The sequence below is a fragment of the Oncorhynchus masou genome, chromosome 16, assembly GCF_036934945.1.
Source record: "Oncorhynchus masou masou isolate Uvic2021 chromosome 16, UVic_Omas_1.1, whole genome shotgun sequence".
NCBI lineage: Eukaryota > Metazoa > Chordata > Actinopteri > Salmoniformes > Salmonidae > Oncorhynchus > Oncorhynchus masou.
The window spans coordinates 41423897-41548896 of record NC_088227.1 but is presented as its reverse complement, the minus strand read 5'-3'; the positions used below and the strand labels follow the sequence as shown (position 1 = coordinate 41548896).

The window sequence follows — 125000 nt, the reverse complement described above, 5'->3', positions numbered from 1 at the left end:
CCTCCCCTCTCTCTGTCTCTAATACAGTCATCTCCTCCCCTCTCCTCTCTCTCTAATACTGTCATCTCCTCCCCCCTCCCTCTCTCTCCAATACAGTCATCTCCTCCCCTCTCTCTAATACTGTCATCTCCTCCCCTCTCTTTCTGTCTCTCATACTGTCATCTCCTCCCCTCTCTTTCTCCCTAACACTCAGACTTGGGAGGAGAATGCTGGGAGAACAACACGTGTAGTGCAGTAGTGTATGCAGGCAGGTTTTAGTCGCAGGCCAGCACAAGCACGCATCTGATTTAGCTTATCAAGTAATCAATTAAAACCTTAATTAGTTGAATCAGGTGGTCCAGTATTGGGCTGGTTTGGTAGAAAAACCTAGCGCACGCTGCAGGCTGTTCAGAAATCATAAATGAGGAACGCTGTGTAATTACACAGACAAGACAACGACTCCATGAGATATAATCCTTCCATCTACTCCTCCAGTCTTTCATGTTCTAATGTGACTCCGGAGAAGACAATCAGACAGTAATCACGGTCAGGCTAATGATGATGGAGTCATTAAGTCTGCTTCCTAATCATAGAACAAATGAATTGTATTTTTAATAAATCAGCCAGCTGAGGAGAAAACTATCACGACAGTGACAAGAAAATACAAAACTCTGCCTGAAGTCAACTGAAACTCAACCACACTGCAGAAACAGGCATTAAGAAGCCATAAAATGATGGATGTGATTTAGAAGGTAATTAGGGTGGGTATGAAAAAATTGTGCAGAAACAACCAGGCCATTCCCAACAAATGCCCCAATTACATGTCAAATCACTACAAGTGCTATTTGATTCGCCAGATACTCTACACAACCATGTTCTGATAATACCAAGCACGAAGAGGGACTGATCAAACCGCCAATGGATGAGAGAGTGAGAGAGAGAGAGAGTTTTTGTTTACCTTACTTGCTTTGGCAATGTTAACACATGTTTCCCATGCCAATAAATCCCCTTGAATTGAATTGAATTGAGAGAGAGAGAGAGAGAGAGAGAGAGAGAGAGAGAGAGAGAGAGAGAGAGAGAGAGAGAGAGAGAGAGAGAGAGAGAGAGAGAGAGAGAGAGAGAGAGAGAGAGAGAGAGAGAGAGAGAGAGAGAGAGAGAGAGAGAGAGAGAGAGAGAGAGAGAGAGAGAGAGAGAGAGAGAGAGAGAGAGAGAGAGAGAGAGAGAGAGAGAGAAAAATTCAATACCGGTCCCTTACAGGGTTAATTCCGAGTGGTTAAAGGGTTAAGTGTAGGTATTAATTCCAAGTGGTTAGGGCTATGGTTTGGGGAAGGCTTATTAAAACAAAACAAAACTGTCACCCTTTGGGAAATGTGGCCTGTTTTCATCAGGTCAGAGGCATTTCTAGGACAGTGAGATATTTCACACACATTCCCAGGATGAAGGCAGATCTTGGCTGTCCTTGTTCAATAGGGCCATTAGACGTCTTTCAGCGATGTTCCTATCCGCAGATTTGTTGTTAAATATACAAGCAGACACATTTGTTTCCAGTCTCTGAAAGACTATGTTGGGCGCTGCTTCATGCTCTGGCTCACATTCCTCCCCCAAGGCTTTTTATGAAGAAGGAGCTGGACACTAACAACAATCTTTCGGGCGAAACAGAAAAGAACTGACCAGATGCAATGGCTTCAAGTGATTCCTCTCATCAACACGAATTTTGACGATGGAAGCATCTATTAGCTACATGATGACATTCAACATGTTTCAACCGGAATATATAGCGGAGAGAGTTTTCAAACAAAAGAGTTGGATTTAGCTCAAGCTAGAAGCTCAGCTCCTGCCCACACAAGCACCGAGAGAGTAGATTACAAATATGGTCCCTAGCTAAGTCAATTATTTTGTCCTGCAAGCCACCTAGCTAACCTTTTAGTGCAGCTACTGAAACCCATATGGTGTATTACTGACTAACAAACTACTGTGTTACAGTGTGGGGGGATGTAACTAGGTAGCTCGGTAAACAAGTATTTGACTGTGGGGAGGGGGGGGGGGGTAAAGCAGGTGTGAAAAGTCTTAGGAAGGTAGTTCTTACACTGTATGAATTGTTGAGTATGGGAGATTGAGGGAAAATGTCACCAACACATTTACTGTCTAAGCACAACCCTGCACAACCTCCCCCCAAAATGTCTTCATCTTAAAGTACTGTCTTTAAGCCTCCCCCAGCCCACTGACTTTGACAGATCTTGTCAATAGCAGCCCTTGGCTGGGGAATGTTGTAGACATGGTCTTTATATTGTGATTTGAGAATTTGCAGAGAGAAGAATGTTGTGTCATTGCTGTTGTAGCCTTGATGTTATACATTTCAGTGTCCCTGGCTGGTTTCTGTCCCACAATCTTGTAGTGCTTCATAACCACAAGGTGTGTCTGCTCGCTCACGCTTGTGAACATGACCCCACTTTGGAGTACTTTTCAGTGGGGCAATATGGAATGACACCAGAGTTTTACCAAAATAAAAGGTAAAAAAAAGAGAAGAGGGGTAGGGGTAGACTAAATTGATTACATGGTCTGGAAGGTTCTCTGTGGTCCCTCAGGCTACCTCTAACCACCTGTAACCTCATAACACAAACCATGCAAACACAATTCATCTTTATACCATGCGTACTGTAAAAATGGAGCTATCTTAGCCGTCAGATTGTAAATATTTTTTGGCCAACTTACCATCACCTAGTGCAGAGCTAAGGGGTTGTAAGTAGATTCTGTACCACCTACAACAAAACACATCACAATACACCACTTAACCTCCCCACTAATTGTATTGATCTTTATTAGACTGGCAAGCTAAGCATACCTAATGTGGACATTTCAATATAGTCAGCATATTTTTTTTGAAAACTAGTGTCACTAAATTGGAAGCAAGATTGCAATCCAGCTGAGACTGGCTGGTTAACTAACTAACCAACCATAGGTGATTTATATACAATTATCATTGCTACCAACACACAAACAGAGAGTGAGTTAGCTATATCGACACTTCTATTTTTAGTGCTTTCCAGACAAGGGTGGAATAGATGGCTACCAAGTTGAGATACCAAGTAAGAGCAATATTAGCTAGCTTACATTTGCTAACGTCAGTCAAATATAGAACGAACAGACAAACATGTTTACTCTGCTGAAGGTAGCTACCAGTCTAGCAGTGACTGCCATGGCATAAGCTAAATTGATTGACCGTGTGTATATACCAAAAGATAGTGATATGATTTAGTTGCTGTCTTTCAGATTTCAATACAGAACTGTAACGTTAGCTTGCTCTACCTCTAATTCGGAATTTTCCATTTTTTTTGTTGTGAAAGTAAAGAAATTGATGGTAACAAATCACTTGAACTTCTTGTAGGTAGAACGGTGAAAGGTAAGACGTGTTTATAATTAGCACAGCCAGGCACATAACACCACACGGGCATAATGACAAACATTAGTGAAAAACAAACATTTTCAAAACAATCTTGACTACAGAATTTAGGAGATTACTGTGTATTGGTCGCGATTATTTGTTTGTGGGTACGCCTCCTGTAACTAGCGGGCAGTATCGCTATGACTACCGGACAAATACACAGGAAGTAGAAACTTTCTGATTCTACCAGTGAAATGAAAATGTGATAGTTCTAGCTTGTGGTTCGGAAAATTGTGATTTTTTTTTTATGATTAAAAAATGTCATGTTAGTAATGACTATATTTCATGGCAGAGCCAGGGTGAAAATTCCCTTTTTAGGAACATCAAGTACTCTCCCTGCTTGCTAGAGAATTATGAACTGCCGTGGTGCAGTGGTCTGATACAGTGCTCTGGCTCTGAGCCTTGTGAGTTTGAGCCCAGTGCTGTGCTACTGTTTGTTTGTTTTTGGTTAATGGATGAAGGCATACATTAACGTCCTCGGGACCATTTCACCCGTCCAGGAAATCGACAGCTCTTTCTTGTGACCAGCCTGGAGAAACAACTAGGCCTAATACTAAAGGAAAAACTGAGAGGTGGAGGAGGTGGAGGAGGAGGTGGAGGTGGAGGTGGAGGAGGTGGAGGTGGAGGTGGTGGAGGAGGTGGAGGAGGTGGAGGAGGAGGAGGAGGAGGAGGAGGAGGTGGAGGAGGTGGTGGAGGTGGAGGAGGAGGAGGTGGAGGAGGAGGTGGAGGAGGAGGAAGAGGTGTCCCAACCCAAACTGTAAACTGGACGGGGCTGTATCGTTAGAATGAATGGCTGGGTAAGCTGTCTGGTACTACGTCTGTGTGGGTGGGGGGGGGTCGCTGTCTGGTACTACGTCTGTGTGTGTGGGTGGGGGGGTGGGGGGTGTGGCTGTGTGGGTGGGGTGGTCGCTGTCTGGTACTACGTCTGTGTGTGGGGGGTCGCTGTCTGGTACTACGTCTGTGTGGGGGGTCGCTGTCTGGTACTACGTCTGTGTGGGTGGGGGGGTCGCTGTCTGGTACTACGTCTGTGTGGGTGGGGGGTCGCTGTCTGGTACTACGTCTGTGTGGGGGGGGGTCGCTGTCTGGTACTATGTCTGTGTGGGGGGGGGGGGGGTCGCTGTCTGGTACTATGTCTGTGTGGGGGGGGGTCGCTGTCTGAGATTAGGTCTCATTAAACCAAATTGACATGGTTTAGAATGAGTTGGACCGCAGAGTGAAGGAAATGCAGCCAACAAGTGCTCAGCATATGTGGAAACTCCTTCAAGACTGTTGGAAAAGCATTCCTCATGAAGCTGGTTGAGAGAATGCCAAGAGTGTGCAAAGCTGTCATCAAGGCAAAGGGTGGCTACATTGAAGACTCTAAAATCTAAAATATACTTAGATTTTTTTTAAACACTTTTTTGGTTACTACATGACTCCATATTTGTTATTTCATAGTTTTGATGTCTTCACTATTATTCTACAATATAGAAATAAAGAAACACCCTTTGAATGAGTAGGTGTGTCCAAACGTTTCACTGGTACTGTAAGCTATACAGGTAGAGCCACATACACAGACAATCATCTGCACTGTTGACATTTTTGCTCTGAATACCATCCGTTGTTTTATAGGCAGATGGGCAGAGAGTTAAGCCCAGTTCAGATACATAAGATCTGTCATTGGCGGCACCAATACAGGCTGTGAGTTTGAGATTCAACAGGTTTTTTAATGAGACTGATCCAGTTAGCTAATCGGAGAACAGTGTGCTGTTCTGTGTTCAGCCAAGCAGCTAGCTAGCTAGCCAAGCAAAGAGCTAGTTAGCTTTTTTTCTGCACTTTCCATGTCATTTTCTATTTCTCCTCCTCTCTTTCCATGTCATTTTCTATTTCTCCTCCTCTCTTTCCATGTCATTTTCTATTTCTCCTCCTCTCTTTCCATGTCATTTTCTGTTTCTCCTTTTCTCTTTCCATCTCATCATCTTCTCTTGAATGGCTTCGTTGAATTTCATCGACTTGCGCGTCAGAGGCTGCATCACAAACGGCACCCTACCACCTATAATAGTGCGCCACGTTTGACCAGTTGCCCTATATAGGGAATAGGGTGCTTTTTGGGAAACTGACAGAAACTATTCGCTGGACTTGGAGCAGAAATGTTTACTAGACAGATAAATCTGAACACATAGAAAAAAGAAGAAGATATGGAGTGAAAAGAGCCGATGTTTTGATAGAGGTTTGTGTGTCTACAGAAGACAGGTTGATCCCAGTGTTTGTGTGTCCACAGAACACAGGTTGATCCCAGTGTTTGTGTGTCCACAGAAGACAGGTTGATCCCAGTGTTTGTGTGTCCACAGAACACAGGTTGATCCCAGTGTTTGTGTGTCCACAGAAGACAGGTTGATCCCAGTGTTTGTGTGTCATCCTGCCTGCACGTATCTGTGTGCGTATTTGCTTTAGCCTTTTTGTGTGTGTGTGTGTGTGTGTGTGTGTGTGTGTGTGTGTGTGTGTGTGTGTGTGTGTGTGTGTGTGTAGAGAGAGAGAGGAGAACTCATTAACACAGCAGTACACTGTGCATTAAAACATCATGATGTGGTAATTGAACACAAAACAACAACGTACTTTTAATGTTATTTTCCAACAAAGTTCACACTCGCAGAAATCAACCCTGCATGCTAATTGTTTGTATTCTGGGCTGGGTTTCCTATTAACTTCCTCATGTTCAAGTTTGTTCTTGTCTCTAATTCTCTCCGTCCCTTGTAGCATCAACAGAAAATTCACAGCCATAATGAGCCGTGTTGATGTTAGTTGCTTTACTGTTCATTACCAAGCAGGTTCATTCATATTGCTGAGGGGTTGCATGTTCAGCCAGGTCGCTCAAGATCCACTTCCAAAGGTGACGTTCGTCAAGGTCCTCAGGACATCGAGATGCCTTCAAAACCAGCTGCTCGAGGCAAGTGGCGCTATTACCATCAAGTAGGCTTGGGTTTTACTAGGGCGTTGTGGGGGGGGTGGATTTGCGTAAGCCGCGACCTTTGGATCTGAGGGTCGCATGTTCAATCCCCAATGCAAGGAATTTTTATTTTTATTTTTTTAACCCTATCCTAAAACTTAACCCTTAATTAACTTTAAATCAATGTCTAAACATAACAAATTTTACGTTCACACACAAACGCTACATTCTGCAGTGAATCTGTGAGAGCTTGTTGGAATGTTGGTGAGAGCTTGTTGGAATGTTGGCTTATTAAATGCAGTGTTTATAGATATTTTCCCACAAAGACTGCTTGGGCTAAATCCGAGACTATAGTCTCTATAGTGGCATGACTGCTACCTGCTGACTTCTACATGCTGACTGCTACCTGCTGACTGTTGACTTGCTGCTGACTGTTCATGTTTTAATGCACAGTGTACTGCTGTGTTAATGAGTCAACAGTCAGCAGGTAGAGGTCAGCAGGGAGAAGTCAACAGTCAGTCTACCTGCTGACCTCTACCTGCTGACTGCTATATGCTGACTGCTATATGCTGACTGCCACATGATGACTGCTACCTGCTGATTGTTGACTACTACCTGCTACCTGCTAACTGCTGACTGTTGACTACTACCTGCTACCTGCTGACTGTTGACTTCTGCCTGCTGACTGCTATATGCTGACTGCTATATGCTGACTGCCATATGATGACTGCTACCTGCTGACTGTTGACTACAACCTGCTACCTGCTGACTGTTGACTACTACCTGCTACCTGCTGACTGTTGACTACTACCTGCTACCTGCTGACTGCTACCTGCTGACTACTACATGCTGACTACTACCTACTGACTACTACATACTGACTACTACCTACTGACTACTACCTACTGACTGCTACCTGCTGACTGCTACCTGCTGACTACCACCTGCGGACTACTACCTACTGACTGCTACCTACTGACTGCTACCTACTGACTGCTACCTACTGACTGCTACCTACTGACTGCTACCTGCTGACTGCTACCTGCTGACTGCTGCCTGCTGACTACTACCTACTGACTACTACCTGCTGAATACTACCTACTGACTACTACCTACTGACTACTACCTACTGACTACTATCTACTGACTGCTACCTGCTGACTACTACATGCTGACTACTACCTACTGACTACTACCTACTGACTACTACCTACTGACTACTATCTACTGACTGCTACCTACTGACTGCTACATGCTGACTACTACCTGCGGACTACTACCTACTGACTACTACCTACTGACTGCTACCTACTGACTGCTACCTGCTGACTACTACCTGCTGACTACTACCTACTGACTACTACCTGCTGACTACTACCTGCTGACTACTACCTACTGACTACTACCTGGTGACTACTACCTGCGGACTACTATCTGCTGATTACTACCTGCTGACTGTTGACTACTACCTGCTGACTACTACCTACTGACTACTACCTACTGACTGCTACCTGCTGACTACTACCTACTGACTACTACCTACTGACTGCTACCTGCTGACTGCTACCTGCTGACTATTACCTGCTGACTACTACCTGCTGACTACTACCTACTAACTACTACCTGCTGACTACTACCTGCTGACTGCTACCTGCTGACTGTTGACTTGCTGCTGACTGGTCATGTTTTACTGCACAGTGTACTGCTGTGTTAATGAGTCAACAGGCAGCAGGTAGAGGTCAGCAGGGAGAAGTCAACAGTCAGGCTGACTGCTATATGCTGACTGCCACATGATGACTGCTACCTGCTGATTGTTGACTACTACCTGCTGACTGCTGACTGTTGACTTCTGCCTGCTGACTGCTATATGCTGACTTCTATATGCTGACTGCTATATGCTGACTGCCATATGATGACTGCTACCTGCTGACTGTTGACTACAACCTGCTACCTGCTGACTGTTGACTACTACCTGCTACCTGCTGACTGTTGACTACTACCTGCTACCTGCTGACTGCTACCTGCTGACTACTACATGCTGACTACTACCTACTGACTACTACCTACTGACTACTACCTACTGACTACTACCTACTGACTACTACCTGCGGACTACTACCTGCGGACTACTACCTACTGACTACTACCTACAGACTGCTACCTACTGACTGCTACCTACTGACTGCTACCTGCTGACTGCTACCTGCTGAATACTACCTGCTGAATGCTACCTACTGACTACTACCTACTGACTACTACCTACTGACTACTACCTACTGACTACTATCTACTGACTGCTACCTACTGACTGCTACCTGCTGACTACTACCTGTGGACTACTACCTACTGACTACTACCTACTGACTGCTACCTGCTGACTATAACCTGCTGACTACTACCTGCTGACTACTACCTGCTGACTACTACCTGGTGACTACTACCTGCGGACTACTACCTACTGACTACTAACTACTGACTACTACCTGCTGACTACTACCTGCTGACTACTACCTGCTGACTACTACCTGCTGACTACTACCTACTGACTACTACCTGCTGACTACTACCTGCTGACTGTTGACTACTACCTGCTGAGTACTACCTACTGACTACTACCTACTGACTACTACCTACTGACTGCTACCTACTGACTGCTACCTGCTGACTGCTACCTGCTGACTACTACCTGCTGACTACTACCTGCTGACTACTACCTGCTGACTACTACCTACTGACTACTACCTGCTGACTACTACCTGCTGACTGTTGACTACTACCTGCTGACTACTACCTACTGACTACTACCTACTGACTACTACCTACTGACTACTACCTACTGACTGCTAACTGCTGACTACTACCTGCGGACTACTACCTACTGACTACTACCTACTGACTGCTACCTACTGACTGCTACCTGCTGACTACTACCTGCGGACTACTACCTACTGACTACTACCTACTGACTGTTACCTGCTGACTGCTACCTGCTGACTACTACCTGCTGACTACTACCTGCTGACTACTACCTACTGACTACTACCTGCTGACTGTTGACTACTACCTACTGACTACTACCTGCTGACTGCTACCTGCTGACTACTACCTGCTGACTGTTGACTACTACCTACTGACTACTACCTGCTGACTACTACCTGCTGACTGTTGACTACTACCTACTGACTACTACCTGCTGACTACTACCTGCTGACTGCTACCTGCTGACTACTACCTGCTGACTGTTGACTACTACCTGCTGACTACTACCTGCTGACTACTACCTGCTGACTACTACCTGCTGACTGCTACCCGCTGACTGCTACCTGCTGACTGTTGACTACTACCTACTGACTACTACCTGCTGACTACTACCTGCTGACTGCTACCTGCTGACTACTACCTGCTGACTGTTGACTACTACCTGCTGACTACTACCTGCTGACTACTACCTGCTGACTGCTACCCGCTGACTGCTACCCGCTGACTGATACCTGCTGACTACTACCTGCTGACTACTACCTGCGGACTACTACCTACTGACTACTACCTACTGACTGCTACCTGCTGACTACTACCTGCTGACTACTACCTGCTGACTAATACCTACTGACTACTGCCTGCTGACTACTACCTGCTGACTACTACCTAATGACTGCTACCTACTACCTGCTGACTGCTACCTGCTGACTACTACCTGCTGACTACTACCTGCTGCCTGCTGACTACTACCTGCTGACTCAGTCCAAAGGAGAATGCATGCATCTACTATCTCATCATAGTGTTTTCTTCCCTATTCACTGTGTGTGTGTGTGTGTGTGTGTGTGTGTGTGTGCATTCATTTTGCTCTGTTATCCCTCAATTGATAAATACATCTTTACAGAGGTGTTTGAGGGCCTCCCTCCTCCCTCCCTCCTTCCTCCCTCCTTCCTCCTTCCTCCCTCCCTCCCCTAGGGGAAAATTGTCTCTTTCAGGTATTTCTCTCTCCTCCCTCCCTCCCTGAAATCCTGTGTGTCAAAAATGGGATAAAAGCGGAGGATATAAAGAAAGCAGGAAAGCCTTAGTGTTACCGTGCTAAGCAAACCCTCTCAGAAAGCATGAAAGCCTTAGTGTTACCGTGCTAAGCAAACCCTCTCAGAAAGCAGGAAAGCCTTAGTGTTACCGTGCTAAGCAAACCCTCTCAGAAAGCAGGAAAGCCTTAGTGTTACCGTGCTAAGAAAACCCTCTCAGAAAGCATGAAAGCCTTAGTGTTACCGTGCTAAGCAAACCCTCTCAGAAAGCAGGAAAGCCTTAGTGTAACCGTGCTAAGCAAACCCTCTCAGAAAGCATGAAAGCCTTAGTGTTACCGTGCTAAGCAAACCCTCTCAGAAAGCATGAAAGCCTTAGTGTTACCGTGCTAAGCAAACCCTCTCAGAAAGCAGGAAAGCCTTAGTGTTACCGTGCTAAGCAAACCCTCTCAGAAAGCAGGAAAGCCTTAGTGTTACCGTGCTAAGCAAACCCTCTCAGAAAGCATGAAAGCCTTAGTGTTACCGTGCTAAGCAAACCCTCTCAGAAAGCATGAAAGCCTTAGTGTTACCGTGCTAAGCAAACCCTCTCAGAAAGCAGGAAAGCCTTAGTGTTACCGTGCTAAGCAAACCCTCTCAGAAAGCAGGAAAGCCTTAGTGTTACCGTGCTAAGCAAACCCTCTCAGAAAGCATGAAAGCCTTAGTGTTACCGTGCTAAGCAAACCCTCTCAGAAAGCATGAAAGCCTTAGTGTTACCGTGCTAAGCAAACCCTCTCAGAAAGCATGAAAGCCTTAGTGTTACCGTGCTAAGCAAACCCTCTCAGAAAGCAGGAAAGCCTTAGTGTTACCGTGCTAAGCAAACCCTCTCAGAAAGCATGAAAGCCTTAGTGTTACCGTGCTAAGCAAACCCTCTCAGAAAGCATGAAAGCCTTAGTGTTACCGTGCTAAGCAAACCCTCTCAGAAAGCAGGAAAGCCTTAGTGTTACCGTGCTAAGCAAACCCTCTCAGAAAGCATGAAAGCCTTAGTGTTACCGTGCTAAGCAAACCCTCTCAGAAAGCATGAAAGCCTTAGTGTTACCGTGCTAAGCAAACCCTCTCAGAAAGCATGAAAGCCTTAGTGTTACCGTGCTAAGCAAACCCTCTCAGAAAGCATGAAAGCCTTAGTGTTACCGTGCTAAGCAAACCCTCTCAGAAAGCATGAAAGCCTTAGTGTTACCGTGCTAAGCAAACCCTCTCAGAAAGCATGAAAGCCTTAGTGTTACCGTGCTAAGCAAACCCTCTCAGAAAGCATGAAAGCCTTAGTGTTACCGTGCTAAGCAAACCCTCTCAGAAAGCATGAAAGCCTTAGTGTTACCGTGCTAAGCAAACCCTCTCAGAAAGCATGAAAGCCTTAGTGTTACCGTGCTAAGCAAACCCTCTCAGAAAGCAGGAAAGCCTTAGTGTTACCGTGCTAAGCAAACCCTCTCAGAAAGCAGGAAAGCCTTAGTGTTACCGTGCTAAGAAAACCCTCTCAGAAAGCATGAAAGCCTTAGTGTTACCGTGCTAAGCAAACCCTCTCAGAAAGCAGGAAAGCCTTAGTGTTACCGTGCTAAGCAAACCCTCTCAGAAAGCATGAAAGCCTTAGTGTTACCGTGCTAAGCAAACCCTCTCAGAAAGCATGAAAGCCTTAGTGTTACCGTGCTAAGCAAACCCTCTCAGAAAGCATGAAAGCCTTAGTGTTACCGTGCTAAGAAAACCCTCTCAGAAAGCATGAAAGCCTTAGTGTTACCGTGCTAAGCAAACCCTCTCAGAAAGCAGGAAAGCCTTAGTGTTACCGTGCTAAGAAAACCCTCTCAGAAAGCATGAAAGCCTTAGTGTTACCGTGCTAAGAAAACCCTCTCAGAAAGCATGAAAGCCTTAGTGTTACCGTGCTAAGCAAACCCTATCAGAAAGCAGGAAAGCCTTAGTGTTACCGTGCTAAGCAAACCCTCTCAGAAAGCAGGAAAGCCTTAGTGTTACCGTGCTAAGCAAACCCTATCAGAAAGCATGAAAGCCTTAGTGTTACCGTGCTAAGCAAACCCTCTCAGAAAGCATGAAAGCCTTAGTGTTACCGTGCTAAGCAAACCCTCTCAGAAAGCATGAAAGCCTTAGTGTTACCGTGCTAAGAAAACCCTCTCAGAAAGCATGAAAGCCTTAGTGTTACCGTGCTAAGCAAACCCTCTCAGAAAGCATGAAAGCCTTAGTGTTACCGTGCTAAGCAAACCCTCTCAGAAAGCATGAAAGCCTTAGTGTTACCGTGCTAAGCAAACCCTATCAGAAAGCAGGAAAGCCTTAGTGTTACCGTGCTAAGCAAACCCTCTCAGAAAGCAGGAAAGCCTTAGTGTTACCGTGCTAAGCAAACCCTATCAGGCCGAGGAGATGCAGGGCGATGGGCGTAGCGGAGAGACTAGTTCCTTTTGGATTCCTTTAGACTCGCCCCTGTGCCGTGTAGCCTCCCAGTAGAGACATGGGATACGTTCCAAATGGCATCCTGTTCCCTACATAGTGCACTACTTTTGACTAGAGTCCTATTGGGCCTGATCAAAAGTAGGGCACTATTAATGGAATAGGGTGCCATTTGGGATGCCCTGGATAGAGAGGAAGGGTTTTACAATAATACCCAGCATGCTGTCTGTTAAAGGCTAAAGGCTGGGGTCACAGGGTAGGTTAAGATCACGAGAAGCCCATGACTGCAGTGTGCAGTTTGGTACCGGGCTCAATGTGGGCGGAGTCAAACGTCGGGGGCCGGGCTCAATGTGGGCGGAGTCAAACGTTGGGGGCCGGGCTCAATTACGGCGGAGTCAAACGTCGGGGGCCGGGCTCAATGTGGGTGGAGTCAAACGTTGGGGGCCGGGCTCAATGTGGGCGGAGTACAACACGTTTAACCCAAACCCTTCCCGTCTCCTTCAAGGTCACCCAAGTTGAGGTAAAAGTCGAAGGTATCAACGTCAATGAAAGAGAATCTTAATCGAACCTAGCCTACATGGATAAAAATACAAACCATGGAAATAAGTGAGACTGTCATTATGCATAATGTACTTTGTAATATTCATGTTATACCATTGCAGTGGTATATTTTTACATGACAAACTACAGCACCGATGTTAGCATATCATGTGAGTTAGTTAATTGCTCACAATGAGGGAATCTTATTTGGACAAATTTGCCTGCTTGAGCAGTAAGCCTGAGTTTACATGTACAGTTATGTAATCGATTTCGTCATAGATTTTTCTGTGTTTCTTCAATGTATGCCTTGTTGTATTTGGCTGTCTCTAAATGTGTATCGTTGATGCCATTCCCTTAGTTACACACAGCGAGTCTACACAGCCTACACATAGTATATATAATAATGACAACATACATGGCAAGTCAAGAAAAGTCATTGTAACTTGTCCACACTGCAAACTGAAGTTAAATGAGATACACTTAGTGGTGAGGTGTGACTGTGATTTGTAAGTGGGTGGGGTAGTGAGGTATGTCTGTGATTTGTAAGTGGGTGGGTGGGGTAGTGAGGTATGTCTGTGATTTGTAAGTGGGTGGGTGGGTGGGTTGGGTAGTGAGGTATGTCCGTGATTTGTAAGTGGGTGGGTGGGGTAGTGAGGTATGTCCGTGATTTGTAAGTGGGTGGGTGGGGTAGTGAGGTATGTCTGTGATTTGTAAGTGGGTGGGTGAGATATGTCTGACTTGTAAATGGGTGGGGTAGTGAGGTATGTCCGTGATTTGTAAGTTGGTGGGTGGGTGGGGTAGTGAGGTATGTCCGTGATTTGTAAGTTGGTGGGTGGGTGGGGTAGTGAGGTATGACTGTGATTTGTAAGTTGGTGGGTGGGTGGGGTAGTGAGGTATGTCTGTGATTTGTAAGTTGGTGGGTGGGTGGGGTAGTGAGGTATGTCTGTGATTTGTAAGTGGGTGGGTGAGGTATGTCTGTGATTTGTAAGTGGGTGGGTGGGGTAGTGAGGTATGTCTGTGATTTGTAAGTGGGTGGGTGGGGTAGTGAGGTATGTCTGTGATTTGTAAGTGGGTGGGTGGGGTAGTGAGGTATGTCTGTGATTTGTAAGTGGGTGGGTGGGGTATGTCTGTGACTTGTAAGTGGGTCGGCTGGTACTCTCTGGGATGCATGCTAATGGATTCAGGATCAATAGACCAATAAATGACCTTCTCTCTCGTCCTGAACAAGGTAATTATGTACACTTCCTTGTGGAAGCCAGGCAGTGCAAGCACCAAATCACAGGCTCACAAAGCACTTAGCCAAACATAACCATCTTTTGTATTTGTGTTCAAGGTTGGCTTTGTTTTTGAAAATATTCTGGATTCACTGAGGTCACAAAATACACAATATTCATAGTTGTCTAACAACAGAAATCTGCATACAAAACCACAGAGAAAGAAAAACATTTTTTCAAGATTGAAGAAAAGAAAAGTCATTTTTCTTCTGTAGTTTTTATTTACATTACATCCCAGAACATTTTTATACTATCAATATGTACATTATCTTCTCACACAAGACATACAGAAAGTAGGGAGTATCCCAAACATGAAGTCAATTCTAAATAAAATTTGGTTGTATTTTGTTTCCAGAATATCACAATACCTAGAGAAGCACCCCCCCACCCCCCCCCCCGCTATTGAAGAATGCTCAGAAACATCCTGTTAAATCGCCATAGTTACGCTCATAGAAACCATACATTTATCAGATTGAGCATTGTTACATAGATGTAAAGCATCAGCCTATCAGGTTTAAAGTTGGGAGAAACGACAGCATCAACATTAATGTCAAACCGTATTGAACAGAACAATACCAGGTTCTCTACAGAGCCCGATAAAACACATACTTTGAAAGACAACGCTACAGAACAGAACACAAAGCATTCATCAGCTGTATCAGAAAGAAATATCAATTTCTCTCAAAAAGGTAAACAAACAAACAAAAATACGGTGTGTATATATATATATATATATATATATATATATATATATATATATATATATATATATATATATATATATATATATAAAAATTAGGCCAGTCTCAGGAGGAGATGATTGTCCTAATATGAACAATGTGGCAAACACATAAAAACACAGAACACCAACTCTCAGAATTAGTTTACAGTGTTAGTCATCAGCATAACATATTCAAGCACCAACATGTTATAACGGTGATGGGAATCCAACAGACGAAGAGTCACATGTCTTAATCCATAGCTCTGGTGGGGTCAACTGGTGGGGTCAACTGGTGGGGTCAACTGGTGGGGTCAACTGGTGGGGTCAACTGGTGTGGTCAAACGGTTGTCACGGGGACACACTGTAAAAGGGGTCACGGGTGGATGATAAGGCCGGGTGGATCCTCTAACAGGAACAGGAAGTAACCAGGTCTAAACAACAAGGGGGGTTCAGTTAATTGGGTAGTGAATTTGCTAATGGCCAAGAACACTATCAAATCAATTAAGCCATAATGTGCTGTTATCTGGGTCTGCCTTCCACCTTCTGCCTGCTTCTAGTGTCTGTCTAATGTGTGCCTGTCTAGTGTCTGTCTAATGTGTGTGTGTGTGTGTGTGTGTGTGTGTGTGTGTGTGTGTGTGTGTGTGTGTGTGTGTGTGTGTGTGTGTGTGTGTGTGTGTGTGTGCATGGCCTCAGTGTCTAGCCTAGTGAAGAAGTCTCTCTGTTTGTCTTTTGATAATGGTCAGACAAAATGAGCTTGGTGGTCCCAATTGGTGGTCCCAATGTCCATAGCAGTTGGAAAACAAGATGGCCGCTAACTGCTGCTGTTAAAATAACTGCCACTGCCTACAGCTGCTATTGAATGAGTTTTAATGGTAGCCATTATAGCAAAACAACTTCCCAACCATTTCCCTCAGGAGCCAAGTCGACATGGTTCATCTTCATTAGTGGACGGTGCTGAAATTGTCTTTCCTGTTTATATCTCCAAGGGTTGCATTCCAAGTAGAACCCATTCCCTACATAGTGTACCACTTTCGATCAGGGCCCATAGAGAATAGGGTGCAATTTGGGACAAATCCCAAATGATTTTTTTTATCTGAGAGCTACTGACAGGCAAATGCAGTTTTTTTTCACATCATTACACTCGACTGTAAAAACCCGCAACTGGAAAACAGGCCAGATTTGAAATGTATTGGGTTGTAGGTTGTTGGATACTATGTTGGGCTCTGCTCTAGTATAGAGAGATGCTGATTCTCTCTTACAGAGAAAACCATTATAGGGAGATAATTGTGAACGATAAATGTCAGTTATGACTAGTGAGTGAGTGAGTGAGAGAGTGAGAGAGAGTGTGAGTGAGTGAGCGAGTGAGTGAGTGAGTGAGAGAGAGAGAGAGAGAGAGTGTGAGTGAGTGAGTGAGTGAGTGAGAGAGAGAGAGTGTGTGAGTGAGTGAGTGAGAGAGTGAGAGAGTGTGAGTGAGTGAGTGAGTGAGAGAGAGAGAGAGAGAGAGAGTGAGTGAGAGTGTGAGTGAGTGAGTGAGTGAGTGAGAGAGTGAGAGAGAGAGTGTGAGTGAGAGAGAGTGTGAGTGAGTGAGTGAGTGAGTGAGTGAGTGAGTGAGTGAGAGAGAGAGAGAGTGTGTGTGAGTGAGAGAGAGAGTGTGAGTGAGTGAGTGAGTGAGTGAGTGAGTGAGTGAGTGAGTGAGTGAGAGAGAGAGTGTGTGAGTGAGAGAGTGTGTGAGTGAGTGAGTGAGTGAGTGAGTGTGTGAGTGAGTGAGTGAGTGAGTGAGTGAGTGAGTGAGTGAGTGAGAGTGAGTGAGTGAGTGAGTGAGTGAGTGAGTGAGAGAGTGAGTGAGTGTGTGAGTGTGTGAGTGAGAGAGAGAGAGTGTGAGTGAGAGAGAGTGTGTGTGAGTGAGAGAGAGAGTGTGTGTGAGTGAGTGAGTGAGTAAGTGAGAGTGTGAGTGAGTGAGTGAGAGAGAGAGAGAGAGAGAGTGTGAGTGAGTGAGTGAGAGAGTGAGAGAGAGTGTGAGTGAGTGAGTGAGTGAGAGAGAGAGTGAGTGAGTGTGTGAGTGTGTGAGTGAGAGAGAGAGAGTGTGAGTGAGAGAGAGTGTGTGTGAGTGAGAGAGAGAGTGTGTGTGAGTGAGTGAGTGAGTAAGTGAGAGTGTGAGTGAGTGAGTGAGAGAGAGAGAGAGAGAGAGTGTGAGTGAGTGAGTGAGAGAGTGAGAGAGAGTGTGAGTGAGTGAGTGAGTGAGAGAGAGAGTGTGAGTGAGTGAGTGAGTGAGTGAGTGAGTGAGTGAGTGAGTGAGTGAGAGAGTGTGAGTGAGTGAGAGAGAGAGTGTGAGTGAGTGAGTGAGAGAGAGAGTGAGAGAGAGAGAGTGTGAGTGAGAGAGAGAGTGTGAGTGAGTGAGTGAGTGAGAGAGAGAGTGTGAGTGAGTGAGTGAGTGAGTGAGAGAGAGTGAGAGAGAGAGAGAGTGTGTGTGAGTGAGTGAGTGAGAGAGTGAGAGAGAGTGTGAGTGAGTGAGTGAGTGAGTGAGTGAGAGAGAGTGTGAGTGAGTGAGTGAGAGAGAGAGTGTGAGTGAGTGAGTGAGTGAGAGAGAGAGTGTGAGTGAGAGAGAGAGAGTGTGAGTGAGTGAGTGAGTGAGAGAGTGTGAGTGAGTGAGTGAGAGAGAGAGTGTGAGTGAGTGAGTGAGTGAGTGTGAGTGAGTGAGTGAGTGAGAGTGAGAGAGTGAGTGTGTGAGTGTGTGAGTGAGTGAGTGAGAGTGAGAGAGTGTGAGTGAGTGAGTGAGAGTGAGTGAGTGAGAGAGAGTGTGAGTGAGTGAGTGAGTGAGTGAGAGAGTGAGAGAGTGAGTGAGAGAGTGAGAGAGAGAGTGTGAGTGTGTGAGTGTGTGAGTGAGTGAGTGAGTGAGAGTGAGAGAGAGAGCTGTAAGTGTAGAGAGTTGAGTTACAATGCTTCAGTGCCCACACTCTACCTGGGTCCGGGGAATGTATAGTATTGAATAGTTGTCTGTGTTGTACCACAACACTGAGTCAGACCACAGGGACACTACGAAGTTGAGTTTACGACTGCGTCTCAAACGGCACCCTATTCCTTTTGTATCGCACTACATTTACCGGAGCCCTATGTGCCCTGGTCAAAAGTAATGCACTACATAGGGAATACTTGGGACGCAGCCTACACTGGCCCTAGAGCAGAGGACAGTTTTAGAGAACAAAAACTGGATGATAAAGTCTTGAAGTTACATCAGGTAAATAGCTATAGGACTGATGGGGATATTATATGTATATACATGTTTAAAAGTTTGGAGTCTGTTAGAAATGTCCTTGATTCCATGTAAACATACATGAAATGGGTTGCAAAATGAATAGGAAATATAGTCAAGAAGGTCAACAAGTTTATAAATAATGATTACTTTGCTTTCGTCAAAGAATCCTCCATTTGCAGCGATTACAGCCTTGCAGACCTTTGGCATTGTAGTTGTCAATTTGTTGAGGTAATCTGAAGCGATTTCACCCCATGCTTCCTGAAGCTCCTCCCACCCGTTAGATTGGCTTGATGGGCACTTCTTACGTACCATACGGTCAGGCTCCTCCCACAACAGTCAATAGGGTTGAGATCCTGTGACTCTGCTGGCCACTCCTTTATAGACAGAATACCAGCTGACTGCTTCCTCCCTAAATAGTTATTGCATAGTTTGGAGCTGTGCTTTGTGTCATTGTCTTGTTGTAGGGGGAAATTGGCTCCAATTAAATGCAGTGAAAAGGGTATGCATGATGATGCAAAATGAAGTGATAGCATTCCTACTTCAAATTCTCCTTTACCCTGTATAAATCTCCCACTTTACCACCAGCAAAGCAGCCCCAGACAACCACAATATCTCCACCACGATGGCGTCAAGCCCTCCTTCAGCATCTTTTCATTTTTTCTGCGTCTCACAAATGTTCTTCTTTGTGATCCGAACACCTCAAACTTAGATTTGTCTGTCCATAATACTTTTTTCCAATCTTCCTCTGTCCGTCATCTGTGTTCTTTTGCCGATCTTAATATTTTATTTTTATTGGCCAGTCTGAGATATGGCTTTTTCTTTGCAACGCTGCCTAGAAGGCCAGCATCCGTAAGTCGCCTCCTCACTGACTGGGGTTTGCGGGTACTATTTAATGAAGCTGCCCGTTGAGGACTTGTGAAGCATCTGTTTTCAAACTGGAGACTCTAATGTACTTGTCCTCTTGCTCAGTTGTGCACCGGGGCCTCCCACACCTCTTTCTATTCTGGTTAGAGCCAGTTTGGGCTCTTCTGTGTAGGGAGTAGAACACAGCGTTGTACGAGATCTTCAGTTTCTTGGCAAGTTCTCGCATTGAATAGCCTTCATTTCTCAGAACAAGAATAGACTGATGAGTTTCAGAAGAAAGTTCTTTGTTTCTAGCCATTTTGAGCCTGTAATCAGACCCACAAATGCTGATGCTCCAGATACTCAACTAGTCTAAAGAAGGCCAGTTTTATTGCTTCTTTAATCAGAACAACAGTTTTCAGGTGTGCTAACATAATTGAAAAGTGTTTTATAATGATCAATTTGACTTTTAAAATTATGAACTTGGATTAGCTAACACAACGTGCCATTGGAACATAGGAGTGATGGTTGCTGATAATGGGCCTCCGTACGCCTATGTAGATATTCCATTAAAAAATCTGCCGTTTCCAACTGCAATAGTAATTTACAACATTAACATTGTCTACACTATATTTCTGATCAATTTGACGTTATTTTAATGGACAAAAATGTGATTTTCTTTCAAAAACAAGGACATTTCTAAGTGACCCAAACTTTTTTAAACTGTAGTGTATATAGTATCAAACAAAGGTTTGGAAACACATACTCATTCAAGGGTTTTTTCTTTATTTTTACTATTTTCTACATTGTAGAACAATAGTGAAGACATCAACACTATTAAATAACACATATGGAATCATGTAGTAACCAAAGCAGTGTTAAACAAATCAAAATATATTTTATATTTGAGATTCTTCAAGGTAGCCTTGATGACAGCTTTGCTCACTCTTGGCATTCTCTCAACCAGCTTCATGAGGTTGTCACCTGGAATGGTTTTCCAAAAGTCTTGAAGGAGTGCCCACATATTCTGACCACTTTTAGGCTGATTTTCCTTCACTATGCAGTCCAACACAGTGCCTTCGGAAAGTATTCAGACCCCTTGACTTTTTCCACATTTTGTTACGTTACCTTGTTCTAAAATGGATTAAATAAAATAAAACATCCTCATCAATCTACACACAATACCCTATAACAACAAAGTGAAAACAGGTTTTTAAACATTTTTGCAATTTTATAAAACATTCAAACAGAAATACCTTAGTTACATAAGTATTCAGACCCTTTGCTTTGAGACACGAAATTGAGCTCAGATGCATCCTGTTTCCATTGATCATCCTTGAGATGTTTCTACAACTTGGAGTCCACCTGTGGTAAATTAAATTGATTGGACATGATTTGGAAAGGCACACACCTGTCTATATGAGGTCCCACAGTTGACAGTGCATGTCAGAGCAAAAACCAAGCCATAAGGTTAAATGAATTGTCCGTAGAGCTCAGAGACAGGATTGTGTCGTGGCACAGATCTGGGGAAGGGTACCAAAACAATTCTGCAACATTGAAGGTCCCCAAGAACACAGTGGCTTCCATCATTCATAAATGGAAGATGTTTGGAACCACCAAGACTCGTCCTAGAGCTGGCCGTCTGGCCAACCTGAGCAGTCAGGGGAGATGGGCCCTGGTCAGAGAGGTGACCAAGAACCTCATGGTCACTCTGAGAGAGCTCAAGAGTTCCTCTGTGAAGATGGGAAAACCTTCTAGGTGGACAACCATATTTGCAGCACTCCACCATTCAGGTCTTTGCGGTAGAGTGGCCAGATGGAAGCTACTCCTCAGTAAAAGGCACATGACAGCCTGCTTGGAGTTTGCCAAAAATGCACCTAAAGACTCTCAGACCATGAGAAACAAGATTATCAGGTCTGATAACACCAAGATTGAACTCTTTGGCGTGAATGCCAAATGTCATATCTGGAGGAAACCTGGCACCATCCCTACGGTGAAGCATGGCGGTGGCAGAATCATGCTGTGGGGATGTTTTTCAGGGACTGGGAGACTAGTCAGGATCGAGGCAAAGATGAACAGAGCAAAGAACAGAGAGATCCATGATGAAAACATTTTCCAGAGCTCTCAGTACCTCAGACTGGGGTGAAGGTTCACCTTCTAACAGGACAACGACTTTAAGCACACAGCCAAGACAACGTAGGAGTGGCTTCGGGACAAGTCTCTGAATGTCCTTGAGTGGCCCAGCCAGAGCCCGGAATTAAACCTGATCGAACATTGTTGGATTTGACCTGAAAATAGCTGTGCAGCAATGTTCCTCATCCAACCTGACAGAGCTTGAGAGGATCTGCAGAGAAGAATGGGAGAAACTCCTCAAATACAGGTGTGTCAAGCTTGTAGCATCATACCCAAGAAGACTTGAGGCTGTAAACGCTGCCAAAAGTGCTTCAACAAAGTACTGAGTAAAGGGTCTGAATACTTATGTAAATGTAATATTTCAGTTTTTTTATTTCTTTATAAATTCGCAAACATTTCAAAAACATTTTGTTTGCTTTGTCATTGTGGGGTATTGTGTGCAGATTGATGCATTTAAAAAATATATCAATTTTAGAATAAGGCTGTAACCTAAAAAAATGTGGCAAAAGTCAAGGGGTCTGAATACTTTCTGAAGTATTCTGTATATTATAGAGATGGTTAAAAAGTGTCTCTCTTGCCAAAACACCTTCTATATTTGAGAAACGTTGAGAATATGCCAAGAGTGTGTAAAGCTGTCATCAAGGCAAAAGGTGGCTACTTTGAAGAATCTCAAATATAAAATAACACTTTTTTTTGTTTCTACATGATTCCATATGAGTTAGTTCATAGTTATGATGTCTTCACTATTATTCTACAATATGGAAAATAGTCCAATGAAGAAAAACCCTGGAATGAGTAGGTGTGTCCAAAATTTGAATTGATACTGTATATATTTTTGTTCATTCGGCATTTTTTTTTTTACAATTTATGTAAAAGCCCCATTCTTTCTTATTTCTTTCTGAGCGAAAAAGACTTTAAGAGGAACTGAAATGGATGTACTGTAACACTGTAACACTGGAAACATCAAAAGAAATACAATCTTCTGTCTACTACTAAGTATCTAGTGCTTTGTTCGAGGACTGTTCGGCCAAGCCAGTAGATCTGAATACACCTTCAGGCAGGGTTTAGTGAAGGTACCTTAGAAAGCATGAAGGGGAACACTAGCTTGGATGTATGGAGGGAAGGCAGAATCCTAACGGACCAAAACAAGACATTATTAGATAGATCTTATGGGCGTTTCTCTTTAATGCCGCTTTTGGGAGGCGAAACAACTTGAGCATTGTACATCTCTCCCAAGTCAGGTTCACCTGCAGAGAGCAGGAAATGAGCTTTTTCTCTCCTTTTGAATTCATATTATTCAATTTCTGCCAACACAGTTTGTTCAGTTAGAAACACACACACAATATTGATGTTATTAATTAAAGCTAGAATTGTGAGATCTGTCAATGTTTGACAGCTTTGCTTTCTTGTTGTCTTTTCAACAAACAGTAATTAACAGTTCTCAGTTTGTTGACAATAGTCCAGATAGTCCCCTTTATGAAGATGAAAACATGCCTTTGGGACAGAAATGTTTGATCGCACTTTAACGTTCTGAAAGTCAGAAAGGAATAAGGACCTGTTACACAACTACCCCATCAGTGGGAAGAGATCTCTCTCTCTCTCTCTCTCTCTCTCTCTCTCTCTCCTTCACTCTCTCTCTCCTTCACTCTCTCTCTCTCTCTCTCTCTCTCTCTCTCTCTCTCTCTCTCTCATCAAAGGATCTCAGACGAGGGTCTTCATGTTGACGGAGAACCACCCAGCGTTAGGCCTTTGACCCAGGCCAAATGAAGAAGCATTTGATGGTATATTAAAAACAAGTGATAGTCAGTCAGTAGCAGGGAATCCAAATAGACAACAAGTTCAGATGACACTGAGAACTCAAGGTTTTTAGTGTTTCAGCTTGTATTTTCATTGAGTCCTCCAGACACTGGGGCCCCGCGAAGTTCCTCAATTCCCTAAAGTCTCAGTAATTGGCATCCATGTTTTTCCATGTCTGTCCCCCCCCCCCCCCCATGTCTGTCTCTGTTTCTGTAATGGGTTGTAGAATGTTGGAGGAACACAGCAGAGTTCAAACACCCTACAGGGGGGTGAAGACAACGGAGCAGAACAGCGGAAGGGCAGAACTTTATTCTCCTCAACTTTTCCCAGAGAAATATGTTTGTTTTCAGTCTGTACTGGTTTCGCCATGCTCTCCTCCTCCTCCTCCTCCCTTCCGGCCTTGCCCTTCTCAGTCTGTTCATCTAATCGTTGCTGACGGGGACCACCCGTAGGGAAGCTAAAGGGGGAGGATAGACAGATTTATGGATGACAGAGGAACATGCCCCAAAAACTGTTTCCATTGTCAGGAGCTCTGTTATGTCCCGAAGAGGGGCAGTTTTAACATGGCATTAGCCGTGTTTATTGAGAGAGGTGGTCCATCCATCCTTCCTTTCCTCTTCTGTGATTCCTCTGGTTGTCCAGGAGAAGAACGGAGGGATGGAGGGAGAAGGAGGAATATGTCCCCAAAACGTTTCCATGCCAATGGCAGTGTTCCATTCCAGGAAGAGACAGTGCCTAGCTGTCCTGCTTTTCCCTGGTGGTCCGGTCCGGGAGGTCAGGCGCTGCTATATGTGTCCAGGCTTGGAGAGGTAGGCGATGAGGGCCACCACCACCCCAACGTAGACCCCTGTCCCGATGGTGATGGAAAGGGCCGCTAGGAACAGTGCCCTCCTGGACGCGATGCTCGCCAGCGGGAAGTCACCCTTCGTCACCGCCTTACTGGTCTGGAAGAAGGAAACAGAGGAGAGAGACAGGAGTGAGATATCACCTTGGAAACACAATAGAACTGGGGAAAAGCTCATCATGGATTGTGGGTTTGAAAAATGGCAGTTAGGAGTCTTGTCATTTGGTGTAAGACGTGAAAATGGTAGTTAGGACTAAACAAGTCTTGGGACATAACATTTTAAAACTGGCAATTAGGAGTAGTCAAGCCTTGTGCGATACAGGTAAGTGCCAAAATAAAGGAAACACTTGAGTCAATGAAGGCTACAACGTATATTGAAAGCAGGTGCTTTCACACAGCTGTGGTTCCTGAGCAATTCCTAAGCAATTAACACCCCATTATGCTCAGCATAAAAATGTATAAAAAAGCTTGCCCATTAATTTGGCTATAGGATGACAATGGCCCACCTCTGCAAGGCACGAGCGGTCACTGAATGATCTGATGAGCACGGAAACGATATAAACCATATGCCATGGCCGTCTCAGTTACCAGATCTCTACCCAATTGAACACTTCTAAGAGATTCTGGATTGGCGCCTGAGACAGTGTTTTCCATCAACGTAGAATGTTAGACTGACAGAACACATAGAATGTTAGAACGGTAGACTGACAGAACACATAGAATGTTAGAACGGTAGACTGACAGAACACGTAGAATGTTAGAATGTTAGACTGTCAGAACACATAGAATGTTAGACTGTCAGAACACATAGAATGTTAGAATGTTAGACTGTCAGAACACATAGAATGTTAGAATGTTAGACTGTCAGAACACATAGAATGTTAGAATGTTAGACTGTCAGAACATGTAGAATGTTAGACTAACAGAACACATAGAATGTTAGAACGGTAGACTGACAGAACACATAGAATGTTAGAATGTTAGACTGACAGAACACATAGAATGTTAGAACGGTAGACTGACAGAACACATAGAATGTTAGAATGTTAGACTGTCAGAACACATAGAATGTTAGACTGACAGAACACATAGAATGTTCAAATGTTAGACTGACAGAACACATAGAATGTTAGACTGACAGAACACATAGAATGTTAGAATGTTAGACTGTCAGAACACATAGAATGTTAGAATGTTAGACTGTCAGAACACATAGAATGTTAGAATGTTAGACTGTCAGAACACATAGAATGTTAGAAGGGTAGACTGACAGAACACATAGAATGTTAGACTGACAGAACACATAGAATGTTGGACTGTCAGAACACATAGAATGTTAGACTAACAGAACACATAGAATGTTAGAATGTTAGACTGACAGAACACATACAATGTTAGAATGTTAGACTGACAGAACACATAGAATGTTAGAATGTTAGACTGTCAGAACACATAGAATGTTAGACTAGCAGAACACATAGAATGTTAGAAGGGTAGACTGACAGAACACATAGAATGTTAGACTAACAGAACACATAGAATGTTAGAACGGTAGACTGTCAGAACACAGAATGTTAGAATGTTAGACTGACAGAACACATAGAATGTTAGAACGGTAGACTGTCAGAACACAGAATGTTAGACTGACAGAACACATAGAATGTTAGAATGGTAGACTGTCAGAACACATAGAATGTTAGAATGTTAGACTGACAGAACACATAGAATGTTAGACTGTCAGAACACATAGAATGTTAGAATGTTAGACTGTCAGAACACATAGAATGTTAGAATGTTAGACTGTCAGAACACATAGAATGTCAGAATGGTAGACTGACAGAACACATAGAATGTTAGACTGACAGAACACATAGAATGTTAGAATGTTAGACTGTCAGACCACATAGAATGTTAGACTAACATAACACATAGAATGTTAGAATGTTAGACTGACAGAACACATAGAATGTTAGAATGTTAGACTGACAGAACACATAGAATGTTAGAATGTTAGACTGACAGAACACATAGAATGTTAGAAGGGTAGACTGACAGAACACATAGAATGTTAGACTAACAGAACACATAGAATGTTAGAACGGTAGACTGTCAGAACACAGAATGTTAGAATGTTAGACTGACAGAACACATAGAATGTTAGAACGGTAGACTGTCAGAACACAGAATGTTAGACTAACAGAACACATAGAATGTTAGAATGTTAGACTGACAGAACACATAGAATGTTAGAACGGTAGACTGACAGAACACATAGAATGTTAGAAGGGTAGACTGACAGAACACATAGAATGTTAGAATGTTAGACTGTCAGAACACATAGAATGTTAGAATGTTAGAATGTTAGACTGACAGAACACATAGAATGTTAGACTGTCAGAACACATAGAATGTTAGAATGTTAGACTGTCAGAACACATAGAATGTTAGACTGTCAGAACACAGAATGTTAGAATGGTAGACTGACAGAACACATAGAATGTTAGACTGACAGAACACATAGAATGTTAGAATGTTAGACTGTCAGAACACATAGAATGTTAGACTAACATAACACATAGAATGTTAGAATGTTAGACTGACAGAACACATAGAATGTTAGAATGTTAGACTGTAGAACATGTAGAATGTTAGACTAACAGAACACATAGAATGTTAGAACGGTAGACTGTCAGAACACAGAATGTTAGAATGTTAGACTGACAGAACACATAGAATGTTAGAACGGTAGACTAACAGAACACATAGAACGTTAGAACGTTAGACTGTCAGAACACATCGACCGTTAGAACGTTAGACTGTCAGAACACATAGAATGTTAGACTGTCAGAACACAGAATGTTAGAATGTTAGACTGTCAGAACACATAGAATGTTAGACTGTTAGAATGTTAGACTGTCAGAACACAGAACGGTAGACTGACAGAACACATCGAATGTTAGACTGACAGAACACATCGAATGTTAGACTGACAGAACACATAGAATGTTAGAACGGTAGACTGACAGAACACATAGAATGTTAGACTGACAGAACACATAGAATGTTAGACTGACAGAACACATAGAATGTTAGAACGGTAGACTGACAGAACACATAGAATGTTAGAATGTTAGATTGTCAGTGTTGCTTCCCTCCTATTGTGTTCCAGACACTTGTAGAATCTATGCCAAGGCATAGAAATAACCTAACGGTTCTTTAAAATAAAATACCCATGTTAGTTAGAATTCCCTTCCAGAACAGTTAGAATTCCCTTCCTGAACAGTTAGAATTCCCTTCCTGAACAGTTAGAATTCCCTTCCTGAACAGTTAGAATTCCCTTCCAGAACAGTTAGAATTCCCTTCCAGAACAGTTAGAATTCCCTTCCTGAACAGTTAGAATTCCCTTCCTGAACAGTTAGAATTCACTTCCTGAAAGCTGAAAATAAATGTTGTATCTTCACTTCCATCAGTGGAATTAGTTGGCTGTCTAAAGTTGAACTTTTCATTTGTGTTTTAGAACCATACTTTTGAGTTGTTTTTTTTAGTTGATTTTGTATGCCACGACTCTTATATTCTTCTATTAGCTTCGTTGGGTGTAGTGCTTACTGACCAATACAAGTGGAGTTTGGTCTTCTGGCTCTCAACACATTTGATGTATGAAAAAAAAGCAGTCAACGAATAATGTGCTAGCCCTGATAATGCAGTTGGTGAATAATGTGTTAGCCCTGATAATGCAGTCAGAGAATAATGTGTTAGCCCTGATAATGCAGTCAGTGAATAATGTGTTTGCCCTGATAATGCAGTCAGCTAATCATGTGTTAGCCCTGATAATGCAGTCAGCGAATCATGTGTTAGCCCTGACGATGCAGTCAGCAAATCATGTGTTAGCCATGATAATGCAGTCAGTGAATAATGTGTTAGCCCCGATAATGCAGTCATCGAATAATGTGTTAGCCCTGATAATGCAGTCATCGAATAATGTGTAGCCCCGATAATGCAGTCAGCAAATAATGTGTCAGCCCTGATAATGCATTTGGCGAATAATGTGTTAGCCCCGATAATGCAGTCAGCGAATAATGGTTATCCCTTATAATGCAGTTGCGAATAATGTGTTAGCCCTTATAATGCAGTTAGCAAATAATGTGTTAGCCCTGATAATGCAGTCATCGAATAATGTGTAGCCCCGATAATGCAGTCAGCGAATAATGTGTCAGCCCTGATAATGCAGTCGGTGAATAATGTGTTAGCCCCGATAATGCAGTCGGCGAATAATGTGTTAGCCCTGAGAACGCAGTCAGCGAATAATGTGTTAGCCCTGACAATGCAGTCAGCGAATAATGTGTTAGCCCTGATAATGCAGTTAGCGAATAATGTGTTAGCCCTTATGATGCAGTTAGCGAATAATGTGTTAGCCCTGATAATGCAGTCAGTGAATAATGTGTTAGCCCTGATAATGCAGTCAGCAAATAATGTGTCAGCCCCGATAATGCATTCAACAAATAATGTGTTAGCCCTGATAATGCAGTCGGCGAATAATGTGTTAGCCCTGATAATGCAGTCAGCGAATAATGTGTTAGCCCTGATAATGCAGTCGGCGAATAATGTGTTAGCCTTGATAATGCAGTCAGTGAATAATGTGTAAGGATGGAAACAATGAATTATCACGCTGGAGAACTAAAGCCTGTCAGCCTGTTGATTTATTATGAGGTAACATGAGGTCATTAGATCATGGCCCCAGATGTGATGCTACTGAAGCTCATGGTTATATCTTCCTATAAACCCTGGCATAGAAAGTGAAAGTTGTGGGCAAATGATTTTGCTGAGGAAAAAAAAACTGGGTCATAAAAAATCTGCGGTCAATTTTGGCCAAATTCTGTCCTGTCAATCTCAAACCCCAGGGTGTAGTGACACCGCAACACTGCAATGCAGTGCCTTAGACCGCTGTGCCAATCGGGAGGCGAAACTGATGAATTTTGATAGGGATTGACGCACCGGTGCGACCAATAGACTCTAGGGGTTTTTAGACAGAGTTTTAATGTGACAGCAGATATCTTTATTTGGTCTACATACACACACACACACACACACACACGCAAACACAAACACACACACAGACACACACAAACGCACACAGACAGACAGGGGACTGATCAATGTTGAAGGGCAGTGGACCCACACAATAAAGGCCCTAATTGAATTTCTTTAATGAAGCCGTTTCTTAAACAGCATGTAAATGATTAATCAATCCGTAGCTCGGCTTCAGATTCATAATTATGTTGTAGCGTGAGGCTGGTCTCCCTGTGGACAGACTTAAAATGCTGAGTGTCAGGCTTAGAGGGACGTAGTGAATGGGCGGAGTGTGTGTGTGTGTGTGTGTGTGTGTGTGTGTGTGTGTGTGTGTGTGTGTATGACAGTGTGAGTTATGTGTATGCATACCTGTGTATGGCATTACCTGTATGTGTACATTGTTGTGTAACAGTGTGTGTACATTGTGTGTGTACACTGTGTATTACAGTGTGTGTACTGTACATTGTGTATTAGAGTGTGTGTACATTGTGTGTAACATTGTGTATTTTGTCTAGTACAGTGTGTGTGACTAGTGAACAAGAGTACCTCTATAAGTAACTACAATGTTCAAATTTTTCCCTGAATCCTTTTGAGAAGTAAACTGCTGAAGAGAGAGAGATAGAAACAGACAGACAGACAGACAGACAGACAGACAGACAGACAGACAGACAGACAGACAGACAGACAGACAGACAGAGACAGACATCACTGCATTGATTAAATAACCATCATTTTTTTTGATTATGACTCATGAGTTTATTTAGACTCAGAATTTATTATAATTCAGAGTTTATTAGCAAGATAAACTCTTTGGGTATCTTATTTGCATTATCAATGAATAAATTGCAGTCTATAAACTCAGAAGCTGCACAGTTTGGAGGTTGTGCTTTTCTAAATCTGAAGGCCGCATTTATCAAAATATATATATTCCAACAAAGCATCGAGGTCTATAAGAAGGGATCATCTCAGACTCGGATACTCTAGTCACTGAATTATCAGTCTCTATATGTGTGTATAGAGCAGTGAGGGGATGGTGATTCAAACAGTAGAATAAACTTTAAAGTTACTAAAGTTAAATAGTCTCTCTCTCCAACACCTCTCCATCTCTCTTTCTGTCTCTCTCTCTCTCTCCCTTCACTGTAGGGACAAGTAATTCATACCGTAGATCTAAAGTTTTGGATTAAGGAGTCTGAAGTTTTTACACAAGTTGTAGCTTGCTTGACGCCGGGCTGATTGTGGAAATATTGGCATGGATGTTGCTCTCTTAGGGCTACTAGTCACAGAAACATAATAGTTAGGGCTACTAGTCACAGATACATAATAGTTAGGGCTACTAGTCACAGAAACATAACACTTAGGGCTACTAGTCACAGAAACATAATAGTTAGGGCTACTAGTCACAGATACATAATACTTAGGGCTACTAGTCACAGATACATAATAGTTAGGGCTACTAGTCACAGAAACATAACACTTAGGGCTACTAGTCACAGAAACATAATAGTTAGGGCTACTAGTCACAGATACATAATACTTAGGGCTACTAGTCACAGATACATAATAGTTAGGGCTACTAGTCACAGATACATACTAACTAAGGCTACTAGTCACAGATACATAATAGTTAGGGCTACTAGTCACAGAAACATAACACTTAGGGCTACTAGTCACAGAAACATAATAGTTAGGGCTACTAGTCACAGATACATAATACTTAGGGCTACTAGTCACAGATACATAATAGTTAGGGCTACTAGTCACAGATACATACTAACTAAGGCTACTAGTCACAGATACATAATAACTAAGGCTACTAGTCACAGATACATAATAGTTAGGGCTACTAGTCACAGATACATAATAGTTAGGGCTACTAGTCACAGATACATAATAGTTAGGGCTACTAGTCACAGATACATACTAACTAAGGCTACTAGTCACAGATACATAATAACTAAGGCTACTAGTCACAGATACATAATAGTTAGGGCTACTAGTCACAGATACATAATAGTTAGTGCTACTAGTCACAGATACATAATAACTAAGGCTACTAGTCACAGATACATAATACTTAGGGCTACTAGTCACAGAAACATAATAGTTAGGGCTACTAGTCACAGATACATAATAGTTAGGGCTACTAGTCACAGAAACATAATACTTAGGGCTACTAGTCACAGATACATAATACTTAGGGCTACTAGTCACAGAAACATAATAGTTAGGGCTACTAGTCACAGATACATAATAGTTAGGGCTACTAGTCACAGATACATAATAGTTAGGGCTACTAGTCACAGATACATAATACTTAGGGCTACTAGTCACAGAAACATAATAGTTAGGGCTACTAGTCACAGATACATAATAGTTAGGGCTACTAGTCACAGATACATAATAGTTAGGGCTACTAGTCACATATACATAATAGTTAGGGCTACTAGTCACAGATACATAATAGTTAGGGCTACTAGTCACAGATACATAATAGTTAGGGCTACTAGTCACAGATACATAATAGTTAGGGCTACTAGTCACAGATACATAATAGTTAGGGCTACTAGTCACAGATACATAATAGTTAGGGCTACTAGTCACAGAAACATAATACTTTTGAGAAGTAAACTGCGAGAGAGAGAGAGAGACAAAGACAGAGAGAGAGACAAAGAGAGAGAGAGATTTCAATGCATCACTGCGTTGTCTGTCGTACAATATTTTGTAGCCAATTTGACATTTCCTCAGGACATTGTTTTCACTGAGGAAATGTACGAGTCTGCTGTTAATGATCATGCAGAGGATTTTCCCAAGGTTGCTGTTGACGCATATCCCACGGTAGTTATTGGGGTCAAATATGTCTCCACTTTTGTGGATTGAGGTGATAAGTCCTTGGTTCCAAATATTGGGGAAGATGCCAGAGCTAAGGATGATGTTAAAGAGTTTTAGTATAGCCAATTGGAATTTGTTGTCTGTATATTTGACCTTTTCATTGAGGATACCATCAACACCACAGGCCTTTTTGGGTTGGAGTGTTTTTATTTTGTCCTGTAGTTCATTCAAGGTAATTGAAGAATCCAGTGGTTTATTTTTAATAGTTGATTCTAAGATTTGTGTTTGATCATGTATATGTTTTTGCTGTTTGTTCTTTGTTATAGAGCCAAAAAGATTGGAGAAGTGGTTTACCCATACATCTCCGTTTTGCATCCGGCTCTCCTCTCCCTCTCCATCTCTCCCTCTCTCCCTCTCTCCTCCCTCTCTCTTTTCATCTGAGCAGTGGGTGGGCCTGTCTGCCAAGTGGGTGGTCCTATGCCCTCCCAGGCCCACCCATGGCTGAACCCCTGCCCAGTCTTTGGAAATCTATAGATTTGGGCCCAATGAATGTATTTCAATTGACTGATTTCCTCAGTTTGCTATGCCTCATTTTTGATTAATTGAAAATGAAACTCAGTTCAAAGTATCTCTCTTTTTCAAACAATCATTGCAGAGCTGGTTACAGGGTGCTTGATCCTGGTTTCTCCTGTGGGTTGCTCTAGTTTGGGAGTGTCTGCTAGATGAATGAATGTAACATAAATGTTGAGGCTTCACTGCAGGTAGATTGTATTATTGCATTTCAGCTTCTCCAGATGAACACACAGATTTGTATTGCATTAGACCATCTACGTCTCTAGTGAACACTTACAATGAATTGGATGCATGTTGTATAGACGTTCACCTCTTGCAGACATCACAGTGTACATAGAGATTCTGGCTGCCTGAGGTTAGTTTGTGATCTGCATTCCTGACTAGGTATTGATGATGCAGACACACACACACACACACACACACACACACACACACACACACACACACACACACACACACACACACACACACACACACACACACACACACACACACACACACACACACACACACACACACACACACACACACACACACACACACACACACACACACACACACACACACTGTTATCTGCGTACCCGGCTACAAGTATTGATCATGCAGTCATACTATAATCGTCCAGAGCACTTTGATGGAGAGGGTGTATTGTATGTGTTCAATTAGCCTACTGCCGAGGGCCATTGTCTCTCCAATGGAATATGGATGAAGCCAGCCCTGAGACAGCCCTGAGACAGCCCTGAGACAGCCCTGAGACAGCCCTGAGACAGCCATGAGACAGCCCTGAGACAGCCCTGAGACAGCCATGAGACAGCCCTGAGACAGCCCTGAGACAGCCCTGAGACAGCCCTGAGACAGCCCTGAGACAGCCATGAGACAGCCCTGAGACAGCCATGAGACAGCCCTGAGACAGCCCTGAGACAGCCCTGAGACAGCCCTGAGACAGCCATGAGACAGCCTTGAGACAGCCATGAGACAGCCCTGAGACAGCCATGAGACAGCCATGAGACAGCCCTGAGACAGCCCTGAGACAGCCCTGAGACAGCCCTGAGACAGCCATGAGACAGCCCTGAGACAGCCCTGAGACAGCTATGAGACAGCCCTGAGACAGCCCTGAGACAGCCATGAGACAGCCCTGAGACAGCCCTGAGACAGCCCTGAGACAGCCCTGAGACAGACGAGATATTGGTTATGCTACGTATTCTAAACTGTATCAGACATGCGTGTGTTCTGATCTGGACCTTATACCTTTTTTTTTTTTGCACTATTGGTTAGAGCCTGTAAGTAAGCATTTCACTTTAAGGTGAAATACCTGATGTATTCGGCGCACGTGACAAATAAACTTCGATTGGATTCTTTAGCAGGAGCGCGGGGTGCTAAGAGGTATCTCTAAAACTAACGCAGAGCAGTACATTCTTTATCCATAACAGAGCAGTACATTATTTATCCATAACAGAGCAGTACATTATTTATCCATAACAGAGCAATACATTATTTATCCATAACAGAGCAGTACATTATTTATCCATAACAGAGCAGTACATTATTTATCCATAACAGAGCAGTACATTATTTATCCATAACAGAGCAATACATTATTTATCCATAACAGAGCAGTACATTATTTATCCATAACAGAGCAGTACATTATTTATCCATAACAGAGCAATACATTATTTATCCATAACAGAGCAGTACATTTACATTACATTTAAGTCATTTAGCAGACGCTCTTATCCAGAGCGACTTACAAATTGGTGAATTCACCTTCTGACATCCAGTGGAACAGCCACTTTACAATAGTGCATCTAAATCATTAAGGGGGGGGTGGTGAGAAGGATTACTTATCCTATCCTAGGTATTCCTTGAAGAGGTGGGGTTTCAGGTGTCTCCGGAAGGTGGTGATTGACTCCGCTGTCCTGGCGTCGTGAGGGAGTTTGTTCCACCATTGGGGGGCCAGAGCAGCGAACAGTTTTGACTGGGCTGAGCGGGAACTGTACTTCCTCAATGGTAGGGAGGCGAGCAGACCAGAGGTGGATGAATGCAGTGCCCTTGCTTGGGTGTAGGGCCTGATCAGAGCCTGGAGGTACTGCGGTGCCGTTCCCCTCACAGCTCCGTAGGCAAGCACCATGGTCTTGTAGTACATTATTTATCCATAACAGAGCAGTACATTATTTATCCATAACAGAGCAATACATTATTTACCCATAACAGAGCAGTACATTATTTATCCATAACAGAGCAGTACATTATTTATCCATAACAGAGCAATACATTATTTACCCATAACAGAGCAATACATTATTTATCCATAACAGAGCAGTACATTATTTATCCATAACAGAGCAGTACATTATTTATTTTTTTAGGTGTCCGCAAGTCCACAAGTTTGAACCTATATTTGCAATAACAGGGGACACGGGCTCGGAACCCTGTGAGGTGAGATGGAAGGTGTGTATGGTGAGACATTGGAATAGACTGCTAGTTGTTATGAACTTGAGTGAAGACCCAAACGCGGTTTTAACAGAAAACAGAGTTCTTTAATAAAAAACAGGAATGGCATAAATCCTCTTCCAACGTAGTCAATGGAACAAAAGAACGTAGTATAATGCAGGTTGCACCTGCCATGCAGACTCCGACAGGACAGGACAAGGTGGAAGCAAACGAGACGACAGCTTGCTTCTGGCATCAAAAAACACAAACAAGAATCAGACACTGAAAGTAGCAGGAACAGAGAAAGAAATAGAGACCTAATCAGAGGGGGAAGAGAGAACAGGTGGGGAAAGAGAGAATGAGCTAGTTAGGGGAAATGTAGAACAGCTGAGGGATGAGAGACAGAGAAGGTAACCTAAAAAGACCAGCAGAGAGAGAGAATGAAGAGAAAGGACAGGAACAGACATAACAAGACATGACAGTACCCCCCCACTCACCGAGCGCCTCCTGGCGCACTCGAGGAGGAAACCTGGCGGCAACGGAGGAAATCATCGATCAGCGAACGGTCCAGCACGTCCCGAGAGGGAACCCAACTCCTCTCCTCAGGACCGTACCCCTCCCAATCCACTAGGTACTGATGACCACGGCCCCGAGGGCGCATGTCCAAAATCTTACGAACCCTGTAGATGGGTGCGCCCTCGACAAGGATGGGGGGAGGGACGGACGCGGGGGCGCGAAGAACGGGCTTAACACAGGAGACATGGAAGACCGGGTGAACGCGACGAAGATAGCGCGGGAGAAGAAGTCGCACTGCGACAGGATTAATGACCTGGGAAATACGGAACGGACCAATGAACCGCGGGGCCAACTTGCGAGAAGCTGTCTTAAGGGGAAGGTTCTGAGTGGAGAGCCATACTCTCTGACCGCAACAATATCTAGGACTCTTGGTCCTACGCTTGTTAGCGGCCCTCACAGTCTGCGCCCTATTACGGCAAAGTGCCGACCTGACCCCCTTCCAGGTGCGCTCGCAACGCTGGACAAAAGCCTGAGCGGAGGGGACGCAGGACTCGGCGAGCTGAGATGAGAACAGCGGAGGCTGGTACCCGAGGCTACACTGAAAAGGGGATAGACCGGTAGCAGACGAGGGAAGCGAGTTGTGGGCGTACTCTGCCCAGGGGAGCTGTTCTGACCAAGACGCAGGGTTACGAAAAGAAAGACTGCGTAAAATGCGACCAACAGTCTGATTGGCCCGTTCGGCTTGACCGTTAGACTGGGGATGAAAGCCGGACGAGAGACTGACGGAAGCCCCAATCAAACGGCAAAACTCCCTCCAAAATTGAGACGTGAACTGCGGGCCTCTGTCGGAAACGACGTCAGACGGAAGGCCATGAATTCGGAAAACATTCTCGATAATGATCTGAGCCGTCTCCTTAGCAGAAGGGAGCTTATCGAGAGGAATGAAATGAGCCACCTTAGAGAATCTATCGACAACCGTAAGAATAACTGTCTTCCCCGCTGATGAAGGCAGTCCGGTGATAAAATCTAAAGCGATGTGAGACCACGGTCGAGAGGGAATGGGAAGCGGTCTGAGACGGCCGGCAGGAGGAGAGTTCCCAGATTTAGTCTGCGCGCAGACCGAACAAGCGGCGACAAATCGACGCGCGTCACGTTCCCGAGTGGGCCACCAGAAACGCTGGCGAATGGAAGCGAGCGTACCCCGAAGGCCGGGGTGGCCGGCTAACTTGGCAGAGTGGGCCCACTGAAGAACGGCCGGACGAGTAGGAACGGGAACGAACAGAAGGTTCCTAGGACAAGCTCGCGGCGACGGAGTGTGAGCGAGTGCTTGCTTTACCTGCCTCTCAATTCCCCAGACAGTCAACCCGACAACACGCCCCTCAGGGAGAATCCCATCGGGGTCGGTGGAGACCTCAGAAGAACTGAAGAGACGAGATAAAGCATCAGGTTTGGTGTTTTTTGAGCCCGGACGATAAGAAATAACAAACTCGAAACGAGCGAAAAACAGAGCCCAACGAGCCTGACGCGCATTAAGTCGTTTGGCTGAACGGATGTACTCAAGGTTCCTATGGTCAGTCCAAACGACAAAAGGAACGGTCGCCCCTCCAACCACTGTCGCCATTCGCCTAGGGCTAAGCGGATGGCGAGCAGTTCGCGATTACCAACATCATAGTTACGTTCTGACGGCGATAAGCGATGAGAGAAAAACGCGCAAGGATGGACCTTGCCGTCAGAGAGAGAGCGCTGAGAAAGAATGGCTCCCACGCCCACCTCTGACGCGTCAACCTCAACAACAAACTGTCTAGAGATGTCAGGTGTAACAAGAATAGGTGCGGATGTAAAACGATTCTTAAGAAGATCAAAAGCTCCCTGGGCGGAAACGGACCACTTAAAGCACGTCTTAACAGAAGTAAGGGCTGTGAGAGGAGCTGCCACCTGACCGAAATTACGGATGAAACGACGGTAGAAATTAGCGAAGCCCAGAAAGCGCTGCAGCTCGACGCGTGACTTAGGAACGGGCCAATCAATGACAGCCTGGACCTTAGCGGGATCCATCTTAATGCCCTCAGCGGAAATAACGGAACCGAGAAAAGGGACAGAGGCGGCATGAAAAGTGCACTTCTCAGCCTTCACATAAAGACAGTTCTCCAAAAGGCGCTGGAGGACGCGTCGCACGTGCTGAACATGAATCGAGAGAGACGGTGAAAAAATCAGGATATCGTCCATGTAAACGAAAACAAAAATGTTCAGCATGTCTCTCAGGACGTCGTTAACTAGTGCCTGAAAGACAGCTGGAGCGTTAACGAGGCCGAAAGGAAGAACCCGGTATTCAAAGTGCCCTAACGGAGTGTTAAACGCCGTCTTCCACTCGTCCCCCTCCCTGATGCGCACGAGATGGTAGGCGTTACGAAGGTCCAATTTGGTGAAAAACCTGGCTCCCTGCAGGATCTCGAAGGCTGAAGACATAAGAGGAAGCGGATAACGATTCTTAACTGTTATGTCATTCAGCCCTCGATAATCCACGCATGGGCGCAGGGACCCGTCCTTCTTCTGAACAAAAAGAACCCCGCGCCGGCGGGGGAGGAGGAGGAGACTATGGTACCGGCGTCGAGCGAAACCGACAAATAATCCTCGAGAGCCTTACGTTCGGGAGCCGACAGAGAGTATAATCTACCCCGGGGGAGTAGTTCCCGGAAGGAGATCAATACTACAGTCATACGACCGGTGTGGAGGGAGAGAAGTGGCCTTGGAACGACTGAACACCGTGCGCAGATCGTGATACTCCTCCGGCACCCCTGTCAAATCGCCAGGCTCCTCCTGTGAAGAAGAGACAGAGGAAACAGGAGGGATAGCAGACATTAAACAGGTTACATGACAAGAAACATTCCAGGATAGGATAGTATTACTAGACCAATTAATAGAAGGGTTATGGCGCACTAGCCAGGGATGACCCAAAACAACAGGTGTAAAAGGTGAACGAAAAATTAAAAAAGAAATGGTTTCGCTATGATTACCAGAGACAGTGAGGGTTAAAGGCAGCGTCTCACGCTGAATCTTGGGGAGAGAACTACCATCTAAAGCGAACAAGGCCCTGGGCTCCCTAACTGTCTGAGAGGAATGTCATGTTCCCGAGCCCAGGTCTCGTCCATAAAACAGCCCTCCGCCCCAGAGTCTATCAAGGCACTGCAGGAAGCAGATGAACCGGGCCAGCGGAGATGGACCGGAAAGGTAGTGCGTGATCCAGAAGGAGAGGCCTGAGTAGTTGCGCTCACCAGTAGCCCTCCTCTTACTGATGAGCTCTGGCTTTTACTGGACATGAGGTGACAAAATGACCAGCGGAGCCGCAGTAGAGACAGAGGCGATTGGTGATTCTCCGTTCCCTCTCCTTGACCGAGATGCGAATACCCCCAGCTGCATAGGCTCAGCATCCGAGCCGGCGGGGGAGGGTGGCAGTGATGCGGCAGGTGGCAGTGATGTGGAGAGGGGAGCAACGGAGAACGTGAGCTCCTTTCCACGAGCTCGGCGACGAAGATCAAACCGTCGCTCTATGCGAATAGCGAGAGCTATTAAGGAGTCCAGACTGGAAGGAACCTCCCGGGAGAGGATCTCATCCTTAACCTCGACGTGGAGATCCTCCAGAAAACGAGCGAGCAAAGCCGGCTCGTTCCAGTCACTAGAGGCAGCGAGAGTGCGAAACTCAATAGAATAATCCGTTATGGATCTATTCCCCTGACATAGGGAAGACAGGGCCCTGGAAGCCTCCTCGCCAAAAACAGAACGGTCAAAAACCCGTATCATCTCCTCCTTAAAGTCCTGATACTGGTTAATACACTCAGCCCTCGCCTCCCAGACTGCCGTGCCCCACTCACGCGCCTGTCCGGTAAGGAGAGAAATGACGTAGGCGATGCGGGCTGCGCTCCTGGAGTAAGTGTTGGGCTGGAGAGAGAACACCACATCACACTGAGTGAGGAATGAGCGGCACTCAGTGGGCTCCCCAGAGTAACACGGCGGGTTGTTGATCCTGGGCTCCGGAGACTCGGAAACCCTGGAAGTGGGCGGTGGATCGAGGTGGAGTTGGTGAACCCGTCTTGTGAGGTCGGAGACTTGGACGGCCAGGGTCTCAACGGCATGTTGAGCAGCAGACAATTCCTCCTCGTGTCTGCCTAGCATCGCTCCCTGGATCTCGACGGCGGAGTGAAAAGGGTCCGGAGCCGCTGGGTCCATTCTTGGTCTGATTCTTCTGTTATGAACTTGAGTGAAGACCCAAACGCGGTTTTAACAGAAAACAGAGTTCTTTAATAAAAAACAGGAATGGCATAAATCCTCTTCCAACGTAGTCAATGGAACAAAAGAACGTAGTATAATGCAGGTTGCACCTGCCATGCAGACTCCGACAGGACAGGACAAGGTGGAAGCAAACGAGACGACAGCTTGCTTCTGGCATCAAAAAACACAAACAAGAATCAGACACTGAAAGTAGCAGGAACAGAGAAAGAAATAGAGACCTAATCAGAGGGGGAAGAGAGAACAGGTGGGGAAAGAGAGAATGAGCTAGTTAGGGGAAATGTAGAACAGCTGAGGGATGAGAGACAGAGAAGGTAACCTAAAAAGACCAGCAGAGAGAGAGAATGAAGAGAAAGGACAGGAACAGACATAACAAGACATGACAGCTAGTACATTGGAATGAATAGCTAATACAGTTGTTCTATGGACTTAATCCATAGGGGGAGGAGCCTGGGCAACTAAAGGTCTGACCTTTTTTCCAAGAGTCTGACTGTGAACATCTGTACAGAAACCAAATGAAGGTTGACATAGACATGATTAAAAAACAACTGTTGATGCAATATGACAAAAAAAAATAGGGCGGAGGGGATTTACCATAAACCCAAATTGAGAACCTTTTGTTTGATTAAGGGTGAATTGGTGGGTGAGAGATATATTAGGTATAACCTACCTAAACGCAAGGGATCGCTAATGTGCACAGGGAAGATCAGGGATATTGTGTTATGTACTTGAGTGAAGACCCAAAAGCGGTTTTAACAGAAAACAGAGTTCTTTAATGAAAAACAGGAATGGCATAAATCCTCTTCCAACGTAGTCAATGGAACAAAAAGAACGTTAGTATAATGCAGGATGCACCTGCCAGGCAGACTCCGACAGGATAGGACAAGGTGGAAGCAAACGGGACGACAGCTTGCTTCTGGCATCAAAAACACAAACAAGAATCAGACCCTGAAAGTAGCAGGAACAGAGAAAGAAATAGAGACCTAATCAGAGCGGGAAGAGAGAACAGGTGGGGAAAGAGTGAATGAGCTAGTTAGGGGAGATGTAGAACAGCTGAAGAATGAGAGACAGAGAAGGTAACCTAAAAAGACCAGCAGAGAGAGACAGAGTGAAGAGAAAGGACAGGAACAGACATAACAAGACATGACAGTACCCCCCCCCACTCACCGAGCGCCTCCTGGCGCACTCGAGGAGGAAACCTGGCGGCAACGGAGGAAATCATCGATCAGCGAACGGTCCAGCACGTCCCGAGAGGGAACCCAACTCCTCTCCTCAGGACCGTACCCCTCCCAATCCACTAGGTACTGATGACCACGGCCCCGAGGGCGCATGTCCAAAATCTTACGAACCCTGTAGATGGGTGCGCCCTCGACAAGGATGGGGGGGGGAGGGACGAGCGGGGGCGCGAAGAACGGGCTTAACACAGGAGACATGGAAGACCGGGTGAACGCGACGAAGATAGCGCGGAGAAGAAGTCGCACTGCGACAGGATTAATGACCTGAGAAATACGGAACGGACCAATGAACCGCGGGGCCAACTTGCGAGAAGCTGTCTTAAGGGGAAGGTTCTGAGTGGAGAGCCATACTCTCTGACCGCAACAATATCTAGGACTCTTGGTCCTACGCTTATTAGCGGCCCTCACAGTCTGCGCCCTATTACGGCAAAGTGCCGACCTGACCCCCTTCCAGGTGCGCTCGCAACGCTGGACAAAAGCCTGAGCGGAGGGGACGCAGGACTCGGCGAGCTGAGATGAGAACAGCGGAGGCTGGTACCCGAGGCTACTCTGAAAAGGAGATAGACCGGTAGCAGACGAGGGAAGCGAGTTGTGGGCGTACTCTGCCCAGGGGAGCTGTTCTGACCAAGACGCAGGGTTACGAAAAGAAAGACTGCGTAAAATGCGACCAAAAGTCTGATTGGCCCGTTCGGCTTGACCGTTAGACTGGGGATGAAAGCCGGACGAGAGACTGACGGAAGCCCCAATCAAACGGCAAAACTCCCTCCAAAATTGAGACGTGAACTGCGGGCCTCTGTCGGAAACGACGTCAGACGGAAGGCCATGAATTCGGAAAACATTCTCGATAATGATCTGAGCCGTCTCCTTAGCAGAAGGAAGCTTAGCGAGAGGAATGAAATGAGCCGCCTTAGAAAATCTATCGACAACCGTAAGAATAACTGTCTTCCCCGCTGATGAAGGCAGTCCGGTGATAAAATCTAAAGCGATGTGAGACCACGGTCGAGAGGGAATGGGAAGCGGTCTGAGACGGCCGGCAGGAGGAGAGTTCCCAGATTTAGTCTGCGCGCAGACCGAACAAGCGCGTCACGTTCCCGAGTGGGCCACCAGAAACGCTGGCGAATGGAAGCGAGCGTACCCCGAACGCCGGGGTGGCCGGCTAACTTGGCAGAGTGGGCCCACTGAAGAACGGCCGGACGAGTAGGAACGGGAACGAACAGAAGGTTCCTAGGACAAGCTCGCGGCGACGGAGTGTGAGCGAGTGCTTGCTTTACCTGCCTCTCAATTCCCCAGACAGTCAACCCGACAACACGCCCGTCAGGGAGAATCCCCTCGGGGTCGGTGGAGACCTCAGAAGAACTGAAGAGACGAGATAAAGCATCAGGCTTGGTGTTCTTTGAGCCCGGACGATAAGAAATAACAAACTCGAAACGAGCGAAAAACAGAGCCCAACGAGCCTGACGCGCATTAAGTCGTTTGGCTGAACGGATGTACTCAAGGTTCCTATGGTCAGTCCAAACGACAAAAGGAACGGTCGCCCCCTCCAACCACTGTCGCCATTCGCCTAGGGCTAAGCGGATGGCGAGCAGTTCGCGATTACCAACATCATAGTTACGTTCTGACGGCGATAAGCGATGAGAGAAAAACGCGCAAGGATGGACCTTGCCGTCAGAGAGAGCGCTGAGAAAGAATGGCTCCCACGCCCACCTCTGACGCGTCAACCTCAACAACAAACCGACTAGAGATGTCAGGTGTAACAAGAATAGGTGCGGATGTAAAACGATTCTTAAGAAGATCAAAAGCTCCCTGGGCGGAAACGGACCACTTAAAGCACGTCTTAACAGAAGTAAGGGCTGTGAGGGGAGCTGCCACCTGACCGAAATTACGGATGAAACGACGATAGAAATTAGCGAAGCCCAGAAAGCGCTGCAGCTCGACGCGTGACTTAGGAACGGGCCAATCAATGACAGCCTGGACCTTAGCGGGATCCATCTTAATGCCCTCAGCGGAAATAACGGAACCGAGAAAAGGGACAGAGGCGGCATGAAAAGTGCACTTCTCAGCCTTCACATAAAGACAGTTCTCCAAAAGGCGCTGGAGGACGCGTCGCACGTGCTGAACATGAATCGAGAGAGACGGTGAAAAAATCAGGATATCGTCCATGTAAACGAAAACAAAAATGTTCAGCATGTCTCTCAGGACGTCGTTAACTAGTGCCTGAAAGACAGCTGGAGCGTTAACGAGGCCGAAAGGAAGAACCCGGTATTCAAAGTGCCCTAACGGAGTGTTAAACGCCGTCTTCCACTCGTCCCCCTCCCTGATGCGCACGAGATGGTAGGCGTTACGAAGGTCCAATTTGGTGAAAAACCTGGCTCCCTGCAGGATCTCGAAGGCTGAAGACATAAGAGGAAGCGGATAACGATTCTTAACTGTTATGTCATTCAGCCCTCGATAATCCACGCATGGGCGCAGGGACCCGTCCTTCTTCTGAACAAAAAAACCCCGCTCCGGCGGGAGAGGAGGAGGAGACTATGGTACCGGCGTCGAGCGAAACCGACAAATAATCCTCGAGAGCCTTACGTTCGGGAGCCGACAGAGAGTATAATCTACCCCGGGGGAGTAGTTCCCGGAAGGAGATCAATACTACAGTCATACGACCGGTGTGGAGGGAGAGAAGTGGCCTTGGAACGACTGAACACCGTGCGCAGATCGTGATACTCCTCCGGCACCCCTGTCAAATCGCCAGGCTCCTCCTGTGAAGAAGAGACAGAGGAAACAGGAGGGATAGCAGACATTAAACAGGTCACATGACAAGAAACATTCCAGGATAGGATAGTATTACTAGACCAATTAATAGAAGGGTTATGGCGCACTAGCCAGGGATGACCCAAAACAACAGGTGTAAAAGGTGAACGAAAAATTAAAAAAGAAATGGTTTCGCTATGATTACCAGAGACAGTGAGGGTTAAAGGCAGCGTCTCACGCTGAATCTTGGGGAGAGAACTACCATCTAAAGCGAACAAGGCCGTGGGCTCCCCTAACTGTCTGAGAGGAATGTCATGTTCCCGAGCCCAGGTCTCGTCCATAAAACAGCCCTCCGCCCCAGAGTCTATCAAGGCACTGCAGGAAGCAGATGAACCGGGCCAGCGGAGATGGACCGGAAAGGTAGTGCGTGATCCAGAAGGAGAGGCCTGAGTAGTTGCGCTCACCAGTAGCCCTCCTCTTACTGATGAGCTCTGGCTTTTACTGGACATGAGGTGACAAAATGACCAGCGGAGCCGCAGTAGAGACAGAGGCGATTGGTGATTCTCCGTTCCTTCTCCTTGGCCGAGATGCGGATACCCCCAGCTGCATAGGCTCAGCATCCGAGCCGGCGGAGGAGGGTGGCAGTGATGCGGCAGGTGGCAGTGATGTGGAGAGGGGAGCAACGGAGAACGCGAGCTCCTTTCCACGAGCTCGGCGACGAAGATCAAACCGTCGCTCTATGCGAATAGCGAGAGCTATTAAGGAGTCCAGACTGGAAGGAACCTCCCGGGAGAGGATCTCATCCTTAACCTCGACGAGGAGACCCTCCAGAAAACGAGCGAGCAAAGCCGGCTCGTTCTTCCAGTCACTAGAGGCAGCGAGAGTGCGAAACTCAATAGAATAATCCGTTATGGATCGATTCCCCTGACATAGGGAAGACAGGGCCCTGGAAGCCTCCTCGCCAAAAACAGAACGGTCAAAAACCCGTATCATCTCCTCCTTAAAGTCCTGATACTGGTTAATACACTCAGCCCTCGCCTCCCAGATTGCCGTGCCCCACTCACGCGCCCGTCCGGTAAGGAGAGAAATGACGTAGGCGATGCGGGCTGCGCTCCTGGAGTAAGTGTTGGGCTGGAGAGAGAACACCACATCACACTGAGTGAGGAATGAGCGGCACTCAGTGGGCTCCCCAGAGTAACACGGCGGGTTGTTGATCCTGGGCTCCGGAGACTCGGAAACCCTGGAAGTGGGCGGTGGATCGAGGTGGAGTTGGTGAACCTGTCTTGTGAGGTCGGAGACTTGGACGGCCAGGGTCTCAACGGCATGTCGAGCAGCAGACAATTCCTCCTCGTGTCTGCCTAGCATCGCTCCCTGGATCTCGACGGCGGAGTGAAAAGGGTCCGGAGCCGCTGGGTCCATTCTGGGTCTGATTCTTCTGTTATGTACTTGAGTGAAGACCCAAAAGCGGTTTTAACAGAAAACAGAGTTCTTTAATGAAAAACAGGAATGGCATAAATCCTCTTCCAACGTAGTCAATGGAACAAAAAGAACGTTAGTATAATGCAGGATGCACCTGCCAGGCAGACTCCGACAGGATAGGACAAGGTGGAAGCAAACGGGACGACAGCTTGCTTCTGGCATCAAAAACACAAACAAGAATCAGACCCTGAAAGTAGCAGGAACAGAGAAAGAAATAGAGACCTAATCAGAGCGGGAAGAGAGAACAGGTGGGGAAAGAGTGAATGAGCTAGTTAGGGGAGATGGAGAACAGCTGAAGAATGAGAGACAGAGAAGGTAACCTAAAAAGACCAGCAGAGAGAGACAGAGTGAAGAGAAAGGACAGGAACAGACATAACAAGACATGACATATTGCCCCTGCGTATTGAAACATGTCAGATCAGGGATATTGCCTCTGCGTATTGAAGCAGGTCAGGTCAGGGATATTGCCTCTGCGTATTGAAACATGTCAGATCAGGGATATTGCCTCTGCGTATTGAAACATGTCAGATCAGGGATATTGCCTCTGCGTATTGAAACAGGTCAGATCAGGGATATTGCCTCTGCGTATTGAAACAGGTCAGATCAGGGATATTGCCTCTGCGTACCGAAACAGGTCAGGTCAGGGATATTGCCTCTGCGTATTGAAGCAGGTCAGATCAGGGATATTGCCCCTGCGTATTGAAACATGTCAGATCAGGGATATTGCCTCTGCGTATTGAAGCAGGTCAGGTCAGGGATATTGCCTCTGCGTATTGAAACATGTCAGATCAGGGATATTGCCTCTGCGTATTGAAACATGTCAGATCAGGGATATTGCCTCTGCGTATTGAAACAGGTCAGATCAGGGATATTGCCCCTGCGTATTGAAACAGGTCAGATCAGGGATATTGCCCCTGCGTATTGAAACATGTCAGATCAGGGATAGTGCCTCTGCGTATTGAAGCAGGTCAGATCAGGGATAGTGCCTCTGCGTATTGAAACAGGTCAGATCAGGGATATTGCCTCTGCGTATTGAAACAGGTCAGATCAGGGATATTGCCTCTGCGTATTGAAACAGGTCAGATCAGGGATATTGCCTCTGCGTACCGAAACAGGTCAGATCAGGTATATTGCCTCTGCGTATTGAAACATGTCAGATCAGGGATATTGCCTCTGCGTATTGAAACAGGTCAGTATTGTGGTGAAACGGAAGAGGAAAGACTATGTAACTATTGGGACCTTGAAGAAATAGAGAATGGAACTCATGTTATCCTCTATTGCCCTTTCTACCATGATAGACACTTGCTCTTATTCCAGGAAGCACAGCAGATATACCCTGGTATTATGTGGCTGAGTGGTGAGGAGACAGACCACCAGATATACCCTGGTATTATGTAGTGATGAGGAGACAGACCACCAGATATACCTGGTATTATATGTTGCTGAGTGGTGAGGAGACAGACCACCAGATATACCCTGGTATTATGTTGCTGAGTGGTGAGGAGACAGACCACCAGATATACCCTGGTATTATGTTGCTGAGTGGTGAGGAGACAGACCACCAGATATACCCTGGTATTATGTTGCTGAGTGATGAGGAGACAGACCACCAGATATACCCTGGTATTATGTAGCTGAGTGATGAGGAGACAGACCACCAGATATACCCTGGTATTATGTTGCTGAGTGGTGAGGAGACAGACCACCAGATATACCCTGGTATTATGTTGCTGAGTGGTGAGGAGACAGACCACCAGATATACCCTGGTATTATGTTGCTGAGTGATGAGGAGACAGACCACCAGATATACCCTGGTATTATGTAGCTGAGTGATGAGGAGACAGACCACCAGATATACCCTGGTATTATGTTGCTGAGTGGTGAGGAGACAGACCACCAGATATACCCTGGTATTATGTTGCTGAGTGGTGAGGAGACAGACCACCAGATATACCCTGGTATTATGTGGCTGAGTGATGAGGAGACAGACCACCAGATATACCCTGGTATTATGTAGCTGAGTGATGAGGAGACAGACCACCAGATATAACCTGGTATTATGTTGCTGAGTGATGAGGAGACAGACCACCAGATATACCCTGGTATTATGTTGCTGAGTGATGAGGAGACAGACCACCAGATATAACCTGGTATTATGTGGCTGAGTGATGAGGAGACAGAACACCAGATATAACCTGGTATTATGTGGCTGAGTGATGAGGAGACAGACCACCAGATATACCCTGGTATTATGTGGCTGAGGGATGAGGAGACAGAACACCAGATATACCCTGGTATTATGTGGCTGAGTGTTGAGGGGAAATTGAAATGTGTTTTTTTTTGTCCATTGTGTAGTTCCGTTTGCTGAATTTTTAGATGAAGTCTGGGATAAAAGAAAAAAGGATACCTATAAATACATTGTAAAATAATATTGATTGTGTAAGTGGCTAATGATGTGTGTATATAGATTGTTTATAGGCTTGTCTACCATATGAATCTTCTCTTTGTGCTCGACTGGGTTCAAGTGACTTCTGTTTATTTTTTACCTTTATTTTTTCTGTATGTATGTATGTATGTGTGTGTGTGTGTGTGTGTGTGTGTGTGTGTGTGTGTGTGTGTGTGTGTGTGTGTGTGTGTGTGTGTGTGTGTGTGTGTGTGTGTGTGTGTGTGTGTGTGTGTGTGTACGTACGTACGTACGTACAGTGGGGCAAACAAGTATTTAGTCAGCCACCAATTGTGCAAGTTCTCCCACTTAAAAAGATGAGAGAGGCCTGTAATTTTGATCATAGGTACACTTCAACTATGACAGACACAATGAGAGAGAAAAAAATCCAGAAAATCACATTGTAGGATTTTTAATGAATTTATTTGCAAATGATGGTGGAAAATAAGTATTTGGTCACCTACAAACAAGAAAGATTTCTGGCTCTCACAGACCTGTAACTTCTTCTTTGAGGCTCCTCTGTCCTCCACTCGGTACCTGTATTAATGGCACCTGTTTGAACTTGTGATCTGTTTACGATCAACTTTCTCTGGAGCAGCAACCACAGCCTCCCAAAAGAAGTGTATTCTCTTCCCTCACTTTAATTCTCACGTTTGAGAAGGGCCCACAAGTTCTCAATAGGAGTCAGGTGAGGAAGGGCGCCAGGTTATTATTGGGGCATCTTTGAGGCCCTTGCTGGTTAGCCAAGCAGTGGAGTACTGGGATGCATAAAGAGCATGGCCTTCCTGAATGCTGAGTACTTCTTCCTGTATCACTTCTTGAAGAAATAATCTTCCAGAAACTGGCAGGAAGTTTGGGAGGTGAGTTTCAGTCCATCTTCAACCCGAAAAGGTCTGAATATCTCATCCTTAATGATAGCAGCCCATACCAGCACCCCTCCTCCACCTTACTGACGCCTGACTTGAAGTGGTGCCCTGTGTCCATTACTGATCCAGCCACGGGCCCATCCATCTGGTCCATCAAGAATCACTCTCATTTCATCTGTCCATAAAACAAAAAAAATTACCTGTCTTCAGGTATTTCTTTGCCCAATCTTGACGCTTCAACTTGTGAATGTTATTCAATGGTGGTCGTGTTTCAGCCTTCTTGACCTTGGCCATGTCTCTGAGCACTTGACACCTCAGGACACTCCAGGTAGGTTGTACCTCAGGACACTCCAGGTAGGTTTTACTTCAGGACACTCCCAGGTAGGTTGTACCCTAGAACACTCCAGGTAGGTTGTACCTCAGGACACTCCAGGTAGGTTGTTGTACCTCAGGACACTCCAGGTAGGTTGCAGTTCTGGAATATGGTGGCACTGGAGGATAATGGGTTCCTGGTAGCTTGACGTTTAATTCTTCTAAAGTATTTAGCAGTTAATTTGCACCTTTTCTTCTCCATGCACCCCCCCCCCGCCTGAAAGGCATTTTAAAATTTTTGACTTTTCAGTGTCAGTAAAATCTCTTTTGTGGCCCTTTTTACCTCAGGTAATGAGGCTACCTCGTAATTGTACACACCTTGATATAAGGTGTTATTCATTTTCGCCTAGCCCTATCTCATTACACAAATGATCACCTGAAAATGATTACATCTAATTAGCATTCAAGGTTTGGAGTTGGAAGAATGTGAATAGAAATAATGTTAACATCAGAATACCCACTTGCCTAATAATTGCGCACGCATTGTCGAGAGGTGTTTGTGTGTAACAGAAGGCAGGAATATATGAAGTTGAAGAAGGTAGCTATGTGGAGTGTTCCTGAGTGTCTCAGTAAGAGTGCGGCGTTAACAAGTTTAGGAAAGGTTTTGGGTTCAATTCCCTCAGGGATCACATACACATATTAAAAACCTCTTAAGGATCGGACCTTTTTTTCAATTTTTGACTAAAATGACATACCCAAATCTAACTGCCTGTAGCTCAGGACCTGAAGTAAGGATATGCATATTCTTGATTCCATTTGAAAGGAAAAACTTTGAAGTTTGTGGAAATGTGAAATGAATGTAGGAGAATATAACCTAATAGATCTGATAAACGACAATACAAAGACAGTTTTTTGTACCATCATCTTGAAATGCAAGAGAAAGGCCATAAGAAATTATTCCAGGCCATGCGCAATTTAGTTTTTGTCCACTAAATGGCAGCAGTGTATGTGAAAAGTTTTAGACTGATCCAATGAACCATTGAATTTCTGTTCAAAATGTATCAGACAGCCCAAATCTGCCTCATTAGTTTATTAATAACTGTTCAAGTTGAAAACTGTGCCTCTCCTCAAACATTATTATTATTTCACTGTAATAGATAATGTAAATTGGACAGTGCACGTAGATTAACAAGAATTGAAGCTTTCTGCTCATATCAGATATGTATATGTCCAGGGAAATGTTCTTGTTACTTACAACCTCACGCTAATCGCATTAGCCTACGTTAGCTCAACCGTCCTGCGGTGTCCCACCGATCATGTAGAGGTAAAAAAATGCCCTTCTCCTGCCATGCCCCTCTCCTGCTGCTTCACTCACAGTAGATTGACAGGCTGAAGGAATCAGCCATCTCTAAACACATCTCTAATCATTAGACTAGATAATTTCCTATAATTACTGAGGAAGAACTAAATAAGCTGCGAAGATAATTCACAGACAGCCAAGTTCCGTCTGCCTGCCAAGTTCCGTGGTCACACAAACAGATGAGGAGACTGGATGTTTAGCCTTCGTTAATAAGACTTCACACTTGAGATGGACTTGGCCATCAACAGCCTGGCAGTGTTAAGTTTTATACCCTGAGAAGTATAAAACACTGATGTGTCCAGGTAACAAGTAAAAAAGTAACTACATAGAAAATGACTCAAGTGAAAGTTACCAGTAAAATACCACTTGGGTAACAGTCGAAAACTATTTGGGTTAAACTATACTTAAGTATCAAAAGTAAACAGAATTGCTAAAATGTACCTAAGTATTAAAAGTAAAAGTACAAATCATAAACAATTTCTTATATTAAACAAACTAGATGGCACAATTGTTCATTTATTTTCATTGACGGATAGCCAGTGGCACACCAACACTCAGACATAATTCACAAACAAGCATTTGTGTTTAAAACTGATTTGTAATATGATTCTCTTCTCTTTTGTTAAAAGACTATTACATAGTCTGACTGCTCTCAATTGATGCTCTTAATTACTTCAACATTTAGTAAACCTATTGATTTTACATGTAAACTGGTTTGTCTTCAAGTTACAATATCTAACAATAAGCTGCAGACCATACTATTTACCAGGAGAGTTTTCATCAATATTTTTCGTAGCAGTCTATTTACCACCACAAACCGATGCTGGCACCAAGACCGCATTCAACGAGCTGTATAGAGCCATAAGCAAACAAGAAAATGCTCATCCAGAGGCAGCGCTCCTAGTGGCCGGGGACGTTAATGCAGGGAAACTTCTTCTGTTTCTCCAATGCAGGAAAACTGAAATCTGTTTTACCCCATAAAACTACACCACCTTCACTCCACACAGAGAAACACACACAAAGCCCCCCCCGCAAATATTCATTCTTACAAGCAAAAACTCAAACAGGAATTACCAGTGACACGCAATGAAGGGAATTCTAAGCAGGAATTCTAAGCAGGTAGCCTAGTGGTTAGAGCGTTGGGCCAGTAACCGAAAGGTTGCTGGATCGAATCCCCGAGCTGTAAAGGTTAAAATCTCTCATTCTGAGCAAGGCAGTTAACCTACTGTTGCCTGGGCACCAAAAACGTGGATGTCGATTAAGGCAGCCCCCGCATCTCTCTGATTCAGAGGGGCTGGTTGGGTTAAATGCGGAAGACACATTTCAGCTGAAGGCATTCAGTTGTACAACTGACCAGGTTTCCCACTTTCCCTAAACTACAGGACTGTTTTGCTAGCACAGACTGCAATATGTTCCGGGATTCATCTGAGAACATTGAGGAGGTTACCACATCAGTCACCGGCTTCAATAACAAGTGCATCGATGACGTCTTCCCCACAGTGACCGCACGTATGTCCCAACCAGAAGCCATGGATTACAGGCAACATCCACACTGAGTTAAAGGCTAGAGCTGCTGCTTTCAAGGAGCTGGACACTAATCCGGATGCTTATAAGATATTCTGCTACAAACTTGGACCAGCCATAAAACAGGCAAAGTGTCAAGACAGGACTAAGATCCTACTACGCCGGCTCTGACACTCGATGGATGTGGGCTTGCACATTATCACAGCTTACAAAAGGAAACCCAGCTGTGAGCTGCCCAGCCATGCAAAATTACCAGACAAGCTAAACGAAGCAAACTATACTGAACCATGCATGAGAGCACCAGCTGTTCCAGATGGCTCTGTGATCACGCGGTAAGACCTTTAAACAGGTTAACATTCGCAAAGGCCGCGGGGCCAGACAGAATACCAGGACACGTACTCAGAGCATGCGCTGACCAGCTGGCAAGTGTCTTCAATTACATTTTCAACCTATCCCTGTAATATCTATAATACCAACTTGTTTCAAGCAGCCCGCCATTGCCCCCGTGCCCAAGAACACCAAGGTAACCTGCCTAAATGACTATCGCCCAGTAGCACTCACATCTATAGCCATGAAATACTTTGAAAGGCTGGTCATGGCTCACATCAACACGATCATCCTAGTCACCTTAGAACCATTCCAATTTGAATAACGCACCAACAGATCCACAGATGACGCAATCTCAATTGCACTCCACATTGCCCTCACCCACCTGAACAATAGGAATACCTAGAGTACCAATCAAAAGTTTGGAAACACCTCAAGAGTTTTTCTTTATTTTTATATTGTAGAATAATAGTGAAGACATCAAAACTATGAAATAACAAATATGGAATCATTAAACAAATCAAAATATATTTGGGATTTTAGATTCTTCAAAGTAGCCACCCTTTGCCTTTGACAGTTTTTCACACTCTTGGAATTCTCTCAACCAGCTTCATCTGGAATGCTTTTCAAACAGTCTTGAAAGAGTTCCCACATATTCTGAGCACTTGTTGACTGCTTTTCCTTCACTCGGCGGTCCAACTCATCCCAAACCATCTCATTTGGGTTGAGTTCGGGTGATTGTGGAGGCCAGATCATCTGATGCAGCACTCCATCAATCTCCTTCTTGGTCAAATAGGCCAAACACAGACCGGAGGTGTGTTGGGTCATTGTCCTGTTGAAAAACAAATGGTAGTCCCACCCAGCGCAAACCAGATGGGATGGCGTATCACTGCAGAATGCTGTGGTAGCCATGCTGGTTAAGTGTGCCTTGAATTCTAAGAAAATTGCAGATAGATTTTGAGAACTCCATAATGAAAATGTATGTATGTAAAGTAGAAACATAAAAAGTATGCTTTACTAAAATTGAGTTGGCAATACAGTCCTGTAATACCATAAAATAGGCCAAAACAGTCCAGTAATACTGTAATATAGGCCATTATAGTACTGTAATACTGTAATATAGGCCATTACAGTACTGTAATACTGTAATATAGGCCATTACAGTACTGTAATACTGTAATATAGGCCATTACAGTACTGTAATAATGTTACATAGGCCATTACAGTACTGTAATATATGTAATTTACGTAGCAGCCACTTTAATCCAAAGTGACAACAGTCCAAGCATTTTGGTATGACCCCCCACTGGGAATTGAACCCACAACTCTGGTGTTGCAAGTGCCATGCTGTTATAAACTGAGCCATGTACATGGCCACTACAATACATAAGTACAATACAATACTTTAAAATACAATACACGATTACAGTACAGGTGGAAGATGTATGATTGCCATTCCCATGAGCGTGACACCCTCCTTCAGGCCATGGACGAGGGATGCAATGATTTCAATCAAGACCTATTTCAGGATTGGATTTGCTGTGCCAAACGATTCCACCCCCATAGATTTTGACCAGAACCTATGGCCAAGTACTGAAGACAGGCTTGATGCAAACTACTGCCTGCTAACAAAAAAATTACTTAATTTGATTACATTTTGAAATATGTCCTCAATTATGGAATGTTGATGTTCTGTCACGTCCTGACCATCGTTCGTGTGTGTTTTCCTTGTTTTAGTGTTGGTCAGGACGTGAGCTGGGTGGGCATTCTATGTTGTGTGTCTGGTTTGTCCATTTCTATGTTAGGCCTGATATGGTTCTCAATCAGAGGCAGGTGTTAGTCATTGTCTCTGATTGGGAACCATATTTAGGTAGCCTGTTTTGTGTTGAGTTTTGTGGGTAATTGTTCCTGTCTTTGTGTTTGTGGCACCAGATAGGACTGTTTTTGTTTTTTCACCTTTCTTGTTTTGTAAATTGTAGTACTTTCATCTTTATTAAAGATGCACAAAACTAACCACGCTGCATTTTGGTCCGCCTCTCTTCCCCCACAAGAAAACCATTACATGTTCAGTGTATTACCTAATGTGAAAACAGTGTAATGTACTGTAATTTACAGTATTGTAGCATACTACATTCAAAGGACAATATTGAAACATTGGATTTGTTAATAGATTAAGTTGTTGTTAATGAAATCTTCTCTATTTAGTTCAATGATGTCGTCTTTCGGTGATTAAACCAATGTACTGATTATATTTCACAGTTAACGTATATTTGGGATCAATGGTTGTGAACGATATCTACCAACATTTTGTTTATGTAAAATCGAAGGTTTTGAAGGTAGTTTTTTGTACTGAGAGTTTTGAAAATTCACTGCATACTGGTGAATATAGTTCCAAAGCGCCAAATTGTAAGTCGCTCTGGATAAGAGCGTCTGCTAAATGACTTAAATGTAAATGTAAATAGGAAACTGTAACCCCAGGAAAGGGTGGTGAATAGAGTGTGTATGTTAGTATGTGTGTGTGTGTCCTGCTTACCCCCTGGGAGAAGTAGAAAGCAGCGATGCCCAGGGGCCAGAAGCAGCATAACATGGAGAAGATGGCCAGACCCAGATGGTCTCTGGGTGGGATCACTATGAAGTTATCTTCACTCTCGCTGTCGCTGGAGCAGTCCGTCTGAAAGAGACAAACACTGTAAATATTAGTTCACCACCATTACAGTTCACATACTGTATATAACATGATGAAGTTGTCCTCACTGTCACTGGAGCAATCTGTCTGGCAGAGGGGAGGAGGGGAGAGAGAAACTGTCAGGGGTCTCTCATTGATATAGTTAAACAATAGTTAAATCAACATTGAATAGTTATTCAAGTTTGAAGTTAAAACGATCGTTCAATCAAATACTAAAATCACATTTTATTTTTCACACGCTTGGTAAACAACAGGTGTAGACTAACAGTGTAATGCTTGGTAAACAACAGGTGTAGACTAACAGTGTAATGCTTGGTAAACAACAGGTGTAGACTAACAGTGTAATGCTTGGTAAACAACAGGTGTAGACTAACAGTGTAATGCTTGGTAAACAACAGGTGTAGACTAACAGTGTAATGCTTGGTAAACAACAGGTGTAGACTAACAGTGTAATGCTTGGTAAACAACAGGTGTAGACTAACAGTGTAATGCTTGGTAAACAACAGGTGTAGACTAACAGTGTAATGCTTGGTAAACAACAGGTGTAGACTAACAGTGAAATGCTTGGTAAACAACAGGTGTAGACTAACAGTGAAATGCTTGGTAAACAACAGGTGTAGACTAACAGTGTAATGCTTGGTAAACAACAGGTGTAGACTAACAGTGAAATGCTTGGTAAACAACAGGTGTAGACTAACAGTGAAATGCTTGGTAAACAACAGGTGGAGACTAACAGTGTAATGCTTGGTAAACAACAGGTGTAGACTAACAGTGAAATGCTTGGTAAACAACAGGTGTAGACTAACAGTGAAATGCTTGGTAAACAACAGGTGTAGACTAACAGTGTAATGCTTGGTAAACAACAGGTGGAGACTAACAGTGAAATGCTTGGTAAACAACAGGTGGAGACTAACAGTGAAATGTTTACTGATGGGTCCTTTTACAACAATGCAGAGAGAAAGATAAAAGGACAAAAAAATATAAAAATATACAATACAAATAGTGACAAGAGGAATACACAGTGAACAACAAATTACAATAACTAGTAAAAAATAACATGGCTATATACAGGAAGTACCTGTACTGAGTCGATGTGCAGGGGTACCAGGTAATATCATGGCTATATACAGGGAGTACCAGTACTGAGTCGATGTGTAGGGGTACCAGGTAATAACACGGCTATATACAGGGAGTACCAGTACTGAGTCGATGTGCAGGGGTACCAGGTAATAACATGGCTATATACAGGAAGTACCAGTACTGAGTCGATGTGCAGGGGTACCAGGTAATATCATGGCTATATACAGGAAGTACCAGTACTGAGTCGATGTGCAGGGGTACCAGGTAATATCATGGCTATATACAGGGAGTACCAGTACTGAGTCGATGTGCAGGGGTACCAGGTAATATCATGGCTATATACAGGGAGTACCAGTACTGAGTCGATGTGCAGGGGTACCAGGTAAATACACGGCTATATACAGGGAGTACCAGTACTGAGTCGATGTGCAGGGGTACCAGGTAAATACACGGCTATATACAGGGAGTACCAGTACTGAGTCGATGTGCAGGGGTACCAGGTAATATCATGGCTCTATACAGGGAGTACCAGTACTGAGTCGATGTGCAGGGGTACCAGGTAATAACACGGCTATATACAGGGAGTACCAGTACTGAGTCGATGTGCAGGGGTACCAGGTAATAACACGGCTATATACAGGGAGTACCTGTACTGAGTCGATGTGCAGGGGTACCAGGTAATATCATGGCTATATACAGGAAGTACCAGTACTGAGTCGATGTGCAGGGGTACCAGGTAATATCATGGCTATATACAGGAAGTACCAGTACTGAGTCGATGTGCAGGGGTACCAGGTAATATCATGGCTATATACAGGAAGTACCTGTACTGAGTCGATGTGCAGGGGTACCAGGTAATATCATGGCTATATACAGGAAGTACCTGTACTGAGTCGATGTGCAGGGGTACCAGGTAATATCATGGCTATATACAGGAAGTACCTGTACTGAGTCGATGTGCAGGGGTACCAGGTAATAACATGGCTATATACAGGAAGTACTTGTACTGAGTCGATGTGCAGGGGTACCAGGTAATAACACGGCTATATACAGGGAGTACCAGTACTGAGTCGATGTGCAGGGGTACCAGGTAATAACACGGCTATATACAGGGAGTACCAGTACTGAGTCGATGTGCAGGGGTACCAGGTAATATCATGGCTATATACAGGGAGTACCTGTACTGAGTCAATGTGCAGGGGTACCAGGTAAATACATGGCTATATACAGGGAGTACCAGTACAGAGTCCATGTGGAGGGGTACCAGGTAATATCATGGCTATATACAGGGAGTACCAGTACAGAGTCCATGTGGAGGGGTACCAGGTAATTGAAGTAGCTATGTACATATAAGTAGGTAAGGGTAAATGACTAGGCAACAGGATAGATAATAGACTGATCTGTAGCGTATATAGTGTGTGTGTGTGTGTGTGTGTGTGTGTGTGTGTGTGTGTGTGTGTGTGTGTGTGTGTGTGTGTGTGTGTGTGTGTGTGTGTGTGTGTGTGTGCGTGTGTGTGTGTATTTGCGAGTGTATGGGTAGAGCCCAGTGTGTGGGTAGAGTCCAGTGTGTGGGTAGAGTCCAGTGTGTGGGTAGAGTCCAGTATGTGGGTAGAGTCCAGTGTGTGAGTAGAGCCCAGTGTGTTGGGTAGAGTCCAGTGTGTTGGGTAGAGTCCAGTGTGTTGGGTAGAGTCCAGTATGTGGGTAGAGTCCAGTGTGTGGGTAGAGCCCAGTGTGTGGGTAGAGTCCAGTGTGTTGGTTAGAGTCCAGTGTGTTGGTTAGAGTCCAGTGTGTTGGTTAGAGTCCAGTGTGTTGGGTAGAGTCCAGTGTGTTGGGTAGAGTCCAGTGTGTGGGTAGAGTCCAGTGTGTGGGTAGAGCCCAGTGTATGGGTAGAGCCCAGTGTGTGGGTAGAGCCCAGTGTGTGGGTAGAGTCCAGTGTGTGGGTAGAGTCCAGTGTGTTTGCGTAGAGTCAGTTCACTGGTCACGATGGCAACACCCACCCGTAGCACACGCTCCAGCAGGTGTATCTCACTGATCATCCCTAAAGCCAACACCTCATTTGGCCGCCTTTCGTTCCAGTTCTCTGCTGCCTGTGACTGGAACGAATTACAAAAATCTCTGAAATTGGAGACTTTTATCTCCCTCACCAACTTTAAACATCTGCTATCTGAGCAGCTAACCGATCGCTGCAGCTGTACATAGTCCATCGGTAAATAGCCCGCCCAATTTACTTACCTCATCCTCATACTGGTTTTATTTTATTTACTTTTCTGCTCTTTTGCACACCAATATCTTCACCTGCACATGTTCATCTGACAAGGTATCACTCCAGTGTTAATCTGCTAAATTGTAATTATTCACTCCTATAATTGCCTACCTCCTCATGCCTTTGCACACAATGTATATAGATTATTTTTTTTCTACTGTGTTATTGACTTGTTTATTGTTTACTCCATGTGTAACTCTGTGTTGTTGTATGTGTCGAACTGCTTTGCTTTATCTTGGCCAGGTCGCAGTTGTAAATGAGAACTTGTTCTCAACTAGTCTACCTGGTTAAATAAAGGTGTTCTCAACTAGTCTACCTGGTTAAATAAAGGTGTTCTCAACTAGTCTACCTGGTTAAATAAAGGTGAAATAAGAAATAAAATGTAAAAATAAAGGGTCAATGCAGGTGGTCCGGGTTGCCATTTGCTATTTAGCAGTCTTGTCTAGCAGTCTTGTCTAGCAGTCTTGTTTAGCAGTCTTGTCCAGCAGTCTTGTTTAGCAGTCTTGTCTAGCAGTCTTGTCTTGCAGTCTTGTCTTGCAGTCTTGTCTAGCAGTCTTGTCAAGCAGTCTTGTCTAGCGGTCTTGTCTAGCGGTCTTGTCTAGCGGTCTTGTCTAGCGGTCTTGTCTAGCAGTCTTGTTTAGCAGTCTTGTTTAGCAGTCTTGTCTAGCAGTCTTGTCTAGCAGTCTTGTCTTGCAGTATTGTCTAGCAGTCTTGTCTAGCAGTCTTGTCTAGCAGTCTTGTCTAGCAGTCTTGTCTAGCAGTCTTGTCTAGCAGTCTTGTCTTGCAGTCTTGTCTAGCAGTCTTGTCTGGCAGTCTTGTCTAGCAGTCTTGTCTAGCAGTCTTGTCTAGCAGTCTTGTTTAGCAGTCTTGTCTAGCAGTCTTGTTTAGCTGTCTTGTTTAGCAGTCTTGTCTAGCAGTCTAATGGCTTGGGAGTAGAAGCTGTTCAGGGTCCTGTTGGTTCCAGACTTGAAGCAATGGTACCGCTTGCCGTGCGGTAGTAGAGAGAACAGTCTATGGGTGGCTGTAGTCTGGGGTTATGGTCACTGTGGGGACAAAGTCGCCCATACAGTTATTAATGAAGCTGGTGACTGCTGTGGTAAAACTCCCCAATGGCATCGTATGAATCCCGGATCCAATCCAATCTGTGCTATCGAACCAGCCCTGTAGCTTAGCACCCGCTTCATCAGACCACTTCAGTATTGAGCACGTCACCGGCACTTCCTGTTTGAGTTTTTGCTTGTAAGCAGGAAGTAGGAGGATAGAGCCATGGTCAGAATTTCCAAATGGAGGGCCTTGTACATGTTTCTGTGTGTGGAATAAAGGTGATCTAGAGTTTTGTCACTTCTATTTGCACGGGTGATGTGCTGGTAAAAATGTGGTAAAACGAATGTAAGTTTACTTGTATCACCAGCCACGAGAAACACCGCCTCTGAATGTGCATTAACATGTTTGCTTATGGCCCTACACAGCTCATTGAGTGTGGTCTTAGTGCCAGCATCGGTTTGTTGTGGTAAATGGACATCGACGAAAAATATAAATGAAAGTAAATATTATGGTGTGCAACTTATCATGCGGTATTATAACTCAGTCAAGCAAAAAAACTCAACTTTTTAACATTCGAGATCGTGCACTAGCCGTTTTTAACAAAGCGACAAACTCCTCCTCCCTTAATCTTACTCAAATCTGCTGTCCAGTATTGACGATGCATAGAAAAACCATTGAGACGCATGTCCATGTACTCGTTCAGCCACTACTCTTGAGAAACATAGGATATTACAGTTTTTTCAGGTAGGACAGGAGCTCCTATCCAGTTTGTTCTCCAGTGATTACATGTTCGCAAACGTGAACAGAGGACAATTTGCTCACTGACGTAGTCTGACCAGGGTTCCGACTCGCCTGTGTCTCTTTCGCCGCGGCTTTCTCTTTGGAGTCCCTGGGATCAGGGCTTCTCTTCCAGAGAAAGCAGAACGTCCAGAGCTGCCAACTTTTTGAAGTAGAAATGTTTGTCCAAATTGAGGTTAGTAATCGCTGTTCTGATATCCGGAAGCTGTTTTCGATCATAAAAAAATGATGGTAGGTATATTATGTACAAAGAAAACTACGATTAGCGTAAAAAAAAAGATTTAAAAAATGCAAGCCCGTAAAACAGCTGCTATCCACTGCAGCGCCATCTCTGTCAGTTCACCCACATTACAGGGAGATATATTAGATGGATAGTTCAAAAGATAACATACTCATACAACATTGGTTTGGAATTAAAGGGACAGTTCACCCACACTACAGGAGGAAAGATACAGTGTTAAAGGGACAGTTTACCCACATTACAGGAGGAGAGATACACTGTTAAAGGGACAGTTCACCGATATTACAGGAGGAGGGATACACTGTTAAAGGGACAGTTCACCGATATTACAGGAGGAGATATACACTGTTAAAGGGACAGTTCACCCATATTACAGGAGGAGAGATACACTGTTAAAGGGACAGTTCACCCTTAACTGATATTGCAGGGTCATATAGGGTGAATCTGAAATGACAATACTTTTTGGCCAGACACATTTTACATCCAATATAGTTCAAAAGATAACATACTCATACAACATTGATTTGGATTTAAAGGGACAGCTCACCCACACTACAGGAGGAATGATACACTGTTAAAGGGACAGTACACACACATTACAGAAGGAAATATACACTGTTAAAGGGATTGTTCACCCACATTACAGGAGCCGAGATACACTGTTAAAGGGACAGTACACGCACATTACAGGAGGAAATATACACTGTTAAAGGGATAGTTCACCCACATTACAGGAGCCGAGATACACTGTTAAAGGGACAGTTCACCCATATTACAGGAGGAGAGATACACTGTTAAAGGGACAGTTCACCCTTAACTGACATTGCAGGGTCATATAGGGTGAATCTGAAATGACAATACTTTTTGGCCAGAGCTAAACACATTTTACATCCAATATCCTCATGTTAAATCCCCAATCCTCTAGGGAAGAGACGAGCAATGTCCTGTGCCAGAAGTTCTATGACTGTGTGATGTATACCTGAACCATAAATCCTACTCATTACAGAAGTCCTTTGTACTGTAGCTGGGAACTGGCGATTGGGGATTTATTTTTCATTTCCATCATCCCAGGAGTGACATTAACCCTTGTGCATTGCTGAGAAAACAAAACTACATCCATTGTGTTATGGGTCAGATTGACCTGCACAGTTTAATTTAAACACACTCAAGATAGTCAAAGTAAAAAGAGCCAAAACTTGTTTTTGTCTTGTCAGACATTTCCGAAAGACAACAACATTTGATTTGAAAACAATATATTTAACAATTTTGTAAAACACATTTCCTTTCTCACAAACAAGCATTTTCTGTTTGGAGCTCATTTTTTGAGTGTCTGTATCAGAGATCTGCTGCTTAGCACTGAGGAAGCTGGGAAAGCTCACTTTCACCAAAACAGATAATACAGATAAGATAAGATATAAAAGTGCATCCAGAAGCAATCAAAACAAAAATACAGCAGAGACACTTGTTTATTTAGAACCTGTGCAAAGATCTATACACATGAAAAACTCTGGGTCAAAAGGACCCACAACATCCATGGTTATTTAAAATCTACACAGACATTTCACAACACATCAGTGTGTCCACATCTTAAAGTTAGGTTCATGACCCTAAACGAGGAAAAGTTATTTAATTTCACGGAGAGAGAAAAAAGAGCTTAACTAGTATTTTGGGTAACTCCAACGCGGAAATGGGTCAAATGTACCTGTAACATAATAAGAGGATTAAAATATAGTGTGTATCTGTTCCAAATGGAACCCTATGTCCTATATAGTACGCTACTTCTGGCCAGGGCCCATAATGCACTATATAGCAAGTTTGTGCACAATTCAGATTTTTGGAATTGACTCCCATTCAACTCATGAGTTGAAATGCAAAATTGAATTGGCCACACCCCACAGGACGTAGATTCTGACATTTTTTTGAGTTTGAGTGACAGGAAATATAATTTTTAATTCAGTGAAATTCAAAGATATTCCAGTCAGTCGTAGAACATGAAAGTTTCATTGACTCTGACAGGTCACAACTTCCAGATACCAACGTTTATATCACTTTTCTCCAGAAACAATATTCACATACACTTTTGACCTAAGTGCTTACAATAGCCAATTATATTTTCTCGACAACCAATGCCATTATATTAGACCGCATTGAGTTTTGTAATGACAGAGCAATTGGGCCCAAAAGTCCTTGCATCCAAAGCCCTCTTAGTGAATTTGAGGGTGGTAAGAAGCATCAACCACATCACATATCTAAGCTTGTTGTGACAGGGCAGCCATTTTGTGTTGATTTTGAAAATGGGAACTAATGCATTCTGGGACATGTAGTATTTTCCCCCATATTGATAAATGAAATGTAATAACTTAGAATATCCACATACAGGTTTTGTTTTCCTTGAACATCACTTTTAAGTTTGTCCTGATAATCAATAGGTTTATATGTATGTATATAATGACATGTTTGATGTTTTGGACATGATGTACAGTTAAAGACGGAAGTTTACATACACCTTAGCCAAATTCATTTAAACTCAGTTTTTCACAATTCCTGGCATTTAATCCAGGTAAAACAATCCCTGTTTTAGGTAAATTAGGATCACCACTTTATTTTAAGAATGTGAAATGTCAGAATAATAGTACAGAGAATGATTTCTTTCTTTCATCACATTCTCATTGGGTCAAAAGTTTACATACACTCAATTCGTATTTGGTAGCATTGCCTTTAAATTGTTTAACTTGGGTCAAACGTTTTGGGTAGCCTTCCACAAGCTTCCCACAATAAGTTGGGTGAATTTTGGCCCATTGCTCCTGACAGAGCTGGTGTAACAGAGTCAGGTTTGTAGGCCTCCTTGCACACACACACCTTTTCAGTTCTGCCCACAAAGGAGGATTGAGGTCAGGGCTTTGTGATGGCCACTCCAATACCTTGACTTTGTTGTCCTTAAGCCATTTTTCCACAACTTTGGAAGTATGCTTGGGGTATTTGTCTATTTGGAAGACACATTTGCAACCAAGCTTTAACTTCCTGACTGATGTCTTGAGATGTTGCTTCAATATATGCACATAATTTTCCTACCTCATGATGCCATCAATTTTGTGAAGTGCACCAGGCCCTCCTGCAGCAATGCACCCCCACACATGATGCTGCCACCCCCTTGCTTCCCTTGCTTCACAGTTGGGATGGTGTTATTGGGCATGCAAGCCTTCCCCTTTTTCTCCAAACATAACAATGGTCATTAAGGCCAAAAATTTCTATTTTTGTTACATCAGACCAGAGGACATTTCTTCAGAAAGTGCAATTTTTGTCCCCATGTGCAGTTGCAAACCGTAGTCTGGCTTTTTTTCAGGTTATGTCGTTATAGGACTCGTTTTACTGTGGATATAGTTTTGTACTTCTGTACCTGTTTCCTCCAGCATCTTCACAAGGTCCTTTGCTGTTGTTCCACTTTTTGCACCAAAGTACATCGTTCTCTAGCAGACAGAACGCGTCTCCTTCCTGAGCGGTATGATGGCTAAGTGGTCCCATGGTGTTTATACTTGCGTACTATTGTTTGTACTGATGAACGTGGTACCTTCAGGCATTTGGAAATTGCTCCCAAGGATGAACCAGACCTGTGGAGGTCTACAATTTTTTTCTGAAGTCTTGGCTGATTTCTTTTGATTTTCCCTTGATGTCAAGCAAAGAGGCACTGTGTTTGAAGGTAGGCTTTGAAATACATACACAGGTACACCTCCAATTGACTCAAATGAAGTCAATTAGCCTATTAGAAGCTTCTAAAGACATTACATAATCTTCTGGAATTTTCCAATCTGTTTAAAGGCACAGTCAACTTAGTGTATGTAAACTTCTGACCCACTAGAATTGTGATACAGTGAATTATAAGGGAAATAATGTCTGCAAACAACTGTTGGAAAAATGACTTGTGTCATGACAAAGTAGATGTCCTAACCAACTTGCCAAAACTATAGTTTGTTAACAAGAAATTTGTGGAGTGGTTGAAAAACAAGTTTTAATGACTGCAAGCTAAGTGTAAGTTAATAACTCCCGACTTCAACTGTGTATTTGTATAGACTATACCTAATATAGAATAGAAGAAGCATTTGGAGATCATTGCATTCAATTATATTTCCCTTAATAAAAATTAATGTTTAAATTCTGTATTTAAAGAGAGAGAGATACAGAGAGAGGAAGGAGGAAGAGAGGGGACTGAAGGAGAGAGAGGAGAGGAAGAGGTAAATAGCAAAAAAAGTCTAAGTGTACTGTTTTGTCATAAAACCCACAGCCAGTCATTGAAGGGCAAGACCCTCCTACACAAATAGACATGAGGTTGAGGGATATACAGTCAAAATCTTTTTAACCACCTGAGTTCCATCTGTGCATTATGAATTTCTTAACACAATATAGCCCAGCCGAGATCAGAGAGAGAGAGAGGAGAGAGAGAGACTGAAAGAGAGAGAGAAGAGAGAGAGAGAGAGGAGAGAGAGACTGAAAGAGAGAGAGAGAGAGAGAGAGAGAGAGAGGAGAGAGACTGAAAGAGAGAGAGAGGAGAGAGAGAGACTGAAAGAGAGAGAGAGAGAGACTGAAAGAGAGAGAGAGAGACTGAAAGAGAGAGAGAGAGAGAGAGAGAGTGAAAGAGAGAGAGAGACTGAAAGAAAGAGAGAGACTGAAAGAGAGAGAGGAGAGAGAGAGACTGAAAGAGAGAGACTGAAAGAGAGAGAGAGACTGAAAGAGAGAGAGGAGAGAGAGAGACTGAAAGAGAGAGAGAGACTGAAAGAGAGAGAGAGACTGAAAGAGAGAGGAGAGAGAGAGGAGACTGAAAGAGAGAGAGGAGAGAGAGGAGACCTTACTTGCTTTGGCAATGTTAACACATGTTTCCCATGCCAATAAAGCCCCTTGAATTGAATTGAATTGAGAGGAGACTGAAAGAGAGAGAGACTGAAAGAGAGAGACTGAAAGAGAGAGACTGAAAGAGAGAGAGAAGGAGAGAGAGAGGAGACTGAAAGAGAGAGAGGAGAGAGAGAGACTGAAAGAGAGAGAGGAGAGACTGAAAGAGAGAGACTGAAAGAGAGAGACTGAAAGAGAGAGAGAAGGAGAGAGAGAGGAGACTGAAAGAGAGAGAGGAGAGAGAGAGACTGAAAGAGAGAGAGGAGAGAGAGAGGAGACTGAAAGAGCGAGAGGAGAGAGAGAGACTGAAAGAGAGAGAGAAGGAGAGAGAGAGGACACTGAAAGAGAGAGAGGAGAGAGAGAGACTGAAAGAGAGAGAGGAGAGAGAGAGGAGACTGAAAGACAGAGAGGAGAGAGAGACTGAAAGAGAGAGAGAGACTGAAAGAGAGAGGAGAGAGAGAGACTGAAAGAGAGAGAGGAGACTGAAAGAGCGAGAGAGAGAGAGAGAGACTGAAAGAGAGAGAGAGAGAGACTGAAAGAGAGAGAGAGAGAGAGAGAGACTGAAAGAGAGAGAGAGAGAGACTGAAAGAGAGAGAGAGAGAGAGAGAGAGAGAGAGAGAGAGAGAGAGAGAAAGAGAGACAAATGTGACCCCAATAACTACCGTGGAAAATGCGTCAACAGTAACCTTGGGAAAACCTTCTGCACTATCATTAACAGAAGACTCGTACATTTCCTCAATGAAAACAATGTACTGAGCAAATGTCAAATTGGCTTTTTACCAAATTACCGTACAACAGACCATGTATTCACCCTGCACACCCTAATTGACAACCAAACAAACCAAAAACAAAGGCAAAGTCTTCTAATGCTTTGTTGATTTCAAAAAAGCCTTCGACTCAATTTGGCATGAGGGTTTGCTATACAAATTGATGGAAAGTGGTGTGGGGGTAAAACATATGACATTATAAAATCCGTGTACACAAACAACAAGTGTGCGTTTAAAGTGCAAAAAACACACACATTTCTTCACACAGGGTTGTGGGGTGAGACAGGGATGCAGCTTAAGCCCAACCCTCTTCAAAACATATATCAACGAATAAGCACGGGCCCTAGAAGAGTCTGCAGCACCCGGCCTCACCCTACTAGAGTCCGAAGTCAAATGTCTACTGTTTGCTGATGATCTGGTGCTTCTGTCACCAACCAAGGAGGGCCTACAGCAGCACCTAGATTTTCTGCACAGATTCTGCCAGACCTGGCCCCTGACAGTAAATCTCAGTAAGACCAACATAATGGTGTTCCAAAAAAGGTCCAGTCGCCACGACCACAAATACAATTTCCATTTAGACACTGTTGCTCTAGAGCACACAAAAAACTATACATACCTTGATCTAAACATCAGCGCCACAGGTAACTTCCACAAAGCTGTGAACGATCTGAGAGACAAGGCAAGAAGGGCATTCTATGCCATCAAAAGGAACATACATTTCAACATACCAACTAGGATTTGGCTAAAAATACTTGAATCAGTCATAGAACCCATTACCCTTTATGGTTGTGAGGTCTGGGGTCCGCTCACCAACCAAGACTTCACAAAATGGGACAAACTCCAAATTGAGATTCTGCATGCAGAATTCTGCAAAAATAATGCATGCAGAGCAGAATTAGGCCGATACCCACTAATTATCAAAATCCAGAAAAGAGACGTTAAATTCTACAACCACCTAAAAGGACGCGATTCCCAAACCTTCCATAACAAAGCCATCACCTACAGAGAGATTAACCTGGAGAAGAGTCCCCTAAGCAAGCTGGTCCTGGGGCTCTGTTCACGAACACACCCCACAGAGCCCCAGGACAGCAGCACAATTAGACCCAACCAAATCATGAGAAAACAAAAAGAGAATTACTTGAAACATTGGAAAGAATTAACAAACAAAAAACTAGAATGCTATTTGGCCCTAAACAGAGAGTACACAGTGGCAGAATACCTGACCACTGTGACTGACCCAAACTTAAGGAAAGCTTTGACTATGTACAGACTAAGTGAGCATAGACTTGCTATTGAGAAAGGCCGCCGTGGGCAGTGAGCTATGTGCTCACTGCCCACAAAATGAGGTGGAAACTGAGCTGCACTTCCTAACCTCCTGCCCAATGTATGACCATATTAGAGAGACATATTTCCCTCAGATTACACAGATCCACAAAGAATTTGAAAACAAATCCAATTTTGATAAACTCCCATATCTACTGGGTGAAATGCCACAGTGTGCCATCACAGCAGCAAGACTTGTGACCTGTTGCCACAAGAAAAGGGCAACCAGTGAAGAACAAACACCATTGTAAATACAACCCATATTTATGCTTATTTATTTTCCCTTGTGTACTTTAACCATTTGTACATTGTTACAACACTGTATATATATATAATATGACATTTGTAATGTCTTTGTTGTTTTGAAACTTCTGTATATGTAATGTTTACTATTCATTTGTATTTTTTATTTCACTTTAGTTTCACTTTTGTATATTATCTACCTCACTTGCTTTGGCAATGTTAACACATGTTTCCCATACTTCCCAAGCCCCTTGAATTAAATTGAATTGAGATCAGAGAGAGAGAGAGATCAGAGAGAGAGAGGCAAAAGAGAGAAGAGAGAGAGACCAGATATAGAGAGACGAGAGAGAGAGAGATCAGAGAGAGAGGCAAAAGAGAGAAGAGAGAGAGACCAGATATAGAGAGACAAGAGAGAGAGAGAGAGAGAGAGCTAACATCCTGCACACACACATGCAGACAGACACCCACCCAGTTCACTGTCACGCGGTGCAGCTCGCGTCTGACAAGTAACAATAGAGTAATAGATGGCTCCATTCCATCGCCATGACAGCAGAAACAGTGAGAGGTCTGGGTAATTTATGTTGCCAAATTGCCTCCACGGCGTGGATGACATGAGACGACCCAATCCTTTCTTTTAGGGCCTCACAATACAATATTATCACAATACCCCATTATGTCATCACAATACCCCATAATGACATCACAATACCCCATAATGACATCACAATACCCCATAATAATGAACTGAAAACTGGTTTTCAGAAATAGTTTCAAATTAATATTACTTAAAAACAGAAATACCTTATTTACATATGTATTCAGACCCTTTGCTATAAGAATCGAAATTGAGCTCAGGTGAATCCTGTTTCCATTGATCATCCATGAGATGTTTCTACAACTTGATTGGAGTCCACCTGTGGTAAATTCAATTGATTCAATTGATTGGAAATTATTTGAAAAGGCACACACCTGTCTATATAACTTCTTGCGACTAGCAAACCCATATCCGGGAGCGTAATCATAGCCTCAAGAGCATTACCATAACGCAACTTTTCCTATTCATGAAAATCGCAAATGAAATTAAATAAATATATTCAAATACAAGCTTAGCCTTTTGTTAACAACACTGTCATCTCAGATTTTCTAAATATGCATTACAGCCAAAGCTAGACAAGCATTTGTGTAAGTTTATCATGGCATAATGCTATGCTAGGCTCTGCTGGCAGCAGGCAACATTTTCACGAAAATAAGAAAAGCAACCAAATTAAATAATTTACCTTTGAAGAACTTCAGATGCTTTCACTCAGGAGACTCCCAGTTAGATAGCAAATGTTCCTTTTTTCCAAAAAGAATATTTTTGTAGGCAAAAAAGGTCACGTTTGTTCATCCTGCTTGGATGAGAAATCAACCGAAAAATACTTCAACTATAACGCCAAACCTTTTTCAAAATTTGTTCCATAATATCGACAGAAATACGGCAAACGTTGTTTAGGATCCATCCTCAAGGTGTTTTTAACATATGTATTCAATAATCTATCTGTCGAGGCAGTTGGTTTCTCATAAGAAACGATTGGAAATATTGCTACCTCAGTATTTTACGCAAGATTTTCTCCGGGAGATACCATGCGACCACTCGCCCTATATGGTCCCTTCCAGCCATTCTCCAATGGAAATGCCTAACAAAAACGTCACAATGCTGTAGACACCTTGGGGAAAACGTGGAAAACGTAAGCTCACTCCGAGCTCCTTCGCAGCCATTTAAGGAGTCATTGGCATGAGGCAGTTTCAAAAAATGCGGCACTTCCTGATTGGATTTTTATCTGGGTTTTGCCTGTAACATCAGTTCTGTGGCACTCACAGACAATATCTTTGCAGTTTTGGAAACGTCAGAGTGCTTTCTTTCCAAGGCTGTCAATTATATGCATAGTCGAGCATCTTTTCGTTACAAAATATCTTGTTTAAAATGGGAACGTTTTTCATCCAAAAATTAAAATAGCACCCCCTATATCCAAGAGGTATATAAGGTCCCACAGTGAACAGCGCATGTCAGAGCAAAAACCCTGCCATGAGGTCGAAGGAATTGTCCGTAGAACTCTGAGACAGGATTGTGTCAAGGCACAAATCTGGGGAAGGGTACCAAAACAATTATGCATCTTTGAAGGTCCCCAAGAACACAGTTGTCTCCATCATTCATTAACTTCTCTAGGGTAGGGGGCAGCATTTAGAATTTTAGATGAAAAGCATGCCCAAATTAGACTGCCTTCTACTCGGGCCCAGAAGATAGGATATGCATGTAATTAGTAGATTTGGATAGAAAACACTATAAGGTTTCCAAAACTATTGAACAAATGTCTGTGAGTGTAACAGAACTGATTCGGCAGGCGAAAACCTGAGAGAAATCCATTCAGGAAGTAGGAATTTTAGTTTGTTTGCAGTTTTCTATTCAATGACATTACCGTATCCATTGACTTAGGACTCAAATTGCAGTTCCTTCCGGTAGATGTCTACAGTCTTTAGAAATTGTTTCAGGCTTGTATTCTGAAAAATGAGGGAGTAAGAGCAGTCTGAATGAATGGACCATGCCGTGTCGCAGAGCTTTTTCATGCGCGCGACCAGAGTGTCTTTCCTGTTTACCTTTTATACTGACGACGTTATTGTTCGGTTGAAATATTATAGATCATTTAGGCTAAAAACAACCTGAGTATTGAATAAAGACATTCAATATTTCTATGGACTTTATGGATACCATTTTTTTGTCTGCCTGTTGTGACTGCATTTGAGCCTGTGGATTACTGAAGAAAACGCTCGAACAAAACTGAGGTTTCGGATATAAAGAGAGACTTTATCGAACAAAAGGAACATTTATTGAATAAATTAATGTATTCTGAGTGCAAACATATGAAGATCATCAAAGGTAAGGGATTAATTTTATCTGACTTGTGTAACTCTTCTCCTTGGCTGGTTACTGTTTGTAATGATTTGTCTGCTGGGCTATGTTCTCAAATAATTGTAAGGCATGCTTTGCCGTAAAGCATTTTTGAAATCTGACACCGTGGTTGGATTCACAAGAAGTTAATCTTTAAACCTGTGTTTAAATAGTTGTATCTTTTCTGAATTTTTATGATGAGTATTTCTGTATTTGAATTTGGCGCTTTGCAATCTCACTAGATGTTGAGAGGTTAAACAGAAGAAGTTTGGAACCACCAAGACTCTTCCTATATCTGGCCGCCCGGGCAAACTGAGCAATTGGGGAGAAGGTCCTTGGTCAAGGAGGTGACCAAGAACCTGATAGTCACTCAGAGAGCTCTAGAGAACCTTCCAGAAGGACAACCATCTCCTCAGCACGCCACCAATCAGGTCTTCATGGTAGAGTTGTCAGATGGAAGCCTCTCTTCAGTAAAAGGCACCACAGCCCACTAGAAGTTTGACAAAATGCACCTAAAGACTCTAAGACCATGAGTAACAAGATTATCTGGGTCTGATGAAACCAAGATTGTACTCTTTGGCCTAAATTCCACGAGTCACATCTGGAGGAAACCTGGCACTATCCCTATCATGAAGTATGGTGGTAGCAGCATCATGCTGTGAGAATGTTTTTCTATGGCAGGGACTGGGAGACTAGTCAGGATTGAGGCAAAGTACAGAGAGATCCTTGATGAAAACCTGCTCCAGAGCGCTCAGACTAGGATGAAGGTTCATCACCTAACAGGACAACGACCCTAAGCACACAGCCAAGACAACACAGGAGTGGCTTCAGGATTATTCTCTGAATGACCTTGAGTGGCCAGGCCAGAGCCCAGACTGGAACCTGATCAAACATCTTTGGAGAGACCTAAAAATAGCTGTGCAACAACGCTCCCCATCCAACCTGATAGAGCTTGAGAGGATCTGCAGAGAATAATGTGAGAAACTCCCCAAATACAGGTGAGCCAAGCATGTAGCGTCATACCCAAGAAGACCAGAGGCTATAATCGCTGCCAAAGGTGCTTCAACAACGTACTGAGTAAAGGTTCTGAATACTTATGTAAATTGATATTTAATAAATTACCCCCAAAATTATAAATTCTGTTTTTGCTTTGTCATTACGGGGTATTGTGTGTAGATTGATGTGGGGAAAAACAACTATTTTATACATTTTAGAATAAGGCTGTAACGTAACAAAGTGGGAAAAGTCCAGGGGTCGGAATACTTTCTGAATGAAGTGTATCTACCTCAAATACCTTATTAATATCTATACTGAAGGGGTCTGAATAATTACTTATTTTTTGTATTATATCTGTTTTCTTACAAATCGATACTTGGAGTCAAATATCAACATAATATTGTCCAAAATACTATTGCGATATGTAACAATAGCACTTTTTCCCCATCACTACTTTCTTTCCCTCCCTCCTTCACTCTTTACTTCCTCCTCCTTTCCCTCCCTCCCTGCCTTGTTCCACTGTTGATCTTTCCTCCTTCCTCTGCCTCTGTCGCTCCATAGCTCCTTCCTCCTCTCCCTCTTTCCACTCTGACTCTATCCACCCCTTCCCTCCTCCTCCTCTCCCTCTTTCCACTCTGACTCTATCCACCCCTTTCCCTCCTCCTCCTCTCCCTCTTTCCACTCTGTGACTCTCTCCTCCCCTTCCCTCCTCCTCCTCTCCCTCTTTCCACTCTGTGACTCTCTCCTCCCCTTCTCTACCCCTTTTTCCACTCTGACTCTCTCCTCCCCTTCCCTCCTCCTCTCCCTCTTTACACCCTGTGACTCTCTCCTCCCATTCCCTCCTCCTCTCCCTCTTTCCACTCTGACTCTCTCCTCCCCTCCCCTTCCCTCCTCCTCCTCTCCCTCTTTCCACCCTGTGACTCTCTCCTCCCCTTCCATCCTCCCCCTCTCCCTCTTTCCACTCTGTAACTCTCTCCTCCCCTTCCCTCCTCCTCCTCTCCCTCTTTCAACTCTGTAACTCTCCTCCCCTTCCCTCCTCATCCTCTCTCTCTTTCCACTCTGTGACTCTCTCCTCCCCTTCTCTACCCCTTTTTCCACTCTGACTCTCTCCTCCCCTTCCCTCCTCCTCTCCCTCTTTCCACTCTGTGACTCTCTCCTCCCCTTCCCTCCTCATCCTCTCCCTCTTTCCACCCTGTGACTCTCTCATCCCCTTCCCTCCTCCTCCTCCTCCTCTCCCTCTTTCCACTCTGTAACTTTCTCCTCCCCTTCCCTCCTCCTCCTCTCCCTCTTTCCACTCTGTAACTCTCTCCTCCCCTTCCCTCCTCATCCTCTCCCTCTTTACACCCTATGACTCTCTCCTCCCCTTCCCTCCTCCTCCTCTCCCTCTTTCCACTCTGTAACTCTCTCCTCCCCTTCCCTCCTCCTCCTCTCCCTCTTTCCACTCTGTAACTCTCTCCTCCCCTTCCCTCCTCCTCCTCTCCCTCTTTCCAATCTGTGACTCTCTCCTCCCCTTCCCTCCTCCTCCTCTCCCTCTTTCCACTCTGTTACTCTCTCCTCCCCTTCCCTCCTCCTCCTCTCCCTCTTTCCACTCTGACTCTCTCCTCCCCTTCCCTCCTTCTCCTCCTCCTCCTCTCCCTCTTTCCACTCTGTAACTCTCTCCTCCCCTTCCCTCCTTCTCCTCCTCCTCCTCTCCCTCTTTCCACCCTATGACTCTCTCCTCCCCTTCCCTCCTCCTCCTCTCCCTCTTTCCACTCTGTAACTCTCTCCTCCCCTTCCCTCCTCCTCTCCCTCTTTCCACTCTGTAACTCTCTCCTCCCCTTCCCTCCTCCTCTCCCTCTTTCCACTCTGTGACTCTCTCCACCCCTTCTCTCCCTCCTTCCACTCTGTGACTCTCTCCTCCCCTTACCTCCTCCTCTCCCTCTTTCCACTCTGCATCTCCCACCTCTCAGTCTGTCTCTATCACTTTTTCTCCTCTCCTTCCTTCCCTGTTGCACTCTGTGTCACAATCTCTCACCTCGATGTTCTGAATAACACCTCTCATGTTCCAGATGATCGATGCCTAGACAGCTGTCTCTCTATGTAAATGGTGTATGTATCTCATTCAATATGAGTAATGATACTTCACAACCTGCTACTTGACTGTCTGTTTTTACACCGTAATTAATGTTTCTCAATAGAACCCCCATTACTTAATCAACAGATATAGGAAAAATATATATTTACACATTATTAATAACATATGAGGTGAGAGATATGAGAACATCTGAGACTAAGGCAACACACTCCGTTCACATGTCAGATAGCTTTATACTTACAGAGACAGAGAGAGACACAGAGAGAGAGAGACACAGAGAGAGACAGAGAGAGACAGAGACATAGAGAGAGACACAGAGAGATGAGAGCGACAGAGACACAGAGACATATACACAGAGAGAGACAAAGACATAGAGAGCGACAAAGACATAGAGAAACAAAGGCACAGAGAGAGACAGAGACACAGAGAGAGTAGAGAGAGAGAGAGCGACAGAGAAAGCCACAGAGAGATGAGAGCGACAGAGACACAGTCAGATACACAGAGAGAGGCAAAGACAGAGAGAGCGACAGAGACATAGAGAGAGACAAAGGCACCGAGAGACAGAGACACAGAGAGAGACACAAAGACACAGCGAGAGACAGAGACACAGATCGAGAGACACAGAGAAAGACACAGAGAGAGCAATGGAGTCAGAGGCACACTTACACACACTGCCAAGTATGCAGGCGTCAGATACGCTAGAGGTTAGACCATCTGCCCTTGAGCAAGGCACTTAAGCCTAATTGGTCCAGGGTCGCTGTCAATAATGGCTGATCCATGGCCATGACCCCACTCTCTCTCAGGTGGAGTAGGGAAACAAAAACAACACAGGATACCAACTGAAGCAGGACAGATATAAACAGAGGCGAGCTTCCCAGTGACATGACCCTACCAGATGAGCGAAATGCTTTCTACGCTTGCTTCGAGGCAAGTAACACTGAACCATGCATGAGAGCACCAGCTGTTCCGGTTAACTGTGATCACACTCTCCGTAGCTGATGTGAGTAAGACCTTTAAAAAGGTTAACATTCACAAACGGATTACCAGGATGCATACTCAGAGCCCTGACCATCTGGCAAGTGTCTTCACTGACATGTTCAACCTTCTGCCTGACCCAGTCTGTAATACCTTCAAACAGATAGTCCCTCTGCCCAAGAACGCCAAGGTAACTCTAAATGACTATCGCCCTGTGGGCAATCACGTCTATAGCCATGAAATGAATTGAAAGGCTGGTCAGGGATCAAATCAACACCATTATCCCAGCCACCCTGGACCCACTCTAATTCACATACCGCCTCAACAGATCCAGAGATGCCCTATCCCGCACTGCCCTATCCCGCACTGCCCTATCCCGCACTGCCCTATCCCGCACTGCCCTATCCCGCTTGAACAAGATGAACAGCTATATGATCACTGACTACAGCTCAGCGTTCAACACCATAGTGCCATACAAGCTAATCACTAAGCTAAGAGGAACCTGGGAATGAACAGCTCCCTCTGAAACTGGATCCTGGACTACCTAACGGACAGCCCCCATCTGGTAAGGACAGGCAACAACACATCTGCCACACTGACCCTAAACACGGGGGCCCCTCAGGGGTACATGTTTAGGCCCCTCCTGTACTCCCTGTTCACCAACAATCATTATTAAATTTGCTGATTACACAACGGTGGAAGGCCTGATCACCGATGACAATGAGACAGCCTATAGCGAGAAAGTCAGAGACCTCGCAGTGTGGTGCCAGGACAACATTCTCTCCCTTAATGTGGACTACATGAAACACAGGGCCGAGCAGTGTCGGGCTGTAGTGGAGCGGGGTCGCAAACTTTAAGTTCCTCCACATCACTAAGAATCCATCATGGTCTACAAACAACAACACAGTGGGAAAGAACACATGACAACGCTCTTCAGAAGAGAAACTCCCACAGGTCTGCCAAGCTTGTAGTGTCATACCCAAGAAGACCTGAGGCTGTAATCACTGGTAAAGGAGCTTCAATTAAGTACTAAGTAATGGATCTGAATACTTATGTAAATACGATATTTTCATTTTATTTTTTGCTTCATCATTAGAAGACAACACCTCCACTTCGCTGACTCTCAACACCGGGGCCCAACAAGGGTCCATACTCAGCCTCCTGCTGTACTCCCTGTTCACCCATGACTGTGTGGGTACGCACGCCTCCAACTCAATCATCAAGTTTGTAGACAAAACAACCACAGTAGGCCTGATTACCAACAATGATGAGACCGCCTACAGGGAGGAGGTGAGGGACCTGGCAGAGTGGTGCCAGGAAAATAACCTCTCCATCAGCGTCAAAACTGTCAGGGTTTACCAGAATTAGACCCAGAAGCAGACCAGGACAAGGTGAGTATAAAGATGGTGAGTATTTATTAATCAATGAGAACGTGGAGGTAGATAGTTCCGGGTGGAGGAGCGGGCAGCGGAGGTGGGTTGATGGGAGTGGATAGGCAGATCCAATGGATAACAACACACTGGCGACGAGCAGACAGGGATGGGGTATGGGTTCCGGGTGAATGGCTGTAGACAGAACAAACGGCGGTAAGTTAAAGGCAAGCAAGACGTACAAAACAAACTCTATAAACTGGAGGCTGGTTTGTGGGCACAACATACTGTTCATGGCTAACGATCCGGCAGGGAATGGATGTCAGGTCAGAGCTTTTGAAGGGGAGAGGTGATGATCAGGACAGGTGTGCAGATTACTGATGGGATACAGGCGCGGGTGAACATCGATCTCCCAACAAGCTAATTCGCCCGGCAACCAGACAGGGTGCGTTCCAGGACACCGGAAACACACTCCAGGACAGAAACACAGGCAAACACAGACTCAGGAAGCGGGATTCGTGACAAAAACAAAACGAAGAAGCTGATCATGGACATCAGGAAGCACGGAGGGAGCACCCCCCTGTCTACATTGACAGGTCCAATGTGGAGAAGGTCATCGTGGACTTCAGGAAACAGCAGAGGGAGCACCCCCCTGTCTACATCGACAGGTCCAATGTGGAGAAGGTGAAAAGCTTCAAGTTCCTCGGCGTACACATCACTGACCATCTGAAATGGTCCACCCACACAGACAGTGTGGTGAAGAAGGTGCAACAGCAAACTGCCTGCCCTCCAGGACACCTACAGCACACGATGTCACAGGAAGGCCAAAAAGATCAAGGACATCAACCACCTGAGCCACGTCCTGTTCACCCCACTACCATCCAGAAGGCGAGGTCAGTACAGGTACATCAAACTGAGGCCGAGAGCGAGAGACTGAAAAACAGCTACTATCTCAAGGCCATCAAACTGTTAAATAGCCATCATTAGCCGGCTACCACCCGATTACTCAACCCTGCACCTTAGAGGCTGCTACCCTGTATACATAGATATGGAATCACTGTTCACTTGAATAATGGAGCACTAGTCACTCGAATAATGGAGCACTAGTCACTTGAATAATGGAGCACTAGTCACTTGAATAATGGAGCACTAGTCACTTGAATAATAGAGCAACATTCGTGTGACTGTTTTGCGCAGTTTGCCTCAATAAAGTGTGCGCCTGTTCACAAATCTCTGCTCTCCTGCACCTGACTTCACTACCAGTACGCACACACCTGACAAGCAGGGAACACAACACATCGTATCAGAGCAGGGAACACCACACATCGTATCAGAGCAGGGAACACAACACATCGTATCAGAGCAGGGAACACCACACATCGTATCAGAGCAGGGAACACCACACATCGTATCAGAGCAGGGAACACAACACACCTGACAAGCAGGGAACACAACACATCGTATCAGAGCAGGGAACACCACACATCGTATCAGAGCAGGGAACACCACACATCGTATCAGAGCAGGGAACACAACACATCTGACAAGCAGGGAACACAACACATCGTATCAGAGCAGGGAACACAACACATCTGACAAGCAGGGAACACAACACATCGTATCAGAGCAGGGAACACCACACATCGTATCAGAGCAGGGAACACAACACATCGTATCAGAGCAGGGAACACAACACATCGTATCAGAGCAGGGAGCACAACACATATCAGCGCAGGGAACACAACACATCATCAAAGCAGGGAACACAACACATCATATCAGAGCAGGGAACACAACACATGATATCAGAGCAGGGAACACAACACATCGTATCAGAGCAGGGAACACAACACATCGTATCAGAGCAGGGAGCACAACACATATCAGCGCAGGGAACACAACACATCATCAAAGCAGGGAACACAACACATCATATCAGAGCAGGGAACACAACACATGATATCAGAGCAGGGAACACAACACATCGTATCAGAGCAGGGAACACAACACATCGTATCAGAGCAGGGAACACACAATAAGAGGAGAAACTAACATTTACAGTGCTTGGAAACTCTTGAAGAAGGGATCTAATTTTGCACTCGAAAGGACTCGAAGCACCATAATAGTGTTGTGAACCTTTTGCTGGTTTAGTGTTGCCAGTCCCTGGCGAAGTGTTGCACAACTCTTGATTAAGTGGTGCTACAACACACCATGTCATATCTCATATCTCTTTTACACCCATGTGTTTCAAAACTTCAGAAAATTTTCCTTGAAAATTGGACAGTGCAGTTAGATTAAAAATAATTGAAGCTTTCTGCCCATATCAGGTATATCTATGTCCTGGGAAATGTTCTTGTTACTTAAGGCATGCTCATCACATTTTGATTTGATTTGAGTTGCTTTATAACATTAGCTCAACAATCCCGCGCGCGGGGGGGGGGGACATCGATCTCGATCCTGTAGAGGTTAACGTAGGCGACAGCTCAGTTTCCACTCGTTTAAGTGTTACAAAACACTTCATTTTAACAGTGTAGTTACCTAAGTGAAGGACTTCGGCTTTTTATAAACAGTCATGCAAGTCACCGGGGACTTCAACACTATTCCGCAGATCCACCGCTCTGCCTAGTGGTCCCTCTCTCACTCACACACACACACACACAGACACACACACACACACACTGACACACACACACACACACACACACACACACACACACACACACACACACACACACACACACACACACACACACACACACACAGCCCTGCCGTGTACCATTAGTGTAGTGTAATATCCATCTTACTGAAATTGCCTTTGCATCACAGAGAACGTTTGATTAATAATTTGGTAGGTAATTGATTATCCTCTGGCCCGTGGTGTTTTATATGGAATATGGCCTGTCATGGCAACCATATTACACATTCACTTTAGCCAATCAACAGCCATATTACACATGCATAACCAATCAGACGGTGTCAGACCTGACTGAACAGACCAATCAGTTGCATGAACAACGTAACAATATATGTGATCTAGCAGACGCTTTTAATCCAAAGAGTCCAAAGAGTCATGCGTGCATACATTTAACGCATTACATCTTCACCTCAGCCAATCAACAGACGTATTACATATTCACCTCAGCCAATCAACAGATGTATTACATATCCAGCTCAGCCAATCAACGGCCATATCACACATTCACCTCAGCCAATCAACAGACATATCACACATTCACAGCCTACTAGCAGTCATATTAGACATTCACAACCAATCAGCTGCAGTATAGCAAATTCACATCAGCCAAACAGAGAGCAAAATCAACAAGGACAAGAGGTGAGATGGCGAGCCCTCTAGGTGACGGCTAGTATTTGAATCAAAGAGGATCTGGAGGGATACGAGAGGATCACACAATATCAGACCTGGACGATTATGACATCACAAGTACACATCACACAATGCTGCATGGTAATTGACTGTTCTGTGGAACGATACGTTGTTAGACTTTGTGACCTAACAATGTTTCGTTTGGATCGAAACATTGTCTTTCTTGATACTTGATACTGTCACGCCTGACCTTAGAGAGACGTTTTATTTCTCTATTTGGTTAGGTCAGGGTGTGATGTGGGGTGGGCATTCTATGTTTTGTTTTCTATGTTTCTTTATTTCTATGTTTTGGCTGGGTATGGTTCTCAATCAGGGACAGCTGTCTATCATTGTCTCTGATTGGGAATCATACTTAGGTAGCCCGTTATCCTTGTTAGTGGCACTTAGCCCTGTAAGCATTTAACAAATAAAAGGAAAATGTACGCTCACCATGCTGCACTTTTGAGCTTACTAGACCATATTCAAATACACTCACAAAAGTTCCAAAGGAATAAAGATATTTCAAATGTCCTATTATGTATATATACAGTGTTGTAATGATGTAAAAATGGTTAAAGTACAAAAGGGAAAATAAATAAACATAAATATGCGTTGTATTTACAATGGTGTTTGTTATTTTCTTGTGGCAACAGGTCACAAGTCTTGCTGCTGTGATGGCACAATGTGGGTCTGTGTAATCAGAGAAATATGTGTCTCTAATATGGTCATACATTTGGCAGGAGGTTATGAAGTGCAGCTCAGTTTCCACCTCATTTTGTGGGCAGTGTGCACATAGCCTGTCTTCTCTTGAGACCCAGGTCTGCCTACGACGGCCTTTCTCAACAGCAAGGCTATGCTCACTGAGTCTGTACATAGTCAAGAGCTTTTCTTAATTTTGGGTCAGTTACAGCGCCAAATAACATTTCAGTTTCCTCAGTTTTTTGGTGAATTCTTTCCAATGTGTCAATTAATTATCTCTTAGTTTTCTCATGATTTGGTTGGGTCTAATTATGTTGCTGTTGCTGTCCTGGGGCTCTGTGGGGTCTGTTTTGTGTTTGAGAACAGAGCTCCAAGGCCAGCTTGCTTAGGAAACTCTTCTCCAGGTTCATCCCTCTGTAGGTGATAGCTTTGTAAAGGAAGGTTTGGGAATCGCTTCCTTTTAGGTGGTTGTAGAATTTAACAGCTTTTTTTCTGGATTTTGATCATTAGCGGGTATCGGTCTAATTCTCTCTCTCTCTCACCAACTTGTGCTGAAAGATCAGCCAACTTGAGCAGTGGTGTAAAGTACTTAAGTAACAAAGTATTTTTGTATTTTTGTATCTGTACTTGATATTTTTGACAAACTAAACTTTTTCTTCACTACATTCCTAAAGAAAATAATGCACTATTTACTCCATACATTTCCCCTGACCCCAAAAGCACTCATTACATTTTCGAATTCAATTTGATTAATTTTTTAAATAGATAGCAAGTGGCTCGCTTCAACACTCAGACATCATTTAGAGACTATGCATGTGTTCAGTGAGTCCCCCAGATCAGAGGTAGTAGGGATGAACTATGCATGTGTTCAGTGAGTCCCCCAGATCAGAGGTAGTAGGGATGAACTATGCATGTGTTCAGTGAGTCCCCCAGATCAGAGGTAGTAGGGATGAACTATGCATGTGTTCAGTGAGTCCCCCAGATCAGAGGTAGTAGGGATGAACTATGCATGTGTTCAGTGAGTCCCCCAGATCAGAGGTAGTAGGGATGAACTATGCATGTGTTCAGTGAGTCCCCCAGATCAGAGGTAGTAGGGATGAACTATGCATGTGTTCAGTGAGTCCCCCAGATCAGACGTAGTAGGGATGAACTATGCATGTGTTCAGTGAGTCCCCCAGATCAGAGGTAGTAGGGATGAACTATGCATGTGTTCAGTGAGTCCGCCAGATCAGACGTAGTAGGGATGAACTATGCATGTGTTCAGTGAGTCCCCCAGATCAGAGGTAGTAGGGATGAACTATGCATGTGTTCACTGAGTCCCCCAGATCAGAGGTAGTAGGGATGAACTATGCATGTGTTCACTGAGTCCCCCAGATCAGAGGTAGTAGGGATGAACTATGCATGTGTTCACTGAGTACCCCAGATCAGAGGTAGTAGGGATGAACTATGCATGTGTTCACTGAGTCCCCCAGATCAGAGGTAGTAGGGATGAACTATGCATGTGTTCACTGAGTCCCCCAGATCAGAGGTAGTAGGGATGAACTATGCATGTGTTCACTGAGTCCCCCAGATCAGAGGTAGTAGGGATGAACTATGCATGTGTTCACTGAGTCCCCCAGATCAGAGGTAGTAGGGATGAACTATGCATGTGTTCACTGAGTCCCCCAGATCAGAGGTAGTAGGGATGAACTATGCATGTGTTCAGTGAGTCCCCCAGATCAGAGGTAGTAGGGATGAACTATGCATGTGTTCACTGAGTCCCCCAGATCAGAGGTAGTAGGGATGAACTATGCATGTGTTCAGTGAGTCCCCCAGATCAGAGGTAGTAGGGATGAACTATGCATGTGTTCAGTGAGTCCCCCAGATCAGAGGTAGTAGGGATGAACTATGCATGTGTTCAGTGAGTCCCCCAGATCAGAGGTAGTAGGGATGAACTATGCATGTGTTCAGTGAGTCCCCCAGATCAGAGGTAGTAGGGATGAACTATGCATGTGTTCAGTGAGTCCCCCAGATCAGAGGTAGTAGGGATGAACTATGCATGTGTTCAGTGAGTCCCCCAGATCAGAGGTAGTAGGGATGAACTATGCATGTGTTCACTGAGTCCCCCAGATCAGAGGTAGTAGGGATGAACTATGCATGTGTTCAGTGAGTCCCCCAGATCAGAGGTAGTAGGGATGAACTATGCATGTGTTCAGTGAGTCCCCCAGATCAGAGGTAGTAGGGATGAACTATGCATGTGTTCAGTGAGTCCCCCAGATCAGAGGTAGTAGGGATGAACTATGCATGTGTTCAGTGAGTCCCCCAGATCAGAGGTAGTAGGGATGACTGGGGATGTTCCTGAAAGGTGTGTGAATTCGACCATTTTCCTCTCCTGCTAAGCATTCAAAATGTAACAAGTATTTTTGGGTGTCAGGGAAAATGTATGGAGTAATAAGTACATCATTTTATTTCGGAATGTAGTGAAGTAAAAGTTATAAAAAAAAATAGTAAAGTACAGATACCCTAAAAAACGACTTAAGTAGTACTTTCAAGTATTTTTACTTAATTACTTTACACCACTGCTAAACACAAATTATTTGTTTGTAAATTATGTCTGAGTGTTGGAGTGTGCCCTTGGCTATCTGAAAAGAAAAAAGAAAAAAGAATGTTGTGCCATCAGGTTTGCTTAATATAAAGTATTTGAAGAGATTTATACTTTTACTTTTACTTTCAATACTTAAGTATATTTAAAACCAAATACTTTTATAATTTTACTCAAGTAGTATTTTACTGGGCGACTTTTACATGAGTCATTTTCTATTAAGGTATCTTTACTTTTACTTGAGTATGACAATTAGGTACTTTTTCTACCACTGAACTTGAGCTGAAAGATGACACACTACCACTACTGTTTGGGACAGCTGTATGAGAAGGTGTGGGAGTGTTTGGGACAGCTGTATGAGAACGTATGGGAGTGTTTGGGACAGCTGTATGAGAACGTATGGGAGTGTTTGGGACAGCTGTATGAGAAGGTGTGGGAGTGTTTGGGACAGCTGTATGAGAAGGTGTGGGAGTGTTTGGGACAGCTGTATGAGAAGGTGTGGGAGTGTTTGGGACAGCTGTATGAGGAGGTGTGGGAGTGTTTGGGACAGCTGTATGAGAAGGTGTGGGAGTGTTTGGGACAGCTGTATGAGAAGGTGTGGGAGTGTTTGGGAGAGCTGTATGAGGAGGTGTGGGAGTGTTTGGGACAGCTGTATGAGAAGGTGTGGGAGTGTTTGGGACAGCTGTATGAGAAGGTGTGGGAGTGTTTGGGACAGCTGTATGAGAAGGTGTGGGAGTGTTTGGGACAGCTGTATGAGAAGGTGTGGGAGTGTTTGGGACAGCTGAATGAGAAGGTGTGGGAGTGTTTGGGACAGCTGTATGAGAAGGTGTGGGAGTGTTTGGGACAGCTGAATGAGAAGGTGTGGGAGTGTTTGGGACAGCTGTATGAGAAGGTGTGGGAGTGTTTGGGACAGCTGTATGAGAAGGTGTGGGAGTGTTTGGGACATCTGTATGAGAAGGTGTAGGAGTGTTTAGGACAGCTGTATGAGAAGGTGTGGGAGTGTTTGGGACAGCTGTATGAGAAGGTGTGGGAGTGTTTGGGACAGCTGTATGAGAAGGTGTGGGAGTGTTTGGGACAGCTGTATGAGAAGGTGTGGGAGTGTTTGGGACAGCTGAATGAGAAGGTGTGGGAGTGTTTGGGACAGCTGTATGAGAAGGTCTGGGAGTGTTTGGGACATCTGTATGAGAAGGTGTTTGGAGTGTTTAGGACAGCTGTATGAGAACGTGTGGGAGTGTTTGGGACAGCTGTATGAGAAGTGTTTGGGACAGCTGTGAGGAGTGTTTGGGACAGCTGTATGAGAAGGTGTGGGAGTGTTTGGGACAGCTGTATGAGAAGGTGTGGGAGTGTTTGGGACAGCTGTGTGGGAGTGTTTGGGACAGCTGTAAGAAGTGTGGGAGTGTTTGGGACAGCTGTATGAGAAGGGGAGTGTTTGGGAGTGTTTGGGACAGCTGTATGAGAAGGTGTGGGAGTGTTTGGGACAGCTGTATGAGGAAGTGTTTGGGACAGCTGTATGAGAAGGTGTGGGAGTGTTTGGGACAGCTGTGAGAAGGTGTGGGAGTGTTTGGGACAGCTGTATGAGGGTGTGGGAGTGTTTGGGACAGCTGTATGAGAAGGTGTGGGAGTGTTTGGGACAGCTGTATGAGAAGGTGTGGGAGTGTTTGGGACAGCTGTATGAGAAGGTGTGGGAGTGTTTGGGACATCTGTATGAGAAGGTGTGGGAGTGTTTGGGACAGCTGTGGGATGTTTGGGACAGCTGTAAGGTGTGGGAGTGTTTGGGACAGCTGTATGAGAAGGTGTGGGAGTGTTTGGGACAGCTGTATGAGGTGTGGGAAGGTGTATGAGTGTTTTTGGGACAGCTGTATGAGAAGGTGTGGGAGTGTTTGGGACAGCTGTATGAGAAGGTGAGTGTTTGGGAGGTGTGGGAGTGTTTGGGACAGCTGTATGAGAAGGTGTGGGAGTGTTTGGGACAGCTGAATGAGAAGGTGTGGGAGTGTTTGGGACAGCTGTATGAGAAGGTGTGGGAGTGTTTGGGACAGCTGTATGAGAAGGTGTGGGAGTGTTTGGGACAGCTGTATGAGAAGGTGTGGGAGTGTTTGGGACAGCTGTATGAGAAGGTGTGGGAGTGTTTGGGACAGCTGTATGAGAAGGTGTGGGAGTGTTTGGGACAGCTGTATGAGAAGGTGTGGGAGTGTTTGGGACAGCTGTATGAGAAGGTGTGGGAGTGTTTGGGACAGCTGAATGAGAAGGTGTGGGAGTGTTTGGGACAGCTGTATGAGAAGGTGTGGGAGTGTTTGGGACAGCTGTTTGGGACATCTGTATGAGAAGGTGTAGGAGTGTTTAGGACAGCTGTATGAGAACGTGTGGGAGTGTTTGGGACAGCTGTATGAGAAGGTGTGGGAGTGTTTGGGACAGCTGTATGAGAAGGTGTGGGAGTGTTTGGGACAGCTGTATGAGGAGGTGTGGGAGTGTTTGGGACAGCTGTATGAGAAGGTGTGGGAGTGTTTGGGACAGCTGTATGAGAAGGTGTGGGAGTGTTTGGGACAGCTGTATGAGAACGTATGGGAGTGTTTGGGACAGCTGTATGAGAACGTATGGTAGTGTTTGGGACAGCTGTATGAGAAGGTGTGGGAGTGTTTGGGACAGCTGTATGAGGAGGTGTGGGAGTGTTTGGGACAGCTGTATGAGAAGGTGTGGGAGTGTTTGGGACAGCTGTATGAGAAGGTGTGGGAGTGTTTGGGACAGCTGTATGAGAAGGTGTGGGAGTGTTTGGGACAGCTGTATGAGAAGGTGTGGGAGTGTTTGGGACAGCTGAATGAGAAGGTGTGGGAGTGTTTGGGACAGCTGTATGAGAAGGTGTGGGAGTGTTTGGGACATCTGTATGAGAAGGTGTAGGAGTGTTTAGGACAGCTGTATGAGAACGTGTGGGAGTGTTTGGGACAGCTGTATGAGAAGGTGTGGGAGTGTTTGGGACAGCTGTATGAGAAGGTGTGGGAGTGTTTGGGACAGCTGTATGAGGAGGTGTGGGAGTGTTTGGGACAGCTGTATGAGAAGGTGTGGGAGTGTTTGGGACAGCTGTATGAGAAGGTGTGGGAGTGTTTGGGACAGCTGTATGAGAACGTGTGGGAGTGTTTGGGACAGCTGTATGAGAAGGTGTGGGAGTGTTTGGGACAGCTGTATGAGAAGGTGTGGGAGTGTTTGGGACAGCTGTATGAGGAGGTGTGGGAGTGTTTGGGACAGCTGTATGAGAAGGTGTGGGAGTGTTTGGGACAGCTGTATGAGAAGGTGTGGGAGTGTTTGGGACAGCTGTATGAGAACGTATGGGAGTGTTTGGGACAGCTGTATGAGAACGTATGGTAGTGTTTGGGACAGCTGTATGAGAAGGTGTGGGAGTGTTTGGGACAGCTGTATGAGGAGGTGTGGGAGTGTTTGGGACAGCTGTATGAGAAGGTGTGGGAGTGTTTGGGACAGCTGTATGAGAAGGTGTGGGAGTGTTTGGGACAGCTGTATGAGAAGGTGTGGGAGTGTTTGGGACAGCTGTATGAGAAGGTGTGGGAGTGTTTGGGACAGCTGAATGAGAAGGTGTGGGAGTGTTTGGGACAGCTGTATGAGAAGGTGTGGGAGTGTTTGGGACATCTGTATGAGAAGGTGTAGGAGTGTTTAGGACAGCTGTATGAGAACGTGTGGGAGTGTTTGGGACAGCTGTATGAGAAGGTGTGGGAGTGTTTGGGACAGCTGTATGAGAAGGTGTGGGAGTGTTTGGGACAGCTGTATGAGTAGGTGTGGGAGTGTTTGGGACAGCTGTATGAGAAGGTGTGGGAGTGTTTGGGACAGCTGTATGAGAAGGTGTGGGAGTGTTTGGGACAGCTGTATGAGAACGTATGGGAGTGTTTGGGACAGCTGTATGAGAACGTATGGGAGTGTTTGGGACAGCTGTATGAGAAGGTGTGGGAGTGTTTGGGACAGCTGTATGAGGAGGTGTGGGAGTGTTTGGGACAGCTGTATGAGAAGGTGTGGGAGTGTTTGGGACAGCTGTATGAGAAGGTGTGGGAGTGTTTGGGACAGCTGTATGAGAAGGTGTGGGAGTGTTTGGGACAGCTGTATGAGAAGGTGTGGGAGTGTTTGGGACAGCTGAATGAGAAGGTGTGGGAGTGTTTGGGACAGCTGTATGAGAAGGTGTGGGAGTGTTTGGGACATCTGTATGAGAAGGTGTAGGAGTGTTTAGGACAGCTGTATGAGAAGGTGTGGGAGTGTTTGGGACAGCTGTATGAGAAGGTGTGGGAGTGTTTGGGACAGCTGTATGAGAAGGTGTGGGAGTGTTTGGGACAGCTGTATGAGAAGGTGTGGGAGTGTTTGGGACAGCTGTATGAGAAGGTTTGGGAGTGTTTGGGACAGCTGTTTGAGAAGGTGTGGGAGTGTTTGGGACAGCTGTATGAGAAGGTGTGGGAGTGTTTGGGACAGCTGAATGAGAAGGTGTGGGAGTGTTTGGGACAGCTGTATGAGAAGGTGTGGGAGTGTTTGGGACATCTGTATGAGAAGGTGTAGGAGTGTTTAGGACAGCTGTATGAGAACGTGTGGGAGCATTTTTGTGAAGCATGGAGAATGCATGTGAGGTTTACTTCTACTGTTTACTAGCATCTGATGTGACATTTGAAAAGTGCAAAGTACATTTGCAGAGGAGAGCATTAAGGAGAGCATCAAGGAGAGCATTAAGGAGAGCATCAAGGAGAGCATTAAGGAGACATTAAGGAGAGAATCAAGGAGAGCATTAAGGAGAGCATCAAGGAGAGCATCAAGGAGAGCATCAAGGAGAGCATTAAGGAGAGCATTAAGGAGAGCATCAAGGAGAGCATCAAGGAGAGCATCAAGGAGAGCATCAAGGAGAGCATCAAGGAGAGCATCAAGGAGAGCATTAAGGAGAGCATTAAGGAGAACATTTTGTGATCAAATCTCTTTCTGAGTGGAGGCTACACTGACAGTATCAGCCCTCAATATCATATTACTTATTGCTATCTGGAAAAACCTGAGTACATTGTCCTCTTACAACTAATACATGAGTAAGACACAGAAACCCAACACTCAAAGTGTTACTTTACCCCTACCTAACCTGTCCCCCCAGACAATGACTAGGTACTGGTACCCCTACCTAAACTGTCCCCCCAGACAATGACTAGGTACTGGCACCCCTACCTAACCTGTCCCCCCAGACAATGACTAGGTACTGGTACCCCTACCTAACCTGTCCCCCCGCACAATGACTAGGTACTGGTACCCCCTGTATATAGCCTCCACATTGACTAAGTACTGGTACCCCCTGTATATAGCCTCCTCATTGACTAGGTACTGGTACCCCCTGTATATAGCCTCCACATTGAGTCTGTACCGGTACCCCCTGTATATAGCCTCCACATTGACTAGGTACTGGTACCCCCTGTATATAGCCTCCACATTGACGAGGTACCGGTACCCCCTGTATATAGTCTCCACATTGACGAGGTACCGGTACCCCCTGTATATAGCCTCCACATTGACTAGGTACTGGTACCCCCTGTATATAGCCTCCACATTGACTAGGTACTGGTACCCCCTGTATATAGCCTCCACATTGACTAAGTACTGGTACCCCCTGTATATAGCCTCCACATTGACTAAGTACTGGTACCCCCTGTATATAGCCTCCACATTGACTAGGTACTGGTACCCCCTGTATATAGCCTCCACATTGAGTCTGTACCGGTACCCCCTGTATATAGCCTCCACATTGACTAGGTACTGGTACCCCCTGTATATAGCTTCCACATTGACTAGGTACTGGTACCACCTGTATATAGCCTCCACATTGACTAAGTGGCGAATCGCATCTCTGCATGTCTGGCAGACATATCAGTGTGGATGACGGATCACCACCTCAAGCTGAACCTCGGCAAGACGGAGCTGCTCTTCCTCCCGGGGAAGGACTGCCCGTTCCATGATCTCGCCATCACGGTTGACAACTCCATTGTGTCCTCCTCCCAGAGCGCTAAGAACCTTGGCGTGATCCTGGACAACACCCTGTCGTTCTCAACTAACATCAAGGCGGTGGCCCGTTCCTGTAGGTTCATGCTCTACAACATCCGCAGAGTATGACCCTGCCTCACACAGGAAGCGGCGCAGGTCCTAATCCAGGCACTTGTCATCTCCCGTCTGGATTACTGCAACTCGCTGTTGGCTGGGCTCCCTGCCTGTGCCATTAAACCCCTACAACTCATCCAGAACGCCGCAGCCCGTCTGGTGTTCAACCTTCCCAAGTTCTCTCACGTCACCCCGCTCCTCCGCTCTCTCCACTGGCTTCCAGTTGAAGCTCGCATCCGCTACAAGACCATGGTGCTTGCCTACGGAGCTGTGAGGGGAACGGCACCGCAGTACCTCCAGGCTCTGATCAGGCCCTACACCCAAACAAGGGCACTGCGTTCATCCACCTCTGGCCTGCTCGCCTCCCTACCACTGAGGAAGTACAGTTCCCGCTCAGCCCAGTCAAAACTGTTTGCTGCTCTGGCCCCCCAATGGTGGAACAAACTCCCTCACGACGCCAGGACAGCGGAGTCAATCACCACCTTCCGGAGACACCTGAAACCCCACCTCTTCAAGGAATACCTAGGATAGGATAAAGTAATCCTTCTCACCCCCCCTTAAATGATTTAGATGCACTATTGTAAAGTGGCTGTTCCACTGGATGTCAGAAGGTGAATTCACCAATTTGTAAGTCGCTCTGGATAAGAGCGTCTGCTAAATGACTTAAATGTAATGTAAATGTACTGGTACCCCCTGTATGTAGCCTCCACATTGACTAGGTACTGGTACCCCTGTATATAGCCTCCACATTGACTAAGTACTGGTACCCCCTGTATATAGCCTCCACATTGACTAAGTACTGGTACCCCCTGTATATAGCCTCCACATTGACTAGGTACTGGTACCCCCTGTATATAGCCTCCACATTGACTAAGTACTGGTACCCCCTGTATATAGCCTCCACATTGACTAAGTACTGGTACCCCCTGTATATAGCCTCCACATTGACTAGGTACTGGTACCCCCTGTATATAGCCTCCACATTGAGTCTGTACCGGTACCCCCTGTATATAGCCTCCACATTGACTAGGTACTGGTACCCCCTGTATATAGCCTCCACATTGACTAGGTACTGGTACCCCCTGTATATAGCCTCCACATTGACTAGGTACTGGTACCCCCTGTATATAGCCTCCACATTGACTAGGTACTGGTACCCCCTGTATATAGCCTCCACATTGACTCTGTACTGGTACACTCTGTACTGGTACACCCTGTATATAGCCTCCACATTGACTAGGTACTGGTACCCCCTGTATATAGGCTTGTTATTGTTATTTCATTATGTTACTAAATATTTTCTTAACTCTAGTTCTTGAACTGCATTGTTGGTTAAGGCCTTGTAAGTAAGCATTTCACAGGTTTACTACACCTGTTGTATTCGTCATTTCACAGGTCTACTACACCTGTTGTATTCGTCATTTCAAGGTCTACTACACCTGTTGTATTCGTCATTTCACAGGTCTACTACACCTGTTGTATTCGTCATTTCACAGGTCTACTACACCTGTTGTATTCGTCATTTCACAGGTCTACTACACCTGTTGTATTCGTCATTTCACAGGTCTACTACACCTGTTGTATTCAGCATTTCACAGGTCTACTACACCTGTTGTATTCGTCATTTCACAGGTCTACTACACCTGTTGTATTCAGCATTTCACAGGTCTACTACACCTGTTGTATTCGTCATTTCACAGGTCTACTACACCTGTTGTATTCGTCATTTCACAGGTCTACTACACCTGTTGTATTCGTCATTTCACAGGTCTACTACACCTGTTGTATTCGTCATTTCAAGGTCTACTACACCTGTTGTATTCAGCATTTCACAGGTCTACTACACCTGATGTATTCGTCATTTCACAGGTCTACTACACCTGTTGTATTCGTCATTTCACAGGTCTACTACACCTGATGTATTCGTCATTTCACAGGTCTACTACACCTGATGTATTCGTCATTTCACAGGTCTACTACACCTGTTGTATTCGTCATTTCACAGGTCTACTACACCTGTTGTATTCGTCATTTCACAGGTCTACTACACCTGTTCTATTCGTCATTTCACAGGTCTACTACACCTGTTGTATTCGTCATTTCACAGGTCTACTACACCTGTTGTATTCGTCATTTCACAGGTCTACTACACCTGTTGTATTCGTCATTTCAAGGTCTACTACACCTGTTGTATTCGTCATTTCAAGGTCTACTACACCTGTTGTATTCGTCATTTCAAGGTCTACTACACCTGTTGTATTCGTCATTTCACAGGTCTACTACACCTGTTGTATTCGTCATTTCACAGGTCAACTACACCTGTTGTATTCGTCATTTCACAGGTCTACTACACCTGTTGTATTCGTCATTTCACAGGTCTACTACACCTGTTGTATTCGTCATTTCACAGGTCTACTACACCTGTTGTATTCGTCATTTCACAGGTCTACTACACCTGTTGTATTCAGCATTTCACAGGTCTACTACACCTGTTGTATTCAGCATTTCACAGGTCTACTACACCTGTTGTATTCGGCACTTGTGACAAAATACATTTGATTTGATTTAAATGTGACCAATAAACGAAGGCCATTGAAACGCAACAGACCCGTCCCTCTCGATGCCAAATCCAAATGATTTGAGAGATTACAACTGGTACGGAACGATTGGTTTGTCAATTGCTTCTAAATGAAAAATGGAGGGGGGGGGGGGGTGTATCCCTGAAAGATTTCCCTGGGATATCTCGCTGGCCTATAATGGAATGAAATGGGAGCAGTGGAGCGAGGAACATTCTAGATTCTCTGAAGAAGCCAGGTCTATTTTCAACCCTTTTAGATTGAGACAGAATGGATAACGGTATCGTTTCTTTCCACCTTTCCAAACCTGTTCTGATCAATACTGCACCAGAGAACAGAGAACAGAGAACAATCACCTTTTAATGCATCCGTTTCAAAAATGGATTTACGTGGAAGTGTCCAAAATGGCATTCTAGTTCCTTTAACTCCTTTTGACCAGAGCCCTATAGCCCATTATAGGGAATATGGTGTCATTTAGGACACATACTGTATTGATCATGCTCTGGTGAAGTCTGCATTGGAGTGTGTCTGTGTTTTTTGGAAATTGCCAGGAGCAAGAGGTTGGAGTTGGAGCCGGGCCATTTCCATGAAAAGATCACTGCATTCCCACTACACATAAAAATATTTCCATCTAAGAAATGGACATCTGAAAGCTGCCTATAAATGCTAATTTATAGCATTGGATACAGTGTGGCAGATGGCAGACAAATACACAACATGAGTATGTGGACACCTGCTCCTTCAACATCTCATTCCAAAATCATGGAAATTAATATGGAGTTGGTCCCCCTCCCCCATTTGCTGCTATAACAGCCTCCGCTCTCCAGGGAAGGCTTTCCACTTGATCTGGGAAAATTGCTGCTATAACAGCCTCCACTCTCCAGTGAAGGCTTTCCACTTGATCTGGGAAAATTGCTGCTATAACAGCCTCCACTCTCCAGGGAAGGCTTTCCACTAGATCTGGGAACATTGCTGCTATAACAGTCTCCGCTCTCCAGGGAAGGCTTTCCACTAGATGTGGGAACATTGCTGCTATAACAGCCTCCACTCTCCAAGGAAGGCTTTCCACTAGATGTGGGAACATTGCTGCTGTAACAGCCTCCACTCTTCTGGGAAGGTTTTCCACTAGATGTAGGAACATTGCTGCTATAACAGCCTCCACTCTTCTGGGAAGGCTTTCCACTAGATGTAGGAACATTGCTGCTATAACAGCCTCTACTCTTCTGGGAAGGCTTTCCACTAGATGTTGGAACATTGCTGCTATAACAGCCTCCACTCTTCTGGGAAGGCTTTCCACTAGATTTTGGAACATTGCTGCTATAACAGCCTCCACTCTTCTGGGAAGGCTTTCCACTAGATGTAGGAACGTTGCTGCTATAACAGCCTCCACTCTCCAGGGAAGACTTTCCACTAGATGTGGGAACATTGCTGCTGTAACAGCCTCCACTCTTCCAACTCGTTCCAATTCATCTCAAAGGTGTTCGATGGGGTTGAGGTCAGCGCTCTCTGCAGGCCAGTCAAGTTCTTCCACACCGATCTCAACAAACCATTTCTGTATGCACCCGCTTTGTACATGGGGGCATTGTCATTCTGAAACAGGAAAGGGCCTTCCCCAAACTGTTGCCACAAAGTTGGAAGCACAGGATCTTCTAGAATGTCATTGTATGCTGTAGCGTTAAGATTTCCCTTCACTGGAACTAAGGGGCCTAGCCCGAAACATGAAAAACATCCCAGATCATTATTCCTCCTCCACCAAACTTTACAGTTGTCACTATGCATTGGGGCATGTAGCATTCTCTTGGCATCTGCCAAAACCAGATTCCTCTGTCAGACTGACAGATGGTGAAGCGTGATTCATCACTCCAGAGAACACGTTTCCGCTGCTCCAGAGTCCAATGGTAGTGAGCTTTACACCACTCCAGCCAACGCTGGCATTGCGCATGAGGATCTTAGGCTTGTGTGAGGCTGCTTGGCCATGGAAACCCATTTCATGAAGCTCCCGACAAACAATTATTGTACTGACGTTGCTTCCAGAGGCTGTTTGAAACTCGGTAGTGAGTGTTGCAACCCAAGGAAAATGTTTACCCACTACTCCGCTTCAGCCCTCGGCAGTCCCGTTCTGTGAGCTTGTGTGACCTACCACTTTTGCTGCCGAGCCGTTGTTGCTACTAGACGTCACTGAGCTCTTTAGTAAGGCCATTCTGCTGACAATCTTTGTCTATGGAGAATGTATGGCTGTGTGCTGAATTTTATACACCAGTTAGCAATGGGTGGTGGCTGAAATTGCCCAATACACTCATTTGAAGAGGTGTCTACATACACTGTATACTGTAACACTTCCCTTCCCTTGCCCAGATCGACTGAAATGTTCCGTACTGGAGGAAAAAGTCACTCTTAAGGTACATCTGTGAATTCTCTGAATGTTTTCACAGGAGATCAAAGATCACAGCTTACTGCCACTAGTACTGTACACCTTCAGATGTTAATTTGATCACCCTGTTGGAGGAGAACAGGAACAAAAACAAATGTTGTGTATTTCAGGGGTTCGAATTTCTTCTGAAGTTGGTCATTTCCATTTTGAAATGTAAATGTTTCACTTCAGGAAAATGTATCAAACCCTACATAAATATCCATGAATTATAATCAACATAATAATTCACATTTCCTATTGCTGCAGGATTCATTTCCTAATGTGGCAAACTGGATTATATTAAGATCCTACATCTGTGCTGTACATATGGGGACAGGATGAGAATACAGCAGACCCCAGGTTCAGAGCAACATTCTGTGGAGTTTGGACCAGTGACAATATTGGATGTACCATCTGGAAAAGTAACATAATCTTATGGAATTCTAGAATCCTCTCTCAGTGTTCTACAGTACATGAACATTCCTTTGAGACAGAACCCCATTGGGTGGCTGGTGGAAAAAACCATTCTGGAGAAGAATCCCATTCTTCTTTTCATTCTAATTCTGTACATGTGATGCTAGCCAAACATTGGCAAATGCCTTATAGTATGTTTTCAAGTCTGTCTCTGGCCATCACTAGTTTCCTGCTTGGAATAACACATGGTACCCTATTCCCTACAGATGTAGTATCTTAATTTGAGCTAGTTTGCTACAGACGGGGAAAATAATGATCCTGCAGCAACAGGACATGTGAATTATGTTGATTTATAATTCATGCAACTTTTTTACAGGGGTTGATACATTTTTCATTAGGGCAAATCAAGTCTGACATTTCAAAAATTACAAATGTTTATGAAGGTCCTACATCTCTGCACTTGGTGCACTACTTTTGACCATGGCTCTGGATAGGGTACCATTTGAGACACAGAGATGAAGCTAATGGTAAACTGTCTCATCATCATCATCATCTTTACGGGAGATGAAAGTAGATCCACTTTAGTGCCCTTCTTCCTCCTAAGATAGACACTCATCACGGTGAAAATCATGGCCATCGTGCTCTGATGAGGACCCTTCAACGGAGCAATTCAGTCTCACACTACTAACAGGATGTGTTTCGCTTTTCTCATCCTTTTGTGCTATTTGCTTTTAGTCTCTCTCTCTCGCTCTCTCTCTCTCTCTTGACTCTCTCTCTCGACTAACAGTGAAATGCTTACTTACGGGCCCTTCCCAACAATGCAGAGAATATGTATATATATATTTAAAATAATACACAATGATAACACAAGCAATAAATACACAATGAGTAACAATAACTTGGCTATATACACATGGTATCAGTACCGAGTCAATGTGCAGGGGTATGAGGTAATTGAGGTCGATATGTACATATAGGTAGGGATAAAGTGACAGGCAACAGGATAGATAATAAACAGCAGCAGAGTATGTGATCGAAAACGGTCAATGTAGATAGTTAAATAGTTAACTGATATCTACCAGGACTGACTATTTAGCAGTCTAATGGTTTGGGGGCTAGAAGCTGTTCAGGATCCTTTGGCTTCGAGACTTGGTGCATTGGTACAGCTTGCAGTGTGGTAGCAGAGAGAACAGTCTATGACTTGGGTGGCCGGAGTCTTTGACAATTTTTGGATGGCAGGGAGCTTGGCCCTCAGGATGAACTGGGCAATCAACACTAACCTATGTAGTGCCTTGCGGTCAGATGCCAATTAGTTTCCATACCAGGCGGTGATGCAGCCAGTTAAGATGCTCTCAATGGTGCGGCTGTACAACGTTTGAGGATCCAAGGAGCCCATGACAAAATATTTTCTGCCTCCTGAAGGGGAAGAGGTGCTGTTGTGCCCTCTTCACACCTGAGTTGGTGTATGTGAACAATGATATTTCCTTAGTGATATGGACACCGATGAACTTGAAGCTCTCGACCTGCTCCACTACAGCCCCATCGGTGTGGATGGGCGTGTGCTCGGCCTTCCATTTTCTTGCAGTCCATCATCAGATCCTTTGTCTTGCTGACGTTGAAGAAGAGGTTTTTGTAATAGAGATCATCTGTGGATCTGTTGGAGTGGGTCCAAGGTGTCTGGGATGATAATGTTGACGTGCGTGTTGACCAGCCGTTCATGGCTACAGATGTTTGTGCTATGGGGTGATAGTCACTAAGACAGGTTACCTTGGCGTTCTTCACTGCTAGCTAGCCAGCTAGCCCCCGACTAGCAGCACTGTAGAAACTATTACAGTACAACGGTTTGATTTGTTTGATCGTAGCTAGCTAGCTACATAGCCGTCTTTGTATCTAAGACAATTGTGTAGTCTAGAGCGATTTTCTAGGTTAGCTAGCCAGCTATTGTCGTTCTTTTAACGTAACGTAACGCAATCATCACTGCTAGCTAGCCAGCTAGCCCCCGAATAGCAGCACTGTAGAAACTATTACAGTACAACGGTTTGATTTGTTTGATCGTAGCTAGCTAGCTACATAGCCGTCTTTGTATCTAAGACAATTGTGTAGTCTAGAGCGATTTTCTAGGTTAGCTAGCTAGCTATTGTCGTTCTTTTAACGTAACGTAACGCAATCAACACTGCTAGCTAGCTAGCTAGCCCCAAATAGCAGCACTGTAGAAACTATTACACTCGACGGAACGACTTGATTAGTGTAGTGTCAACATCGCAGCCACTGCCAGCTAGCCTACAAAGTCAACAACGCAGCCACTGCCAGCTAGCCTACTCCAGCAGTACTGTGTCATTTCAATCATTTTAGTCAATAGGTTTCTTGCTACGTAAGCTTAACTTTCTGAACATTCGAGACGTGTAGTCCACTTGTCATTCCAATCTCCTTTGCATTAGCGTAGCCTCTTCTGTAGCCTGTCAACTATGTGTCTATCTATCCCTGTTCTCTCCTCTCTGCACAGACCATACAAACGCTCCACACCGCGTGGCCGCGGCCACCCTAATCTGGTGGTCCCAGCGCGCACGACCCACGTGGAGTTCCAGGTCTCCGGTAGCCTCTGGAACTGCCGATCTGCGGCCAACAAGGCAGAGTTCATCTCAGCCTATGCCTCCCTCCAGTCCCTCGACTTCTTGGCACTGACGGAAACATGGATCACCACAGATAACACTGCTACTCCTACTGCTCTCTCTTCGCCCGCCCACGTGTTCTCGCACACCCCGAGAGCTTCTGGTCAGCGGGGTGGTGGCACCGGGATCCTCATCTCTCCCAAGTGGTCATTCTCTATTTCTCCCCTTACCCATCTGTCTATCGCCTCCTTTGAATTCCATGCTGTCACAGTTACAAGCCCTTTCAAGCTTAACATCCTTATCATTTATCGCCCTCCAGGTTCCCTCGGAGAGTTCATCAATGAGCTTGATGCCTTGATAAGCTCCTTTCCTGAGGACGGCTCACCTCTCACAGTCCTGGGCGACTTTAACCTCCCCACGTCTACCTTTGACTCATTCCTCTCTGCCTCCCTCTTTCCACTCCTCTCCTCTTTTGACCTCACCCTCTCACCTTCCCCCCCTAATCACAAGGCAGGCAATACGCTCGACCTCATCTTTACTAGATGCTCTTCTTCCACTAACCTCATTGCAACTCCCCGACCACAAGTCTCCGACCACTACCTTGTATCCTTTTCTCTCTCGCTCTCATCCAACACTTCCCACACTGCCCCTACTCGGATGGTATCGCGCCGTCCCAACCTTCGCTCTCTCTCCCCCGCTACTCTCTCCTCTTCCATCCTATCATCTCTTCCCTCTGCTCATACCTTCTCCAACCTATCTCCTGATTCTGCCTCCTCAACCCTCCTCTCTTCCCTTTCTGCATCCTTTGACTCTCTATGTCCCCTATCCTCCAGGCCGGCTCGGTCCTCCCCTCCCGCTCCGTGGCTCGACGACTCATTGCGAGCTCACAGAACAGAGCTCCGGGCAGCCGAGCGGAAATGGAGGAAAACTCGCCTCCCTGCGGACCTGGCATCCTTTCACTCCCTCCTCTCTACATTTTCCTCCTCTGTCTCTGCTGCTAAAGCCACTTTCTACCACTCTAAATTCCAAGCATCTGCCTCTAACCCTAGGAAGCTCTTTGCCACCTTCTCCTCCCTCCTGAATCCTCCTCCCTCCTGAATCCTCCTCCCCCTCCCCCCCCTCCTCCCTCTCTGCAGATGACTTCGTCAACCATTTTGAAAAGAAGGTCGACGACATCCGATCCTCGTTTGCTAAGTCAAACGACACCGCTGGTTCTGCTCACACTGCCCTACCCTGTGCTCTGACCTCTTTCTCCCCTCTCTCTCCAGATGAAATCTCGCTTCTTGTGACGGCCGGCCGCCCAACAACCTGCCCGCTTGACCCTATCCCCTCCTCTCTTCTCCAGACCATTTCCGGAGACCTTCTCCCTTACCTCACCTCGCTGATCAACTCATCCCTGACCGCTGGCTACGTCCCTTCCATCTTCAAGAGAGCGAAAGTTGCACCCCTTCTGAAAAAACCTACACTCGATCCCTCCGATGTCAACAACTACAGACCAGTATCCCTTCTTTCTTTTCTCTCCAAAACTCTTGAACGTGCCGTCCTTTGCCAGCTCTCCCGCTATCTCTCTCAGAATGACCTTCTTGATCCAAATCAGTCAGGTTTCAAGACTAGTCATTCAACTGAGACTGCTCTTCTCTGTATCACGGAGGCGCTCCGCACTGCTAAAGCTAACTCTCTCTCCTCTGCTCTCATCCTTCTAGACCTATCGGCTGCCTTCGATACTGTGAACCATCAGATCCTCCTCTCCACCCTCTCCGAGTTGGGCATCTCCGGCGCGGCCCACGCTTGGATTGCGTCCTACCTGACAGGTCGCTCCTACCAGGTGGCGTGGCGAGAATCTGTCTCCTCACCACGCGCTCTCACCACTGGTGTCCCCCAGGGCTCTGTTCTAGGCCCTCTCCTATTCTCGCTATACACCAAGTCACTTGGCTCTGTCATAACCTCACATGGTCTCTCCTATCATTGCTATGCAGACGACACACAATTAATCTTCTCCTTTCCCCCTTCTGATGACCAGGTGGCGAATCGCATCTCTGCATGTCTGGCAGACATATCAGTGTGGATGACGGATCACCACCTCAAGCTGAACCTCGGCAAGACGGAGCTGCTCTTCCTCCCGGGGAAGGACTGCCCGTTCCATGATCTCGCCATCACGTTTGACAACTCCATTGTGTCCTCCTCCCAGAGCGCTAAGAACCTTGGCGTGATCCTGGACAACACCCTGTCGTTCTCAACCAACATCATGGCGGTGGCCCGTTCCTGTAGGTTCATGCTCTACAACATCCGCAGAGTACGACCCTGCCTCACACAGGAAGCGGCGCAGGTCCTAATCCAGGCACTTGTCATCTCCCGTCTGGATTACTGCAACTCGCTGTTGGCTGGGCTCCCTGCCTGTGCCATTAAACCCCTACAACTCATCCAGAACGCCGCAGCCCGTCTGGTGTTCAACCTTCCCAAGTTCTCTCACGTCACCCCGCTCCTCCGCTCTCTCCACTGGCTTCCAGTTGAAGCTCGCATCCGCTACAAGACCATGGTGCTTGCCTACGGAGCTGTGAGGGGAACGGCACCGCAGTACCTCCAGGCTCTGATCAGGCCCTACACCCAAACAAGGGCACTGCGTTCATCCACCTCTGGCCTGCTCGCCTCCCTACCACTGAGGAAGTACAGTTCCCGCTCAGCCCAGTCAAAACTGTTCGCTGCTCTGGCCCCCCAATGGTGGAACAAACTCCCTCACGACGCCAGGACAGCAGAGTCAATCACCACCTTCCGGAGACACCTGAAACCCCACCTCTTCAAGGAATACCTAGGATAGGATAAGTAATCCTTCTCACCCCCCTTAAATGATTTAGATGCACTATTGTAAAGTGGCTGTTCCACTGGATGTCAGAAGGTGAATTCACCAATTTGTAAGTCGCTCTGGATAAGAGCGTCTGCTAAATGACTTAAATGTAAATGTAAATGTTCTTAAGCACATGGACTATGGTGGTCAGCTTGAAACATGTAGGTATTACAGACAGGGCAAGGGAGAGGTTGAAAGTGTCAGTGAAGACACTTTCCAGCTGGTCAGTGTGTGCTCTGAGTATGCGTCCTGGTAATTAATCTGGCCCTGCGGCCTTGTGAATGTTGACCTGTTTCAACATCTTACTTATATCGGCTATGGAGAGAGTGCTCACACAGATGCCCGGAACAGCTGGTGCTCTCATGCACGGTTCAGTGTTGCTTGCTTCGAAGCAGGTATATACAGATGAAGTCGGAAGTTTATATACACCTTAGCCAAACACATTTAAACAAAACATTACACAATTCATGACATTTAATGTTAGTAAAAATGCCATGTCTTAGGTCAGATAGTATCACCACTTTATTTTAAGAATGTGAAATGTCAGAATAATAGTACAGAGAATGATTTATTTCAGCTTTTATTTTTTTCATCACATTCCCAGTGGGTCAGAAGTTTACATACACTCAATTAGTATTTGGAAGCATTGCCAAACGTTTTGGGTAGCCTTCCACAAGCTTCCCACAATAAGTTGGGTGAGTTATGGCCCACTCCTCCTTACAGAGCTGGTGTAACTGAGTCAGGTTTGTAGGCCTCCTTGCCCGCAGACGCTTTTTCAGTTCTGCCCACACATTTTCTATAGGATTGAGGTCAGGGCTTTGTGATGGTCACTCCATTACCTTGACTTTGTTGTCCTTAAGCCATTTTGCCACAACTTTGGAAGTATGCCTGGGGTCATTGCCCATTTGGAAAACCCATTTGCAACCAAGCTTTAACTTCCTGACTGATGTCTTAAGATGTTGCTTCAATATATCAACATAATTTTCCTCCTAATGATGCCATCTATTTTGTTTAGTGCACCAGTCCCTCCTGCAGCAAAGCACCCCCACAACATGATGCTGCCACCCCCGTGCTTCAAAGTTGGGGTGGTGTTCTTTGGCTTGATGTCCACTAGATGTCAACAGTCTTTAGAACTTTGTTTCGGGCTTCTATTGTGAAGAGGGAGCAAATGAGAGCTGTTTCAATCAGGTGTCTGGCAGAAGGCCATGAGCTTGTTACGCGCGTGGCCGTGAGAGCAACCTGCATTTCTAAAGACAAAGGAATAGTCCGGTTGGAATAATATATGGACTTTATCGTAGAAAAAAATATATATTATTGTGGAACTGGGATTCCTGGGAGTGCATTCTGATGAAGATCATCAAAGATAAGTGAAGATTTAGAATGCTATTTAGATGTCTAATCGACTTGCCAGCAATATAGTTTGCTAACAAGAAAGTTGTGGAATGGTTGAAAAACAAGTTTTAATGACTCCAACCTAAGTGTATGTAAATTTACAACTTCAACTGTAGGCTTGCGTCACTGGACAGCTCACGGCTGAGTTTCCCTTTATAATCCATGATAGTTTGCAAGCCCCTCCACATCCGACGAGCCAGAGTAGTAGTAGTAGGAGCTTGTGTGGCCTACCACTTAGCGGCTGAGCCGTTGTTGCTCCTAGACGTTTACACTTCACAGTAACAGCACTTACAGTTGACAAGGGCAGTTCTAGCAGGGCATACATTTGACTTGTTTGGAGAAGGTGGCATCTTTTGACTGTGCCAAGTTGAAAAATAATAGGAATAATATTGATGATGTCACAAATGTATCACTTGCACAGCTCTTCAAAGACATTTGAATCCATGTATTACATTTGAATCACAAGCCCAGAAAACGGAGAAAAATAGTATTCTCTCTCTCAAAAAATGCGAATTAGATCCTTAATTGACCCCAGTTTCATCCTTTCCCCTAAAATCCTTCATGAAGGTGAAATAGATAAGAGGATGTTAGGACAACAAGGTGTCTTGAGCCGGTCGTTGATCTACAAAATTGCGGGTAGGAAACTGACAGCGCTGTCTAGACTGTACGCAGAGAGAGAGAATCCCTGCCTATAATGAGAATATCAATAATAATCCATGGACTGAATCCATGACAGATGTAGTGACAAATTCAACAACCTACCTACAGTGCCTTCGGGAAGTATTGAGACCATTTGACTTTCTCCACATTTTCTTACGTTACAGTCTTATTCTAAAATTGATTAAAGAAAACAATTTCCTCAGCAATCTAAACACAATACCCCATAATGACAGGTTTTGGATGAAAAAAATGATACAAATTAGAAAACCCTTTTTTAAAATATTTATTCAGACCCTTTGCTATGAGACTCGAAATTGAGCTCAGGTGCATCCTGTTTCCATTGATCATCCTTAAGATGTTTCTACAACTTGATTGGAGGAACTTGGTTCCACCAAGTTTGGAACCACCAAGACTCTTCCTAGAGCTGGCCACCCGGCCAAACTGAGCAATCTGGGGAGAACAACCTTGGTCAGGGAGGTGACCAAGAACTCGATGGTCACGCTGACAAAGCTCTAGAGTTCCTATGTGGAGATGGGAGAACCTTCCAGATGGACAACCATCTCTGTAGCACTCCACCAATCAGGTCTTTATGGTAGAATGGCCAGACGGAAGCCAATGAAAGGCACATGACAGCCCACTTGGAGTTTACCAAAAGGCACCTAAAGACTCTCAGACCATGAAAAAATAGTATCCTCTGTCCTGATGAAACCAAGATTGAACTCTTTGGAGGCAGGGACTGGGAGACTAGTCAGGATCGAGGGAAAGATGAACGAAGCAAAGTACGGAAAGGTCTTGATGAAAACATGCTCCAGAGCGCTCAGGACCTCAGACTGGGGGCGAAGGTTCACCTTCCAACAGGACAACGGCCCTAAGCACACAGCCAAGACAACGTAGGAGTGGCTTCAGGAAACGTCTCTGAATGTCCTTGAGTGGCCCAGCCAGAGCCCGGACTTGAACCCGATCAAACATCTCTGGAGACCTGAAAATTGCTGTGCAGCAACTCTCCCCATCCAACCTGACAGAGCTTGAGAGGATATGCAGAGAAGAATGGGATAAACTCCCCAAATACAGGTGTGCCAATCTTGTAGCGTCATATCCAAGAAGACTTGAGGCTGCAATCGCTGCCAAAGATGTTTCAACATAGTACTGTGCAAAGGGTCTGAATAATTACGTAAATGTGATTTATTTTTATACATTTGCAAACATTTCTAAAAACTTGTTTTTGCTTTGTCATTATGGTCAAGGGGTCTGAATACTTTCTGAATGCCCTGCATGTGTTTCATTTGTTTTACAGGACCGAGGATTCCCCAGTTGTCACGACTCCCACCGATGGTGGCTCCTCTTCCTGTTCTGGCGGCGCTCGGCGGTCATCGTCACCGGTCTACTAGCTGCCACCGATCCCTTCTTTTGGTTTTGTCTCCTCTTCCTGTTCGGGCGGCGCTCGGCGGTCGTCGTCACCGGTCTACTAGCTGCCACCGATCCCTTCTGTTGGTTTTGTCTCCTCTTCCTGTTCGGGCGGCGCTCGGCGGTCGTCGTCACCGGTCTAATAGCTGCCACCGATCCCTTCTTTTGGTTTTGTCTCCTCTTCCTGTTCAGGCTGCGCTCGGCGGTCGTCGTCACCGGTCTACTAGCTGCCACCTATCCCTTCTTTTGGTTTTGTCTCCTCTTCCTGTTCGGGCGGCGCTCGGCGGTCATCGTCACCGGTCTACTAGTTGCCACCGATCCCTTCTGTTGGTTTTGTCTCCTCTTCCTGTTCGGGCGGCGCTCGGCGGTCGTCGTCACCGGTCTACTAGCTGCCAACGATCCCTTCTGTTGGTTTTGTCTCCTCTTCCTGTTCGGGCGGCGCTCGGCGGTCATCGTCACCGGTCTACTAGCTGCCACCGATCCCTTTTCCCTTTTCTGTTGGTTTTGTCTTATTGGTTACACCTGTTTTGTGCTTAGGTTTTAGCTGAGCTATTTAAGCCGGTAGGCCCGCCTGCTCTTTGTGCCGGCTTATTTTTCCTCTGTTCATGTTTGTGGTTGTGCGATTTACTTTGTTTTTCTCGGGACTGGTTGGGTCCTGGTTTTGAGACGGTCTTATTATTGCGCCTGGTGTTTGGCGTGACCATTTTCCCTGTGCCGGAATAAAACATTGTTCTTTACCCTCTGCTTCCTGAGCCTGACTCCGCACCCACTACGCATAGAGTGCGTGATACCAGGCGGAGTGATGCAGACCATGGACAGACTGAGCCAGCAGCCATATTGTTATATTGACATAAATTGAGATGTGGTTGACATTGTAAAACCAAATTATCCCAAAATGGGACCATATTTTGTTTTATTATTCAATGCCTGTTCTGTTACACAACCAATTACAATTATAATCTGAGAAAAACAATAGACTGAGCCAGTGTGAATCTTGAGCGACCTGGCTGCGCGCACACACACACACACACACACACACACACACACACACACACACACACACACACACACACACACACACACACACACACACACACACACACACACAGAGAGAATATCAAGCAGATTTGAAAGGACCACAACTGAGACACATATTGGATAGAAGTGGATAGTGTTTTGTTCAGAGTATAGATAGGGATGTGTATAGAACACATATTGGATAGAAGTGGATAGTGTTTTGTTCAGAGTATAGATAGGGATGTGTATAGAACACATATTGGATAGAAGTGGATAGTGTTTTGTTCAGAGTATAGATAGGGATGTGTATAGAACACATATTGGATAGAAGTGGATAGTGTTTTGTTCAGAGTATAGATAGGGATGTGTATAGAACATCTGTGTGCTGTTTGAATGGTGACTGTTTCGACCGGATGTCTGATCCTGTTTGAACCTGAAAAGACTGTGAATAGAAAAACACTCAAAATAGCACAAAGCACCTTTTCCTGTGTTTGCAGACAGTGATACCAGGAACGATAACAACTGCTAGCATGCTATCTGATCCTGTAGATCTCCAGTCATTGTGCCTACGCTAGTTAGCATTTGCGCTAACACAAGATAGCAACTTCGTCTTCGAACTACATGCAGAGATTTAAAAAAAATGGTATCCATGAGTTCGTCTCACAAGTAGAAAGAAGGGCTTGATTGCCAAAATACTGCACTATCACTTTAAATGTCGACTGGGTAAAGAGTCGTGCTAAGACCTATCATGTATTTTTTAGGAGATGCAACGATCCATGTGTGAGATACAGTACAGTGTGTATACACACACAGCATAGGTAGACAGCAGAGTGGTGAACGGTTCAGTCTAAATGTGGATTATTGCTGTAATATCCATTGGTCAAGTGCCCGGTAGCTGTAATATCATTGGTCCACTACAAGGAAGAAGATGCTGGGAAGTAGCTTGTTATAACACTCTCTATTTTTATCTCTCTGACTGTCTCTATATCTTTCTCTCTGACAGTCTCTACAGTCAGTCAGTGTGTGTGTGTGAGAGAGAGAGACAGTCAGTCAGTTAGTCAGTCAGTCAGTCAGTCAGTCAGTCAGTCAGTGAGAGAGAGAGAGAGAGAGAGAGAGAGAGAGTGAGACAGTCAGAGAGAGGGAGACAGAGAGAGAGAGATAGAGAGAGACAGTCAGAGAGAGACAGAGAGAGAGAGAGAGAGACAGTCAGAGGGACAGTCAGAAAGAGAGAGAGACAGAGAGAGAGAGAGAGAGAGAGACAGTCAGAGAGAGAGACAGTCAGAGAGAGAGAGAGAGAGACAGTCAGAGAGAGAGAGAGACAGAGAGAGAGAGAGAGAGACTACCTCCTCTTTGGACTACTGCCCAACCCAGTGCTCTGCACTATGCCCCAACCCTAAACAATCCTACTGGTTCCACCAGCCACCACAATATTTGCTAGACAGACCAAACATCTGCTAAAATAAACTATGGGAGGTTGCACCAGAGTGAAGGTATGTCCTTACTTCCTCCTCTACTGTCTATCATGATCACATTAACTACAGTATGGCTCTGGTCTTACCTCATACTCTACATACTCCTCCTCCTCCACCTCGTAGGAGACAGTCTGTATCTTAACGTTGTCTCCGTCCTCTAGCAGCTTGGCCTGAGGGTCCTCTGTGCTGCCGGGGGTCTCCACTGCTACAGACGCCTCCCTCTCCTTCTCTTTCTTCTCTGTGAAGGTAGTCTCGCAGCACTCGCTCTTATAATCCTTGGCCTTGACTCCGTCTCCTCCTCCCCCTTCCTCCTTGTACAGGATGAAGTTAGGCCTGTAGAAGGCCTCAACGGCCAGATGGAGGGAGGTGGCGTCCAGGAGTTGTTGAGCTTTCATTTTGCCGTTGCTGTTGTTTTGTCCCACGTGGGCCACCGCACCGTTGCTAGTGTCACCTCCTCCACCACCTCCTCCTCCATCGCCGCCGGTTACAAAGTAGTTGATAATATTCTCCTGGTACTGGTCGTTAGGGAAGTCGCCCCCGTAACCGTTGATGACGTGCTTACTGTTCTTATCCAAGAGCGGGTTCTGGAGCTCGCTCAGGCTTTCCATGGCAAGGAGGGGTCAGGGGGTCAGTGGGAGTGGCTTAACAGGACCTCACGGAAAGAGAGAGGGAGGGAGGGAGAAGAGAGGGAGGTGTCAGGGGGTCAGTGGGAGTGGCTTGAGAGGAGAGGAGAGAGGGATGGAGGGAGGGAAGGAGGGAGAAGAGAGGGAGGTGACAGCTATTGATGTTGCTCAACAGGACGAGAGCTGCAGAGAGGAGAGAATAAGAGAGAGAATGGGGAGGAGAGGAGAGAGAGTGGGGAGGAGAGGGAGGAGAGGGGAGGAGAGAGAGTGGAGAGGAAATGATAAGAGAGAGAATGGGGAGGAGAGGGGGGAGAGGAGAGAGAGGGGAGGAAAGGATAAGAGAGAGAGTGTGGAGGAGAGGAGAAGAGAGAGAGTGGGGAGGAGAGGGAGGAGCGGGGAGGACAGAGAGTGGGGAGGAAAGGATAAGAGAGAGAATGGGGAGGAGAGGGAGGAGAGGAGAGAGTGGGGAGGAGAGGAGAGGATAAGAGAGAGAATGGGGAGGAGAGGGAGGAGAGGAGAGAGAGGAGAGGATAAGAGAGAGAATGGGGAGGAGAGGAAGGAGAGGAGAAGAGAGAGAGTGGGGAGGAGAGGGAGGAGAGGAGAGAGAGTGGGGAGGAGAGGAGAGTTAGTAAACTCAGTTTGATCAGGGTTTTTTTTGTCTCAGTGAAACTGGTGTAAACACAACGCATACTGGTCTAGTGAGAGACATACTGGTCTAGTGAGAGACATACTGGTCTAGTGAGAGACATACTGGTCTAGTGAGAGACATACTGGTCTAGTGGTCACATACTGGTCTAGTGGTCACATACTGGTCTAGTGAGAGACATACTGGTCAAATCAAATCAAATCATCAAATCAAATTTTATTTGTCACATACACATGGTTAGCAGATGTTAATGCGAGTGTAGCGAAATGCTTGTGCTTCTAGTTCCGACAATGCAGTAATAACCAACAAGTAATCTAACTAACAATTCCTAAACTACTGTCTTATACACAGTGTAAGGGGATAAAGAATATGTACATAAGGATATATGAATGAGTGATGGTACAGAGCAGCATAGGCAAGATACAGTAGATGGTATCGAGTACAGTATATACATATGAGATGAGTATGTAAACAAAGTGGCATTTTTAAAGTGGCTAGTGATACATGTATTTCATAAGGATGCAGTCGATGATATAGAGTACAGTATATACGTATGCATATGAGATGAATAATGTAGGGTAAGTAACATTATATAAGGTAGCATTGTTTAAAGTGGCTAGTGATATATTTACATCATTTCCCATCAATTCCCATTATTAAAGTGGCTGGAGTTGAGTCAGTGTCAGTGTGTTGGCAGCAGCCACTCAATGTTAGTGGTGGCTGTTTAACAGTCTGATTGCCTTGAGATAGAAGCTGTTTTTCAGTCTCTCGGTCCCAGCTTTGATGCACCTGTACTGACCTCGCCTTCTGGATGATAGCGGGGTGAACAGGCAGTGGCTCGGGTGGTTGATGTCCTTGATGATATTTATGGCCTTCCTGTAACATCGGGTGGTGTAGGTGTCCTGGAGGGCAGGTAGTTTGCCCCCGGTGATGCGTTGTGCAGACCTCACTACCCTCTGGAGAGCCTTACGGTTGAGGGCGGAGCAGTTGCCATACCAGGCGGTGATACAGCCCGCCAGGATGCTCTCGATTGTGCATCTGTAGAAGTTTGTGAGTGCTTTTGGTGACAAGCCGAATTTCTTCAGCCTCCTGAGGTTGAAGAGGCGCTGCTGCGCCTTCTTCACGATGCTGTCTGTGTGAGTGGACCAATTCAGTTTGTCTGTGATGTGTATGCCGAGGAATTTAAAACTTGCTACTCTCTCCACTACTGTTCCATCGATGTGGATAGGGGGGTGTTCCGACCTGCTGTTTCCTGAAGTCCACAATCATCTCCTTAGTTTTGTTGACGTTGAGTGTGAGGTTATTTTCCTGACACCACACTCCGAGGGCCCTCACCTCCTCCCTGTAGGCCGTCTCATCGTTGTTGGTAATCAAGCCTACCACTGTTGTGTCGTCCGCAAACTTGATGATTGAGTTGGAGGCGTGTGTGGCCACGCAGTCGTGGGTAAACAGGGAGTACAGGAGAGGGCTCAGAACGCACCCTTGTGGGGCCCCAGTGTTGAGGATCAGCGGGGAGGAGATGTTGTTACCTACCCTCACCACCTGGGGGCGGCCCGTCAGGAAGTCCAGTACCCAGTTGCACAGGGCGGGGTCGAGACCCAGGGTCTCGAGCTTGATGACGAGCTTGGAGGGTACTATGGTGTTGAATGCCGAGCTGTAGTCGATGAACAGCATTCTCACATAGGTATTCCTCTTGTCCAGATGGGTTAGGGCAGTGTGCAGTGTGGTTGAGATTGCATCGTCTGTGGACCTATTTGAGCGGAAAGCAAATTGGAGTGGGTCTAGGGTGTCAGGTAGGGTGGAGGTGATATGGTCCTTGACTAGTCTCTCAAAGCACTTCATGATGACGGAAGTGAGTGCTACGGGGCGGTAGTCGTTTAGCTCAGTTACCTTAGATTTCTTGGGAACAGGAACAATGGTGGCCCTCTTGAAGCATGTGGGAACAGCAGACTGGTATAGGGATTGATTGAATATGTCCGTAAACACACCAGCCAGCTGGTCTGCGCATGCTCTGAGGGCGCGGCTGGGGATGCCGTCTGGGCCTGCAGCCTTGCGAGGGTTAACACGTTTAAATGTTTTACTCACCTCGGCTGCAGTGAAGGAGAGACCACATTTTTCCGTTGCAGGCAGTGTCAGTGGCACTGTATTGTCCTCAAAGTGGGCAAAAAAGTTATTTAGTCTGCCTGGGAGCAAGACATCCTGGTTCGTGACTGGGCTGGATTTCTTCCTATAGTCCGTGATTGACTGTAGACCCTGCCACATGCCTCTTGTGTCGGAGCCGTTGAATTGGGATTCTACTTTGTCTCTGTACTGACGCTTAGCTTGTTTGATAGCCTTACGGAGGGAATAGCTGCATTGTTTGTATTCAGTCATGTTACCAGACACCTTGCCCTGATTGAAAGCAGTGGTTCGCGCTTTCAGTTTCACGCGAATGCTGCCATCAATCCAAAGTTTCTGGTTAGGGAATGTTTTAATCGTTGCTATGGGAACAACATCTTCAACGCACATTCTAATGAACTCGCACACCGAATCAGCGTATTCGTCAATGTTGTTATTTGACGCAATACGAAACATGTCCCAGTCCACGTGATGGAAGCAGTCTTGGAGTTTGGAGTCAGCTTGGTCGGACCAGCGTTGGACAGACCTCAGCGTGGGAGCTTCTTTTTTTAGCTTTTGTCTGTAGGCAGGTATCAGCAAAATGGAGTCGTGGTCAGCTTTTCCGAAAGGGGGGTGGGGCAGGGCATTATATGCATCGCGGAAGTTAGAGTAACAGTGATCCAAGGTTTTTCCGCCCCTGGTTGCGCAATCGATATGCTGATAAAATTTAGGGAGTCTTGTTTTCAGATTAGCCTTGTTAAAATCCCCAACAGCAATGAATTCAGCCTCCGGATAAATGGTTTCCAGTTTGCAAAGAGTTAAATAAAGTTCGTTCAGAGCCATCGATGTGTCTGCTTGGGGGGGATATATACGGCTGTGATTATAATCAAAGAGAATTCTCTTGGTAGATAATGCGGTCTACATTTGATTGTGAGGAATTCTAAATCAGGTGAACAGAAGGATTTGAGTTCCTGTATGTTTCTTTCATCGCACCATGCCTCGTTAGCCATAAGGCATACACCCCCACCCCTCTTCTTACCAGAAAGGTGTTTGTTTCTGTCGGCGCGATGCGTGGAGAAACCCGTTGGCTGCACCGCTTCGGATGGCGTCTCTCCAGTGAGCCATGTTTCCGTGAAGCACAGAACGTTACAGTCTCTGATGTCCCTCTGGAATGCTACCCTTGCTCGGATTTCATCAACCTTGTTGTCAAGAGACTGGACATTGGCAAGAAGAATGCTAGGAAGTGGGGCACGATGTGCCCGTCTCCGTAGTCTGACCAGAAGACCGCCACGTTTCCCTCTTTTTCGGAGTCGTTTTTTTGGGTCGCTGCATGCGATCCATTCCGTTGTCCTGTTTGTAAGGCAGAACAGGATCTGCGTCGCGAAAAACATATTCTTGGTCGTACTGATGGTGAGTTGACGCTGATCTTATATACAGTAGTTCTTCTCGACTGTATGTAATGAAACCTAAGATGACCTGGGGTACTAATGTAAGACATAACACGTAAAAAAACAAAAAACTGCATAGTTTCCTAGGAACACGAAGCGAGGCGGCCACCTCTGTCGGCACTGGAACAGGTCCTTGTCTCATCGTAGCGACTCCTGTGGTGGCCCGGGCGCAGTGCGCGCTAACCAAGGTTGCCACCTCCGACACTTCCGGGTTGGATGGCTCTGTGTTAAGAAGCAGTGTGGCTTGGTTGCGTTGTGTATCGGAGGACGCATGACCTTCAACCTTCGTCTCTCCCGAGCCCGTACGGGAGTTGTAGCGATGAGACAAGATAGTAGATACTAAAAACAATTGGATACCACGAAAATTGGGGAGGAAAAGGGGTAAAATTCACAAACAAAAAAGAAATGTGAAAAAAATAAAAGTGATGCGTGCATATGTATTCACCCCCTTTGCTATGAAGCCCCTAAATAAGATCTGGTGCAGCCAATTACCTTCAGAAGTCACATAGTTAGTTAAATAAAGTCCACCTGTGTACAATCTAATTGTCACATGATCTCAGTATATATACACCTGTTCTGAAAGGCCCCAGAGTCTGCAACACCACTAAGCAAGGGGCACCACCAAGCAAGCGGCACCATGAAGACCAAGGAGCTCTCCAAACAGGTCAAGGACAAAGTTGTGGAGAAGTACAGATCAGGTTTGGGTTATAAAAAATAGCAGAAACTTCAAACATCCCACGGAGCACCATTAAGTCCATTATAAAAAAAATGGAAAGAATATGGCACCACAACAAACCAGCCAAGAGATGGTCGCCCACCAAATTCACAGACCAGGCAAGGAGGGGCAACAAAGTGACCAAAGATAACCCTGAAGGAGCTGCAAAGCTCCACACAGAGATTGGAGTATCTGTCCATAGGACCACCGTACAAGCCAAAGAGCTGGGCTTTACGGAAGAGTGGCAAGACAAAAGCCATTGCTTAAACAAAAAAATAAACAAACACTTTAGGTGTTCACCAAAAGGTATGTGGGAGACTCCCCAAACATATGGAAAAAGGTACTCTGGTCAGATGAGACTAAAATTGAGCTTTTTGGCCATCAAGGAAAACGCTATGTCTGGCACAAACCCAACACCTCTCATCACCCGAGAATATAATCCCAACATTGAGGCATTGTGGTGGCAGCATCATGCTGTGTGGGGATGTTTTTAATCGACAGGGACTGGGAATCTAGTCAGAATTGAAGGAATGTTGGATGGCGCTAAATACAGGGAAATTGGTGAGGGAAACCTGTTTCAGTCTTCAGGAGATTTGAGACTGGGATCGAGGTTCACCTTCCAGGAGGACAATGACCCTAAGCATACTGCTAAAGCAACACGAGTGGTTAAGGGGAAACATGTACATGTCTTGGAATGGCCTAGTGAAAGCCAAGACCTCAATCCAATTGAGATTCTGTGGTATGACTTAAAGATTGCTGTACACCGGAACCCATCCAACTTGGATCGAGCTGTATCAGTTTTGCATTGAAGAATGGCCAAAAATTCCAATGACTAGATGTGCCAAGCTTATAGAGACATACCCCAAGAGACATGCAGCTGTAATTGCTGCAAAAGGTGGCTCTACAAAGTATTGATTTTGGGGGGTGAATAGTTATGCACGCTCAAGTTTTCAGTTTTTTGTCTTATTTCTCAAAGTGGTAGGTTGTTGTGTAAGTCAAATGATACAAACCCTAAAAATCAATTTTAATTCCAAGTTGTAAGGCAACAAAATAGGAAAAATGCCAAGGGGGTGAATTATTTCACAAGCCACTGTATCTGTGTGTGTATGTGTGTGTACATGTGTGTATATATATGTGTGTGTATAAGTGAATATGTGTGTGTGTATATACTGTGTGAATGGACGGTGAATGGAAGGATGAATGGATGGATGAATGGATGGTGAATGGATGGTGAATGGATGGATGGTGAATGGATGGATGGTAAATGGATGGTGAATGGAAGCATGGATGGATGGTGAATGGATGGTGAATGGAAAGATGGATGGAAGGATGAATGGATGGATGAATGGATGGTGAATGGATGGATGGTGAATGGATGGTGAATGGAAGGATGGATGGATGGTGAATGGATGGATGAATGCATGGTGAATGGATGGATGGTGAATGGATGGTGAATGGATGGATGAATGGATGGTAAATGGATGGATGGTGAATGGATGGTGAATGGATGGATGGTGAATGGAAGGATGAATGATGGATGAATGGATGGTGAATGGAAGGATGGATGGATGGTGAATGGAAGGATGGATGGATGTTGAATGGAAAGATGGATATTGAATGGAAGGATGTATGGATGAATGGATGGTGAATGGATGGTGAATGGATGGATGAATGGACTGTAAACGCAAGGATGAACGGACAGATGGTGAATGGATGGTGAACTAATGGATGGTGAACGGATGGTGAATGGAAGGATGAATGGATGGTGAACGAATGGATGGTGGATGGATGATGAATGGATGATGAATGTATGGATTAATGGATGATGAATGGATGGTGAATGGACGAATGTATGGATGGATGCTCGTCTATCGCAGGACCATACCCCCAATCTGTCTCCTTAATTAAAGGTGCCCACTAGAGGGCAACGCTGCCCCTACTTATAGGTAATTCCTGCACCAGAGCAGAAATGATTGTTTAAGTTCAACCTCCGAAGAATGACTGTCATGATATGGGGGAACTTGGGGAATGTTAGTGTTAGGACATAGACAAACACACTATCCATGAAACACATCCACACTCCTTCCACACTCCATCAACTCCATCCACACTCCTTCCACACTCCTTCCACACTCCTTCCACACTCCTTCCACACTCCATTCACACTCCATCCACACTCCATCCACTCCATCCACACTCCATCCACACTCCTTCCACACTCCATCCACTCCATCCACACTCCATCCACACTCCATCCACACTGCATCCACACTGCATACACTCCATCCACACTCCATCCACACTCCATCCACACTCCATCCACACTCCATCCACTGCATCCACACTCCATCCACTGCATCCGCACTCCATCCACTCCATCCACTGCATCCACACTGCATACACTCCATCCACACTCCATCCACTCCATCCACACTCCATCCACACTCCATCCACACTCCATCCACACTCCATCCACACTCCATCCCCCAGAGGACAGCAGGTGCTGAGCCTGGTGGATAAGTACATTATGGTGTTGCCAATTAGGGTCAGTTGTTGTCACGGCTTGCGAGTCCTGAGGGTGCTGAGCGGTTTGTTTTTGTATCTTTAGTTTAGGCGTGCCTGTTCGTTGTTGTCCTTTTTGTATCTATTTGTTTCCATCACCATCTGAATATATTAATCCTCTTGGTTTCCCAAAGGAGTTAAGACAGAGCTGCCCCTGGACCTAAGGTAAGGTTGCTGTCTCCCTGCCCACTTTCATTCAGGTTACATACCAGTTAACTAGGCCTAAGACCGCTAGACTTAGCGAGTGCAACAATATTAGCAGGCTAGTTTAATCGGTTTCTTAATTAACTTAGCAGGCTACTTAAACATATTCACAAATTGGGGGTGGGAAAGAACGTCATGGTGCTTTCCACGTGGAGGAGAGGAACATCAACAAAATAGGGGAACTGACAGCTGTCAGCGTAGCTAGCTAACATGCTAACCTTAGCTAGCTAACATGCTAACCTTAGCTAGCTTTCATGCTAACCTTATATATCTTTCATGCTAGCCTTATATATCTTTCATGCTAACCTTATCTAGCTTTCATGCTAACCTTATCTAGCTTTCATGCTAAACTTATCTAGCTTTCATGCTAAACTTATCTAGCTTTCACGCTAAACTTATCGAGCTTTCACGCTAACCTTATCTAGCTAACATGCTAACCTTATATAGCTAACATGCTAACCTTATATTGCTAACATGCTAACCTTATCTATCTTTCATGCTAACCTTATCTATCTTTCATGCTAACCTTATCTACCTTTCATGCTAACCTTATCTAGATAACATGCTAACCTTATCTAGCTAACATGATAACCTTATCTAGCTAGCTAATGTTATCTGTTGTTGCTGGGCTTTCCATAACTACACCATATTCATAAGATCCGCCAGTTGGTTCTGTGGCTGGTTCTGGTTCTGGCACCCTCCATAAATTACATGCGTTTTTCTACATCATAATGGTCACAGGGCAACCTTTGGTTCAAATAAATAAATAAATTAGGCACTAATCTATGGATTTCACATGACTGGGAATACAGATATGCATCTCTTGGTCACAGATACTCTAAAAAAAAGTAGTGGCGTGGATCAGAAAACTAGTAACTACATGGTGTGACCCCCTTTGACCTCATGCAGTTTGACACATCTCCTTCGCATAGAGTTGATCAGGCTGTTGATTGTAACCTGTGGAACGCTGTCCCACTCCTCTCCTAATGGTGGTGCAAAGTTGCTGGATAGTGGCGGGTTATGGAACACGCTGTCGTACACGTAGATCCAGGGCATCCCAAACATGCTCAATGGGTGACATGTCTGGTAAGTATACAGGCCATGGAAGAACTGGGACATTTTCAGCTTCAAGGAATTGTGTACAGATCTTTACGACATTGGGGCTGTGAATTATCATGTTGAAACATGAGGTGATGGCGGCGGATGAATGGCATGACAATGGACCAAATGATCTTATCACGGCAGCTCTGTGCATTCAAATTGCCATCAATAAAATGCAAATCTGTTCTTTGTCCGTAGCTTATGGCTACCCATACCATAACCCCACGGGGTACTCTGTTTGCAACGTTGACATCAGCAAACCGCTCACCCACACGACGCCATACACTCTGTCTGCCATCTGCCCGGTACAGTTGAAACTGGGATTCATCCATGAAGAGCACACTTCTCCAGCGTACCAGTGGCCATTGTCGGTTACGACGCTAAAAACTGCAGTCAGGCCAAGACCCTGGTGAGGAACAATGAGCACGCAGATGAGCTTCCCTGAGACGCTTCCTGACAGTTTGTGCAGAAATTCTTCGTTTGTGCAAACCCTGGGCTGGCGTAGTTACACGTGGCTTGTGGTTGTGAGGCTGTTTGGACGTACTACTAAATTCTCTCCAATAACGTTGGAGGTGGCTTATGGTAGTGATATAAAAATGACTTTCTCTGGCTACAACTCTGGTCAATTGGCAAAGGAGAAATGCTCACTAACAGGTATGTAAACACATACAATACCAGTCAAAAGTTTGTACACACCTACTCATTGCTTTTGTGGAGCGATAGGTAACGCTGCTTTGTGGGAGGCAGTTGTGTCCTGAGGGTCCCTGGTTCGAGCCCAGGTTGGGGTATGAGTATGAGAACTAAAAAGATGGAGAAAACACCTGTCTTCAGATTACATCTTCAAACTAAGGGGACCTCAGATTGCAGCCAAAATAAAGGCTAAGTAACAGACACATCAATTGTTCAGTAGAGACCGCGTGAATCAGGCCTACATGGTTGAATTGCTGCAAATAAACCACTATTGGTGACTGGGGGGCAGTATTGAGTAGCTTGGATGAATAAGGTGCCCAGAGTAAACTGCCTGCTACTCTGTCCCAGATGCTAATATATGCATATTATTAGTAGTATTGGATAGAAAACACTCTGAAGTTTCTAAAACTGTTTGAATGATGTCTGTGAGTATAACAGAACTCATATGGCAGTTGAAAACCTGAGACAAATCCAACCAGGAAGTGGGAAATCTGAGGTGTGCAAAGCTGTCATCAAGGCAAATGGTGGCTAATTTGAAGAATTTCAAATATTAAATATATTTTGATGTGTTTAACACTATTTTGGTTACTACATGATTCCATATGTGTTATTTCATAGTTTTGATGTCCTCACTATTATTCTACAATATAGAAAACTCCCAAAATATAGAAAAACCTTTGAAAGAGTAGTTGTGTGTCCAAACTTTTGACTGGTACTGTATTTTTGTTCAGTATAGATAGACCTCTTCCTTGAATTTTATATCACGTGAGCCTGTTCATTACAGGATAGACACTTGTGGTTTCTAGCTGCACCCATCAAAGCAGTGAAGCAAGACTTAGTAGAGGTTAAAACAGTTCATCTTTGGGTGACGGTGGGAGTAGGGTAGCAAAATGTAATCAATATCACGCAGATATAACATTTATGTTACACGTTTTATTATACAGAGTAGCTCAAAAATAAGTGAACATTTACAAAAGACCCACTGAATTGTGAATTTTCTGGTAAAAAATGTGAGGTGCAAAAACATACACGTGGTATTTTAACTTGCTCCATGGCTCAACTACAGCCAAAAGCTGTTAGGTTCAGCTCAGTCATGGCTTGTGAAGAGGGAATAACGTTACAGGTGTTTCTGATTAATAAACAATGCCACGCTGGTGGATGGTAACATTCAAATAAACCCCAATCCTGAAAAGAAACAGACTGAAAAGTATTATAACGTCATATCGTATGTATCCCATAACTACCATGTATCCCATAACTACCATGTATCCCATAACTACCATGTATCCCATAACTACCATGTATCCCATAACTACCGTGTATCCCATAACTACCATGTATCCCATAACTACCACGTTATACATGTATCCCATAACTACCATGTATCCCATAACTACCACGTTATACATGTATCCCATAACTACCATGTATCCCATAACTACCATGTATCCCATAACTACCATGTATCCCATAACTACCATGTATCCCATAACTACCATGTATCCCATAACTACCATGTATCCCATAACTACCATGTATCCCATAACTACCATGTATCCCATAACTACCGTGTATCCCATAACTACCATGTATCCCATAACTACCGTGTATCCCATAACTACCACGTTATACATGTATCCCATAACTACCATGTATCCCATAACTACCATGTATCCCATAACTACCATGTATCCCATAACTACCGTGTATCCCATAACTACCATGTATCCCATAACTACCATGTATCCCATAACTACCATGTATCCCATAACTACCATGTATCCCATAACTACCGTGTATCCCATAACTACCGTGTATCCCATAACTACCACGTTATACATGTATCCCATAACTACCATGTATCCCATAACTACCGTGTATCCCATAACTACCATGTATCCCATAACTACCATGTATCCCATAACTACCATGTATCCCATAACTACCACGTTATACATGTATCCCATAACTACCATGTATCCCATAACTACCGTGTATCCCATAACTACCATGTATCCCATAACTACCACGTTATACATGTATCCCATAACTACCATGTATCCCATAACTACCACGTTATACATGTATCCCATAACTACCATGTATCCCATAACTACCATGTATCCCATAACTACCGTGTATCCCATAACTACCATGTATCCCATAACTACCATGTATCCCATAACTACCATGTATCCCATAACTACCGTGTATCCCATAACTACCGTGTATCCCATAACTACCATGTATCCCATAACTACCATGTATCCCTTAACTATCGTGTATCCCATAACTACCATGTATCCCATAACTACCACGTTATACATGTATCCCATAACTACCATGTATCCCATAACTACCATGTATCCCATAACTACCATGTATCCCATAACTACCACGTTATACATGTATCCCATAACTACCATGTATCCCATAACTACCGTGTATCCCATAACTACCATGTATCCCATAACTACCACGTTATACATGTATCCCATAACTACCATGTATCCCATAACTACCACGTTATACATGTATCCCATAACTACCATGTATCCCATAACTACCATGTATCCCATAACTACCGTGTATCCCATAACTACCATGTATCCCATAACTACCATGTATCCCATAACTACCATGTATCCCATAACTACCGTGTATCCCATAACTACCGTGTATCCCATAACTACCGTGTATCCCATAACTACCATGTATCCCTTAACTATCGTGTATCCCATAACTACCATGTATCCCATAACTACCATGTATCCCATAACTACCACGTTATACATGTATCCCATAACTACCATGTATCTCATAACTACCATGTATCCCATAACTACCATGTTACAAATGTATCCCATAACTACCACGTTATACATGTATCCCTTAACTACCATGTATCCCATAACTACCATGCTATACATGTATCCCATAACTACCATGTATCCCATAACTACCATGTATCCCATAACTACCACGTTATACATGTATCCCATAAACTCCCATGTATCCCATAACTACCACGTTATACATGTATCCCATAACTACCATGTATCCCATAACTACCACGTTATACATGTATCCCATAACTACCATGTATCCCATAACTATCACGTTATACATGTATCCCATAACTACCATGTATCCCATAACTACCATGTATCCCATAACTACCACGTTATACATGTATCCCATAACTACCATGTATCCCATAACTACCACGTTATACATGTATCCCATAACTACCATGTATCTCATAACTACCACGTTATACATGTATCCCATAAACTCCCATGTATCCCATAACTACCACGTTATACATGTATCCCATAACTACCATGTATCCCATAACTACCACGTTATACATGTATCCCATAACTACCATGTATCCCATAACTACCACGTTATACATGTATCCCATAACTACCATGTATCCCATAACTACCATGTATCCCATAACTACCACGTTATACATGTATCCCATAACTACCATGTATCCCATAACTACCACGTTATACATGTATCCCTTAACTACCATGTATCCCATAACTACCATGTTATACATGTATCCCATAACTACCATGTATCCCATAACTACCATGTATCCCATAACTACCACGTTATACATGTATCCCTTAACTACCATGTATCCCATAACTACCATGTTATACATGTATCCCATAACTACCATGTATCCCATAACTACCATGTATCCCATAACTACCACGTTATACATGTATCCCATAACTACCATGTATCCCATAACTACCACGTTATACATGTATCCCATAACTACCATGTATCCCATAACTACCACATTATACATGTATCCCATAACTACCATGTATCCCATAACTACCATGTATCTGCCATAGACATTCAGTACTAGATGAATAAGTGAAGGTATCTGGGGCAGGTCTGGCCTGCTTGGCTGGCTGTCACCGTGGGATGACCACCTAAAGAGAAGATTGATTATGTATCCAGTGACCTTCTAAACCCTGACACTTTATCCATGCCTCATTCACCACAGCCTGGGAACACTATCAGGGGACCACACAGCTCACTATCCCTCATTGTTACGTCAGTCTTTAGGTTTTCAGTCCGAAGTGGTTCTCTATTAATCCTCTCCTACCTCTCTCTCTCTCTCTCCTACCTCTCTCTCTCTCTCCTACCTCTCTCTCTCTCTCCTACCTCTCTCTCTCTGTCCCCTACCTCTCTCTCTCTACTGCCTACCTCTCTGTCTTTCTTTCTCTCCTACCTCTCTCTCTCCTACCTCTGTCTCTCTCTCTCCCTACCTCTCTGTCTTTCTCTCTCCTACTTATCTGTCTTTCTCTCTCCTACCTCTCTCTCTCCTACCTCTCTCTCTCCTACCTCTCTCTCTCCAACCTCTCTCTCTCCAACCTCTCTCTCTCTCTCTCCTACCTCTCTGTCTTTCTCTCTCTCCTACCTCTCTCTCTCTCCTACCTCTCTCTCTCCTACCTCTCTGTCTTTCTCTCTCTCCTACCTCTCTCTCTCCTACCTCTCTCTCTCTCCTACCTCTCTCTCTCCTACCTCTCTCTCTCTCCTACCTCTCTCTCTCTCCTACCTCTCTCTCTCTCTCTTCTACCTCTTGGTCTTTCTCTCTCACCTAAGTCTCTCTCTCTCCTACCTCTCTCTCCTACCTCTCTCTCTCTCTCCTACCTCTCTCTCCCACCTCTCTCTCTCTCACCTCCCACTCTCACCCACCTCCCACTCTCTCCCACCTCCCTCTCTCTCTCATCTCTCTCTCTCCCACCTCTCTCTCTCTCCCACCTCTCTCTCTCCCACCTCTCTCTCTCTCCCACCTCTCTCTCTCTCCCACCTCCCACTCTCTCCCACCTCCCACTCTCTCCCACCTCCCACTCTCTCACTCTCTCTCCTACCTCCCTCTCTCTCCCACCTCTCTCTCTCTCCCACCTCTCTCTCTCTCCCACCTCTCTCTCTCCCACCTCTCTCTCTCCCACCTCTCTCTCTCTCCAACCTCACTCTCTCCCACCTCTCTCTCTCCCACCTCTCTCTCTCCCAACTCCCACTCTCTCCCACCTCTCTCTCTCCCACCTCTCTCTCTCTCCTACCTCTCTCTCTCTCCCACCTATCTCTCTCTCCCACCTCCCACTCTCTCCTACCTCTCTCTCTCTCCCACCTATCTCTCTCTCCCACCTCCCACTCTCTCCTACCTCTCTCTCTCCTACCTCTCTCTCTCTCCCACCTTTCTCTCTCTCCCACCTCCCACTCTCTCCCACCTCCCACTCTCTCCCACCTCTCTCTCTCTCCCACCTCTCTCTCTCTCCCACCTCTCTCTCTCTCCCACATCTCTCTCTCCCACCTCACTCTCTCCCACCTCTCTCTCCCCACCTTTCTCTCTCTCCTACCTCCCACTCTCTCCTACCTCCCACTCTCCGACCTCCCACTCTCTCCTACCTCTCTCTCACCTCTCTCTCTCTTACCTCTCTCTCTCTCCTCTCTCTCTCATCTCTCTCTCCTACCTCTCTCTCTCTCTCCTACCTCTCTCCTACCTCACTCTCTCTCCTACCTTACACTCTCTCCTACCTCACTCTCTCTGTCCTACCTCACTCTCTCTCTCCTACCTCACTCTCTCTCTCCTGCCTCACTCTCTCTCTCCAACCTCACTCTCTCTCTCCAACCTCACTCTCTCCCACCTCTCTCTCTCCCACCTCTCTCTCTCTCCCAACTCCCACTCTCTCCCACCTCTCTCTCTCCCACCTCTCTCTCTCCTACCTCTCTCTCTCTCCCACCTATCTCTCTCTCCCACCTTTCACTCTCTCCCACCTCCCACTCTCTCCCACCTCCCACTCTCTCCCACCTCTCTCTCTCTCCCACCTCTCTCTCTCTCCCACCTCTCTCTCTCTCCCACCTCACTCTCTCCCACCTCACTCTCTCCCACCTCTCTCTCCCCACCTTTCTCTCTCTCCTACCTCCCACTCTCTCCTACCTCCCACTCTCTCCTACCTCTCTCTCACCTCTCTCTCTCTTACCTCTCTCTCTCTCCTCTCTCTCTCATCTCTCTCTCCTACCTCTCTCTCTCTCTCTCCTACCTCTCTCCTACCTCACTCTCTCTCCTACCTTACACTCTCTCCTACCTCACTCTCTATGTCCTACCTCACTCTCTCTCTCCTACCTCACTCTCTCTCTCCTACCTCACTCTCTCTCTCCTACCTCACTCTCTCTCTCCTACCTCACTCTCTCTCTCCTACCTCTCAGTCTCTCCTACCTCTCTCTCTCTCTCTCTCTCCCACCTCTCACTTTCTCTCTTACCTCCCTCCCTCTCTCTCCCACCTCCCTCTCTCTCCCACCTCTCTCTCTCTCCCACCTCTCTCTCTCTCTCCCACCTCTCTCTCTCTCCCACCTCTCTCTCTCTCTCTCCCACCTCCCACTCTCTCTCACCTCCCACTCTCTCTCACCTCCCACTCTCTCTCACCTCCCACTCTCTCTCACCTCCCACTCTCTCCCACCTCGCACTCTCTCTCCCATCTCTCTCTCTCTACTCCTTCCCTCCCTCCTCTCTCCCTCCCTTTTTCGCTTCTTTCTCATTCTCATTTTCTCTCTCCTTCCACCCACTCACTCTTCATCCTCTTGCCCCCACTGGCTTCCACATAGTCTCCCCCCCATGAATAAACCAGCAGGCTTGTAGTCCCAGGAAGCACTGGGGCATGGATGAACACAGCAGTCACCTCAGGGGTCTATGCTGGATTAGCTTTGTGTTGCCATGCTGGCCATCATAATGACACCGTTGTTTCAACTCATTCCTTCCTGTTTGGCACTACGCTACATGCCGCTCCACACTCACGTCATGGAGGGCAAGAATTGGCCACAGACAATGCACCTCGATACTGGATACAATTGGTTGGATAAGCTTTGTCTCGCCCTGTATGGTGTTGTTACTCCCATTGCTTCCTGTTTCTGCTGGTGTTATTACTCCCATTGCTTCCTGTTTCTGCTGGTGTTGTTACTCCCCATTCCTTCCTGTTTCTGCTGGTGTTGTTACTCCCATTGCTTCCTGTTTCTGCTGGTGTTGTTACTCCCATTGCTTCCTGTTTCTGCTGGTGTTGTTACTCCCCATTCCTTCCTGTTTCTGCTGGTGTTGTTACTCCCCATTCCTTCCTGTTTCTGCTGGTGTTGTTACTCCCCATTCCTTCCTGTTTCTGCTGGTGTTGTTACTCCCCATTCCTTTCTGTTTCTGCTGGTGTTGTTACTCCCATTCCTTCCTGTTTCTGCTGGTGTTGTTACTCCCCATTCCATTCTGTTTCTGCTGGTGTTGTTACTCCCCATTCCTTTCTGTTTCTGCTGGTGTTGTTACTCCCCATTCCTTCCTGTTTCTGCTGATGTTGTTTCTCCCCATTCCTTCCTGTTTCTGCTGGTGTTGTTACTCCCCATTCCTTCCTGTTTCTGCTGGTGTTGTTACTCCCCATTCCTTTCTGTTTCTGCTGGTGTTGTTACTCCCATTCCTTCCTGTTTCTGCTGGTGTTGTTACTCCCCATTCCTTCCTGTTTCTGCTGGTGTTGTTACTCCCCATTCTTTTCTGTTTCTGCTGGTGTTGTTACTCCCCATTCTTTCCTGTTTCTGCTGATGTTGTTTCTCCCCATTCCTTCCTGTTTCTGCTGGTGTTGTTACTCCCCATTCCTTCCTGTTTCTGCTGGTGCTGTTACTCCCCATTCCTTCCTGTTTCTGCTGGTGTTGTTACTCCCCATTCCTTCCTGTTTCTGCTGGTGTTGTTACTACCCATTCCTTTCTGTTTCTGCTGGTGTTGTTACTCCCCATTCCTTCCTGTTTCTGCTGGTGTTGTTACTCCCCATTCCTTCCTGTTTCTGCTGGTGTTGTTACTCCCCATTCCTTCCTGTTTCTTCTGGTGTTGTTACTCCCCATTCCTTCCTGTTTCTGCTGGTGTTGTTACTCCCCATTCCTTCCTGTTTCTGCTGGTGTTGTTACTCCCCATTCCTTCCTGTTTCTGCTGGTGTTGTTACTCCCCATTCCTTCCTGTTTCTGCTGGTGTTGTTACTCCCCATTCCTTCCTGTTTCTGCTGGTGTTGTTACTCCCCATTCCTTTCTGTTTCTGCTGGTGTTGTTACTCCCATTCCTTCCTGTTTCTGCTGGTGTTGTTACTCCCCATTCCATTCTGTTTCTGCTGGTGTTGTTACTCCCCATTCCTTTCTGTTTCTGCTGGTGTTGTTACTCCCCATTCCTTCCTGTTTCTGCTGATGTTGTTTCTCCCCATTCCTTCCTGTTTCTGCTGGTGTTGTTACTCCCCATTCCTTCCTGTTTCTGCTGGTGTTGTTACTCCCCATTCCTTTCTGTTTCTGCTGGTGTTGTTACTCCCATTCCTTTCTGTTTCTGCTGGTGTTGTTACTCCCATTCCTTCCTGTTTCTGCTGGTGTTGTTACTCCCCATTCCATTCTGTTTCTGCTGGTGTTGTTACTCCCCATTCCTTTCTGTTTCTGCTGGTGTTGTTACTCCCCATTCCTTCCTGTTTCTGCTGATGTTGTTTCTCCCCATTCCTTCCTGTTTCTGCTGGTGTTGTTACTCCCCATTCCTTCCTGTTTCTGCTGGTGTTGTTACTCCCCATTCCTTCCTGTTTCTGCTGGTGTTGTTACTCCCATTCCTTCCTGTTTCTGCTGGTGTTGTTACTCCCCATTCCATCCTGTTTCTGCTGGTGTTGTTACTCCCCATTCCTTTCTGTTTCTGCTGGTGTTGTTACTCCCATTCCTTCCTGTTTCTGCTGGTGTTGTTACTCCCCATTCCATTCTGTTTCTGCTGGTGTTGTTACTCCCCATTCCTTCCTGTTTCTGCTGGTGTTGTTACTCCCCATTCCTTCCTGTTTCTGCTGGTGTTGTTACTCCCCATTCCTTTCTGTTTCTGCTGGTGTTGTTACTCCCCATTCCATCCTGTTTCTGCTGGTGTTGTTACTCCCCATTCCATCCTGTTTCTGCTGCTGTTGTTACTCCCCATTCCTTTCTGTTTCTGCTGGTGTTGTTACTCCCTTTGCTTCCTGTTTCTGCTGGTGTTGTTACTCCCCATTCCTTTCTGTTTCTGCTGGTGTTGTTACTCCCCATTCCTTCCTGTTTCTGCTGGTGTTGTTACTCCCATTCCTTCCTGTTTCTGCTGGTGTTGTTACTCCCCATTCCTTCCTGTTTCTGCTGGTGTTGTTACTCCCATTCCTTTCTGTTTCTGCTGGTGTTGTTACTCCCCATTCCTTCCTGTTTCTGCTGGTGTTGTTACTCCCATTCCTTCCTGTTTCTGCTGGTGTTGTTACTCCCCATTCCTTCCTGTTTCTGCTGGTGTTGTTACTCCCCATTCCTTTCTGTTTCTGCTGGTGTTGTTACTCCCCATTCCTTCCTGTTTCTGCTGGTGTTGTTACTCCCCATTCCTTCCTGTTTCTGCTGGTGTTGTTACTCCCATTCCTTCCTGTTTCTGCTGGTGTTGTTACTCCCCATTCCTTCCTGTTTCTGCTGGTGTTGTTACTCCCCATTCCTTTCTGTTTCTGCTGGTGTT

General features: G+C 45.2%; 1 protein-coding gene across 1 annotated transcript; it reads right to left on the bottom strand.

Annotated features, from left to right (window-relative positions):
- Nucleotides 1–23546: 23546 nt before the first annotated feature.
- syndig1l (synapse differentiation inducing 1-like) lies at nucleotides 23547–105991 on the bottom strand. The gene is made up of 3 exons (XM_064991688.1): nucleotides 105470–105991; nucleotides 54702–54839; nucleotides 23547–24277 (listed from the first exon to the last, which is right to left on the bottom strand). The coding sequence occupies exons 1-3, from the start codon at nucleotides 105989–105991 to the stop codon at nucleotides 24119–24121; spliced, it is 819 nt and encodes a 272-aa protein (XP_064847760.1). The 3' UTR covers nucleotides 23547–24118.
- Between the last annotated feature and the right edge of the window lie 19009 nt (nucleotides 105992–125000).

Coding starts and splice junctions, on each gene's coding strand:
- syndig1l (XM_064991688.1), bottom strand. CDS start 105,991: ATGGAAAGCCTGAGCGAGCTCCAGAACCCGCTCTTGGATAAGAACAGT. Junction 54,840..105,469: donor AGGAGTATGTAGAGTATGAG/GTAAGACCAGAG, acceptor TGTCTCTTTCAG/ACGGACTGCTCCAGCGACAG. Junction 24,278..54,701: donor CTTTCTACTTCTCCCAGGGG/GTAAGCAGGACA, acceptor TCCTTCTTCCAG/ACCAGTAAGGCGGTGACGAA.